Source organism: Carcharhinus amblyrhynchos, chromosome 31 (assembly GCF_965287045.1).
Source record: "Carcharhinus amblyrhynchos chromosome 31, sCarAmb.v2.hapA, whole genome shotgun sequence".
In the NCBI taxonomy this organism is placed as follows: domain Eukaryota; kingdom Metazoa; phylum Chordata; class Chondrichthyes; order Carcharhiniformes; family Carcharhinidae; genus Carcharhinus; species Carcharhinus amblyrhynchos.
The window spans coordinates 9,353,326-9,497,504 of NC_137354.1; the positions used below are offsets into that span (position 1 = coordinate 9,353,326).

General features: G+C 44.6%; 2 protein-coding genes across 5 annotated transcripts in view; both read right to left on the reverse strand.

Moving 5' to 3' along the window:
- The window catches only part of polr3a (polymerase (RNA) III (DNA directed) polypeptide A), a 50,121-nt gene extending 21,990 nt beyond the window's left edge, over positions 1–28,131 (reverse strand). For 2 of the 3 annotated variants that reach the window (XM_080215653.1, XM_080215652.1), the window contains exons 1-16: positions 28,029–28,131; positions 22,160–22,295; positions 21,604–21,741; positions 18,971–19,142; positions 18,459–18,613; positions 17,786–18,025; positions 13,908–14,070; positions 12,205–12,341; positions 12,026–12,129; positions 11,338–11,479; positions 10,732–10,872; positions 9,361–9,430; positions 8,182–8,309; positions 6,058–6,196; positions 2,668–2,832; positions 1–99 (exon numbers count right to left, since the gene is read on the reverse strand). The exon at positions 1–99 is cut by the window's left edge and continues 74 nt beyond it. In XM_080215653.1, coding sequence (XP_080071779.1) covers positions 1–99; positions 2,668–2,832; positions 6,058–6,196; positions 8,182–8,309; positions 9,361–9,430; positions 10,732–10,872; positions 11,338–11,479; positions 12,026–12,129; positions 12,205–12,341; positions 13,908–14,070; positions 17,786–18,025; positions 18,459–18,613; positions 18,971–19,142; positions 21,604–21,741; positions 22,160–22,295; positions 28,029–28,072 — 2,173 coding nt within the window. In that variant the 5' untranslated portion in view covers positions 28,073–28,131. The remainder of the gene's footprint in view (positions 100–2,667; positions 2,833–6,057; positions 6,197–8,181; positions 8,310–9,360; positions 9,431–10,731; positions 10,873–11,337; positions 11,480–12,025; positions 12,130–12,204; positions 12,342–13,907; positions 14,071–17,785; positions 18,026–18,458; positions 18,614–18,970; positions 19,143–21,603; positions 21,742–22,159; positions 22,296–28,028) is intronic. The other variant, XM_080215654.1, reaches the window with a different exon arrangement.
- A 5,835-nt stretch (positions 28,132–33,966) lies between these two features.
- On the reverse strand, positions 33,967–121,084 carry LOC145360361 (annexin A4-like). 2 transcript variants are annotated; one of them, XM_080215532.1, is made up of 17 exons: positions 120,891–121,084; positions 83,349–83,536; positions 78,384–78,490; positions 74,378–74,788; positions 71,321–71,353; positions 69,374–69,406; positions 67,546–67,633; positions 65,034–65,128; positions 64,229–64,342; positions 62,702–62,792; positions 60,902–60,981; positions 57,847–57,903; positions 48,709–48,802; positions 46,157–46,252; positions 42,070–42,128; positions 37,371–37,493; positions 33,967–34,975 (listed from the first exon to the last, which is right to left on the reverse strand). In XM_080215532.1, exons 2-17 carry the CDS (start codon positions 83,524–83,526, stop codon positions 34,916–34,918), a joined length of 1,719 nt encoding a protein of 572 aa, XP_080071658.1. In that variant the 5' UTR covers positions 83,527–83,536; positions 120,891–121,084; the 3' UTR covers positions 33,967–34,915. The 2 variants fall into 2 exon arrangements, with proteins under 2 accessions (XP_080071658.1, XP_080071659.1); XM_080215533.1 differs by lacking the exons at positions 69,374–69,406; positions 71,321–71,353 and having other exon boundaries at positions 120,891–121,082.
- Between the last annotated feature and the right edge of the window lie 23,095 nt (positions 121,085–144,179).

A 144,179-nucleotide genomic window follows, 5' to 3' on the forward strand; every position in this document is an offset into this window, starting at 1 on the left:
CACACTTCTTGTAGCCAGCGTCTAGTAGCTCCTGTTTGGCTTTTAACAGCCCCTTGCCCGGTGTTACGTCACCAATACCAATAGAAAATCCTCGATTGGCTAGATTTGGGAAAATCAATCATGTCAAATTAAATCTTCAAAGTGAAATGCAGCACAGCTAAACAATACGTCTATCATGACCCCACTGCACAGATATCCAACACACAGAATAAAATAAAAAACCTCAGCAGCATGTATTTTAAACCAAATATTCCAAGGGAGTAATTATAAAGCAGTAATCTCATTTTAGCTGCTTTATAAAAGCAATTACAGTTTAGTCATGGAGAATACAATGTCATCTGAAACACTGGGACAGGCTTCTGCTTTTTAATCATTTGTTTATCGGCTTTTTCCTATTTCCAGTTGCTGTTTTGAAATGGATAAAACTGCACTGGGTCACTACCTGTGCAAACTCCACACATTCTCCCTGCATCTGCATAGGTGTCCTCCAGGTGGTCTGATTTTCTCCCACAGTCTGAAAGGCGTACTGATTAGGTGCACTGGCCATGCTAAATTCTCCCTCAGTGTACCCAAACAGTTGTCGGTTTGTGGTGAATAGGGGATTTTCACAGTAACTTCACTACAGTGTTAATGTAAGCCTACTTGTAACACTAATAAATAAACTTAAACCTTAATCTAAAGTTTATAATGTTAACAGTTACACTCTGAAAACTATCTTCCTGCAATTTAAAACTGATCACTGCTAGTCATGCAGTTCTATATATAAGATAATTCAAACAAAGACAAGTAATGCTGTCCCTTTTATACTTGCGTGATTATAAAGGTTTAAACTTTAAGTTGTATTCTTGGAGGAAAATCAAAGGATAGTGAGCTAAAATTGGAGCAGAATTAAACATACACAGAAACAGCAGCAAATAAGTGACCTTTTTTTCCAAATGGGCGCTGCCTGGTGTGTATGTTCAACATAAAAGATTACAAGTCTCAGTTTTATAGAAACTCTGGACACTGATTCAACTTCAAAAATTTCAACATTAAAACCATTTGATCTTTGTGTATGGTACATACTATTAGACATGTTTAATCACTCCCTAATAGGACACGGTGGAGGAAACTGATCTACTTGATTTGCAGAAAAACCATTCAGATGGATTGAAAATATCTAGTGCATTAAGCATTGGAAACACAATGCTCCATGGCTAGATAGGATTACATTTATGGGCTCCTGTTACTTCACATATTCCATTATTTAACTAGAAATATAGGGAAATATTTTGTTGCAGAGGAATTATATGTTTTCATCCAGTCAATTTTAGTTCAAGTGTGCACTCACAAAGGAAAGTATCTGATCAGGTTAAAAACACAAAAAGTTAACATGCATAAATCAGGTTAGTAATTACGAATGTAGAAATAACGAAGAGTATTGTAAAACTTGTAATAGGAGGCATGCATCCTTGTTTATTACTCATTTAAATACAACTCTTAGTTTACAGCATTGACAATTGTCAAAATCCTCCTTGCTACTCAGAACTATCTGGCTGACCACAATTCTGTAGTGAAATGACTGTTCCAACAAAGATACAAGGCAGGCAACTAAAATGATGGATGACTGCACAACTGCAGCTTCAACAGCTGAACCATGGAGTGCAATATACACATTTGTACTCAATCGTAACCACTCAGGTGAAAAATACACGATGAATTCAAAAATCAACGCAGAGAAAGAGTAGCTCTAAAAAGGCTGGAGTATAATTATAGCACTCAAACTGCTCTCATCATGGAAGTGAAAAAGAATTTTAAAACTAAGTACCTATCCTTTCTATCATATTTGCCTGATTATAGAAAGAGTCAAATTTTACTGATTGGTCCATGGTGTCATGATTAATATTAGCCATTCTGATCCCAGCACTGGCCAAGCTAACAATAGGAGTGGCATGGTAGCACAGTGGTTAGCACTGCTACCTTACAGTGCCAGGGATCCAGGTTCAATTCTGGCCTTAGGTTGCTGTCTGCTTGGAGTTTACACTTTCTCCCTATTTCTGCGTGGGTTTCCTCTGGGTGCTCCAGCTTCTTCCCACAGTGCAAACATACACAGATTAGGTGGATTAGTCATGTTAAATTGCCCTTAGCATCAGGGGATTAGCAAATAAGTGGGGTTGCAGGGAGTACAGCCTGAATAGGATTGTTGTTGTTGTTGTTGCAGGCTCAGTGGGCTGAATAGCTTCTTTCTGCACCGTAGGGATTCCATTCTATGATTCTAATATGGCAGGGTAAATTGTTGGAAAACATTTTAAACAAATTCCTTTTAATTAACTCCTGTTCTCTCTCAGTTAATCTTGCACTTGGGAATTCTACCCGACTGTTCAAACTCTATTTGTGTCTCCTTCCCACATGTTTCTGCTTTGTTCCATTCCCTCACTTCTCTCAGCATTGCAGTCTTAAGCAACATGATATATATTTTTTCAGCTGTTACGAAAGAAATCAGTTTGCTGTTCATGCAGTTGCTTGTGGAACTGGTAGTGCAATATTTATGTTGGTGTAATATTCATGGTAGTGAATTTGCAAATCGAAGGCTGGGAGTTCAAATCCAAATGATGAAATATAAGAAAACAATGTTCTTAAGGTATTCACTTAATACCTTAAGCATTTTATAGACAAGTTACTACTTACACAGATAGACAGGAGCCAGTCGAGCAAGGCGTGACATAGCATCTGCAGCCGCCATCTGCCCCCAGTCTCTTAGCAGTATGTAGAAAATGTTGTTCTTGGAACCCGATCCCAGAGTTCCTTTATCCAGACTCCCAGACATCAGCTCACTGTTCTGGATTACAACAACTGGAATATGACAAAAACAGAAGTGACTATCCAAAAAATTAAAACTATAAAGGCATTTGGATGTAGAAAGGGATAAACCTTTGTGAAAAGGATGTGACAAATATTGTAATGGTGCTTATATCAATCTGATTTGTGCCAAAACTGGTTTGTAGGCAAACGTCGGCAATCAGCATGGAAATAACCTGCATTTCTACTGGTATATCACTAAAATTTCAGCAGGTTTTCTAGGGCAACAAAAGACATTTCAAGACCCATCGTCCACCATGTCTATAATATTTTCTACATAATCTAAATAATAAACGTGTACAACATTTGAGCTCATTTGGATAATTCTCATGCGAGGGATCACTACAATTTGGCTTATTAACTGACAAGTTTAATTGCATGTTAGCCACCAAAAAAAACTAACACTTCTGTCAACATGTACACAAGTGCTTAGTGATCAAAGATCACTAAAATTTGTTTGAATTTTCCCATAGGACTTACTCGATTCCAAGTTTTTTTTCGAAATTAACCTCATATGCCCTTCTCCAGCCACAAAAATGACAGAAGTTCTGAACACACATTCTGACCAGATAAACCTATCATTGATGCGATTTAAAACGTTCCATCAGGATCTGAAAATGGCCTTTGAAATGTATGTTTTCTAAGCAATTTTGCTTTCAAGTAAGCATAATGTTGCTGGTTGGTGGAAATCATTTACTACAACTATCTCCCTTAATGTAGAGATAAGGTGTAGAGACAAGTTGAAAAAAGGAGGCACTGAGACGAGGGATGAAAACTTTGATTGGTTTTAAGAAGGGTCTTGATTACCTGTAAAGACTCGCATTCCAACCATTATTTTGTAAATTGAGTTCGTGTCTTTATATACCCTGTTTGTGAACTTTAACCTGGTATTGAGAGACTTCTTATTCTATTCTTTCTCCACAGATGCTGTCAGACCTGCTGAGATTTTCCAGCATTTTCTGTTTTTGTTTCAGATTCCAGGTCTCTTGCTTTTAGGCGTATGAAACCTGAAACCTTGCGTTATGTTGAAAATGAAATGCTACAATGGATAAGTGAAAGAATAGAACCAAGCAAAGGTAGTCTACAAAGCTGGGCAAAGAAGAAAAACGGAGATATTTTGCATCATGGTTGCAGCCACAGAAGATGCCATTTGTGACTTTGAATAGTGCCATTTCCGTGCTGTAGTGGGACCAAAATCAGACTGACGAGATTCAAACACGAGGTTATAAAAAAAGACGGACACTGATTTGAGCTAAAGGATTCTAGAAAGGAAGGCTGAAAATTGGACAATAATTTGCAAGTACAGATAACGTAAAGGGAATGGGAATTGGACAAGTCAAGAAGCAAAAGATGTGCTTGGAGGAAGTGTGACTAGACACATTTTTTGTTTATTTGTCCCAGTGCCACTCCATTTGAGCTTGCACCATGAAGCCTTTTGTCATTTAATTTCTCCGGTCACAGGCCTCCAGTATTGTTCTTCTCAGCTGCCCCTCATTCACTTGCACAAAACCTACTACATTACTAACTTTTCTAGTTCTGATATGAGGTCACAGACCTGAAACGCTCAGTCTCTCTCTATGTTTTCAAGAGTTCACTATTGAGATCCTGGCACAATTGATCTTGCACAGGAAAAATGCAGGTCCAAAGGCTGAAGAAATTTGTAAAGTGGTTGAAAATGTAATTGTAAAATAAAAGATAGTATTGTACAGGAAGATCCTAGTTAGCTATCAATAATCCCAGAAAACTCTGGACAACAACAAAAATGCGGATAATTGTGGATCTAATGATGTCGGGAGATGTACAGAACACCCAAATATTGCAAGGGCGGGGGAGGGGGAGGAATTCCTCGGTGTTCTTGACACTCCAACATTTCTTCCTGCAAGTCATCACTCCCAGGAGCTGCCATTAACTCCAAATATTTCTTCACCTTTTCTCTCTGGTTTTAGAGGGGTACATCAATAATTTGCAATGCAGATTCATCAACTGATTGCTGTGGTGAGAGAGTTACCCTATAAAGAGACAGTAGAATGTGGCCTATGTTCTCTGGGGTTTAGAAGAATGACGCAATCTCATTGAAATGTACACAATTAGATGTTGCAGAGAAGAGGATACAACGATAGGTTGCATTCAGCCTCAGGATAAGGGCTGGCCATTTGGACAATGCTGAAGTGAAATTTCTTCAGCTGTGGGGTTGTGAATCTTCTAGCATTCTCCGGGATAGAGAATTTTTTAAAAAATTCATTCATGGGACATGGGTGTCACTGACTGGGCCAGCATTTGTAGTCATTGAGAATATATTTCAAGTTTGAGCACTAAGGAAAACAAGAAGTAATGGAAAAAGCAGAGAAATGTGGAGCTGAGGTGCAGGATCAGCCATAACCTTACTGAATAGCAAAGCAGCTTCAAGGTGAGATACAGCCTACTCCTGCTCCTATTTCTTATGTTCCTGTCATTCTTTTCACTCTTTAAGAATAGCTCAAAAAGGAACTGATAAGAGACAGTACACAAGAAAAGCCTCATATAAGAAATTCTCGCTCAGCTAGTCAGTGCTCCCTAAAGTATAGTCTGTTGGTCTCCTGACATCAATTCTGGAAAATGAGGTGGAACACAGATAATCAGGTTGCACTAGAAACAAAACTCAATTACCCAATTAATCCTATTGTACATAACATGAAAACTCATCTGAATGTCAAAGTCAGGGAGCCAAAATCGGGATGTGAACATATACCAAATCTGATCCTCAACTACTTTCTTTATTCTAATGACCTAGTCTGCTTGACGTCAAACCTATGCCAAATGTAAACAGCGACTTTCTGACAGAGTATCTTATCCAGGTCCTTTCCTGTATCCTAGCCCTGTAACCACTCATTTACCACGGTCAATCCACCTAACCTACACATCTTCAGAGTGTGGGAAGAAACCCACGCAAACACAGGGAGAACGTGCAAACTCCACACAATCGCCCAAGACTGGAATCAATCCTGGGTCCCTGGCGCTGTGAGGCACCAGTGCTAACCATGGTGCTGCTCTAATGTATACAAGTGATGATCACTAACTAAGGAATAATTTCTGCTCCTATAAAAAGAACCACAAATTGAGATTGTTGGATAAGTTGGTGCATGCTTCAAATGTAAATAAATACTTATCGAACAATATAAGGTTTTCAAAATATAACATGTTGTTCTGATGATTTTTAAGGTTCAAATTTTATACACTTACAGGAGTCATTGTAACAGAGGTCTTCGCCTTTTCCACAATACTGCTTGCCCTTGGTACGCAGGTTTGCATTAACAGGACAATCCTTGTTTGGTTTTAGAATGAGGCCAAATATTTGCTTCCCTGTCCATAGCGTCACAGGCTGTGAGGGAGACATTACCTTGCACTTTAGTATAAATCGTGCTTAGCTCTCTGTCATAAATCTAAAGTGTGGATTTACCAAGAGATGTACAAGTACAGCTGCTTTTCCTCTAACAGATACAAGGGGTAGCCACAATTAACTATTAATTATGCATTTATGAATGGAATTAAATAATCCACAAGTAATACAGATTTCACCAAGTTGTACACATTTCCCAAAAAATTAGGCACCTGGTTTACCCCATATTTATGTTGAAGAATCACTGATCTGTTAACTGCAAACTTGTACACAATTCCAAATGGCAGTTATCAGCAATGAGGACACTCAAGTTGCCTGATATGTCATGAGACAACTTATAAAACAGTTCAATGTTTTTTGGTTAATAACTCAAGGACCGCACGCTTACAGACTGATTTCAGAATTGAGATAAGGTATGACCACGCAAAGAAGTCAATACCTTTGAAAAGGACGAGGGAATTCCGCCTGGTTGAAAACAAACACCTGAGCCCCATTTCAAAAATGCTCATCAAGATATGATGACACCTTCAAGTCTATTTGACCTCAGAAGCATTGTGGCTTTCCTATCATGTGAAGGCTCATTTCAAGAAGACCAGGAAGCTGAGGGAATCCTCCAGGTATTTTTATTTTTTAAAAACTGTTTCCTTTCTTCTAGGCCCCGTGCAAAAAAAAACGGTCACTTTCTTGTCCTGGATCTCAACCTGACCTATCCACAAAACACCTTTCCTTGCACTTGCCTGAGCACCAGTGAGCAGTCAATTGGCTGTCTGATTTTTTTTGAGGCTGGTAAGCGCTTCCCATCCATTTCAGATAGAAAGTAGAACAGCATGTTAATCAGATTCAGTCCTCACTACTGTCACAGCCACATACTGCAACACATCGACTGTACAAAATTCAGCAAGTTTGCGATGGTAACCCAGGGACAGCTAAGTTCCTGCCTCACACCCACTTTCACCCCTAATTCCCAACGTAACATGCTAATCATAAACATGTTAATATCACATGACAACACTGAAATGCTAAATGAAATGGGAAGCATATAAAATTCCAATGATTTAAACTGTATATCCTTGCGAAGGTTTCATCCAGCCCAGCAATAAACTAAAAAGATTAAACCAAACAAGAATTTATAAACTGTTTAGTAAATGCAGACTCAATCATAGAATCCTACAGTGCAGGAGCCCATTGAGTCTGCAGCGACCATAATCCCACCCAGGCCCTGTCCCCATAACCCTACATATTTACCCAGCTAATCCCTCTAACCTATACCTCTAGGGACACTAAGGGGTAATTTAGCATGGCCAATCAACCTAACCCACATATCATTGGAGTGTGGGAGGAAACCGGGGCACCTGGAGGAAACCCACACAGACATGGGGAGATGTGCAAACTGCACACAGTGACCTGAGGCCAGAAATCGAACCTGGGTCCCTGGAGCTGTGAGACTGTGGTGCTAACCACCACGCCACAATGCTTCCCCCAAATAAAGTTTTATCCCCATTTGTGGAATATTAGCATACAGTACACTAAACACATACTGCACAAAATTATCCCATTTAAAATCTGTGGAATAAGGCAAAACAAATCCTGCTCACAGCTTACTGGGGCTGCACAGTGATTAGCATTGCTGCCTCACAATGCCAGGCGCCTGGGTTCGATTCCTGGCTTGGGTCACTGTCTGTGCGGAGCTTTATCATTCTCCTAGTGTCTGCGTGGGTTTCCTCTGGTGCTCCGCTTTCCTCCCACAGTCCAAAGACGCGCTGGTTAGGTGTACTGGCCCAGTTAAATTCTTCCTCAGTGTACCTGAACAGGTGCCGGAGTGTGGCAACTAGGGGAATTTCACAGTAACTTCATTGCAGTGTTAATGTAAGCCGACTTGTGACTAATAAATAAACTTTAACTTTACTTAATTTCAATATAAAATTTTAAAACTTATTTTAGTTTTTCAAAATGGTTGGAAGTATCACCTTCCGGATTGCAGGAGGTGGCAGACTAATTTTGATTCGCTCATCTTTTCCTGAAAGAATGGAGGCAACAATCTGACATGCCTTTGCTCTGTCAAAGAAAGTGTCTTTCCTGGTAAGCAGATAAGCACCTGTACAAACAAAAATGAAATATCATCTAAAAAAGTACTTTCTCAGAAGTCACATACAAAGCCTTTGAGAACGTAAGTAAAAATCAGCATGATTTATTGCTTAATACTGCATATAATCGTGGAAGTTAATTTCAAAATTCTTGCCGTTCATATTATATAGATGCAAGTGCTAAATTCCTGAACTCAACCATATCAATAGTAGGAGAAGCCAAGCATTTCCCATAAAGAATGGTTGGGATGGGGAGGGGAAATATTCCTAAACTTTAACTGATTTCAAACATGCCAGTTTGAGGGCAGCACTGGCTAAGGATTAGGAACATGAAAGCAGACCTTTGAAAGAAAACTTGAAACTGTTTCAGACCACTTCCGTGTTGAATCCAAAAATCCTAAACTCAAGGATATTCAAAACCAGTTTGGATCAGTCTGTACACTTGTTCACTGAAAACTTTAGACTATGGACCTGATTGAAACATAGATCATGTTATTGATATCACTACCAACATAGCATGTGGTTAATCAGCAGGACAATTACACTTGCACCCTTTCTAATCAACTAGGCAACAATGTGAACAATTCTACAAAAACAATTTAATACAAATATTATTTGATGAGGATATAATTGAAATGAACCAGACACTTCAATTTCAGTGAATAAATGTTAACAAATTAAACACCGATAATATCAGCAGTTGTAGCAATAGAATTGAAAAGAATTAGATTACTGCAAGGACTACTGTGACATGAGACCTGACATAATGATCTGAAATGTCAAATCTGAATTTCTTTCCACAGATATTGCCTAACCTGCTGAGAATCATAGATTTATGAGGACTGAGCATTTTTTTTTGTTTTTAGTTAGTTGTTAAATCTCCTTAAATCCTGGTACTTAACTATACCTACATTTGACCCAATCTAATTCCTAGTATGTTTGCTGAGAATGTGAATTCCAGCTGGTTCACAAGGTCTCTGACCTTTTTGTTTTCACTATTTTTAACATATGAATTTAATAAAAGTCCAAAGGATGACAATAAAATGGTCAGATCGATCTTACCTGTTAGAAAATCCTGGATTGCAGCAATTAGTGGTTCCCCATTTCTAGGAGTTACCAAATTGGCTTTTGTCTAAAGTGAAAAGAAATAAATTGTGTGGTGGTAAACCAATTTAATTGTAACCACTTTTGTATGTACTCAATGCAAATGAGACACTAACTGAATCTGGTAAATTTGATCCATGATGTGGAGATGCCGGCATTGGACTGGGGCGAGCACAGTAACAAGTCTCACAACACCAGGTTAAAGTCCAACAGGTTTACTTGGTAGCACGGGCTTTCAGAGTGTTCCTCCTTCTTCAGGTGAGTGAACAGTGTGTTGCGGAACAATTCTTCATTCACTGAATGAGGAACATTCCAAAAGCTGGTGCTACCAAATAAACCTGGTGGACTTTAACCTAGTGCTGTGAGGCTTCTTACTGAAGTTAGATCCAGACAGATAAAGTTAGAGTAAACAGAACAGTTTGAATAAACAATCTATAGCAGAATGCAAGATGTAAACCAAACAGGCCTCAAGTGTCAATCACTTAGTCAAGGTAATCATGACACAGAGAAAGCTGCTTTGCAAGGTGAAGAACATTTGATCTACCTGGGTTTATCTTCATTCCTCTGTTGTACATAAGTTCACCCACGTATGTTGTTTGATATTTGCGAACTTCCAGCTGGTAAATACTGAGCAGACTGCTGGCCTAGTGTTTTAATCAACATCTTTTCCAGGACTACCGACTAATAACTCATTCACCCCATTTACTCTTTGTGAGCCCATGCTGTGCACAGATTAACCAAATGGTATGCCTAAAACACAGCAGGAATCAGACTTCAAAAGTAATTATGTTGTGAGTATTTTGGGATCTCCTGAGAACATTGTAACATGAAATACAAGTTCTTCCTTTATTGTCAATATTCATAGCTACAGATTTGCCTCCTTAAATTACATGCTAAATTTCTGTAGATAGCATCCCGCTAATTATTCTGAAGTATTTTTTTCCTATTATAATTCATTTAACCTAGTTTTCATAATATCTTGATTCATGGTTTACTCTCATGGAATACAAGGATCCATTCACTACTCCCAGTCTCGTGGCATGGCTCCTGCATTAATGAACATCTTAGATGTATTAGACCGAGTCAGCTCATTATCTCCTTAAGATTGTGTGCTGTTTTGTCGGGCATTTGATCCAGATGCTTTGTCTTCGAGTTTGGTAATAGGTTTATTTATTAATTCTTATATCTTTGAACCCTTCGAATACAGTGAAGATGACAACTCGTGATTAATTTGCTATTGTGAATTAACTACCAAAAATAAAACATAAGTGTAATTTCAGTTAAGCCCAACCATTAAAGAGTACATTAATGTAATCAAACAGTACTTACCCCCATCAGAACAAGTGCTTCAGCCTTGGCTTCCTCAGTTTGAGGAAGATGAAGATTCATTTCATCACCGTCAAAATCCGCATTATAAGGTGTGCAGACACATTCATTGAACCGGAATGTTCTGTGCGGTTTTACCTTCGCCTGAAATGTTCAATACAGAAAAAAAATTCTTTCATCTAGGTAGACGTTACATTTTACAAAAGTTATAGATACTGATCCTGGTTATAGATTGTAAAATTAATTAGACAGAGGTGGGGGGGGGGGGGGGGGAATAGTGGCAGTGTAAGGGTGAACAAATTGCACAAATTCTGATTCTGCAACCCGCAGACAGCATTTGAGTTAATACACAGCTCGCATTCTTTTGAAATATTTTCACACCTTGTATACATCAAAAACCATCAAGAGAACAAAATGTTAGCAAGGTGTTAAGCAACACAGTAGCTGAAATTTTTTTTTGCAGTATTGTACCCTAGAAACTGATTCAGGCTATTTTTTTTACATGTTTCAAATAGATTACGCAACTGAAAAGAGTATCAATTTGTTTATACAACCAAAGATACGAATAACACAATTTTTACATTATTTCATGTATTACAGAATACTTACTATGTGGGCCATGATGCTCAGTTTGTGCAGGGATGGTTGTCTGTTGAACAGGACTATGTCACCATCAATTAGATGTCGCTCCACAATGTCACCATACTTCAGTTCCTGTGCCATCTTCTCCCTATTTCCGTATCTTAGAAACCTTTATTTAAAACGACAAGAATCATACATAAACAGATGCAAAAATGAAAATGTTGCTGTCCCTGGAATAGTAATTTAAACAATTTTTTGGCACAGAAATTGGGAATCGAACTGGGTCCCTGGTGTTGTAAGGCTAACCACCATGCTGCCAAAAATACATTTTTTTCACTTGTGATGGTTACTTCATTAGGAAACAGTCAGCTCACATTAATGAGACAAAGGCACCACAGTTTTGTGGGCAAAATGCACTGGTTAAATTTCTGTAGTTTACTAGCTTATGACTTACATCGTCTCTCCTGAAGGTCAAACTCAAGCTAACATTTTGTGGTTCCAATGCACTGCTACGACTGCACCCTTTTCAAAACAAAAGGTCAACTGAAGGCATTGAGAGGAAAAAACATCAACTTTATCAAACTTAAAGTCTCCATTCTGCATAATTTCTGAAAGAAAACAAACTAAACTCGAGGATAATATTTAAAATTGGGATGGAAATATTGTGAACAGAGGTTCTTCAGCTATTAAATAAGACACAAAACAAAATGATCACCTCTTCAGATTTGTATGCCGCTGCTGAATGAAGTTAGCTCCAGGATGTACTTCAGGTCCATTGCGTACAAGTTTTCTCATGAATTCTAGGTTGGCTTTTGTCACCTGTTGTAAAAGTATCTCAGTGAACGTGCTTCAGCAGATACTTTCCAATAAAGAAAAATCCTTAAAGGAACTCACCCTTTCAGGATACGTCAAGATTTTTGCCACATGCACTGGAACCGCTACTTCATCAATACGCAGGTTAGGATCAGGAGAGATTACAGTTCTACTGGAAAAATCCACTCTTTTCCCAGACAAATTTCCTCGAAATCGACCTACAGTTTCATTTTGAATAAAGAGACACTGTTCAGTAATGAAATATTCTTCCTTTTTAACGACTATATTGTTAATATTCTGAATAGTTTATAACTGAGCAGCATTTTTAGCTCGACAGACTGTAATAAGTAATTTGCCTGAGCGCATTTGTGTTGTCTCAACCTCTGAACTTGCGTAGTTAGTTAACCTTTTGGGGGTGAAGAAGGCAATGACAGAAATCAAGATCAAATTGAATTTAATGAAGATCCAGAGATCTTAATGTAGAACAAAGCACCAGAAATGTTAGCCAAGGCAGTTAGAAATTCCTGAGACAATAAACTGACCCAAATACATTCAATATTAAAAAAAATTTCTACAGATAAAACTAAAACTTTCCTTTTTCTTAACGTCAAATAAACACACAGAATATTATGCATTTTCATAGCAACTGAAGTTTGAATTAACAATCCAATTTCTGAAGATTCTTCTGGCGTCGATGGGTTTCTGTTGCATTGGAATGCTCTAACTATATCAGTTATGGAGGCACTCTTAACGTGTTGACCTTATTCAGCAGTAGCAAAGAACACACACATTTGTTTTGTATAATTAACTGATTCCTACTGTTATTTTGTGACAGATAACTTCCCTGGCCAAGGATCAGTGAGTGACTTGCTTCCCAAGTCTTTGACAATGTCACTAGATGTCCTGCAAAAGCAGCTAGGGTGATATAACCAGATTTTTTTCCCTCTCATTGTGTGAAGCTTATGCTCTTTGTTTGTCTCTCTTCTGTGGCATTGTTGAAATTGCAAGTCATGTGTGATGAATTCTGCTGCGCCATCTTTATGCATTTTTATTTCTTTTACTTAAAAAAAACTTTTTAAAAATTGTGAAGTGGCATTGAGATTTCACAAGGCTAGATTAAATCACAGAAACATAAACTAAATATTTGGATTTTGATAAATGGGCCTAGTTAGAGGGAAAAAAAATTGAAATCTTAGCTGTCATTTCGTTGATGGGAAAAGGCATCACTCAAGGTACTTAGCATTATTCTCTCCCAACATTCAAAACTTACAGGATAAAAGACATTTTAAACTTAAGGATTGTAGTTAAAATAGAAACTATGGACAGTTACATGATTTGTGTTACACAATCATCCTTTACAATGTTATATGGATCAACCAGAGCTCTTGTCCCGTGAAATGTTCTGCACAACCCTCACTCTTTTTCAAAAGCAAAGAATGCTGGAAAATCTCAGCAGGTCTGACAGCATCTGCGGAGAGAGAATAGAGCCATTATTTAATCCAGCTCTGACGAAGGGTCATCTAGACTTGAAACACTTGTTCTATTCTCTCTCCACAGATGCTGTCAGACCTGCTGAGATTTTCCAACATTTTTTTGGTTCAGATTCCAACATCCACAGTATTTTGCTTCCCTCCCTCTTTTTCTTCTCGTCACTGAAGGTACCACTGAAACAAATACAGATGAAAAAATGTCAAGTGATTGTAAAATTTTGTTGCATTTTACTTGGAGATGAAGTCTTTAACTACTTAACAGAAAGAAGTTCACTACATTGGTAAATAGCCTACCTTGTTTTCCTTTCAGCCTCTGTACAAAACCCCTGGTCCACTTCTTGGGTGCCATGTTGAGAGGAATGCCAGAAAGCTCACTATTGATGTAAAGTGCACACTGTAATTGTAGAAAGTCCCAATCTTCCATGATCATTTGAGTCTTTGCCCCAGACATTCGATGCTGAGGAAACAAGAGAGTTTGTGATTCAACTCTGCTCTGGAGTTTCGAACTGAAGTTTACAAATGAACTATACAGCACTAATTCATTGTGTTAAAGGACAATTCCACTTCCCTCATTTTATAACCTTCAAAAAGACAAGATTAAATATGTTTGATCTATTTTCAATCTAATTCCATTGCACAAAATCCCAAAGCCCACTTCACTAAATCTGTCTGCATGTCTGTGAAGCAATGAAGACATCTTTTGACACTAACTGCTAGTTTTACCTGTTTACCTAGATGTCTTTCCTCATATTTATTTTAAATTTTCTCTTTCCTGAGTATTTTCCCACTTCCAGTACGTAAATATCTAAGACGCTCACAAATTTTTTTAGTGATGTTCCTTTTTTTTTAAAAAGCCTGTGATACAGTACAAGATTAAATCTACTGTGCACTGGGTCAGAGGAAAGGACTGGGATCAGTTGGAGAAGGTCGTGGAACATACTTGAATAAGGGAAAATATAAGGGCAGCGCAGGACTCAGTTTCAGGCACCAAGTGCAGAATTTAGAAACAGAATAACATCATGCCACAGATTTGGCTACGGGGACATCTACAGTGTATCTGTTGTGCTAGGAAATAAGATTTTCCTCTTATGAAGGAAGCACAGTAAAAAAAGTAGACAGATTATGCAGGATCCGAATGTTTTATTTTGTAAAATACAAAATTTTCACAAAAAAGTTTAAAAGAATAGATTCCTAATATATGTTTCACATGTACTAGTCCATTATTTCAAACTCGTGAAATTATTGAATACAATGTTAAAATGCAGAAAGGAAAATCTCATTAGCCACAAAATGGAGTCTGTGTATTTTGTTGAGAATTTATCTGAAATCTTTACATTTATACATTATAATACATTAACATCACAAGGTTTATAACATTATATTTTGGGGCTGCCTGTCTTTAAATGCAAAGTGAAATTAAGGGAATGAAGTGACCTGCTCTGAAGTCTGCCTGATAGCAACTTTATTGAAGCTAATTTATAAAAAAGTTCAGACCAGCCTAGTCCCAGCAAAGCTGGGTGGTTTTCATGTTACAGATTAAAGAGATCCCAGACTGTTTTACAGGAAAGATGGTGCAAGCTGTTATACAGATAATGGCTGCAGCCCAAGTCTCCAACATCCTAGAAGTGTTGAAAATTTTGGGCTGTAAACAGTTATATCTTAAACTGTCCATTTACTTCCAAGATAAAAATGAGTTCGGGTCCAGGGAGAGCTAACTAAAATTTCTACCTGGATACAAGGCCCGTGTGATTCATGTGGCCATAAAAAAAGCTTGCAGACGAAGCCATCGTAAAGATCGGGTCATGGGATTTCCTAAAATATCACTGAATATTGCAGATAGGTGGGTTAATATGCACAAGCCTAGGAGAAAGCAGCTGGAGGCTAAAAGTCTCAACGATTCACTATGCCAAAACAGGGGTGGAAGCTTGCACTTCGATTGAAAAGACCAAATTTACGAAGAGTTAGAATGAAGCTGGAAGATTCATCTGGCTTACATTAGAGGGAGGATCTCCACCGATACTCACAATCAGATGGGGTTAGAAGTTACCAAGCTGGGAAAGGAAAATCCTCGGGAACAAAGAATCACTTTGGACTGATTCTGGAAAAATGGACAGTGTAACCTATATTTGACAGTCGTTTTTTTTTCAGTTGTGCTAAAAATAAAAAGCGTGGTGAGGCTCCTGTAGTTTTAAGTATAAATTGCCAACAAAAATAACATTTAATCAGTAGTGTTTTTTGATTGTTAAGGTAAACATCTTAAAACATGAAACGTTGTTGTGTCATCCGTTCGTTAGCTGGAAGTTCGCATTTTTTAAATAAAAGGTTATTAAGTGCTAGAGGGATTACTAATAACATGGAAAATATATCAAGAGGACTTGAATCTGCTATAATCACCCATCACAAATGTCCCAATCTATTTTGCTATTAGGTATGTATCTTTTGTAGTATACACAAAAACTATAATTTCTGTATGAAATACAGTCAGATGCAAGTAATGTTTAAGGTCACGGAATAAAGCCATTGACACGGTTGTTCTTTCCTTTCCATTTACCCAAGTAAATTTTGGAATATCAAAACTATTTGCTTCAATATTCTCCAGGGAATACGGCCCTGGTTCAGACATAAATACTGAAGGGATTTTCACAGCAGTAGTCCGAGTTCAAATAAAGCCCATTCTAATAGCCTGGAAATCCAGTCAGTCTCAAACATATTCATAGCATACAAATCTGTGGAATAAAACCTTCCAAGATTAAGCACAAAATGCAATTTGAAACAGATACACCCAGTAGGACGGCCTCTTCAAAGGAATAGAAATTGCTGCAGTTGGATGGGGTGGCACATGGAAATAGCACTTAGGTCAAGAACCACTGAATAAAAGACAGTTTCATTTTGCAGTTGGGCATGCTTGATACAAAAACTATTTGCAAAGTAAACAAAATCTTCCACTTCCAAGATCCCTCACACAGTCACAAAATTACACATCAAAAATCAATGTAACTCGAGCACATTTCCTGTGGTATTGTTCACACCAAGTCAGAAGGTGTGCCTTTTACAAGGACTGGAACAATAGACTAGAACACAACATATCATCGCACAGCTGGGGGAAAATTCCTTTCAGTGTTCTTAGACATGCTACAGCAAAGCAGACTTTACCCTCTTCATGCTAGTGAAAGTTCTCTGAAATGATTAGTTTCCTGTGTCTTTTTATATATAAACCTATAATTTTAGTGCAATAGAATTTGCGTTCAAGTAAAATTGGTAAATTAAGTAGAGTGCCTTAATTCTGATAGATATCTTATACATATTACATACAAAACTGCTATAGACTTAAGAAAATCAGTTATATGAATGATGCACCATTTTAGAATACATTTGGGGAGGCAATTCTCTTACAAGTTAAATAAATCTTAATACAAAGAACAATGAAAAAGAAAATTACAGCACAGGAACAGGCCTTTCAGCCCTCCAAGACCACACTGACGATGCTGCCCGATTGAACTAAAACCCCCTACCGTTCTGGGAACCATATTCTTTTATTCCCATCCTATTCACGTATTTGTCCAGACACCCCATAAAACTCACTATCGTATCTGCTTCCACTAGCTCCCCCGGCAGCGAGTAATGTTCAAACAATTCAAATTGCAAGATTATTTGATTACATGGTCCTATATTTGATTTACTTGTCTTAATCCCTGCCACTGACAAGAAAGAAGCCACTCTGCAAGAATTGGAAATACACAGGGTATAATGGCTGTTGGGTAGGAGTGGGAACCTTTGCTAATTTATCTCTAACTTATCAAGGGCATTGAGGAAAGAGGCAATGGTTAATATCTATAATTAATGTTACAAATTTCAAGCTCATGACTACAGGTTACAGGCCAGTCCAAAATAAAACCAAAAGATAGGTATGAAACAAATATACTCGAGGAAACAAAGACAAATTTTCACTTGTTTAGGCTAACCTTGACTAATTTTACATTTATCAAGAATGCCTTTTCAATTTAGGATTTGTACGACTTATTGGAAAACTTGTTAAAGGTGCAAAATGTAATTGCTATGAGGCTGTAGCACTGATCAGTCCACTTCAATTCTAAACATTTAACAAACATGCTCTTCATCAAATATTGCACTATAATGCTGTACAAAACGTTAATACTGAAACACGGACTGACCTTTTTAATTACATCATTTAGGAAGATAATTTCTGTCAGCTTCATGGTTAGATCATCCTCATTTGTCCCCGATTTCAGGTCACTGACCACTGAAGGTCTAATGCAAAGTGGAGGAACCAGTAATCGAGTAAGGACTAGGTCTGCAGGCTTCCCTGCTTCCAGGTTCATAAGAAGCAGTGGGACATCTTCTGAGGGAATTCTTTTAAATATATTTAACACCACAAGGGGGTTTAGATTCTCCTGAAAGATGAAGAGATAGCACGTTGCGTACACAAAATTTTCTTTTTTTGGATTTCAACGATCTATAATCAATGCTACATTTAGAAATCTCACAAACTTTAACTTTTTAGAAAATGATGCGCTATGACATACAGATTAAAGTATATATCCTAGACATTTGTGCTTCACAGTGTGCATATCTTTCAGAAGGCTAATACAATGAATATCAAACAGCATCGTGAAATTCTAATGAATAGATTTACTAGAATAAAGTTAATTTTTGATATTCTCTCTAATGAATTATTGTATTAATTGCAAGGCAGCTTCACAAACATACTTCTCACATTATCCAATGAAACAATCATTCCAATCCACTGAACCAATAAAATGACCCAAGATTTTGGTTAGGAGATGCAGAGTCTGATTTCAAGGATTTGAATACCACAATACTAACTTGAGCTTTTCCAAGCAATGCCTCCACTTCTTTGTTATGTTCTATGGCTATATCAAAAGACTGTAGAAAATCTGACACCACAGCATCCATCACTTTCTTATTTGTCTTGTACTTTTCGTGAATAATTTTCAATAAGCCACATTTTTTCACAGGTCCTATTTAAAACAAAGTGCCAAAACTTTAAACTTGATAGAATTACATTGAAATACATAGCTAATAATCTGATATAAGGGCATGATTATCTTCTTTTTAAGTATTTGGGATTTATACAGTGCTTTATCACATTTCAGAAGTGCCCCTTTAATAAATTACATTGTATATTCACAATATGAATTTTACAAACAGCAAAGCCCCAACAAACAAACAATAGTGAATGAACAGTTAATCTGTTTTTTGGTGGTCTCGGGTGAAAGAGGAATGTTAAGTATATGTTGCAGTAATGCAGATACAGTAACTGACAAATTATATGTTTTTCCATAATTAGTTAAATATCAGCGGACAAAGGCTCCTACCATTGAAGGATCCACAATAGAGACAGAAGGTCCTTTTCTTACATTTTTCAGAGACTTTCTTTTTTAGGCCTCGTTTCTGAAGGTAAGTTAAACCAGGCCTTTTTAATGCATCTAGAAATAGCTTCTTTTCTTCTTGAGACAGCATGATGTGAGAACATACTTTACAAATCATCTGCAAAGAAAACATAGCAAAGCATGAGTGTTTCAATCTTTAGCCTCCTGGACAGCTACTGGACATATGATGGGGGAAGGAGGATATGCAGATAGTTCCAGGTTCTGATGTACTTTAGACATGTCAGTTGCCATTTTCAATGCTCCAGCCAATGAAAGACCCAGGAACAGGTTTGCTATCCAATTCTGGGATGGGGTAGGTCCCTTTCATAAGAGGATCAACTGGAGGTCCCCTAGCACTCAGATCAGCAGCACCACTGCTAAGTGAAGAGTTGAAATGTTCCAAAGCTTTTGTGAAAATCTGCAAAAAGGTAGTTAAGGGGGTAGACTGGCAGGTGGATAGGAGAGAAGCTGACGAGGTACATGGGTATAGAGGCTTGCAGATGGATGTGACTGGTGTGTTGGGGGGGTTGTCAGGTTGAATCAGGAGGAAAAAAAGTCCGGTGGTGGGGCTGGGGCAATCTAACAGTCAGAGGATATAGCCGAGTGGTGTGATTGGATCATGGCACATTGTCAATTAAAGAGGGGAGGGGGATGGTCAAGGTGGGGCAGAGGGAGATCAGAGGGTGAGTGTGCTTGCATGGGGGTGGGGGAGAATGCTGTGGTGATCAATTGTATAGTAACCCAGGTGTTAATCTAACAAACATTTCTCGGGTAACTAACCAGCCAAGTCAGAACTGTCTGAAGTGGGTGGCATAGTGGCACAGCGGTTAGCCTTGCTGCCTCACACTGCCAGGAACCTGGGTTCAATTCCCAGTGTGGGTCACTGTCTGTGTGAAGTCTGCACATTCTCCCCATGTCTGTGTGGGTTTCCTCCAGATACTCCGGTTTCCTCCCACATTCCAAAAGACATGCTGATTAGATATATTGGCCATGCTAAATTCTCCCTCGGTGTGCCCCAACAAGCATCGCACTGTGGCAACAATTTTCACAGTAACTTCACTGTAGTGTTAATGTAAGCCTACTTGTGATACTGATGAATAAACTTTAAAACGTTAAAGTCTCCAATTCTAACTCAGAGTTGAAGACATTCTTGAGGGCCCTGCAGAGCAGGGGATTTGCCCATCAAAAATTCAAACGTCCCAGGTAATTCCCATGGAGTCAGTGCATTTGGACTTCCTGCAGTGCATCTTCTGGCATATCTCTGACAATCTGGAGACCAGAAGATCTGGCCTATATCTGAGCTGGTTTTTCAAGATTGCTGGGAATGTTTTTACAGTACATAAAAATTATCATTTTGAAAATAAGGACACCTGAAATTAGGGCATATAGATTTGTTTTTGCTCAAATACATCCATCAAAGTGAATAATAATGACAATCTCTGCCTGCTTTATTTCCCCACATAGAGCCAACATCAAATACTTCCATGCTGACTTATGGCATTGTATCACAGGTGGCCCAAGCCACAAAGTTCAACCCAAAGTTCACAGAGCTTCCTGCTGCACTATGGCATTTTCATTTTCCAAATTTTTTCCTTTGAGCTAGCTTTTAAACCCTGATAAATATAAAAACATTAATGCAGACAACTCCAGGTTGTTGAGACTCAGAGCTTTTTGCCTTATTTTGTAATATCATCCTCTAAAGCACATCTCTGCAGACAGACTTTGTTTGTATGTATATGCGTGCATCTGTGCGCTAGGGGAATTCTTAGGGAACAAATACATAGCTATACTTCTCAATTACAAAATGTTTGTTAATCAATATTTTACAAGTTTTATAATAAACAATTGCTTTATGTCTATTGTAAAGAACCTGGCTAAAGACTTTTAATTTTGGGATCAGGAGCAAAGATGAACAATTGACCATTTTGGTGAATAAACTGGACTTTTTAATGAACGATATGACCTGTTGAGTAGTTGGGCTAGATAAATATGCATTCTCCTCCTATTCTAATTCTAACTCTGTTAATTGAATTTTTGCCTCACATCCAGAGATTCAACGTTCCACTGGTAACAGGACCAAAAGTTAGCCATTTAACATCTTGATGCCACACAAACATGTGAAGGAGGGAAAGTTAATTGTATTGCAGTACCAAATCTGCACAATTGAAGCCATTTCACTTTCATGCAATTTTTGAAGATAGAGATCACTTATGATGGATGTACCTGATTTTGTTACAAGGCCAGGCCATTTAAGAGGCTGTCTACTAGCAATAGGGGCGAAACTTGAGGGGTTTTTTTCCAAGACATGATCATAACCTTCTGTGGCTAACATCCTAACAATGAAATTGCCACATTTAAGGCAATCACCCAAAATGCTGGGAACATAGCTTGCTTACACACAGACATTATTACATCTACTATAGCCACTAATACATAAAAGAGTATTTATCCATTTGTTCACCTTCACTACACTGAATCAAGAATACTTTATAAGCTAATTTGAATCCCATAGGTAGCTGACGAGTGAGTACTTTGCAGAATCTGCACATTAAGAGCAATTGGGTGTTACTTCTATTTACCTGCAAGATGCCAATAATTGCTTTAAAATAACCAACATGGAAACATGGCAGTTCCAAGTCAATGTAACCATAGTGTCCAATGCAGTCAGCCAGATTCTTCCCACACGTTTCACACGGGCGATCTTTCTCACTAGTTCCCTATTGAGGTACAAGAATTGAGCTTGATTAGGAACACACAGTATCGCTGGAGCTGTTCAGTGACAGAATAATGAAGTCTCAAGACATGCTCATCAACCACTTCAATAGAAAAATTTGCTTAAATACATTTACGTTCCGGGCCCAGTGAATTCACTGTTTGAATTCACTGGGCCCGGAAGAAACAGGATTTGACTGAAAAGGCTGTACTTATCAATTTACAATTGACACTTCAAATAATTAAATTGCACCCATGTAACTTCAGAAAAGACACATACTGTACAAGCTAGCACTGTGTTAATTAGCAACATTACTTAATTGTTTCATTTGAAGTTGCAACTCCTACAGATATTTATCACATGCTACTTAGGGAAAAGATGTTCTTTGCCACCATATTAGTGTGAATGGATTCTTCGCTTACCATACGATGGTCTAGTACACCATGTGACAAAGGAGTATGGCTGTTATCCTGACTATACAGGTTCTTGCTGACTACCTGGATGTGCGCTTGTTGCCGCATCTGTTCTGCAGACTTCATCCCAAAACAGATGTGGCTTCTGTTTGAGAAAGCAAACCAAAATGTCATTACGGTCTTGTGTACTGTATATACCAAGGACGTAGATCAATCTCAATTAAAAAGATTTAAACTGTAAAGTAGCCATTTTAAATTTGCTATCAGTCTATTGCATCATTCTGACAAATATTGGTTTAATTCTCTGCACTCAACACTAACGTCAGACTACCTATAACCCCAGAACTGCACCTAGCACGTCAAGTAGGTTCTTCAACGGGTACCAAACATTGTTGATTTTCACGACTGAATGATTTACAATGCATCACATTTTAATTAATTAAGAATGGATAAAATTCACTGAAGCACAAATATGGCAATTCTGTAGGTGGAAAACATTTTTAATATAACACTGAACAAATTCCTATGTTTCTATGAAGTGCCCCCTAGATGTCAATGACTCATCCTCCTGGAGGTTCTATGCGTGCAGTGAAGTTTCCTAAGCTAGTAAGAGCTTTCCAGTATGAATTTTGCTGACCCAGCAGCGCTTGCCCCTTTTCCCATCAATAAAGAAACAACAATGGCTGATCCTTCAACTCAAATAACCAAATCCAGCATTCTTATCCTGCTACTTCCAATATCGCAACAAGGGTGAATTCATGAGGCACACTTTGCTAACATTATGGCAGATGCAACAGTTCAATGAAGTCTGCTTAAGACAGGAGGGGACCAATATAGAATGAGATTTCCAAACTAAGCAAGATTAAACGAACACTTGAATCCTGCTGTCTCAGAAATCCAGATGACATCTGATTTAGATCTCCAACCCAAACTCTCCATTATACTGCACAGTATTTCAACTTGTAGTTGAATCTTATGTGCCCGAGCAAACCAGCCCAAACCACAACTTAACCTCGAACCCTCTCAGTCCACCACCTCCTGCTCTCCAGTCCTCTGCAGAGCTACAGGCTCTGTGCCCACTCCCCCTTCCCATTCTCCCAGGATAGGCAGCAAAATGACTGACGGCATCATCCACATGTACAATAAATTAAATATAATTAAATTTATAACTGGCCCTGGACTTCAGGTCATTGCAGACATGCTTGTTTCAAATAGCTTTAATAAACAATGAAATGCTTCTAATCCTAACATTTACCATAACTCCACACCAACCACTATCCCCTCCCATCCTTGCACCTTCTCCATCCTCTCACCACTCTCCTCAATGACAAAACCCTCTCTCCCTTCCCACTCACTTCCACCCCACTCCCTTTCCCTTCCTCACCTTCTACTGTTTCTGTTCTCACCCTCCTACATCTCCCCTCCCCTGGACTGGATAACAACACTGGTTACAGACAAGACCACAGAGTAGGTTTCAGCAACAGTCACTGCAGTAAAGAAATCAGCATCAACCCAGTTCACCCAAACAGACCACATTACCTTTTGAAGGCAGGTGAAAATGGTATGGCTGACATGCCCCATTCCAAGGTTTTCAACATCCTGGATGCCAAGTATGGCAAATACCACTGGATGAAGAATCTTCGAAACCCACTACATTCTTGTCTCTGGTCAGCAGATACTGTTACCTCCACATGCCCTATCACTGGCAGTGAAGTCTTCCAATGGTGCATACAGCAATTGTTTGCAGAACAACTCTATAAAATTATCGCTGATGACATCCTGATATGGCGTTGTACAGTGCAAGAACATGATGCAAGTCTTTGTTTAGTCCTCAACAGAATCAGGACCATACAATTAATGCTCAACCCTGCTAAATGCAGATTCAGGGTCAACAGGGCTCCCCTAAGGGTCATGTGCTTTTGCTGGTCGAAACCAGATCCAGACATGACAGCAGCTATACAAAAGACGTCCATTCCCAAGAAAAAGCATGCCTTACAGAGCTTCCTTGGTACGAAGAATTATATTTTCAAGTTCATTCCTTGCTATGAGGTTACCAGATTCCCTACTTCAGCTCCCCTACTAAGATGTTGAGTAGTGTTGGCAGGAACACCATACCGCATTCAATAAACTCAAGCAGGCACTCTCAGCCCCTTTGGAACTGCAATACTTTGACCTTCAAGCACCTGTACTCCTATCAGCAGATGTTCCCCAGCATGGACTTGATGCGGTTTACATCCAGAATGGCAGACCAGTAGCCTTCGCGTCACAGGTTTCACTGAGACTCATTATGCTCAAATCAAGAAGGAATTACTTGCTTGTCAGAAATTTCATGACTTCATATATGGTCATCCCAAAGCGCTGAAACTGATCATTAACCGCATAACTATTCATAAATATCCCCTTCACACTGCGTTTGCAGCAGATGACGCTCAAGCTGCATAACCTCAGTGTCATTCTCAAATGCAATAAGAAGCTGAATCTTGTTCATGTCCTCTCCAGAACCTTCCTCCCCACCACTGTGACCATGCAAAAGCACAACCTTGGAGAGGAATGAATGAATGAAACAGAGAGGTTTAAGAACAAACTAGAGAAGCGAGATGGTGGAAAGTTTATCCAACAGTTGAGGGATATAGAAAAGACAGGATGTACAGGAGGTCGGAAAGGACTGAATTAGCCTTAACCAGCCATTCATGCAAAAGACCATTATCACAACTACAGTTGTCTGCTACCACCAATCCTTATAAGTGGTAGTGTGTCTGACAAATTTACTGGAGTTCTATGAGGATGTGTCTAGGGCAGTGGATAGAGGAGAGCCGGTGGATGTGGTCCTTCTGGATTTTCAGAAGGCGTTTGACAAAGTACCTCACAAGAGGTTATTGCAGAAGGTCGAGGGGCATGGAGTTGGGGGTAGGGTGTTAGCGTGGATAGAGGATTGGTTGTCAAATAGGAGGCAGAGAGTGGGGGTCAACGGGTGCTATTCGGATTGGCTGATGGTGACTAGTGGAGTGCCCCAGGGGTCGGTGCTGGGGCCTCAGCTTTTTACCATTTATATAGATGATCTGGAGGAGGAAACCGAGTGTAGGGTGTCGAAATTTGCTGATGACACCAAGATTGGGGGGACGGCAAATTGTGCGGAGGGTGTGGAGAGTCTGCAGAAGGATCTAGATAGGCTGGGCGAATGGGCCAGGAAATGGCAAATGGAATTTAATGTTGGCAAGTGTGAGGTGGTCCACTTTGGTAGGAAGAATGGTAGGAAGGACTATTACTTACGTGGCGAAAAACTGCAGCAGGCGACGGTGCAGAGGGACCTCGGGGTCCTTGTACATGAGTCGCAAAAACCCAGCTTGCAGGTGCAGCAGGTGGTCAGGAAGGCGAATGGGATGCTGGCCTTCATAGCAAGGGGGATTGAATATAAAAGTAGGGAGGTCTTGCTGCAGCTGTATAGGGCATTGGTGAGGCCGCAGCTGGAGTACTGTGCGCAGTTTTGGGCACCGCACCTGCACAAAGATATTTTGGCCTTGGAGGGAGTGCAGAGGAGGTTTACTAGGCTGATACCGGAGTTGAGGGGGTTGAGCTATGAGGAGAGGCTGAATAAACTAGGCGTGTACTCGTTAGAGTTTAGAAGAATGAGGGGAGATCTCATTGAGACGTATAAGATGATGAATGGGATGGATAGGATAGAGGTGGAGAGACTCTTCCCGCTCAAAAAAGACAGTAGGACTAGGGGGCACAGCCTCAAGATAAAGGGGAGGCGGTTTAGAACGGAGTTGAGGAGGAACTTCTTCACTCAAAGGGTGGTGAATCTCTGGAATTCTCTGCCCGTTGAAGTGGTGGAGGCTGCCTTGCTAAATATTTTTAAGTCGCGGGTTGATGGGTTTTTGATAAGAGAGGGGATTAAGGGTTATGGGGAGAGGGCGGGAAAGTGGAACTGAGCAGCGACAGATCAGCCATGATCTTATTGAATGGCGGGGCAGGCTCGAAGGGCTAGATGGCCTACTCCTGCTCCTATTTCTTATGTTCTATTATTGTCCTCTCTAGAACCTTCCTACCCCAACACTGACCAGGCAGACCGTGAGGAGGACACTGACATCATGATGACACAGGTGCTATTGCGTCATGAAATCGAAGAACTTAAGGTAGCCCAACAGGCAGTTCTCACAGGCAGGCAGCTCCATGATGTCATTATGAAAGGCTAATTCGAGTCCTCAAGGAGTTTCCCCTCGAGCTCCACACATCCTTCTCTATCAGAGACGAACTGATCTTGCAAGATGGATCGATACAGCGTAGCCAACAATTTGCCATCCCCACCTCTCTGCAGAGATACTATAACCAGCAATTCCACCAAGTGCATCAGGGTTGGAAACAAGCAGATACATGGCAAAGGAATCCCGATACTGGCCTCCATGTAAACGGACATGCAGGGGGAGGTATCCGGGAATGCACCATGCTCAAGCAGAGTCAAGCCAAAGAACCACTGCACCTCGATCAGGTTCCAGACTTCCCATAGTCGCCCATGGCTGCTGATATCTTTGAAGCAAATGGTAAAAAGCAGTTGGTCCTAGTTGACTTGTAACTGGTCGGTTCAAAACTGACCACCTACCAGGCATGGGGGCAACACAGTCACGGGCAAGATCAAGAAACATTTTGCCACACACAGCATCCCACAGAAGATAATGATGGACAACACTGACCAAGAAGTTTAGGAATACCGCACATTCAAAAACATTCCAAGTAGCCTCCTGTACTCTCAGTTCAATGGCCTGGCAGCAAGGGCAGAACACTCAGCCAAATACCTACTTGAGAAACCTGAGACCATGCAGATTTCTATGCTGCACTCTTCAGCCTGTGAAATGTGCCAAGCATTGACGAAGGGGAAAGAGGTATTATGATTGAAATACTCGAACACAATATTCTTTAGAACGTGGTCAAATGGTCAGGATCCAGACCACACGCAGCCACAAGAAGCTGGTGATGGTGCACAGCCATACACCACAGCCAAACAGCTATGTGGTTGCCTCGGACGGTGCTCAGTACCTACAAAACTGGCGTCACATACTGCAAATTTGTCAACCAGCCCCATCAACCACCACAGTACCCCATGCAACAAGCCTGCAATCCAGGCCACCTACGCCAATGGAAACGGAGGCTTCTCCAGAGACCAACACAGACACTGGTTCCCCCAAAGATGCCCAACTGTGCCATTTATACCAAGAACACCAACCCAAGGGCATCTCAAGTACAGCCAACCTTGCATAATCCCACGCTCAGGGTGCACGGATAAACCAAATACAAAAGGTTCAAGGACTGAGAGACTGGCTAGACGACAAATGGTCCTTGCTGGGGGTGGGGAAGGAGGGACGTAGGAATGAGATGTGGTGGGCTACGCGGCAGCTGCAGCAGCCCAAATGGTGTTTTGCACAATGAAAATAGCTACACGTAGTGTGCACTGTAAGTAGTTTACACCTTACGACTGCGCTGTTAGCACCCAATTTAAAAATGGGGAAGAGGTGGAGTATGTGAAGAGGTGGAGTATGTGAAGATGTGGATAGTGGGGCGACAACAGTACAAAATGGGGGTTACATTTCAGGGGGGGGCACAGGCAGATACAGAGAACATAAGAGCTGTTCAGCATTAATAAAGCTTTATTGTTGTTAGTCCCTGGTGAGTGTTATTGCAACCCAATACTTCAACATCCTCAGACCATGTCTCCCCCACTCCATCCCCCTATCTTCCCCCCCCCCACTGCCCTGCCCTCCCCTCCCCACCCAAACTACCCATCCTCTCCCCCATACTCAACCCTCCCCCTACCCCCCACGTGTCTTCCCTTCTCTCTGCCTCTCTCCCACCCCAGCTCCATCCCCCTCCCCTCCCAACTCACATTTTCTTGGCCACATCAGTCTCCCTGAACTGCTCCTTCACCATGATGACGATGTCGGGGCTCTCCCGGGCTCCCCGCCCGCTCCAACGGCCGCCGCTCGAGCCCCCGGTGTTACGCTGCACGGCACTGAACCGCCAGCACCCCCTCCACCGACAGCGCCACCCGCAGGCACCCCAGCCCGTCGCTTATTGCAGGAAGGGGGAAAGGGAGGCTGCAGCACAACCAGTGGCCGGAGGGTTACACTGCTGCCAGCTGCTGAAATGCGTTGAATAGCAGCATTACCTTGCCTCTAACTGAGGAGTACCTTGCCAAGAGACCCAAGGGAAGTAGTGACAGCCTCATCATTTTAAACCTTCAAGATCCATTTGGGGACTTTCACAGTAATGTCATTGCAGCGTTAATGTAAGCTTACTTGTGACATCAATAAATCAACTTAAACTTATTTCATAGAATCCCTGTAGCAGAGAAAGAGGCTATTCAGCCTGTCAAGTCTGCAACAACTCTCTGACAGAGCATCTTACCCAGGCTCCCCAGCCTATTCCCGTAACCCCATGTATTTATCCCACTAATTCCCCTACCCCACACATCTTGGGACACTTAACAGGCAATTTAGCATGGTCAATCCACCAAACCTGAACATCTTGGGGCATTTAAGGGGAAACTTAGCATAGCCAATCTACCTAACCCGCACATCTTTAGACTGTGGGAGGAAACCAGAGCATCCTTTCATAGAATCCTTACAGTGCAGAAGGGGGCCATTTGGCCCATTAAACTTTCACTGACAACAATCCCACCATGACCCTATCCCCATATATTTACCCTGCTGGTCCCTTGACACTAAGGGACAATTTAGCATGATCGATGCACCTAACCCACACATCTTTGGATTGTGGGAGGAAACCAGAGCACCCAAAGGAATCCCACACAGGCACGGGGAGATTGTGCAGACTCCGCACAGAAAGCCACCTGAGACCTCAATCAAACCCAGGTCTCTGGCTATCTCACTGTGCCACCACGCTGCCTAAATTCCATTTTTAAAAGTTTTCATTATCAGGGCTTGCATTTCAGCAGGTTATGCCTGGTTTAGTTGCTCCTATAAATAAATGGTACCAGAATACAGAGGGAGGGGCTCATTGGCCAGCCCTTATGATGGGCTGAATGGCTTCCTCTACCAGATAATTTTATGAATGCTATTTTTAATAGGCTTCCTCTGTTTTGTCTATCAAACTTTTAAAATCATAGCTGTCAATGCTGTATGGATTCTAGGTGTGTGAGGGTATCAGGCAAACCTGAGGAGTCAACATACGCCAAAAACATAAACATCAAAAGGTGTGTGTAGGTGGAATAGGCCATTCTGCCTCATTCTTCCAGAATACCAGTCCCTATCATCTTCCCACTGCAAGCTGTTTATTCAGTAAATTAGTTGCTGCGACCCCCAACCCTTCCTCTGACAACTTGAATATCTTTTGTACAAAGAAACATTCCTTTATCTGAGCTCCAAATCTGGCCCTCCAAACAAGTATGTAGTGTTTTATAAAGCAGAGAGATATTGGCAAAGAATTAACACTGTAACTAAAGAACCATTGGTTGATTCCAGCACAGAAGGGGGTCATTTGGCCCTTCTCTTGTGCTAGCTCTCTAAAAGAGCAGTTCACCTCATTCCTCCCCCCCATCTTTTCCCTGTGGTCATGCATTTTTTTTTCAGATAACCGTCAAATCTTTCAGGCGCCGTTCGCAGCATACCCTCAAATTCAAACTTTCATCCGTGTTCTATGCTCTTAAAACTGTACTCTAACTCTTTCAAACCAAAGAACAAAGAAAATTACAGCACAGGAACAGGGCCTTCGGTCCTCCAAGCCTGCAATGACCATGGTGCCTGACTTAACTAAAACTCTTGTCACATATATTGGAGATACTTCCGGGGACCACATCCCTCTATTCTTTCCTATTCATGTATTTGTCAAGACGCCCCTTAAAAGTCACTACTGTATCCAATTCCACTATCTCCCCCGGCAGTGAGTTCCAGGCACCCACCACCCTCTGTGTAAAAAATCTGCCTTGTACATCTCCTTTAAACCTTAAACCTGTGATCCCAAACCCTCTAATACTTCTCTTTTTAAATCTCTTACAGATTTTGCAATTTGTATTAAGCTGATTTGTAACTGCAACACTATATTCTGCACCGTCTTCTTTCCTTCTCCCCGATGTACACTACGAATGATGTTTTGTCTGTATCGCGTGCAAGAAACAATACGTTTCAGTGTATCCCAATACAGTGTGACAATAATAAATCAAATTAGATCAAATTCTCTTTTGAGCACCATGATTGAATCTCCCTCCACCACACTCTCGGGCAGCACAGTTCATATTCTCACCACTCACTGCATGAGTTTTTTTAAAATCACATCATCATTGCTGCTTTTACCAATCACTTAGAATCAGTATCCTCTGGTTTGTGATCCATCAACGAGAATAGATTTTCTCTCCTCACAATTTCAAACCCTGTGACCGTGCAAAAGAACAATCTTGGAGAGGAATGAATGAAACAGAGAGGTTTAAGAACAAACCCAAAAAGATAGATGGTGGAAAACCTATCCAACAGGTGTGGGATACAGAATGGAGAGGATTTATAGGAGGTCGGAAAGGGCTGAATTAGCCTTAACCAGCCAGTCGTGCAGAAGACCATTGTCACAAGAACTACAGGAATTGCAGTGGCCTGTAACCACCAATATTTATGAGTGGCGGTTAAATATCTTCCTAGTGTTGTCCACATTCTGAGAATGCATAATTTTTGTTTTATTTGTTCATGGCATGTAGGTGTCACTGGCTGGGCTAGTATTATTGCCTATCCCAGAGGGGATTTAAGAGTCAACCGTATTGCTCTGGATCTGGAGTCACACATAGGTCAGACCAGGTAAGGATGGCAGATTTTCTAAAGGACATTAGTGAACCAGATCGGGTTTTATTACAATCGATAATGGTTTCATGGTCACCATTAGACTTTTAATTCCAGATTTTTTTTATTGAATTCAAATTTCACCATCACCATGTTGGGATTTGAACCCAGGTCCTAGTGGATTCTGTTGGGTCTCTGGATCACTAATCTGGTGACAAAATCACAGCCTCTAACTCAAGAGATAGAATGTGAGGGGATCAGTAGTGAATTTCACATGTCTTCTGTGATCCTCTAGCAGGTGACAACTGCACAAGGTTGACAGATCACAAACTGGTGACAAAAATGTTAAAGGAGAAACAAGGTTGCTGCTGAACAGATAGAAAGAGACAGGGAGTGTTATGAAGAGTGGAGAGACAAAGAAGAGTAAGTTCTTCCTGCTCCAGCTGACTCACAGGGGAACAAAAATAAAATGCAGGAGACATGCCTTTGTGGACCTCTCCAGACTATGCTTTCTGGTCCTGACAGATTTAGGCTGTTGGAGAAGCCAAGAGAGCTTTTTCAAGCAAGGCTATGGATTTCATGTAACCTGCATCCAACCACATCTTTACACAAGAATCCCTCAGGCTGGTTTCAAGCAGGTTTACTGGGTATTCACTATATAAAATTGTAGCCGTTAAGAACAGTCCAAGGCCCTAACAGGTGAATCCTCAGTTCCTTTATAATTGTCTTCTTGCCAAGTTTCTGTCAAGTGGAAAGATAAAATTCTTCCTCCTCCAAGATGGGAGTGTCGTATTGGAAATATAAACTGTTCCAGAGATGTCTCTGTTTCTTAGGTTGTCGAGAACCCATGTGCTCTTGCTGTGATTTGCAGCTGAATTTTACCCTTACAAGTTACACAAAAACCGTTAGCCTTTTAATCAGTAAACACACAGGAGAGAGTCAAGATTGAAACCCAACAAGATCACAATGTACAATGTCAAAGCACTGTTGCCTTGGGAAGGTTCTCTCAATCTCAAGGCTTATCACTTAAAGGAACAGTGTTACAATTTTTTGAGTCATTTATCAGATTAACAGAAGAACTTGTAAAAAGTAATTTATGACCAATGTCTGTTCTAACAGCAACTGGTTAACCAGCTAGAAGTGAGGTAGATTTTCATCATTGCATCCTAGACCAGTAAAGTGCCAACCCTTTATAGAACCTGCCAAACATTCATTTGACTGATTCCAAATATTATGTAGATCATACGTGTTTGATAAAGACCGTCCAATCCTCCCACCAGATAACTGGTCAGGCAGTGAACATGGAACTGTGTATGTGTTGGTGTTGTATGGGAGCAAAGTTTGAAAAGTTTTGAAACTCCATGGTGCATCATAAAGACCTCTATAGAAAGACTCCCATTTAGGTTCTGTCTTTTCATGACCTCAGGATGTCCCAAAGTGCTTTGCAGCCTGTCAGTGCTGACTTGATGGGCTGAATGGCCTCCTCTGCACTGTAGGAATTCTATGATTCACTTTATTAGCGAATAAAGTGTTGCCAACCGTTGCAACGTGGAAGTGCACCTCCTATTAATGTCAGTAAAAAGTTGGGATGTTAACATGACATGATCAACATAATTAGTCATGTTCAATTGCCCCTTAGTGTCAGAGATTAGCAAGATAAATACATGGGGTTATAGGAGTAGGGCCTGAGTAGGATTATTGGTGGTGCAGGCTCAATGGGCTGAATGGTCTCATCCTGCAGGGATTTTATGATTCTATGAATTTGTGCAGAGCATAAATACATGTGTATAAATGGAAGAGCTACGGTATTCATGGAAATAAAATTGATTAACCACAGCTAAGTGGTAGCTATGCATGACCACTAGCTTTGAGTCCCTGCAAGGAGGCATCACAAGCTTAGTACATTCTGAGAACAGCAGAATATTGAACTGGAAGCTGTGCCTAGATTGTTGTACCACTGTTCGCACTGTTGGTCACCAAATGAATGCTGTTTTTCCCTTGTTGTACAGTGATAAGCCCAGAGAATGACAAAGGATATATGTGAGAGTGCAAGAGCACAAGTGAGAGAGCGCAAGAGAGAGTAGCAGCTACAAGAGAAAAGAACTGAACAATTACAGCAACACTGTTGAGGCAATTCTGTAAAGGTACCCACATGGTCCAAGTGCAATTGCACAATCAACCACGTGTAGCTCAGTTGGTAGCATGCTCACCTTAGATTCACAAGGGTTGGGTCCAAATCTCACCCTGCAGCTTAATTGAGTACAAAAATCATGTCTTGACACTCCAAAATAGGAGTGCTGCACAGTTGAAGATGCTGCCTCACGGGTGAAACATTAAAAACGAGATCCCGGGTTGGATTTTGCAGAGATTTCTGTTGTCGGACCTTTGCCCATTCTGATTCTGCAGCAGGCAAGGTGGCAGAGTTCCAGCACCCATCTCCAAAGATGCGCAGGTTAAGTGGATTGGCCATCCTAAATTGCCTCTTACTGTCCAAAGATGTGCAGGTTAGGTGGATTGGCAGGGTAAATGTGTGGGGTTACAAGGATAGGGTAAGATGCTCTGTCAGAGAGTCGGTGCAGACTTGATGGGCCAAATGGTCCCCCCCCCCCCCCCGCACTGTAGAGGTTCTATGATCTGCCTGCTCGAGTGAATGTAAGAGGTCCCTTGGCACAATTCTGAAAAAAGAGCAGGGAAGTTCTCCTTAGTGTCCTGGCCATTATTTATCCTCAATCAGTAAGACAGGAAACAGGTTACTGGTAAATATCACACTGCTGTTTGTGGGAGTTACTGAGTTTCATACATTACAACAGTGACTACACTTCAAAACTACTTCATTGGCTTTGAGATGTTAAACGATCACGAAAATCATTCTTTAAATGTCAGTATTTCTTTATATATATTTGGAATTGTTATACACTGAGTTTACACTGAAATCAGAATCGCTGTGATAAGACAATGCAAACCCTTCCCTCTCTAGAGAGATTTACATCCAAAAGATTGCCTAATATTGTGATGAACCAGGAGTCATTTGACCAAACGCCATTTTAAATTTGTTGCATAGTATTTATTTTTGTTTCATTTACATTTTTAGCACATGACATATTAGCCCTTCTTTCACGGGTCCCCACTTTCAGACAACTGCCTTCACCCATCAGTAACAAACTCTGAGCAGCCAGCAAGAACAGGCCAGCCAGGTAAATCTCAACTCACTGCCTCCTCTCCTTGGCATTCCTGCTGCACTCGAGGTCAGGACAGCCAACCTGTAAACTGTAGGGTCATGAGGCAAATCTTTCTGAACAATTGCAGGCAGGCCTGGGCTGCAAGCCCCTTACAAGACCAATGATACTTCAGGCAGCACGCCCCAATGGAAAGGGCAGGTCCACGTTTGGCTCGATCAGTAAAAGTGGCTATGGAAGGGAGAAAGCGGCGTTCTCAGAATTGGAATGTTCCAATTCTGCAAAGAGTGCAGCTTTTAACAAAAGAAAAATCAAAAACCATCCCTGCGTACTTGATTGAGGAACGTTAGGAAGCTGGAGGAACTTCCTATTGTGTGTTAGAGTAGAAGCTCTGAACAAGAAGGCACAACCCAGTGTAATCTGCAGCAAGCAAGCAACTCCTAAAAAAGCATTTATAAAAATATAGACCATTCTGCTCTCTTGAAGGAACTTAGGAGGTCAATTTCTCCAAGGCAACTACACGACTGACTTTAGATAGCGTGAACTTTTTACTTATTGAGAAACTCAAAAGGTGTAAATGGGTAGAGTTAATAACTGTCCTGATTGTCATAAAATGCTCTGGAAAGTGCACTGAGTCTTAAACTTGAGCTAAACAAACATATTTGAAAATGCCATACATAAAAATGGGATTACATTTACAAGCCAATACAAAACTGAATAAAATCAATATGAGGAAGCTCTTCGTGCTTTGGTGGCATTTTTTTTTGGAGAACCTACATCGAGCTCTCCATCTCCTTAGGAGGCTCACTCCCCTCTTAGTCATTTGAGCCGCACAGCTGTAATAGGATCTTCCTGTAATCTCCAGAGGTGTCGTCCTGGCAACAAAAATAGAGACCAGTGATGAGGAGGGAAGATCAGAGGCAGTGCTGAACATAGAATTAAGGAGGCCATTTGTTTAGTTCCTCATTCAGTGAGACCATGACCTCCAGGTGGAACTAAAGGGTCAAGGCAGGCCAGTGTTAAGGACCTAAGTAGTAGAAGCAGGAATAGATCACAAAGCCCATTGAGAGTTCACCATCATTCAATACAATCATGGCTGATCTTGGGACTCATCCCTATTTTCCCATCCATTCCCCAAATCCCTTAATTCCCCGATAGACAGTCTTAAATGTATTCAGTCATGGAACACCAACAACTCTTTGGAATAGAGAATTCCAAAGATTCACAACCCTTTGGAGTGAAAAAAAATTTCTCCTCATCCCAGTCCTCAATGATCAACTCCTTATCGTGAGACTGTGCCCATGTTTTAGATTCCCCAATCTGCAGAAAGTCCCTCGGTTTCCACTACCCGTCAAGCCCCTTCACACTCAATTTTGTAGGTTTCAAAGAGATTGGAGCTCTGAAGAATGGGAAGCAGAGAACGTAATCCTAAAGTACTTAGCCTCTCATCATAGGGCAACCCCCTTATCCCAGGAACCAATCTAGTGAATCTTTGCTCTGCAACCTACAGTCAGAGTATATCCTTCTCTTAAATGTGGAGACCAAAACTGCACACAATACTCCAGATGCAGTCTTACCAAAACCTGGTCTAACTGGTTCCCACACTTGATTGTCGTCCAATGGATGGCCCACATTGGGCTTTTCACTCGAACATGTTTGAAATGATGGCCTCCTTCCTTTGCCACCACCACCACCCCCCAAAGCCTCCACAATACTGATTAGGCTCCCAGCATCCAAAGTTCCCACTTTTGTTTATAAAATGTACAGCACAGAAAGAGGCCATTTAGCCCATTGAGTCCATGGCCTGTGTTTATATTCCATTGAGCCTCCTCGTACTCTTATTCTTCTCATACCTTAGTATCTCCATCATATGATTCTCCTTAATATATTAGTCTCCCATTTCATGTTCTCACTCTCTCAGTAAAGAAGCTTCTCTGAAATCCTTATTAGATTCACCAGATGAAGGAACAACTCTCCGAAAGCTTGCACTACCATATAAACCTGTTGGACTTTAACCTGCTGTTGTGAGACTCCTAACTGGATTTATCAATGACTATCTTATATTTGTGGTTCCTAGCTTTGGTCTCCCTCGCCCCCTGGCAAATAATCCCCGCAGAAGATGGGAAAACCATCACCTGGAAGTTCCCCTCCAAGTCACACACCATCCTGATTTCGTTCCTTCACTGTTGCTTGATCAAAATCTAGCAACTCCATTCCTAACAGTGCCGTGGGTGTATCAAGGCAGCAGCTCAACACAGCCTTCTCGTGGGTCAATAGGGCAATAAATGTTGACACCCATATCCCATGAACAAATGAAAACAGCAAGTGAAAGCATCTTCTCTACGTCTACAGTATTAACTCCTTCACAATCCGAAAGAAACTCCATCAGATAACCGATTCTCTTATCCTCTGGTCAATGACTCCACAGGTGTCTCTACAGAACCTCCCCCGCCTGCTCATTATTCATGTGTTTGCCCCAGATGAGAAGTTGACTGGTTACTCAACATTGCAGTGAATCCTTCCCTCACCCGACATTCCCAGCAGGGATCATCAGATAGTAATTAAGAGTGGGAGCACTTTCAGTTTTGGTTATCTTTTCCCTCTCTCTAACCTCACGTTCCATTACATACTTCCCATAGGGATAACCTAACACACAGTGGTGACAGTTGGGCGGTGTGGGGAGGGTTTGTTGTCCGCGTTGAGCAAGCGCAAGGATCAAGGCCCCCTCTGCACTATGAAGAGATAACAGGACCTTCATTAAGGATTACATGCTTGCTCCATTCTTCATTTCACATCTAAAATGGGGTCAGACCACACAAAATAGACCATCTTTTGTAGCATTGAATCTCTACAGTACAGAAGGAGGCCAATCAACCCATTGAGTCTGCACCAAACTTCCAAAAGAGCACTCTACCTAGGGTCCACTCCCTCTGTCCTATCCCCATGACCTGCACATTTAGCACGGCCAATCCACCTAACTGCACATCTTTGGACTGTGGGAGGAAACCGGAGCACCTGGAGGAAACCCACGCAGACACAGGAAGAACATGCAAACTCCACACAGACAGACAGTCACCTGAAGCCGGAATTGAACCTGGGTCCCTGGCTGCTGTGGGGCAGCAGCACTAACCGCTGTGCCTCCCCATTAGAATGAGTTCATTGTTGAGGGTAGTGTTGAGCGGTGAACACAGAGCTGGAGAAACCTCCTCAATTGCTGTACTTGCTATCTGAGCGCATATTACTGGTCAGCAGTGAAATGGGCATATTTACCGATATGAAGGAGTACAGAGACTGGCCGTACATCCTCTTGAATTCAGCCCGGATATCTAACATGTCCACCTCACAACGAGACACCATGATGCGAATCAGCGTTTTGTCATCTGTTCCCAGGCCCTAAATGGAAAAGAAGGCTGATGTGTTAATATGCGAGATTTAAGAACCTTTCGTTTCTTACCATTCACGCTCATCCTAAATGCCCAACTCCTGGCTGTCTACTTCTTATTCCCTAGCTCAGACGTTCCAAGTTACTGAATCGCTCTGATCTTCCCACTGGCTGCAATGATGGGACAGTCGCAGCTTGTGACGTTGTGACTCTTTTTTTCATTAAGAGCACAGCACATAAAGGGTTTTGTTACCTTTATTCCAAATCTCATCTACACTGTGACAATGTAGATTTCAGTACTAGTTCAATGTTGGGTAATGTCATGTTGCACTGACTGATGCACTGTATCAAACAGCGTGTTCGTTCAGCTGTTTGCCATAAGCAACGTACCTGACTGTTCTCAATTCAGAACATAACGTTGAAATTTAGATGTGATTCTGCAAACGAACAGCACTCGTTGAACAATGTGTGTGTTAAGAATTATGCTAACACCAATTTAAGATCATCAGTCAGCATTGCAATGTGGCATTACCATCCCCGAATCCCTCATCATCAACATTCTAAGGGTTACCATTGATTAGAAATGGAACTGAATTAGCTATACAAATACCATGGCTACCAGGTCAAAAGCTGGGAATCCTGCGGCAAGTAACTCATCTCCTGACTCCCAAAGCCTGTCCACCACCCGCAAGGTACTAGTCAGGGATGTGATGGAATACTCCCCACTTGCCTGGTTGAGTGCAGCTCCAACAACACTCAAGAAGCTCAACATCATTCAGGCCAAAGCAGCCCATTTGATTGCTACCCCTACACCACTGGTGAATAGTGGCAGCAGTGTGTACCATCTACAAGATCTACTGCAGGAATTCAGAGCTCCTTTGGCAGTGCCTTCCAAACCCATAAGCACTGCCATCTAGAACAACAAAAGCAGCAGATGATTGGGAACACCAGCACCTGGAGGTTCCCCTCCAAGTCACATTACTGTCCTGACTTGGAAATATATCGCTGTTCCTTTACTGTCGCTGGATCAAAATCCTGGAACCACCTCCCTAACAGCACTGTGGATCTACCTACACCTCAGGGACTGCAACGATTCAAGATGGCAGATCGCCATCACCTTCTCAAGGGCAACTAGGGATGGGCAATAAATGGTCTAGCCAAAAATGCCCACATGCCATAAATGAATTTTTTTAAAAATTTGAAACTGCTAGAAGTTGCATACATTCATACACAGGAGCATAGCCTGGCATTGCACCTTTACTGAATTAAACAGTGGCTGGGAGGACAGTAGTTCTTTGGTGCATCTGCCATGCCAACACCTCAACCAGAGTTGACTTGCCAATCAATCCGCAGTCCTTTCCCCATGCAGAATAAAATTGTTGCTCTCTGTGAAATTTAGCATTTGTGCATCTGCCCTGATGAGTGCGGGTCAAAAAAATTTTGACAGGATGTTTCTTTTTCCAGCAACCCTGAAATTCTGTACTGCAAAAGGGACTATAATTTATTTTAGGTTGACTAGACTTCATGTAGATGGCACCCCCTCAGCTGTAGCGTACATGGGATTGTGTGCGCGTGCACGTGTGTGGGGCAGGGGCGGGGGGAGGAGAAGGGGAAACCAGTAGTTAATTAATTTAGACCACTGAAAATTTTTCTTCTCTGCAAATTCCTTTTCCATTGATGATCGATATGCTCAGACCATGGTAACCATAAGAGGAATGTTGAGAGATCCTGTGTATCCTTTCCATTGATGCAAAGACTTCATTTTCAGATATTTCTGCCTAAGTAATTACATTTAAATGCTGAGCTTAAAAATTAACTAACACTTGACTACATTTTAAAACTCAGAAGGTTTGCTAAGCTGGCGAGAAATTGACTGCATTTTTCAAAAGGATAATGAAGCAAAACAAGCTTTTCATAAGCCAAACAAAGTTTTTCATAAACAACATCTGCTAGGCCTGTTCCTCCAAGTTGGAGTCAGCATGTGCCAATCAATTGCAAAAACAAAGATAGCGAATGACATATATTCCAGCTTCAGCTCTGTGTTTGTAGTTCAGTTCAGCTTTGTTTTTGAGTTCTGCGTTCAAGGTCAGTGGAGGGGGGGGTGGGGGCGCGGCAGGCAGAAAAAGTCAGTCTCTCTCTAGTTTTGCTCTTTCGTTTCATTTTTGTAATGATTTAATTTTAAGTTCTGTTCAACCAAAAAAAATCATTTTAAACTCCGTACCAATCTTTGTCTAAGACAAGGAATGAAAGGACCCTATAAAGGACAATCTGAAAATTAGTCTGACAACGTGCAAAAGTAATGCGCTGCCCAAAATAGTCTGATGTCCAACACTGAGTTCAATGACCTTAGACTGTGACTTTTCTCCTCCATTTTAATCCTTTTCTAAAAAATTCTCTTATACATTTGTTGTCTCAATGCAATAAGCCCTCCCTTCCACCGCCATTTGTTCTCAAGTTTGCTACAATCCCTCCCAGCTCTCACGAATCACTGCCCCACCCTCTCATACCGTATAATATCCAACACATTCCCCTCCCCTCAGTTCTGAAGAGCCATCAAGTGGACTTGAAACGTTAACTGTTTACTCTCACTACGGATGCTGAGCTTTTCCAGCACTGTTTCTGTTTGGATGTTTTACTGAGGAGACGGAGAGAAGCTGAGGTTTAGAAAGCCCAAACACTAACTGCATTTTATATCTTTCAACACACTCCCCAGACCCACTTTGTGTTTCCTGTCTTTTCTGTTTTAATTCCACCAAGTTACGATTGTGAATTGTTTCACCAAGCAAGCCTCCATGGCACAAAGCACACGGGGAGGGGAGAATTTAATTGGAAAAAAAATTAGGCTGGACTTGATGCAAAACTATTCTGACGTGATTATTCCCACCATTCCCGCCTCCAGCCTGAAAACATCTGCTTACCTTCCAGCTTTCAGTTCCGACCAGCAATTTGCATTCCAAATATTAATTCTGCTTTACCCTTTACAGATGCTCAACTAAACTGGGACAACACACTCTCCCCACTGGTCAGTAGTTCTAACTAACTTTGGAGGGAATGAGAGCCTAGATGGTTTAATGCCTGGCAGTCAATGACTGTGCAAGGGTCATGGGGGATAGACAAGAAGCTAGATTTGGATGAACACAGGATTCCTGGAGGACTGAAGGAAATGAGTTTTACATTTGGGTAAAGAAAATGCACGTATTATTCAAAGATTTTTCTTTCACATCTTTCATAGAATCTTAGTGCAAAAACGGCCCTTCTGCCCATCGAGTCTGCACTGACACATGAAAAACACCCAACCTCCCACCTAATCCCATTAACAGCACTTGGTCCTTAGCCTTGAATGTTATCATTTGCCAAGTGCTCATCCAGAGACTTCTTCAAGAAGACGAGGCAACCTGCCTTTACCACCCTCTCAGGCAGCACTTCCAGACCATCACCATCCTTGGGGTGAAAGACTTCATCCTCACATTCCCCTCCAAACCTTCGGCCCCTCACCTTCTTCACTCAGAGGGTAGTAAGGTCGTGGAATGCCCTGCCTGCAGCAGTTGTGGACTCGCCAACTTTAAGGGCGTTCAAATGGTCAGTGGATAGGCATATGGATAAGATTGGAATAGTTTAGGTTAGAGGGTCATTAGATTGGTTCCACTGGTCGGTGCAACATTGAGGGCCGAAGGGCCTGTACTGCGCTGTAATGTTCTATGTTAATCTTGTGTCCCCTCATGACTGACCCTCCAACTAAGAGCTGCACCTTCTCCACTCTGTCCAAGCCCCTCATAATCTTTGTACACTTTGTGTTGGGCTTCTTCTCCTTTCCTAACTTCAAGAACCCTTAGTCCAAACATCCTTCCCTAATTGAGAGGTCACATTTCTTCAGAGTCTTTAGTCAAATCTGTGTTGAAGCTTGGTTGATTGATGCACCATTTTCTCTCCGTCCCTCTCTAAAGGAGCATGGTTGGTCAACAACCTAATCCAGTTTCAACACTGTTTACATTGGATCACAGAGTGGGCTCCAGTCTGTGGTTAAAATTATGCTTTAGCTGCCACAATAGAGGCTAGAACAACTGGTATGAGTTACTGCGTCAAATCAAAGCCATGCTAATTTCAGTAGAACAAAGTTAGGAAAGTTCAGCCACTATTTTCTTTTTATGCATGTAATCCCTACAGTGCAAAGGAGGCCATTTGGCCCATTCAGTTTGCACAATCCCACCCAGGCCCTATACCCGTAACCCAACAAATTTACCTACTAATTCCCTGACAATAAGGGGCAATTTGGCATGGCCAATCCACCTAACCTGCACATCTTGGGAGTGTGGGAGGAAACTCACGCAGACACGGGGAACGACTTGCAGACTCCACACAGAGTAACCCAAGCCAGGAATCGAACCCGGGTCCCTGGCGTTGTAGAGCAGCAATGCTAACCACTGTGTCACTGTGCTGAGTGAACGGGTGAAGTATTATCAACATATTTCAATATTGCAAAGCAGTTTGAGGAGAGAAGCAATTGTATTGGTCAAGGAAGGAGTGGGCAATCAGTATGAACACAACCTCATCCAACCAAGCAAAATAAATAGCGCCATCAAACTTTACCTTCATCGACTTGTAGAGTCTTTCAGCAAAATAGGCCGGAGTATTTCTCAGACACTTCACTGTGAAATGAACATTAGTTACATATTAGACATTGGCCAGTATATGGAACATACTAAAGCAGAACAATGTATGAACACACATACACACACACACAAAGAAGGACACACAGAAACCAAGATTCTCAGCAACAACCAGGTGTTAATGCATCTACTTTAGAACACTGGCCATTGACAGAGGATAGAATGCATCAACCCATCTCTAAAGAGGTATAGGCTAAAACATCCTGAGTACACGTGGAAAGGATTGAAGGTATTGGGAAGGGTGCGAAGAATTCCTAAGGATGTCCCAGTGTTTGACAAGCTCCGCCAGCACTTAGAGAGAAGAGAAACCTTAGTCAGGACTGTGGGACTTAACCGTGCTGAGTTCAGGAAGCATGTGGGAATGCTGCACTTGGTAATTAAGTATTCATTCCATGGTTCCTCGCACACAGCCTATGCCCAGTCTTAACCAGGCACAAGGGCTCTCAAAGGTCACGACAAACCTGAATGCACCTTCTGTGGAGATTACCATAGACAGCCATTCCTTCAAACAGACTACAATCCAGCTCTGTACACACAAGAACAGCTTCTTCCCTGCTGCCATCAGATTTCAGAATAATACCTCACACTAAGTTGATCTTTCTCTACACCCTGCCTATGATTGTAACACTACATTCTGCACGCTCTCCTTTCTTTCTCTATGAACGGTATGCTTTATCTGTATACTGTGCAAGAAACAACACTTTTCACTGTATATTAATACACGTGACAATAATAAATCAAATTCTTATTTACAAGTCCTCCTCTCAGCCTCACCCATATCCCATTTCTACACCCTCCTCAGGTCTGGTCTACAGTACACGTTCCCAACCTTCCTTGATCACTGGAAATGAAACCTTCGGCCACCTTCCCTGTACACTGATAGCTCCTCGCAAGGCCCCAATGGTTTGCCGTGCCTCTGTCCCCAGATCATAAGGCTTCCTTTTCAGCTGTGCGTTCAGTCATCCACACTTTCACTTCTCCCCTTTTCAGTGAGGTTCCCAGGGGACTTTGGCCAAATTCCCAGCAAGATCCCAATACCCAAATGGCAAGAAACCATATTCTGATTCAGGCTGGGTTGACACATTTGAGCTGGAGCAGCTGCGATGATCTAAAGCTAACAACACATCGCAGTGGGCAAACAGATCCACTGGTCACCATCACAACGCTGTTACTGGGAGCTTCCTGTGCACAAATTGGCTGCCTTACGTCACAGCTGGAACCATGCTTGGAAATGCATTCAACCGGCTGCAAAGCACCTTTTTTCTTTGGAAATGTCTTGCGGCTGTGAACGGTGCTACATAAATGCAAAACTCTCTCATTGTATATGAAAAAGTGTCTTGAAGGGGCACAGCAGAGGAAGGAGCAGCTTACAGAAAAACAAAGACCAAAAAGAATCCAGGATAAGACAACTCCAGTTCCAACTAACCCAGTTCCCAAATAGTAAAGCAGCTTTAATTTGATCAGATAGTCACGGGAGTGTGCAGATCGTCACCGCTGCTGGTTTAAAAACACAAATGTGGACATGCCGGCATTGGACTGGGGTAAGCCCAGCAAGAAGTCTCACAACACCAGGTTAAAGTCCAACAGGTTTATTTGGTAGCAAATGCCACTAGGTGAGCCCTGACAAAGGGACAGCCAGCGCTCCGAAAGCTAGTGGCTTTTGCTACCAAGTAAACCTGTTGGACTTTAACCTGGTGTTGAGAGACTTCTTGCTGGGTTTAAAAATACTGCAGATTTAGGGCAGACCACTAGATGGAGTAGCTTGTCTGCTCAGGACAATCCATATTAAAAGAGAGAGAGGAACGGTGCAGGGGGAAACGGCTATTCCCGGAGAGTAAGAAGTCTGACAACACCAGGTTTAATTCCAACCGATTTATTTGATAGTAAACTCACAAGCTTTTGGGGTTTGCCCCTTCCCGGAGGGCACAGTGAGAAGTCTCAACACCAGGTTAAGTCCAACAGGTTTATTTGGCAGCACTAGTTTTTGGAGCCTCAAGCTCCTTCGCCTTCACACTTTAACCTGGTGTTGAGAGACTTCTTACTGTGCTTACCCCAGTCCAACGCCGACATCTCCACATCATTCCCAGAGAAACCAGTACCACAGATCATGCCATTAATAAATAAACTTTCAAGTTTAAACGTGTCACAAGTAGGCTTGCATTAACACTGCCGTGAAGTTACTGCGAAAATCCTCAAGTCGCCACACTCTGGTGCTGCTTGTTCGGGAAGGAGAATTTAATCAATGCATCTAAATCTTTCGGACTGTGGGAGAAAACCGGAGCACCTGGAGGAAACCCACGCAGACACAGGGAGAACGTGCAAACTCCACACAGACAATGACCTAAGCCAGAAATCTAACCTGGGTCCCTGGAGCTGTGAGGCAGCAGTGCTGATCACTGTGCCACCCCTGTATAAAACAGTACAAACCAAAATACATGGGCAGATGCTACATTTCAACCATATGTTATTTGCCCTGTGCTGTATTTGGCAAATGTTCTTTCGCAAAAGGGAAAGCCCCCTTTGGATCCGGCTATTGCACAGACACGGACACACGGGAACACACACACACACACACACACACACACAAAGACCAAACCTCTACTAACCCACAACCTGAGAATCCGGAAGGCATCAGAGAAAGAAACACACCAGGAAAGCAGCATTACAGGTACATCAACATACAACATTTTGACATTCTGTTCTCCAACCAGGAAGGCCATCCTGCGCGTGCAAAGCATTTTACTCTCTTTCAAACATTAACACTGTTGTGGCACCATTAGTGGCTGTACGTGACCGCCTGAGTGCAATCAGTTGCAATTTCTGTCTCAACGTGACCATAATAGTTTCTATGGAAACTTTCTCGACAAAAAACAGGGCACTTCTGCAATTAAACCTTTTCTTCCCTCCTCCCAACTTAATTGGTGGCCCTTCTGAGCTCTGGGAATCATTGCTAAAGCTTCTTTTGTCAATGGTCCAGTTATTGAAGATCTCACTCCTTTACCTCACCAACCTAATTAAAACTACACCTTCATCTTTCACCACCACCCCCCCCCCCCACCCCCTCCATGAGAAGTGGGTGTCATTGGCAAGGCCAGCATTTGTTGCCCATCCTTCTTTCAGGAAGCATAAAGGAGAACATACCCCGTCTAAATCAACAGGGACGAAGTAGGAAGGATCGAGAGCTTCAAGTTTCTAGGTGTCCAGATCACCAATCTGTCCTGGTCCCCCCATGCCGACACTATAATTAAGAAAGCGCACCAAAGCCTCTATTTCCTCAGAAGACTAAGGAAATTTGGCATTTCAGCTACAACTCTCAGATTTTTTACAGATGCACTGTGGAAAGAATTCTTTCTGGTTGCATCACAGCCCATTATGGCTCCTGCTCTGGCCAAGACCGCAAGGAACTACAAAAGGTCGTGAATAGAGCCCAATCCATCATGCAAACCAGCCTCCCATCCATTGACTCTGTCCACACTTCTTGCTGTCTTAGCAAAGCAGCCAGCATAATTAAGGACCCCAGGCACCCTGGACATTCTCTCTTCCATTGGGAAAAAAATACAGAAGTCTGAGGTCACACACCAAGAATAGCTTCTTCCCTGCTGCCATCAAACTTTTGAATGGATCTACCTTATTAAGTTGATCCTACACCCTAGCTATGACTATAACACGACAATCTGCACTGTCTCCTTTCCTTCTCTATGAACGGAATGCTTTGTCTGTATAGCACACAAGAAACAGTGCTTTACACTGTATACTAATACATGTGACAATAATAAATCAAATCAAATCCTTGACCTGAGTGGCTTGCTATACCATTTCATAGGGCAGTTTAAAGTCAACCTCATTGTTATGGGTCTGGAGTTACATGGGAGGCCAGACCAGGTAAGGGTGGCAGATTTCTCTCCCTGAAGGACATGCTCTTTCTTATGTGTAAGAGTATATCAAGGGAATACGTTAGCTATGGCTGTGTCTATGTATATTTCTATTATTACACCGAGATGTCTCACCTACTGCCAGCATGCCTCGCTCCAGGTTCCCAGACATCTCCCGACAGATCGTCTTCTCAATGTCGTACTTACAAACCTGCCGATACTCCTCAAATACTGAAATAGAAAGCAGAACAGTGAGCCATGAAAACATCTTGATATTCTATTTCGAGGACAATGGGACTGCTGGCAAGGTCAGCATTTATCATCCTTCCCCAACTGCCCTTGAAAACTGAGCATTTTCAGAGGGCAGCTAAGAGTCATCACATCTGGATTTGGTGGGGACGGCACGGTGGCATAGTGGTTAGCACTGCGGCCTCACACCTCTAGGGACCCAGGTTTGATTCCCAGCTTTAAATCACTGTCTGTGCAGAGTTTCCTGTTCTCCCCATGTCTGCATGGGTTTCCTCCAGGTGCTCCGGTTTCCTCCCACAGTCCAAAAGGCGTGCTGGTTGGATACACTGACCCACATAGGCGCCAGAGTGTGGCAACTAGGGGATTTTCACAGTAACTTCATTGCAGTGTTAATGTAAGCCTACTTGTGACACTAATAAATAAACTAAAATTAAACTATAAAAGGAACACATGTAGGCCAGACTAGGTAAGGACAGCAGATTTCCTTCCCTGAAGAGGGCATTAGTGAACCAGATGGGGGTTCTAGCCAAGCAATGATAGTTGTCATGGTCACCATTTCATTCATTCATGGGACATGGACGTCACTGGCTGGGCCAGCATTTACTGCCCATCTATAGTTGCCCTCAGGCAGTTTAGAGTCAACCGTGTTACTGTGGCTCTGGAGTTTCCTGTAGGCCAGGTTGGGTAAGGATGGCAGATTTCCTTCCCTAAAGGACATTAGTGAACCAGATGGGTTTTTCCAATAATTGACAATGCTTTCATGGTCATCAGTAGGTCCTTAATTCCAGATTTTTCTTCTTTTGAATTCAAATTTCACCATCTGCTGTGGCGGGATTCAAACCCAGGTCCCCAGAACATTAGCTGAGTTTCTGGATGAACAGTCTAGCCATAATACCACTCGGCCATCAGCTCCCCATCTCCCGAGACCAGCTTTCAATTTCTGGTTTATTCATTGAACCTAAATGCTGTCATCTGCTGGCAAAAGGGATTTGAACCTGGGTCCCTGGATTGCCGGTCCAATGACATTACCTCTATGCCACCATCTCCCCATTAACATTCACAATGGCCAATAACACATCTTCAAACATACAAGATTCTGAAGGGGCTTGTAGGCATTGACAAGTTATTTCCCCTGGCTGGAGAAGGATCGTCCATTTAGGACTCAGGAGGAGAAGTTTCCTCACTCCAGAGAGTTGTGAATCAATTCCACAGAGTTTTGGAAGCTCTCTTATAATATTTAAGGCTGAGATAGATACATTATTGATCAATGGACATAGGGAGTGGGTGGGTAAGTGGATATGTTACAGAAAGTCAGCCATCTTACTGTACAGCCGAATGGACTCGAGGGGGCAGACAATGACAACTCCTGCTCCTACTTCTTATTTACTGTTTGAGTCTGGATGACTAGTTCACACTCTGGGGGAGAAACAATGCCAGCCATTGTGAATAAGGCTGCCTCAACAGTAATCAATCACTACAGTGCAGAAGGAAGCCATTCGGCCCATTGAGCATGCACCAACAACAATCCCACTCAGGCCTTATTCCCGTAAACCCACACCCCTGCTAATCCCCCTGACACCAAGGGCTCGATTTTACCATCGCATTGCGCCTGTTTTCGGGCACAAAAAGTTGGTAAAGTCGGGCGTGAGGCGAACAGCGCAGTCTGCAGCCCACCTCCTCGCCGGTTCCCCCTTTACCAAGGGCCTGAAAGTGGCCACGATCGGGACTGCGTCTGAAACGGTGGGAGAGAAGAGGGGATGGCTGCCACTCTGCTTCAGATCAGAGGAGGGGAGGGGGTGGCCTGCAATCGATCCGGGTGGCAGAGGGGGTGGGGGTCAGTAATGTTGCAGGGGTGGGGCAATGTCTGGGGGGCCAGGGGAAGGAATTATCCTGCCCAGGAGCGATGTGTCAGGGGAGCAGCATTGTATCATTCTTTTTCTGCGCGTGTGCAGATGGAGGCACCAATTGGAGCTGCAGCATTTCGGGCGCATTGAGCCCAGCCTGCAGGCTTCTGCAGCGCGATTCGGAATTGCTGATATATTTGCAAGCAGCGTGTGTATGGGGAGGAGGGGGGCACCTGAGAACAAGTCTAAAAGTCAGATCTGGAACACTTCCAGTTTCATGTCTGATCAGCACTTAGAATCAAAAAAAAAAGGGCAAAAATCAGACCCAAAGGGTCAATTTAGCAAATGAACCTAACCTGCACATACTTGGACTGTGGGAGGAAACCGGAGTACCCGGAGGAAACCCACGCAGACACGGGGAGTGTGCGCAAACCAACAGTGACCCAAGCTGGGAATTGAACCCAGGGTCCCTGGCGCTGTGAGGCAGCAATGCTAACCACTGTGCCACCCTCTGCCCAGGTGGTTTTTCATTTTAATAACGCTCTTTCACAGGAAGATATCTTTCCCCCACAGCAGTCAGGATTAAACAATTACCTGCTTTCAGGTGCCTTTTATTCCTTGCACACAGGATGGCATTGAACTTTGACTCGTCTGTCCCCATACGGCCTTCTCCTGCATTATATAAATCCTGAGGTTAAGAAGAAAACGTTTCATTAGACCTTCACGATGAACATCTCCAAATTCATCTGTGGTCTTGCTTTCAGACTTCTGGTTCACTTTACACGCATCAAATTTATTGGGCTTTCTCTTGCTAACCATATCAATTACTGAGACAAATATTACACCAGAAAGAATTTAAATCAGTTAGGACTAATCTCGAGGGCAGCAGCTCTCCTTCTCTCATCCATTCTGGTCAACATATGGCTCATGGAGATCCTAAAAGGAAGCCATTTGGCCTATCAAGCTCTCACCAACAACAATCCTTCCCAGGCCCTATCTCCGTAACCCCACATATTTACACCATGAATCCCCTGACACTAAATGGGCAATTTAACATGGCCAATTCATCCAACCTGCAAACCTTTGGACCATGGGAGGAAACTGGAGAACTTGTACGAAACCCACGCAGACATGGAGAGAATGTGCAAATTCTGCACAGTCACCGAAGGTCAGAATTGAACCCAGATCCCAGTGCTAACCACTGTGCCACCCTGTCACGTAATGGTTCAAGTGCCACACTAAGGTCGTTGCCTAGTAACTGCCCAGTTATATCAAACTTCGGACAACTGGGGTTGGGCAATAAAGAGAAGGAATTGGAACAAGATGGCACAGGACTGCTTTAGTATGTTCTCATCCAGAATCACCTTCCTCAAAATGAGAACGACTGCCCTTGACATCAAAGCCACATTTGACTGAGTGTGGCACCAAGGAGCCCCAGCAAAACTGGAACAATGGGAATTGGGGGAAAAGCCTCTGCTAATTGCAGTCACAAAGAAAGATGGCTGTGTAAGTTGCAAGTCAAATTAAGACAGTCCCAGAACATCACTGCAAGAAGTCTTCAGGGTAATATCTTGACCCAACCATCTTTAGCTACTTCTTCAATGACCTTTCCCCCTCAGATGGTCAGTAATGGAGATGTTCACTGATGACTACACAGTGTTCAGCATCATTTGCCACTCCTCAGATATTGAAGCAATTCATGTCCATATGCAGCAAGACCTGGGCAATATCCAGGTTTGGACTGGCTAGTGGCAAGTAACCTTTGCACCACACAAGTGCCAGGCAATAACCATCACCAACAAGAGAGAATTTAACCATCTGCCCCTGACATTACACTCACCGAATCCCCCCATTAAAAATCAACATTCTGTGGGGCTTTCATTGACCAGAAACTGAAGAAGTGGACTAGCCATTTAAATACTGTGACTACAAGAGAAGGTCAGAGGCTAGGAATCCTTTGGTAAGTAGCTCATCTCCGGACTTCCCAAAGTCAGTCCACAATCTGCAAGGCACAAGTCAGGAGTGATGGAATTCCCTCCCCCTGCTCAGACGGGTGCAGCTTCAACAACGCTCAAGAAGCTTGACACCGTCCAGGACAAAGCAGTCCCACTTGGACTGGCACCCCATCCATAAATATTCACTCTTTCCACCAATGCACAGTGGCAGCAAAGTACCATCTGCAACAACTCACCTAGGCTCCTTAGGCAGCACCCTCCAAACCCATTAGCACTCCCATCTAGAAAGGCAAGGGCATCAAATACATGGGAACATGATCACCTGCAAATTCCACTCCCAACCATTCACCATCCAGGCTTGGAAATGTGTCACTATTCCTTCACTAAGTTCTGGAACACCCTCCCCAACAGCACTGTGGGTGTACTCACACCCCAGGGACTGCAGCGGTTCAAGAAGGCAGCTCACCACCACCACCTTTGCAAAGGCAATTAGGGACAGGCAATAAATGCTGACCTAGCGATATCCACTCCCCATGAACACACAAATGAATAAAAACAGCAATTACTTCCTGTGCACTAGGTCAAGAGGGATGGAAGGGCACTCTTACAATGTGAAACATTCACATGTCAAAATACTTGACATAAAGCTACATCGTTTAGTTATTAGAATGTAAAAATGCAGCTTAGATTATTCTTTGTATGATGTACTCACGGAGGCACAGTGGGTTAGCACTGCTGCCTCACAGCACCAGGGACCTGGGTTCAATTCCCGGCTTGGGTCACTGCCTGTGCAGAGTTTGCACATTCTCCCCATATCTGCATGGGTTTCCTCTGGTTTTCTCCCACAGTCTGAAAGGTGTGCTGGTTAGGGTGCATTGGCCATGCTAAATTCTCCCTCAGTGTACCCGAACAGGCGCCGGAGCGTGGCAACTAGGGCATTTTCACAGTAACTTCATTGCAGTGTTAACACAAGCCTTATTTGTGATACTAATAAACAAACTTTAACTCACACGTGCAATCGTATTGTTGGGGGAAAAAAAGATTCATCACTGGCAACCTCCAATTGTTGGGGGTGCGCTTCTAGTTCACATTGAGTGGGGCAACACAGGATCAACACTCCATATGTAGTCAGCCAACTAAAACGTCTTATTAAAAAGGAAACTCCTTTAGTCTTTTTAAAAAAAAGTAGTTTCTTTAGCCGGGCTTATAAAACGTGGCGGTAGTTTATACTCCCCCAGCGTCTCCTGCCCCTGCACCCTGCCAGAACTAAATCCAGGCAGATCTGTGCATTTGAAATCGGATCCAAAGCCTTGGCTACATTCTTAGAGTGGGAGTGTCTGACTTGGATCTCTGCCAGACTTCCTGTTTGAAGGCTCGATTTTAGTTCCTCCAGAAAGCAGGTTATCCACTGCTGTTCTCCTTATGGCTGCATCGATAAGGAGCACTTTTGGTGATACTGCGCCAGGAAGTCTTTACACAGTCAGGAAGTACTGAAGCCAAAGACACTTCCTCCATTGCAAATCCAACAGGCCAGTCTTAATAATGGACTTGAAGACACAGCTATTGTTGACAGGCATTGAGGCGGGGTCCAAAGATACACTTGGCAGTGTTTCAGAGAAGCTTTGATATCGTGGCGAAAATGGTTTGAAAAAAAATGCAGTGTAGCTTCTGAGAAGTGGCAGCTTGCTAGCTGGGTCTTTCCATATTCAAAAGCAATTAAACCTGGCATTTGAAAGGCTCACATTACTTAAACGATTCCGAGCTGATATCCCATGGCAATGCTCAGGGTTACAGTAGAGGCTACGCCAATTAACAAAGGGAGCAGTGTTCCAATACACAACGCGCACAATATTGTTGCTGTGGTGGATTTGACTAAGTTAGGACTGAGTCCAAGGCCGCAAAGTCTCCTTTCAGCTCATTTCCTGTCAGTGAAGGAGGTTTCTGTGGATGTTTGTTAGTTTCCTGCCCCAAGCCAATCGGCAAACTTCCCCCTACAGAATAAATTAACCTGTCAGTGACTCCCCAATCCCACCACCGCCTTTACAATATTGTATCATTTAGTGTGTTAGATGCCTTCAAAACTACAGTTAAGTCCCAGTTTAATGTTGTTTTGCTTTAGCGTGGTATAGTTGTGGGGGCACGGTTAGTGCTGCTGCCTCTCAGCACCCGGGTTCAATTCCCGGCTTGGGTCTGTGCAGAGTTTGCATGTTCTCCCCATGTCTGCGTAGGTTTCCTCCTGTGCTCCAGTTTCCTCCCACAATCCGAAGGATGTGCCGGTTAGGTGTATTGGCCATGCTAAATTCTCCCTCAGTGTACCTGAATAGGTGCCAGAGTACGGTGACTAGGGGATTTTCACCAGGAATTGCTTTACAGGTCCAGCAGGTAATTAAGGCGGCAAATGGAATTTTGTTCTTCATTGCCAGAGGGATGGAGTTTAAAAACAGTGAGGTTATGTTGCAGCTGTATAAAGGTGCTGGTGAGGCTACACCTGGAGTACTGTGTACAGGTTTTGGTCACCTTACTCAGGAAGGATATACTGGCACCGGAGTAGGTTGATTCAGAAGTTAAAAGGATTGGCTTACGAGAACAGACTGAGTAGACGGGGCTATACTCATTGGAATTCAGAAGAGTGAGGGGAGGAGATCTTATAGAAACATAAGATTATGAAGGGAACAGATAAGATATAAGCAAGGAAATTGTTTCCACTGGCAGGTGAAACTAGAACTAGGGGGCATGACCTCAAGATAAGGGGAAGCAGGTTTAGGACTGAGTTGAGGGGGAACTTCTTCACACAAAGCGTTGGGAATCTGTGGAATTCCCTGCCCAGTGAAGCAGTTGAGGCTACCTCGTTGAATGTTTTTAAGACAAGGACAGATAAGTTTTTGAACAGTAAAGGAATTAAGGGTTATGGTGAGCAGACAGGTAAGTGGAGCTGAGTCCACAAAAAGATCAGCCATGATCTTACTGAATGGCAGAGCAGGCTCGAGGGGCCAGGTGGTCTACTCCTGCTCCTAGTTCTTATGTTCTTATCACTGTAACTTCATTGCAGTGTTAATGTAAGCCTACTCATGACACTAATAAATAAAAATTTAAAAAAGTTAATGGGGGCCAAAATTCTCAGTTAACCTTGAGAGTTTTGTTTTAATGTTATTTCTCACTATTCTGACCAGATTGGGACTATTTTGAAGTGGCCACTCCCACTGACTCTCCCTCTACCTGCCAATCCTGAGATCTGCAACCTCTCCCACAGACTAATCCATCCCCCTCGCCAATCCTTGCTGTTGCCAAGTCTCTTCAGAACCCTCACTACAAAGTCTAGCTGTGGAGATGGGCAGCCAGAGGCAGAAGCATTGAAACATAGATACTAGAAGCAGGAGGAGGTTTTTCAACCCTTCGAACATGCTCTACCATTCATTTTGATCATGGCTGATCATCGAATTCAATATCCTGATTTACCCCCTCCTTCCATATCCCTTGATCGCTTTAGCCCCAAATCAAAGCGGCTCGTGCTGTCTCTTGCCCCTCACAGCAAGGGCTCAGAGGTGGAAAGCAAGAGCACTAAAAGAGAAAGCCCCGGCTTGATAATTTTGAGCTATTGGGAGCTGCACAACCTTGTAGCTTCAGATCAAGTCTTGACCTAGCACTTCCCTTGAAGAGGAACACAGATACAGGAGAGGGAAGCAGCAAGATAGAGAGGAAGGGAACAGGAGCTTTAGTGAGAGCAAATATTGGTGGGAGGGTAAGGTAAGGAAGCGTGAGAGGTCATGTGTCAAAGGGTCAGAAAGAGCATTGGTCAGAGAATTGGAGCAGAATCTGCAGCAAGCGGGAGATACTGCAAGCAAAATGTTACCATATTTCTTTTATATTTTTAAGCTCATTTAAAAATTTATTTCATTTACCAGTGAAGGAAGTTTAGCAATGCAAAGTATTTCAAAGGTACAATGTTTAACCTTTTTTGTTCCCTAATGAGGATGGTCCTAGTTTAAGTTTATTTAGTAGTGAGAGAAGTAGGCTTACATGAACACTGCAATGAAGTTACTGTGAAAATCCCCTAGTTGCCACACTCCAGCGCCTGTTCGGGTACACTGGAGGAGAATTTGGCATGGTCAATGCACCTAACCAGCACATCTTTTGGGACAGTGGGAGGAAACTGGAGCACCCGGAGGAAACACACACAGACACAGGGTGAACGTGCAGACTCCGCACAGTGACCCAAGCTGGGAATCGAACCGGGTCCCTGCCGCTGTGAGGCAGCAATGCTAATCACTGTGCCACCGTGCCGCCTACAGAACCTCACTACAGCTTTCACATTGGTTTTGTTGGAAAATGCGATTCGCTTAAAGTTGCAATTACAACTTTGCACGGACTTGCTGTACATAAATGAACGATACACATGATCATGAAGTGTTCAGCAGAGCAAGGGTTAGTGTGCGACTGGACAGTGGTACCTCCCACGGTTTGTTGTCACATGGTCAGAGAACAGTCAAGAAGAGAACTCATGGAAACACACACACTTGGAACCACAAATATAGTTAAAATAAAAGTTTTCATGGTTAAACGCACAAGCGTCAAGATTCCATCAGTGAGTCACCACCACTGCAACATTAAGGAACCAATATTACATACACAATGGGGTGAATTTTTCCATTCTGCCTGTCACGGGAATCATAGTGGGCAAGGGGTAGACCAAGGAAAGTCTACTGACCTCGAGCAGGATTTTCCAGTTTTAGGGCAGGCGTAGCCAGAAAATCCTGCCCAATATCACAATATACGGACACTAAAGAAATCGGAAGCTTTTCCCAGATAAATCCGAGGATTTTCACAGTGACAAAATCATTTTTTTTTCATTCTTTCGTGGGACATGGGCATCACTGGCTGGGCCAGTATTTATTGCCCATCCCTAGTTGACTTTGGAGGGCAGTTGAGAGTCAACCACATTGCTGTGGCTCCGGAGTCACATGTAGATCAGACCAAGTAAGGATGGCAGATTTCCTTCCTTAAAAAGGACATTAGTGAACCAGATGGGTTTTTCCTGACAATGGTTTCATGGTCATCAGTAGATTCTTAATTCCAGATTTTTTTTAATTGAATTCAAATTCCACCATCTGCCATGGCGGGATTCGAACCCAGGTCGCCAGAACATTAGATTATTAATCCAGAAACTTAGTTAACAATAATACTCCTAGGCCACTGCCTCCTCTATCTAGAGTAGAATGCTTTCTGCTAAATTGAAAGTTTCCTCAAAGTGGTTTACGTGGTCAAACAGTCTAATTCTTACAATTTAACCCCAAGGTCACCTCCAGGTTAAATGGTTAGTGAAGGAGAATGACAAACGAATACATGTGAATCGAGACCTTCCTGTTAACAGCCTCGTAACCCCATCACTGCAAATGCTACAAACCAGCTTCTCTGTATTAGAAGGGACAGAAAACAAAAAGTTAACTGTCATCTCCTTTTCGTGGTACATTTGACTTGTTTTCACAAGTTGAGCAAGTGCTGGGGATGTACCAATCTTTGCCAGCGTCAAATGCTTCCAAATCAGGTATGGTACAGGTTACTGCAGAGCAATAAGATTTTTGGGTATGAAGGGAATTAAGAGATGCAAACCTGGGTCAAGAAAACAGAGTTGATGTTGTGACAAGAGATGTTGCTTCTTTTTTTTTACATTTTATTTGATACCAAAGTGGGGGGAGAAAATGAACTTTTTTTTTATATTTTGGGGAAGTTAAGTTTCAAGGGGGTGCTAAAGACTATGGAATTGATGGTGAAAGAGAAAAAGGATATTTAAGTAGAGATGGGGTACAACTCTGCACTGGGAAAACAGTTAAAGTATATTTATTGGCCACAAGTAAGGCTTACATCAACACTGCAACGAAGTTACTGTGAAATTCGCTGAGTTGCCACACTCCGGCGCCCGTTCCGATCAATGCACCTAACCAGCACATCTTTCAGAACGTGGGAGAACAGGGAGAATACAAAAACTCCACACAAACAAGCCGGGAATCGAACCCGGGTCTCTGGCGCTGTGAGGCAGCAGTGCTAACCACTGTGCCACCATGTTGTGAAGGTTTGAAGCAGCCATTCCAGAAAAATGCCTGTTTTCTCAACAGCAGGCCTTTGTTTTTGAAGTCCTGAGTTTCCACAGCAGAGTGGAAGTGAGGTTGAGAATTCCTGTGATGTACATTTCCCACAGTAACAGCAAGTTTACCTTGTGGTAAAATTACAGGAATTTTTTAGTTAGACGTTGATAGAGGAGTGTTGCCTAGAGGGTGGCGACCTGCGTGTCCAACCAAGCAAGGTTCTTCAGGGGATGTTCTGTGAAGCGAATGTCAACCTTGTAACTGTAGTCTAGTGTGTTTAAGTTTTCTTTTCTTAAGTAAATGTTTGAGTTTCATGTTAAAAATGCCACAAGCATTACTGGAATTTGTGGCTTTTGAGCTCAGTAGACTTTTTTTTCCTTGTTGTCAGAGTACAAAAGAAAAGGTTGTGATATCTAAGCCAAGTTTCCCTTTGGGATTTGCTTTATGCAGCAATTAACATCTGCTGGATTATAACCATGTAGAAGATCAGCCTGGATTAGGAGTGAACGGTGAAGCAGAATGTCATCTGCCCCTATTTCAAGTTTCATTTACAAGAATGGAACAATATTTGTTTAATATTAAAAACTCTTAATATTAGCTCTGTTCTAAGCAGCGTTCCCACTATCGGTCTCCCATTTCCGTGTTCACAACATCTATGTTCATGACACCTGCCTTCACGATATCAGAGTTCAACTGACTGTTGCTGTTCAATATTTGATAATTTTGCAGTGGGATCCACTATGAACTAGATGTCCTGAACTTCCCTTGAGGTTCGGCACCTCTTTAGTCTGGTAATCAAAGTCCCACACCTTAAACTCCAAAATCAGTGGCACAAACGGTTTCTCAAGGCTCTTGGACAGTGCTTTTATTTGCTACTCAATGAGCAACGAATTAGCATTCAGAAGACAGAACGATAGATTACAACTTGATTAATGCAAACATTTTTTCTACTGCCTACAAGACTATGCAATAACAGTCTCTACAACTCTTTATAAGTGTTTCGTGCTATCACATCACAGCCTCCGGATATAATGTACGAAGCTGACAGATCATAAAATCTCTGCAGTGCATAAGGCGGCCATTCAGTCCATCGAACCTGCACTGACAACAATCCCACCCAGGCCCTATCCCCATAACCGCACATATTTACCCAACTCATCTCCCTGGCACTAAGGGACAATTTAGCATGGCCAATGCATCTAACCTGCACATCTTGGGACACCAAGGGGCAATTTAGCATGGTTAATCCATCTAACCTGCACATTTTTTGGAGCGTGGGAGGAAACCCACACAGACACGGGGAGATTGTCTGTGTGGAGTTTGCACAATGACCCAAGCCGGGAATCAAACCTGGCTCCCTAGTGCTTGTGTGGCACAGTGCTAACCACTGTGACACTGTGCTGGGGGAGACAGCATTCCAAAATGAGGGGAATTAGGCCCATTGCACTGATACTACCGCCATGGTAACAGCCTCAGCAGATCTAGGCTGCTCCCAAAATCCCATCAGCCACACCAACTAGGTACTTGGCAAGGTGATGGATAACCTCATACCTTACTGCTTCTAGTCCGACAAATGACGGACTGCAGTGGTGCAGGGTGGCAGCTTATCTTCTCCAGGACAGTTAGAGGTGGGTAATTATTGCTGGCTTAGCCAGTGTTCATCCCACGAACGTAAAATAAAAGAAGTTACGACTTACCTGAGCATCCTTTTTAACTAGTGTTATATCCACATGTTCACTTTCATCCCGGTTACCCTGGAGGAAAGAAGGATCAATGGTCACCCCAGAATACACAGTTACTTATGATTCACGCACATGTTATAGACACATCTGGCTAGAATCACACTGACTTCCAACCCAGATTCCTTGAACTCTTTGATGAAGGGGATCAGTAGGGTTGCTGTTTCATACATCAACAACTACACGGACTTGTGAAAGTAAACCACTGAGTCTCAAAATAATTCAATGCAAATTTCTCCACGGAAAGTTGAATAGCATTTGGTCCAAAATTAATATTTTTCTTCTGCAAATAATACTTGATGGTTTTGTGTAATCATTCTTATACCTGATATTTTGCAAGGAAGGCATTCAGTGGAAGTGATTCGAATCCGGTCACATGATTTGCTCTGCTGTTCCCTCTCGTACCACCTCATCCTGCTTTCAAAAGTTTTACCCTAACCTTTTTTGTTCAGGTATAACTCCTCATAGTTCAACCCTTCACAGCCACGGCTCCGTCAATAGCACATCTGCCTCGAGTCTGAAGGTTGTGGGTTCGAGTCCCAGTTCAATGGGTTGAGCACAAAAATCCAGGCTGACACTACCAAGGGAGGGGAGTGTGGCACCATCTTTAGGATGAGATATTTTCGCAGTTGAATAAACACTACTTTGAAGAGTGTGTGTGTGTGTGTGTGTGTGTGTGTGTGTGTGTGTGTGTGTGTGTGTGTGTGTGTGTGTGTAGGGGGTGGAAGAAACAGTAAGGGCATCCATTATGTCCTGGCCAATATTTATTCCTTAAATTTACACCGCTAGAATATAGACTAAGGGCGAGACTTTATGGTCTTGCTCGTCCCAAACCATAAAAATCCCACTGAGGTCAACGGACCTTCCCATTATCCACCCCCTTGCCCGCTCTGTTTCCCGTGGTGGATGGGGTGGTAAAGTTCCAACCTACGTGGCCATCGCCAACTCTGAAGAAGAGTCATGCAGACTCAAAATGTCAGGAACATGGGAACAGGAGGAGGTCATTCAGCCCCTTGAGTCCATTCAATAAGATCATGGCCTAACTCCACGTATCTATCCCAGGCCCATATCCTTCGATCTCAGATTTAAAACTAGCATTTGAACCCAGCATCCATTGCTGTTCAAGGAAGAGAGCTCCAAACCTTCCCCACTCTCTGCATATAGAAGTGTTTTTAACACCTCTCCTGAATGACTTGGCCCTAAGTTATAGATTATAGCCCCTGGTTTTAGAGTCTTCAGCTAGTGGAAACTTTATCTTGTCCTTCCTGTAAATATTTGGTAGACATTAACTGTTTCCCTCTCCACTAATGCTGCCAGTTTTTCCATTCAGATTCTATACTTTTATTCCGATGACTGTTGAGGTGTTTTATTTTAGTGGTCATCTGTAGGAGCATGTTGTGAACGAACTGGCTGCGTGTTTCCTATATTAGAATAGCGGCTGCTCTTCAAAAGTACATCATTGGCTGTAAAGTACTTTGGGCTATGTATGGAAATGCAAATCCTTCCGCCTTTAACTGTAGTGGGAATTAATTCCTGCAGCTCCCCCCACTCCTGCACCACACCCACTGTTTTTACAGCTTGTTGGAATATTGTTCTCTATCGGGTCAGAGCTGACAGGGATCGTGCCAATATCCATAAAACATATTTGAGTCTCGAGCCACGTCAAGGTTATCTTAGTCGACAACTGTGTTGCTTGTTGCAGACTTGAAATATAATTTATCGGTTCTAGTTAAACTATGGATGGTGTATCTTATCTAATCAATCGGAATGACATTTAGAGTGCTGTGTACAATTCTGGGCACCCCGGCATAGGAAGGATGTTATTAAACTGGAAAGGATGTGGCACAGTGGTTAGCACTGCTGCCTCAGTGTCAATTCTGGTCTCAGGTCACTATCTACGTGGAGCGTGCACATTCTCCCCATGTCTGCATGGGTTTCGTCCAGGTGCTCCAGTTTCCTCCCACAGTCCAAAGGTGTGTGGGTTAGGGGGATTGACCATGCTAAATTGCCCCTTAGTGTCAGGGGGGTTAGCAAGGGTAAATAGGTGTGGTTATGGGGATAGGGCCTGCGCGGGACTGTGGTCGGTGCAGACTCGATGGGCTCTTTCTGCACTGTAGGGATTCGAGAATTCTCAGTGTGTTACCAAGACTGGAAGGTTTGAATTATAAAAGGAGGCTGGGACTTTCTGCTCTGGAGCATAGGAGGAGGGGTGACCTTAGAGGTTTATAAAATCACGAGGGGCAGAGATAAGGTGAAGAACGTGTTTTCCCCCAGGGTAGGACAATCTAAAACTAAAGGGTATGGATTTATGGTGAGAGGGGAAAGATTTAGAAGGGGACCTGAGGGGCAACTTTTTCCACACAAAGGGTGATGCGTGTATGGAATGAGTTGCCAGAGGAGGTGGTAGAGGTGGGTACAATTACAACAGTTAATAGACTTTTGGACAGGTACATGGATAGGGAAAGGTTTACAGGGTATGGGCCAAACAGACAAAATGGGACTAGCTCGAAACTGGGCTGGCATGGACAGGTTGGGCCGAAGGGCCTGTTTCTGTGCTGTATCTCTCTATGGCTCCATGACACATGCACCATCTATGGTAGTATTCTGCTATCAAAGAGGGCGACAAGAAAGAAAAGATTGGAAGGGAAGTTGAAGATACAGAGTTACAGCCACTATAACAGAGTCCAAAATATCATGTCTTACTGGGAGATATAGGGCTGGATTTTATGGAGGCAAATCAGACAGGCATCCAGCTGATATATCCAGCTCCCGCGATGTAAATCAGTAACACGGAGAGACATGTATTGCGCAGGACTGATTATTTTGGCGAGAAAGATTTGGTTCCATTTGTTCCACAACCAAAACATTACTGTGTGTCAATTTTGTCTTGTGAAAGTCTGATGTAAATGCAAGCTGTCTTTCTTGTAAATGGATGCATTCTGCGGACACAATGAGGAATCAAAGCAGGAGAAGAGTTATTTCAATCCCCCTTTTACAGTTTACTATAAATCACCTGAACAAGGGAGACCAGCAGCCTTTCAAAGTGTCCCGATGTATCACTCTTGATATCCTGCTCCAGGGTCTTCTTAAACTCTGCATTAAAAAAATGCAAATCATTTTTTTTTAAAGTTTACTTATTAGTGTCACAAATCAGCTTACATTAACACTGCAACGAAGTTACCGTAAGAATCCCCTAGTTGCCACACTCCCGCGCCTGTTTGAGTATACCAAGGAAGAACTTAGCATGGCCAATTCACCTAACCAGCATGCCTTTTGGACTGTGGCAGGCAACCAGAGCACCCTAGGCCATGGTCCAGAGGTATTAGCACTGAACTATTAACACAGAAACTCCGCCAATGTCCTGGGGGCCCAGGCTCAAATCCCACCACGTGGTGAAATTTGAATTCAATAAAAAACGTCTGACTCAAATTTCATTCCCTCGCTCTGTAGTATAAATATCTCCCACTTTCTATGCCTTTTCGTTGAGGAGCAACCTGATAGAAGTCTACAAAATTGTGAGGGGAATGGACAGAGTGGACAGTCAGAAGCTTTTTCCCAGGGTGGAAGAGTCAATTATTAGGGGGCTTGGGTTTAAAGGTGCGAGGGCCAAGGTTTAAGAAGGAGATGTACAAGGCAAGTTTGTTTTTTAAACACAGGGTGATGGGTGTCTGGGAACTAGCTGCCGGGGGAGGTAGTGGAAGCGGATACGATAGTGGCTTTTAAGTGACATCTGGACAAATACACGAATAGGATGGGAATAGAGGGATATGGTTCCTGAAAGGGGAGGGGGTTTTGGTTCAGTTGGGCAGCATGTTATTGGAGGACCGAAGGGCCTGATCGTGTGCTGTAATTTTCTTTGTTCTTTGAAATTCACGCAGGAGAATGTGCAGACTCTACACAGACAGTGATCCAAGCTGAGAATTGAACCCAGGTCCCTGGTGCTGAGGTCGGAATGCCACCTGTAATGACTTCAAATCAGGCCATTGAGGTTGGCTATTGGAGTATGAACTCCTTGATTAAGGATCCAAATGACGGACTAATCAGGGACTCTTTTCCTTGTATATAATGGGGTGTGTCAGTTCCTCTGACACTCCTGAAGGTAGACTGTTGACTGTGTAGTGCTGTGGGAATTGTAAATAAATGGATTTTGGTGAAGGGACCTCAGCCTCTGCAGACATATTACTTGCCTGTGTTCAATATTACACAGGGTTTTGGGCCACGTATGACCTTTCACCTGCAAGAATTTATTGCTGCAGACGGATAACCTTTCATCAGAACCGCCACTGACCTTTTCTGAATCTGAAGAATCATCAATGTGAAATAGTCATTTCTCCTCCCTCCACAGAGGCAGCCTGGCTGCTGAGTACTTAAAATCATCTCCAATGGGGGATTTTTTTTGTCTCAAGTCTATAGTGCTTAACGTGAGAGTTACAATTCTCAAAATAAAGTGCTGTACGAAGCACAGTAAAGCAGCCAGCCCCTTAAAATTAATGTTTCCCCAAAAGATTAAAGCTGCTCTACTCCAAGCCAATGAAAGACTCAGATGTGACTGCTCCACAAAGAACCCACAAAAACACTCACTAACTCAAAAGATGTCCAAAGAAGATGTGTGGATTAGGTGGACTGGCCATGCTAAATTGACTTTAGTGTCAGGGAATTAGCTGGGTAGATACGTAGGTTTACAGGGATAGGGATTGTGGTCAGCGTAGACCGGATGGACTGAATGGCCTCCTTCTGCAGTGTAGGGATTCAATGATTTGATGGACTCAGGCAGGAGGGCTGTAAATCAGACAACTGACTGCTCACATCTTACCTGTTTTGTAAGTACTGTTGATAGTGTGCACTTCTGCATTGGAGCGCGAGGCCAGGATCTCAATCAGGCACTGCTCATCTGTACCCGCACCCTGCATTCAAACAAACAAAAACAGTCAAAGTTTTTCCCATTCAGAAACAAACAAACACAGCGGGTGGGGTTCTCCGTGCAACCTGCCACGTGTTTTGCAGCGGTGGAGATGGCTCACCATTGGCTGGCAGTGAGATCTTCTGACCCCATCATTGTCATGATGTGGGTATGCCGGCGTTGGACTGGCGTAAACACAGTAAAAAGTCTGACAACACCAGGTCAACAGGGTTGAAAGCATCCCATGGCACTGGGAAAACCCATGGCAAGGGGGGTGCTGCCAGTGGCATCAGAAGATCCGCTGGTGTCAACTGCTAGAAACCTCAAATTGTGGAATCAATCATCCATGAAAATTTGTGCAGATCGGAGATGAGTGGGGGGTCAGAATGCCCCCAATATTCCCATCTCCTTCCCTAACCATTCTGAGCAAGTCCCTCCTACAGGGAAGACTACACAGCAGCTCAGCATTCAACTACACTGGGTCTCAAATACCAAGGAAATACCCAGTTCCAACTGTGTAGTTTGTACACTTGAAACACATCAGCCAAAAACTCTGACCATTCTCAGAATGGGATCTTCAAACAGGGAGAAGAAAATTTTAAAAAGCCCCATGAGCTGGACTTTGCATAGATCCTTCCAACTACAAGAAAACAGGCTAAAAAAGGGCCAACAAAACAAGGGGTGCCCGAATAGAGGTCCTCAAAATGGAGGGACTCTGGGGTGGAGGCAGGCAAGATACTTCCACTTGTGGGGCAGACCAAAACCATAAACGCAACTTAATGCTAATATATCCAACAAAAAAAAATCGGGAGAAACAACATTGTCCAAAAAGAGGGATTAGAATGTGGAACTTGCTGCCAAAAAGGAACAAGTTGCCAGAGGTAGTAGTAGAGACAGGTACAATTCTGTCTTTTAAAAAGCATTTAGACAGTTACGTGGGTAGGATGGGTATAAAAGGATACGGGCCAAATGTGGGCAATTGGGATTAGCTTAGAGGTTCAAAAACAAAAGAGCTGCATGGACAAGTTGGGCCAAAGGGCCTGTTTCCATACTGCAAACCTTTATGAGTCTATTAAAATGGAACGTCTGAGGGAATTAGATATAGATATATTTAAAGGGCAGTGCGTGAAGGAGAAAGGAACAGAAGGATATGTTGATTAGCAGATGTAGCCATGGTGTGGAGAGGCCGGTGTTGGACTGGGACGGGCACAGTAAGAAGTTTCATAACACCAGGTTAAAGTCCAACATGCTTATTTGGTTCACGAGCTTTTGGAGCGCTGCTCCTTCATCAGGTGACTAGATGAAATAGGACAGAAGGACTATGTGCCAGATGGGCCAAATGGCCTGATGGTGCTTAGTTCTATGTAGTTCTGTAAAAAACATGCTTGCCGCAGTACCGTTCAGCAGCTCTGAGCAGCTACGGGCCAGTTCCTTACCCACCTTGATTGCTTCCTTCAGCTCAGTCGCATCGTAAAGGGCGGGGGCCTTCAGCAGTGCCAGAACCGCCTTCTCAAAATTACCCGACAACTCGGACTTCAGCTCCTTTATCAAATCCTGCAGCGGAGGAGGACAAATGTCAAGTACACCAGTAAGAACGCTGCGATTGAAGGTACAGATGGCCAGGCGTTGCCCCTGGGCTGGGCATCACTGCTCACACGGATCCCCATGTCATCACACATGTAGATGTGTTGTTCCTGGCAGGACGCCATCACCGCTCCCCTCCCCCTCCGAGAGGGAGAGGATGGCCATTTCCCCCAACCAGGAAAATCTGGTCAGTGCCCCAACAAGACTATATGGGTGGCACGGTAGCACAGTTGCTTCACAGCTCCAGGGATCTGGGTTCAATTCCCGGGTCACTCTGTGTGGAGTTTGCACATTCTCCTCATGTCTGTATGGGTTTCCTCCAGTTTCTCCCAAAGATGTGCGGGTTGGTTGATTGGCCATGCTAAAAAAAAATTACCCTTAGTGTCCTGAGATGCGTTGGTCAGAGGGATTAGTGGGTGACTATGGGAGCTTCACCCTCGAATACATGCAGGGGCCGAATGGCCTCGCCCTTCTGCAGTGTAGGGATTCTATGAAATAATTGCGTGGAGAATGAAAGAGGGGTCCAACACAGGATTGAAGGTAGTCTGACCTCCGATACGGAAGGAACAGCGAGTTTACTGGATAAAGTTTCCCCTCAAAAGTGAGAAAGAAATAAAAAGGCCTGGAGTTCACTCGGCCAGTATCCGTCAAAGATACCTACCTTTCCATAGGCCGTCTTAAAGGACAGCACAATCTGTTGCCTCTGCTTATTTGAACGATGAGCAAGTACATCAATGATGGCTTGTTCGTTTGTACCTAAGAAGAGAAAAGAATTCCAAATCAAGATGGCTTCCCACAATAATCCCGTCGAGCGGTAATACTAGAATTGACTCCTCAGACAATCCCAGGGAAAATCAGAAATATTCTTGGCAAAATGATAACACTGAATAGTTTCTGTCACACAAGCCATGGAAAATGCAAATAAAGCTTCAATTTTCCTAGATGTCCTGACTTGGTGTGATACAATTAAAAAGTCATTATATAAACCTAGAAAAAGAATCTCGTAAAATTCCACCTTAAGTGTCCAGCTAGTCTGAAAATGGAAGAGATCCAGATCTTTCTTCACGTCCAATCTTATCTGCCTCCTTAAAGATGGGCTAGTCAACACAGATTGGTGACAGGATTTGGAAGGTGGACAAATATGGTTGCTTAGAGGCAGAGGGGGAAGTGGAACTATCACACAGAAACAGGAAGTGATATTGTTCTGAGGCATTTTCTCAGAATGAGCCAGTAGGCATGGCAAAGCTTCTAACCTACACCCGAACTGGCAAAAGATTGCTTGATGCTGACACGCATGTCTTGCGATCATATTGCTGTATTGGAACATGACAAGTGTAATTTTTAAATGGACCGCACCTTTGTTAAAGTGGTATAGAGAAACATGGTGGCACAACGGTTAGCACTGCTGCCAGGGACTTGGGTAACTGTGTGTGGGGTTTGCATGTTCTCCCCATGTCTGTGTGGGTTTCCTCCAGGTCCTCCAGTTTCCTCCCAGTCAAAGAAATTAGATGAATTAGCCAGGGTAAAATGTGTGGGGTTATGGGGATAGGGCTGGGGGAAGGGCCTGTCAGAGAGTCAGTGCAGACTTGCCGGGCCAAATGGCCTCCTTCCGCACTGTGGGAATTGTACGATCCTATGAATTTCAGGGTCTTGTGTAACGACAAGCCAAGGGTTTGGTGTCCGGGGTGAAGGTGAAGGCAGGAGCAGAAAATGAATGTGTTCTAAAAGTCCAAGTCCCCGCAAAGTAAAAAACTGCTTCCTGAATTCTGAGAAGGGCCAAAAACATGAAAAAAGGTATTGCCCTCATTTTCACGCAATACAGCTGAAAAACAAAGTTACTGTTACGGTATAGTTCTTCACTCAGGTAGCATTCAGCTTTTCTTTTAACAAGAGTTTAGAGTCTGTACATCCACAGAAAGAAGCTATCAGCAATCTAGCCAAAGCCATGCTACAGGTCTCCTTATACACATGGCTGGAATTCGCGGGTAGTTTGGTTTGATTTGTTATTGTCACATGTATTAACACACAGTGAAAAGTATAGTTCCATAACAACTAGGAGCAGGAGTAGGCCATCTGGCCCCTCGATCCTGCTCCGCCATTCAATAAGATCATGGCTGGTCTTTTTGTGGACTCAGCTTCACTTGCCCACCCACTCACCATAACCCTTAATTCCATTACTGCTCAAACATTTATCTATCCTTGCCTTAAAAGCATTCAATGAGGGAGCCTCAACTGCTTCACTGGGCAGAGAATTCCACAGATTCACAACCTTTTGGGTGAAGATATTCCTCCTCAACTCAGTCCTAAATCTGTGCTCCCTTATTTTGAGGCCATGCCCCCTAGTTCTAGTTTCAGCCGCCAGTGGAAACAACCCCCCTGCTTCTATCTTATCCATTCCCTTCATAATCTTACCTGTTTCTATAACATCTCCCTTCGTTCTTCTGAATTCCAATGAGTATAGCCCCAGCCTACTCAGTATCTCCTCTTAAGCCAACCCTCTCAACTCCAGAATCAACCTAGTGAATCTCCTCTGCACCCCCAGTATATCCTATCTCAAGTAAGGAGACCAAAACTGAACACACTGTTTTTTTTGCGCACTGTACAGACAAAGCACACTGTTCATAGAGAAGGAAACAAGAGTGCAGAATGTAATTCACACTCTGGCGTGGCCACCAGCGAGAACAGAGAATTTGGCACTGAGCCAAATCTCCACTCACCGCAGCGGGACTGGTGAATCCCCGTCGGGGGAAACCATTTGCTTAAGTCAATGCTGATGTGGCGGAAATAGTGAATATTTTCCTCCCCTCTTTAAAGAGAAGATATTCTGTGTCCTGGCCTGCATTTTACCCTCTAACGCCCCCAACCAGAAAGAAAAGACCCATCACCTTTCTTGATAAATTGCTAAACATATATAATGGTGATAATTACAAATACAAGTTCTTTTGCAAGCAGGCATTAGAAACTGTTGTTCGATCATGGAAGGCATCTCAGCTAAGCCAACATGCACTTTCCAGCAGGGGCCATTAAAAAGCAATGAGGAGGAATGGCCACATTGCCTGGAATCTGCTTTTCCCAATCCACGGAGCTGCCAACGCTGAGACTAGTTGCTCACTCACCCTCTATCAGAGTGAGGAAGCCTAATTTAAAATACAACACATTTTAGGTTTACTCACCAAACCCTTTCATAGCTTTCCTCAGGACTTCAGCATCCCTCAGGGCATCAAATCCCGCAGCATCTCTCACTGTCCCCCGGTTCGCAGGCTAAAGACAACAAGATAATTGTCAGTCAACAATCAAAACCAGTCAGAATTTGTATTGCTCAGGTTGCACCAATTGCTTTTCAAGCCAGGATTTTTGACGTTTATTTATTATTGTCACAAGTAGGCTTACATTAACACTGCAATGGAGTTACTGTGAAAATGCCCTAGTTGCCACACTCTGCACCCGTTTGGGTACATTGAGGGAGGATTTAGCATGGCCAATGCAACTAACTCACACATCTTTGAAGTGTGGAGCAGACACGAGGAGAACGTGCAGACTCCACACAGACAGTGACCCAAGCCGGGAATCGAACTCAGGTCTCTGACGTTGAGAGGTAGCAGTGCTAACCACTGTGCCACTATGGTGGGCAGGTAGGCAACCTGGTGACAACCTGGTAGGCAAACGTTGTTTGCATCACTTCATCATCAACTGGTGTACCATAGGTTAAACTCCTCAAATTCGTAAAGTCTCCTTGACAATTCACCCATGGACAGCCTTTATTTAAAGTTTATTTATTAGTGTCACCAGTAAGGCTTACATTAACACTGCAATGAAGTTACTGTGAAAATCCCCTAGTTGCCACACTCTGGCACCTGTTCGGGGACACTGAGGGAGAATTTAGCATGGTCAATGCACTTGACCAGCACGTCTTTCAGAGTGTGCAATATAAGGATGCGTTATGTCCCAATTAAAATTGGGAAATTTAAACCACCCACACATTAAGCAAAGCTTTACTTCTCTCAGTTCTGCAATCGAGCACAAGAGTTTGTGCAATCACCGTGTTACGATCAGAACTTTTCCTGGAGCATCGCTGTCAGTTCCGAGCACGATACTTTACAAAGAATACATTGGCCTTTGAGTCAGTGCAACATAGATGACTAAAATGATGCAATGGGAGAGATTAGAGAAATTCCCAGGGAATTTAGAAGGTCTTGGACAGTGTGTGCGTGCGTGCGTGGAGGGGGGGGGTGCAGTTTTATATCCTTTCATGGGGTGTGGGTGTGGCAAGGCTAACATTTGTTCCCCATTCCAGAGGGCAGTTAAGAGTCAACCACATTGCTGGGGGGGGGGGGGGGTCTGCAGTCACACATACGCCAGACCAGCTAACGATGGCAGATTTCCTTCCACGAAGGGCATTAGTGAACCAGATGGAGTTTTACATCACTGACGGTCAGCATTACTGAGATGTTAGCTTCCAGGTTTTCTTATTAATTGAATTTAAATTGTACTCGCGAAGATGGTGGGATTTGAACCCACATCCCCAAAGGAACATCACAAGCTGCTGGATTACAAGCCCAGTGGTAATACCACTGGCGGGTATCATGCATTTTCTTTGTTAAAAGACAAACAGGTCTGAATGCTTTTCACATAAGTCCCTCGGTGAATGTGTTATTGGATCACGTGCAGGAAAACACACTCACTTCCCAGGTGTACGGTTATCCAAACTGAAACATCAACTTAATTTCTCTCTCAACAGATTTTGCCTGACCTGAATACTTCCAGCACGTTCTGTTCCTATTTCTTTGCAAATAAACTGTTGATGACTATGACATTCTTTTGAAAGGTTTCTATTCAGCATTCCTAGAAGTTTGATTTTGTGTTAGTTGAAAAAAATGCAACTTCTAGAGATTAATGCATTGACAGGGAGGGTATCAATCTGCAAAAAAAAAATCACTGATCTAACACAGCATCACATGCAGTTATCTGAGGAAAACCATTCCAAAGTGCAACACAGCTTACCTCAAATTCAGAAAAATCCTGGGCGCAAAACGTCTAACAACATTTAAATAGAAAAATTAGGATATTTCCCACTCACTAAAACAAGCCGCTGTTTTATGTAGGATGACGCCATTCTTGAGTAACACGAGTTATCAGGTTCACAACAAACCTATTTGATCACATGTGAACAAGGGACATGAATAAGCCACTCACCCCCTCAAGCCTGGTCCTCCATTTAATAAGACCATGTCTGATCAGACGGTAACTCAAATCTGCATCCCACCTGTCCCCAATAACCTATTAACCCCACCTTGCTGACTAAGAATCCATCCACCTCTGCATTAAGAATATTCAAAGACTCTGCTTCCACCTTCTTTTCAGGAAGAGAGATTCATAGGCTCACAACCTTCTAAGTGGCAAACTTTCACCTCATCTCCATTTTAAATGGGCAATCTCTTATATTTAAAGAGAGACTCCTAGTTCTACATCATAGAACTGTGTAACAGAATGGAAATATGAACACAAATGTTTCTACGTCACCTCAATCATCGCAAGTAGGTCTTCAATGATGACTTGTGGATGAAATAAAAATGCCTTAGATCTAAAAAGGGCAGTAAATTTGAGAAAGCAGCAAGAATACCCAGACTATGGAGAACAGCCCCTTCAGAAAACAGACGCACATGCCAGAATTTTACCACTTCATCCACCCGAAGCTCGTAAGATTCCGCCCGAGACTAACGGAGAATGCCGTTCCGCGAGCCTTGCCCACCCCGATTCTGGGACGGGCAAGGTGGCAAAATTCTGGCCATAACACTTTGTACTGAGTGAAGAAGATTTCTCCTGGCCTCCAATGGGAGAGATTAGAGAAACTACGATTGTATTCTCTGGGAATTTGGAAGGTCTGAGATATTAAGGGGAGCAAGTGAGGCAAAAACTACTTCTTTACATTCTTTGGTGGGACGTGGGTGTCGCTGGCAGGGCCACCATTGGTTGCCCATTGATAATTGCACTTGTCCAGGGAGCATTTAAGAGTCAACCATATTGCTTTGCATCGGGAGCCACATGAAGGCCAGACCAGGTAAGGATGGCGGATTTCCTCCTCTAAAAGGACATTAGTGAACCAGATGCATTTTTACAAAGTGGTCAATGATTTCGAAGTCATTAGATTTTGGATTCCAGATTTTTATTGAATTCAAATTCCACCTTCTGCCACAGTGGGATTCAAACCCAAGTCCCCAGCTTTAACAAAGTAAAGTTAATTTATTAGTCACAAGTAAGGCTTACATTAACATTGCAATGAAATTACTGTGAATGCCCCTAGTCACCACAGTCTGGCGCCTGTTCAGGTCAATGCACCCTAACCTGCACATCTTTCAGACTGTGGGAGGAAACTGGAGCGCCCGGAAGAAACCCAGGCAGACACATGGAGAACATGCAAACTCCACACAGACAGTGATCCAAACCAGGAATTGAACCCTGATCCCTGGATCTGAGGCAATAGTGCTAACCACTGTGCCACCATGCCACCCCAAAAGTGGCTGGATTTTGGGTAAACTGAAGTGTGGATCCAGTGTTATATTAAAAAAAGGAATCAGATCTCATTTCTGCTGCTTGAATCGAAACATAATCTACATTTTTTACCTTATTTTTTCATGGCATGTGGGAATCACTGGCAAAGCCAGCACGTGTCATCCATCCCCAGTGGCCATTTCCTAGAATTCCTACAGTGCAGAAGGCGGCCACTCGGCCCATTGACTCTCTGACAGAATACCTTACACAGGTCCTTTTCTCCACCCTATCCCTGCAAGCCCAAACATTTAGCATGGCTAATCCATCTAACCTATGCATCTTGGGACAATTTATTAATATATTGTAATGGAGGGTATTTATCAGTAAAAATCATTGATCTAACACAGCATCACATGCAGTTATCCGAGGAAAACCATTCCAAAGTGCAACACAGCTTACCTCAAATTCAGAAAAATCCTGGGTGTAAAACGCCTAACAATGTTTAAATAGAAAAATTAGGATATTTCCCAGTCACTAAAGCAAACTGCTCTTTTATATAAGATGTTACCATTTTCTTCAGTAACATGAATTATCAGGTTCACAACAATCCCATTGATCGTGTCTGAACAAGGAACAGGAGTAGAGCATTCACCCCCTCAAGCCTGGTGCTCCATTTAATAACATAAGAACATAAGAAATAGGAGCAGGAGTAGGCCATCTAGCCCTTCGAGCCTGCCCCGCCATTCAATAAGATCATGGCTGATCTGTCGTGGCTCAGTTCCACTTTCCCGCCCTCTCCCCATAACCCTTAATCCCCTCTCTTATCAAAAACCCATCAACCCGCTTCTTAAAAATATTTAGCGAGGCAGCCTCCACCACTTCAACGGGCAGAGAATTCCAGAGATTCACCACCCTTTGAGTGAAGAAGTTCCTCCTCAACTCCGTTCTAAACCGCCTCCCCTTTATCTTGAGGCTGTGCCCCCTAGTCCTACGGTCTTTTTTGAGCGGGAAGAGTCTCTCCACCTCTATCCTATCCATCCCATTCATCATCTTATACGTCTCAATGAGATCTCCCCTCATTCTTCTAAACTCCAACGAGTACAAGCCTAGTTTATTCAGCCTCTCCTCATAGCTCAATCCCCTCAACTCCGGTATCAGCCTAGTAAACCTCCTCTGCACTCCCTCCAGGGCCAAAATATCCTTGCGCAGGTGCGGCACCCAAAACTGCACACAGTACTCCAGCTGCGGCCTCACCAATGCCCTATACAGCTGCAGCAAGACCTCCCTACTTTTATATTCAATCCCCCTCGCTACGAAGGCCAGCATCCCATTCGCCTTCCTGACCACCTGCTGCACCTGCAAGCTGGGTTTTTGCGACTCATGCACAAGGACCCCGAGGTCCCTCTGCACTGTCGCCTGCTGCAGTTTTTCGCCACGTAAGTAATAGTCCTTCCTACCAAAGTGGACCACCTCACACTTGCCAACATTAAATTCCATTTGCCATTTCCTGGCCCATTCGCCCAGCCTATCTAGATCCTTCTGCAGACTCTCCACACCCTCCGCACAATTTGCCTTTCCCCCAATCTTGGTGTCATCAGCAAATTTCGACACCCTGCACTCGGTTCCCTCCTCCAGATCATCTATATAAATGGTAAATAGCTGAGGCCCCAGCACCGACCCCTGGGGCACCCCACTAGTCACCAACCGCCAATCCGAATAGCACCCATTGACCCCCACTCTCTGCCTCCTATTTGACAACCAATCCTCTATCCACGCTAACACCCTACCCCCAACTCCATGTCCCCTGACCTTCTGCAATAACCTCTTGTGAGGTACCTTGTCAAACGCCTTCTGAAAATCCAGAAAGACCACATCCACCGGCTCTCCTCTATCCACTGCCCTAGACACATCCTCATAGAACTCCAGTAAATTTGTCAGACACGACTTCCCTTTAACGAAACCGTGTTGCGTCTGCCCTATCAAGCAATTCCCTTCAAGATGCCTCGCAATTTCCTCCTTAATGACGGATTCTAACATTTTACCTACCACAGACGTTAAACTAACCGGCCTATAATTCCCCGCCTTTTGCCTGGCACCCTTCTTAAACAACGGCGTAACATTAGCCGTTTTCCAATCTTCCGGCACTTTCCCGGAATCCAGCGACGTCTGGAAAATAACCACCAAGGCATCCACTATAACCTCCGCCATTTCTTTCAGAACCCTCGGATGCATTCCATCCGGTCCTGGGGACTTGTCCACAATCAGCCCCTCACACCATGTCTGATCTGAGGGTAACTTCAAATCTGCATTTCAGCTGCCCCTGACAATCTATCACAGAATTCCTACAGTGCAGAAGGAAGTCATTCGGCCCATCAAGTCTGCACTGACCACAATCCCACCCAGCCCCTATTCCCATAAACCTACATATTTACCCTACTAATCCCCCTGACACCAAGGGTCAATTTAGCATGGCCAATCAACCTAACCCACACATCTTTGGACGGTGGGAGGAAACCGGAGCACCTGGAGGAAACCCACACAGACATGGGGAGAATGTGCAAACTCCATACAGACAGTGACCTGAGGCCAGAACTGAACCTGGGTCCCTGGCGCTGTGAGGCAACAGTGCTAACCACTGTGCCGCTGGTATCAGCCCCCCTCTCGTTTATCAAAAATCTATCCACCTCTGTCCTAGAAATATTCAAAAGACTCTGCTTTCGCTGTCTTTTCAGGAAGAGAGATTTATAGATTCACAACCCTCCGAGTGACAAACCTTTTTTGCTTTATCTCCATTTTAAGTGGGCGATCTTTTACTTTTAAACAGAGACTCCTAGTTCTAGCTGTGAAACAGATTCCAAGTATGAACTATGAACGCAGAAGCACTTTTTACGTCACCTCAGAACCATTACAAAAAGGACCACAATGATGATTTGTGAATGAAATAGAACGTCTTAGTTCTAAAAAAAACAAAAGGCAGTAAATTTGACTTTGGCTGAAAAAGCAGCAAGGATACAGAAAACAGCCGGAATTTTACTGCCTTACCCGCCTGAGGCCAATGTAGTTCTACGAGCCTCATCTGCCTCGATTCCAGGGCAGGTGTGCCGGTAAAATTGTAGCCATAATACCTTGTACTGAGCGAAGGACATTTCTCCCGCGCTTCAACCTTAAGCCTGGATTTGGCTAAAGTGTCTTGGGGTAACCTAGATGGATAAGGGTCCTGACACTGCCTCCCCTTCCCCCAATACTGCACACATCCATGTCCCTATTCACTGCATCAACGTGCACCTGATTCTACTTCCCCTTTCTCCCCACTCCAGTCTTCCCCTCGGATACTTTACTTTCTAGTCCACCTCGCATACTCCACAATATCTTTGCCAAAAACTACCAGGAAAAATCACAAGTTCTATATCGTTCAGACACAAACCCTAAAAGCAAGCATAGGATTCAGCAAAATTTTAAACCTTTAGCAAATGAAGTGAATTTACTCCAATTCACGGGACGAATTGTTCTCCATACCTTTACTGGTGCTGAGGAAGGAGTCACGTTTGCGCCAGCTGAAGGATTTGAGGGGTAGCCTGGAGACGGGCTAGCTCCGTAACCTGGTGTCGGGCCTGAAGGGTAACCTGGTGTCGGGCCGGAAGGGTAACCAGAGGTGGGACCCGAAGGGTAACCAGAGGTGGGACCTGAAGGGTAGCCTGGCGTCGGACCTGAAGGGTAGCCTGGCGTGGGGCCGGAACCTGCTGGAAAACCCGGGCTGGCGCCGGGATATCCTGGATTGTAGGGGGGAGCTCCAGGTTGACCCCCTTGGCCTTGTGGGTACATCCCAAATTGACCTGGCTGCTGATTGGGAGGTGCCCCAAATCCCCCTGGCCCGAAACTGGGAGGTGCAGAAACATGTGGTCTTAACGCATTTGACATGTTGTTAACCTAAAACAGAACAGAAGACAACAGTGTGAAGATTTGCCGTCGATAAACCATAATCTTGATTCTTGCTTTATTCAACATTTGCTCAAGTAAAACTAACTGATATCAGCTTCACGTCAACCTTGTCAATCTCTATCAGGCTCACAAACTGCGAGTAGAAGCCAAAAACTAACAAACCAGTGTTGTCTTTCTGGAAATTAGGGTTAGAGCTGGGGTTTGGGGGAAACGGTGTGCAGCGCAATCCAACCCTCGATTTTCCTTCAATATACTTTTATTTTTGAATAAACCTGTTTGGTAATTGAGCCCGAATGGTATTGTTTGCACCACGGGCCATGATCCAGTGGCTCCCATTAGCCACAGACACAAATCTTGTCATGGCCACTAAATCTCGCGAGCGGCCAAAAATGGGATATGCGCTGGCAAGGTCTCAGTTTGAGATCTTCGCAGCCATCTGCCAAAGATGTGACCAGGTTCATGCCTAGAAATAATGTGAATCGTATTTGAATACATCAACATAACTTTACATATTATTGAAGGGCTCGACACCACAGGGTCTGACCACGGAGCTTCCTGCCTATCCCATCTCTCTCTCTCTCTCCTCCCCCGGGAGAGGTTTCCCTCCTTCTGCACATGGGGGTGGTCCCCTTGTCCACCAAGATGTCCTGATCTCCATGAGGGAAGAGGGTGGTCCCCATCTCCCTTCAGCTGGCTATGTGATCCTCTTGGACCTAAACAAACCTGTTGGACTTTAACCTGGTGTTGAGGCTTCTTACTGTGTTTACCCCATCATCCACATTATGTGATCCTTGCCAGCACCCTGTACTTACACAAAATGCTGTTAACTCAGGCAAGAAAAGGTGATCACGCAGCCAGCTGGAGGGGCGGGGCCCAAACATGCCAGCAAAAGGGAGACGGAGGCTCCCTGCCCCCCCCCACCCCCCCCGCAACCAAACCCATGGAGACGGAGACACCCTTCACCCCCAACCTATGGAGATGGGGACCACCCCTTTCCCATATGGAGATCGGGACATCCTGGTAGATAAAGAGAACAGAAGGGAGGAACCTCTCCCACTGCAGAGGAGGATGGGGTTGGGCGGCATGCTTCCGTGGCCAGACCCTGCTGTGCAAAGCTTTTTAACAGTATGTAAAATCATGTTGATGTATTCAAATCAGGCTCACACTCTCTGGGTGTGAACCTGGTGGCAGTGAAACCTGAGAGTTTCACACAGCTTTTATCCAAACTTGAACACAAGGTGCTTTTTGTTGGTTTAAGAGGTCTCTGCTATGTTGCATCATCCTGTGCTAGCAAACAGTCAACCCTCTGTCCCATGTCCCAAATATTTGTGGTCATTTAGAACAAAGAACATTACAGCACAGGAAGAGGCCCTTCAGCCCTCCAAGCCTGCAGTGTCCATGCTGCTCGACTGAACTAAAACCCCCTACCCTTCCAGGGACCAGATCCCTCTACTCCCATCCTATTCATGTATTTGTTAAGATGCCCCTTAAAACTCACTATCATATCTGCTTCCACCATCTCCCTGGCAGCAAGCTACCAACAGGGTAAAAAAAAATCTTTATTTAGACAATGAATAGATTACACACTGCCCAAGTGGGCGCGTTACTCGAGTTAGATCAGGGCAGGATAAGGGGCATTGTTAGAGGCTGCAAAAAGCCTAGAGTTGGTTCAGACGAGGGGAAGTGCTGCTTTTCAGACTGACTCATTGCCTCTGGATGAATCTGCCAGTGAAGGCCGTGAGCGTGGATTCACTCACCTTCAAAAGGAGTGTAGGAAACATCTTGTGTTAAAGGATGCAAATGAGACACTCAAACAAAAACAAGAGAAATGAGATTTCCTCCCAATGCTATTTACTCATCCCTTCCATAAAAGTTGACTCCCTTGATTTCAATACACTAACATAACTTTATACATTATTAAAAAGGGCTTGAGCAAGTCTGAACCTGAATCAAAGCTTTTCATAGATAAATACGCAAAAGCATAGAAAAGGTGATCAAAAATCTGAGGTTAAGAAAACTAGCGATAATGAGCATATAGATTGCTCCAATTTGGGAGCATATTCATTCTTGTAAGTGTGTTGCTGCCTGTATATCCATCCACTGAGACCCCAGGGGTCTTTGTCAGAGAGTGACAAAGATAGTGCAGCTACACCAAAATAATTTCTGAATTATGTTGCTTTATTTCTTGGATTTTTCAAAAGGTCACCTTTATATGCAACATGGAAGCTTACTGATCCAGTAGAAGTAGAAAGAATTGGGAGGCGGTCACAGTAATTTTCTGTTTTAGAACGTATTCTGTACTACACCGCAAATGCATCTTTTTTTAGGTCTATAAAATAATGAGGGGCACAGATCAGGTCAACATCTTTTCCCAAAAGTAGGGGAGTCTAAAACTAGAGGGCATAGGTTTAAGGTGAGAGGGGAGAGATACAAAATAGTCCAGAGGGACAATATTTTCACACAGAGGGGAGTGAGTGTCTGGAACAAGCTGCCAGAGATAGTAATTGAGGCAGGTACAATTTTGTCTTTTAAAAAGCATTTAGACAGTTATGTGGGTAAGATGGATATGAGCCAAACGTGGGCAATTGGAACTAGCTTAGGTGATTTAAAAAAAATAGTGCGGCATAGACAAGTTGGGCCAAAGGGCTTGTTTCCGTGCTGTAAACCTCGATGACTCTGTAACTCAATCTATGCTTCCATTCCCACGGTCCTCGATCAGTTAAGTGCCTAACTGACACTTGGGTCAGTGGGTCTTCCCAAAAGGTGACGACACAGGGCTCTCCAGACGGTGAGCAAGACCTTTGCCGCTTCTATTAAACACCTCCCTGCATCTTTTGTGGGAGTTCAGGGTATTTGCACCCATTCTCTAGATGTCAACTTTGATCAGCATGCGAGGTGAATGTTCATAGGGGACTGTAGAGAGAAAATACAGAGCCATTTCTTCAAGCGAGGCATTCAAAGGGGTATTGGATGCTTCGTCAAGTAAAAACAATACACAGGGGAATGGCACCGAGACATGATATTTGTTTGGAGAGATGGTACAGACATGATGGGCCAAATGGCCTCTTTCTGCACCATAACAATACTGTGATATAATGAATAGTCAGTGAGGCAATCGTAAGTCTGTGTTCCCAGATGGAAATACTAAAACACACAATAACTTTCCTCATTTGTGTTCGCTTTATTATTCAATAATGATCAGTGGCATGGTGGCACAGTGGTTAGCACTGTTGGTTCAATTCCAACCTCGGGTCACTGTCTGTGCAGAGTCTGCACGTTCTCCCCATGTCTGCGTGGGTTTCCTCTGGGGTGTTCCGGTTTCCTCCCACAGTCCAAAGATATGCAGGTTAGGTTGACTGCTCATGCTAAAATTATCCTTTAGTGTCAGGGTAAACTAGTGGAGTAAATGCAGGGGGTTACGGGGATAGGAAACCCCGAGCAGACTTGCACAGGCAACGACCCAAGCCGGGAATCGAACCTGGGTCCCTGGCGCTGTGAGGCAGCAGTGCTAACCATTGTGCCATCCAGGGTTTATAAATCAGAATATTAAAGGCACATTCTTCCATACGTTTGAAAAACTTACCATGCCCGCCAGACTGGGGGAATTGGATTGTGCAGACATGTTCCCAAAAACATCCAGTCCAATGGGTAGCGTTGGGTTAGCAGGATTCGGACCCCAGGGGTTACCACCTGAAACCGAACAGAAGTCACAATAACCATCAGGGTTGGCGCAACCTCTCGACAAATCGGCAGTGTGAAACTGAATGAACTAGTCTTAGACTACGCAAGTAAACAAATAGACTTCAGCAGTGGGAAGGGTGGGTCTAGATATACACCCACATATACAGACATATATGTAGATTTCCATGGATTTACACTGCCTTTTCCAAAACTTCATATCATGTTCCTCATTCTTTTTACGCAAATTCTTTCCAATTTTATCCATCAACATTGGACGGCACAGTGGTTAGCACTGCTGCCTCACAGCGCCAGGGACCCAGGTTCAATTCCGGCCTTGGTTCCCTGTCTGTGTGGAGTTCAGGGATTTTCCCGTGGCTGAGAGAGTTTCCTCCGGATGCTTCGGTTTCCTCCCACACTCCAAAGATGTGCAATTTAAGTGGATTGGCCATGGCAAATTGCCCCCTAGTGTCCCATGATGTATAGGTTAGGGGGATAACAGGGTAAATAAGTGGAGTTACAGGTATATGACCTGAGTAAGATATTCCAGAGAGATGGTACAGACTCAATGGGCCGAATGGCCTCCTTCTTCATGGTAGGGATTCTCCGATTCTACAAAAAAAAATCGTTCTAAAACTGCAAACCAGTAAATAATATCAAAGGAAATAATTTAATCTCGCCCTCCTTCTCCTTCTATCCCCTCAAAGTTCATTTGCAACTTTGGACTTGCATTGGATTGGTCCACGCTTATGCTTGACAAAGTACCGCTGTGGTTTGCCATTGCCTTCTGCAGTATGGCTGATCAGGAAGCTCTCCCCTGCCTCACTGACAGAGTGGCATCGCTGGAGGGCAGTACTGAGCGTGTCGCATCGCTGGCAGACTGACAAGACACAGGTTCCTCATTTCCTGCTCCCATAAATGTTAAATGTTCCCATGTATGACTTAACCAGCATTTTGCATTACAACAACTGGCATTTATCTAGCTGCTTTATCAGAGTAAAATCAGATGCTTCATAGAGGCAGTAACTTTGCTGAAGTGTGGTGTTCATTAGAATCCTACAGTGCAGAAAGAGGCTGTTTGGCCCATCAGGTCTGCGCCAACCATAATCCTATCCAGGCCTATCCCCATAAATCCATGCATTTACCCTAGCTAGTCCCCCTGACACTAAGGAGCAATTTAGCATGGCCATTCCATCTAACCTGCACATCTTTGGACTGTGGGAGGAAACTGGAGCACCGGCAGGAAACCCACGCAGACACAGGGAGAATGTGCAGACTCCGTACACAGGAATCAAACCCGGGTCCCTGGCACTGTGAGGCAGCAGTGCTAACCCACTGTGCCACCGTGCTGTGTTGTGGAAGGTGACCAAAGATCTGACCCAACAGATAGGATTTGAGGCAGTTCAGTGGGAGGGACGCCCGAGTTCAATCCTGCAAGGTTCTTCAACCATGTGTGGAAGGGAGAGGAAAGGAAGAAGATTAGAATACCAATGAAGGATGTGTCCGCATGTGTGGCTGTGGGGGGGGTGCTGAGATTGAGAGAATCAAGGTTAAGGAATTCAGAGTCAAACATGAAAGGAGGAAATGAGATGGTCTCATCTATTAGAGGTCATAGTGAGGTCAGGCAGGAGAAGGATTGACAGCACACTGCTTACTCACAAAGAGGTCCTTGCTTATTTACGTATTTTATTAGTGTCACAAGTAGGTTTACACTAACACTGCAATGAAGTTTCTGTGAAAATCCCCTAGGTGCCACACTCTGTTTGGATACACCGAAGGAGAATTTAGCACACCCGAAGCATCCTAACCAGCACATCTTTGAGACTGAGGGAGGAAACCGAAGCACCTGGAGGAAACCCACGCAGATATGGGGAGAGCTTACAAACTCCACACAGACAGTGACCCAAGCCGGAAATCGAACCCAGGTCCCTGGCACTATGAGGCGGCAGTGCTAACCTATTGTGCCTATTGCGAGGTCTGGATAGAGTGGATGTGGAGAGGATGTTTCCAATAGTAGGAAAAACTAGAACCAGAGGGCACAATCTTAGGCTAAAAGAATGATCCTTTAAAACGGAGATGAGGAGGAATTTCTTCAGCCAGAGAGAGTGATGAATCTGTGGAACTCTTTGCTGCAGAAGGCTGTGGAGGCCAGGTCATTGAGTGTCTTCAAGGCAGAGATAGATAGGTTCTTGATTAATAAGGGGATCAGGGGTTATGGGAAAAGGCAGGAGAATGGAGATGAGAAAAATATCAGCCATGATTGAATGGGGGAGCAGACTCGATGGGCTGAGTGGCCTAATTCTGCTCCTATGTCTTGTGGTGCCACCGTGCTGACTGTGACCAAGGTGATCTGAACACTGATTAGGGCAGTGTACATCCTGGAGGGGGTTTATACAGGAAAAAATTCAGTTTGACTTTTTAAAAATGCAGAATGGAACGTCAGGAGTTCAGTTAGCCGAATTTGCAGAAATGAAAACCCACTCATAATCCCCAGCGTCTTTTCAGCGTGTGGTATTTCAACTGATTTGCACGTATCTGAATCAGGAACTCCTCCAAGCTAAGGCAGCACATCTCAAGGACATCAGCATCTCACACTGACTCATTTTAAAAAAAAGTCAGTGAAAGAGAATTAAATTACTCCACTGTTTGATGCGGGAGGAAAGTGTCCTTGGAGCATTCAATTAAAATAGCAAGTCCAATAAAAGATACCTCGGGGTCACGGCGAGGGAGGAGCTGACTCTAGGGTGACCAGAGTTTATCCTGAGAATTTACAGCAATTTAAATAAAATGTTTAAAGATTAAATGGTCTAATGGATGACCTAGAGTTGAGTGCAGCATGGTGGCAGTGGTTAGCACTGCTGCCTCACTGCGCCAGGGATCCGGGTTCGATTCCCAGCTTGGGTCACTGTCCGTGTGGAGTTTGCACATTCTCCCCGTGTCTGCGTGGGTTTCCTGCTAAACTCCAAAAACATGCTGGTTAGGTGAATTGGCTGTGCTAAATTCTCCCTCAGTGTACCCAGACAGGCAGAGTGTGGTGACTAAGGGTTTTTCACTGTAACTTCATTGCAGTGTTAACGCAAGACTACTTGTGACTAATACATAAACCTTACTTTATGAAGGAATAAACTAATCATAGAATCCCTGCAGTGCAGAAGGAGGCCATTCTGCCCATCGCTTCTGCACAGACAACTCCAACCAGACCCTCTTCCCGTAAACCCATGTATTCACCCTACTAATCCCACTAACACTGAGGAGCAAATAAGCATGGCCAACCAACCTAACCCACACTGTGGGAGGAAACCCACGCCAACATGGGGAGAATGTGCAGACTCCACAGTCAATTGAGGCCAGAATTGAACTCAGGTCCCTGGCACTGAGGCAGCAGCACTAATCACTGTGCCAGCGTGCCACCCAACAGAGTGTCTGGGGGTTGTCTTAATGAATAGCATATAATATTATAGCATATAAATGTTGATATGATGAATAGTGAATGAGGTAAGTGTAACCGTGCGCACCCAGGTGGAAATACTAAAACAGACTGAATGACTTCCCTCATCAGTATTTCATTTACTATTCGATAATCATCAATTAATATATTTGATCTATTTCCCTCTTGCATGCACTAGTGAAGAGCTGAGCATGAATTATTCCCCTTGCCCTTTACAAGGTTATAAATAATGGAAGTTAAAAGATCACTCAGCCCATCAAGCTGATGCAACAGAAGCCCATGTTTCCCCCTCCCTCAGAAGGCTAAGGCTAGCCTTTCTATACAGACTGTGGTGCAAATAACCACCTGACAGAGATCTTTAACACTTGAGAATGGTTCTGACAGATTGCCCATAGAGAGTGTGGGCACTCTCTATAAGGGGGTCATTGATACCAGACAGTTAAACCCACGCAGAGATGGGGAGACGTGCGGACACGGCACAGGCAGCCATGAATCGAACCCAGGTCCCTGGTGTTGTGAAGCAGCAGTGCTAGCCATTGTGCCACCCCATACAGGAGTGATGACTACCCAGTCGGGTAGTTTCATAAGAACGTAAGAAATAGGAGCAGGAGTAGGCCATCTAGTCCTTCGAGCCTACCCCGCCATTCAATAAGATCATGGCTGATCTGTCGTGGCTCAGTTCCACATTCCCGCCCTCTCCCCATAACCCTTAATCCCCTCACTTATCAAAAACCCATCAACCTGCGTCTTAAAAATATTTAGCCAGGCAGCCTCCACCACTTCAACGGGCAGAGAATTCCAGAGATTCACCACCCTTTGAGTGAAGAAGTTCCTCCTCAACTCCGTTCTAAACCGCCCCCCCTTTATCTTGAGGCTGTGCCCCCTAGTCCTACTGTCCTTTCTGAGCGGGAAGAGTCTCTCCACCTCTATCCTATCCATCCCATTCATCAGCTTATACGTCTCAATGAGATCTCCCCTCATTCTTCTAAACTCTAACTAGTACAAGCCTAGTTTATTCAGCCTCTCCTCATAGCTCAACCCCCTCAACTCCGGCATCAGCCTAGTAAACCTCCTCTGCACTCCCTCCAAGGCCAAAATATCCTTGCGTAAGTGCGGCGCCCAAAACTGCACACAGTACTCCAGCTGCGGCCTCACCAATGCCCTATACAGCTGCAGCAAGACCTCCCTACTTTTATATTCAATCCCCCTCGCTATGAAGGCCAGCATCCCAGCTCGGAGCTATTTGGGAACCCAGCCCATCTAAAGTGCAGTCTCTTTTAAAAATTTGCACCCACAAGTAATTTCTAAACAAGGCGTCACAGCTAATCTCCTCCACCCTTCCGCCCCCACCCCACAACACCCCTCTTCTTCACATCTTAGAGGCCACATTTGAATATTTGAGCCATACCAACTTTACTGTACCTGGTGCGGGTGGATACCCTCCTGTTGCAGGTGGATACCCTCCTGGTGCGGGTGGGTAGCCCCCTTGTGCTGGCGGATATCCTCCGGGCGCTGGTGGGTACCCTCCTGGTGCTGGCGGGTAGCCCCCTTGTGCGGGTGGGTAGCCCCCTTGCGCGGGCGGGTACCCCGGGTAGCTCATCTTTATAACTCTGGAGGAGAAAAGCAATTTGAGATCTTGATTAAAAAAAGGTTCATCAACCTGGCAACCCCAATGCCCACAGTAAACTGTCCGAAAGTTGAGATTTTGAGATGTCTCACTCCGCTCTGCAGGCAATAAAAGATCACTTACTGCTACAATGCAGCAAAAACAGCAGCCAAATGAAGCACAGCAAGATCCCACTAGCAGCATTCATTGGATAATCTGTTTGTGAGATGTTGGTTGAAGGGAGAATGCTGGGTTCAACACTGGGGAGCTCCTCACTGTTTGTCTTTGAAATAGAACCATGGCACCCTTCACCCCCACCCACCCGAGAAGCAGATGGGCCTTTATTTAACATCTCACCTGAAATACGGTTCCACCAACAGTGCTGTATTCCTTCTATATTGGATTACAGGTCGCACTGAGCGGGGGCAGAACTTTCTGACTCAGATGCGAGAGTGCTTACTCAGACACAGCTGACACCGCGAGGCAGAAACAGCACTGGTCAGGGATACTGCAGGAGGCAGTCCGAGAATGGACCATCTGAACTGAATATTGGTAGTGAGAAATCCCAGAACACGGTGACACAGAGAAAGAGAGCAGCCAAAGTGAAAGAATCGTAGAGGTTTACAGCATGGACTTGTCCAGGCCACCCACTAAGCTAGTCCCAATTGCCTGCATTTGACCCATATCCCTCTATATCCAACTTACCCATGTAAATGTTTTTTTAAAAGACAAAATTGTACCTGCCTCTACCACCACCTCTGGCAGCTTGTTCCAGACACTCACCACCCTCTGAAAAAATTGCCCCCTAGACCCCTTTGTATCTCTCCCCTTAACCCTAAGCCCTCTAGTTTTAGGCTCCCCTACCCTTCGGAAAAGATATTGACTATCTAGCTGACCTATGCCCCTCATTGTTTCGTAGACCTCTATAAGATCACCCCTCAGACTCCTCTTTGGACATTAGCAGGATCGAGAGCGCTTTATTGAGGCTCGGGCATCGAGTGAGGCACTAGTACAACCTTTCATAACCAAGAGGGCTTACTTTCACCTACCTAATATCACCTGCCTCTGCCATAGTATCCCTACAGTGCAGATGGAGGCCATTCGGCCCACTGAGTCTGCACTGACCACAATCCCACCCAGGCTCTATCCCCATAACCTCATGTATTTACCCTAACTAGCCTTCCTATCACTAAGAGGCAATTTAGTGTGGCTAATTGACCTAACCTGCACTTCTTTAGACTGTGGGAGGAATCTGGAGCACCTGGAGGAAATCCATGTAGACACAGGGAGAACGTGCAGACTCGGTACAGGCAGTAACTCAAGGCCAGGAATCGAACCCGGGTCCCTGGCGCTATGAGGCAGCAGTGCTAACCACTGTGCCCTTGCTTCAAGCCCAAGGACCTGTTCCTGTGCTGTAATTTTCTTTGTTCTTTGCTTCACTCGACGCACCAATAAAGCTTTGGGTGATTAATTTGCTAAAAAAAGGTATATAACTGTTCACAACGTACTACAAGTGAATTTCTTTCTCTGCCATTTTAACAGACGCTTCGAACTACCAAACATTTTGCTGCATCGTGCCTAGGCTCAGCCTGAAACAAAGTGCAGTGACCCCAGAATGTAAAGAAGTCACACAGAATCAGTGTGTCCATTTTGTGCAGCTGAATAAAATGACATAATCCCAGCAGGGCCTGGCTGGGGTTGTTGGTGCTGGGCCAAATGGCCTCCTCTTGCACTGTAAGGATTCCATGAGCGTACTTCGACTGAACCACATCAGATCTGGACTCACATTGGAGGCAAAGTGGAGCAGTGCAGAGAGAAATCTGTGATAAAAATCCACCTCGTGTGCTCGGATCAGAGGCTGGACTTCATTTCACTCACAGCTCCAGGACTGGAAACTTGGTAACAAGCCAAACCTCCAGATTTTCCCATAAACTGGGAGGATGGTGACCAGGAGAGACTTGTTTAAAAACACTGGACAAAAATGCCAAGACAATACTTATCTGATGCAAGGAACATTTGCTCAATGTGCAACCACTCAACCCCCCACCCCACCCCGCCTAACCAATCAACAGCCAGGAGCTACAATATTATGTCTTATTCACGGAAAGATAACTTAGTGCTAGCTAATACAGAGTAGTTATCGAACCAGTACATGTCAGACCCAGAGACCACATTGAGGTGCTGATAATGGAGCGAGGGGGGAAAGGATGCAGTGAGGAGATCAGAATGAGAACATATTCCACATCAATTATTTCCGACATGTGCTTGCCTTCCTTGTGCCCACACCAAATCCCAAAGCATTTCCTGATGTCTGATCCTAAAGCTATACATCTGGCTGCGGCTCTGGCTAATGTGTTCTTTATAAGAACACAACAGACTGGAACAGGAGTAGACCACGCAGCTCACTGACCCTGCTCCACCATTCAATACAATCGTGGCTAATCTTGGGCGTCCAATCCATTTTCCTGCTCATTCCCCAGATCCCTAGTTTACCCAAAACTCTCTCTATCCCAGCCCTGAATTTATTCACGAGAGCATCCGCAACCTTCCAGGGTAGAGAATTCCAACAACCCTCAGTAAATAAATTTCTCATCACACCTCTGATTGGTTTCTTATGCACCTTCTCAGCAAACCCTGCCCCCCCCCCCCCCCCCCCCAACTCCCCTGTCCCGCATTCTAGTTTCTCTGACTGACATCCTCCTGGTCAAGCCCCTTCAGAACTTTGTAGGTTTCAATGAGATCGCCTCTCATTCCACAAACTGCAGACAATATAATCCCAGTAGGGTCTGGATGGGACTGTTGGTGCAGGCCTGATGGGCTGAATGGCCTCCTCTTGCACTGTAGGGATTCTATGAATGTACTCAGCCTCTCATTATAGGACAAACCTCTCAAACTCGGGGCCAATTTAGTGAACCTTCTCTGTACCACCTCCAATTTATTTTACTTGAAGCTCTCTGTAATCTATCTTCCTTAATTTACAGATTTTAGGGCCCATTTATCTCATGAGGATTTAGTCTAGCTAAGATTATTAGGACATTATCAAATTGGTCTTGTCGTGCAAAAGCTATCGTATCTCTTGTTTCACAACAGTATAGAACCCCTGCAGTGCAGAAGGAGATCCATTGATCCTGCATGGACAACAATCTCACCCAGGCCCTATCCCCATACCCCCCACACATTTACTCTGCTAATCCCCCTGACACTAAGGGGAACTTTAGCATGGCCAATCAACCTAACCTGCACATCCTTGGACTGTGGAGGAAACTAGAATACCCAGAAGAAACCCACACAGATACAGGGAGAATATACAAACCTCATACAGGCAGTCACCCAAGGCCGGAATTGATTTATTATTGTCACGTGTATTAGTGTAAAGTACTTTTTCTTGTGCACTATACCAACAAAGCAAAGGTGTAAAGAAAGATCAACTTAATATAAAAGGTAGGTTCATTCAAAAGTCTGATGGTAGCAGGAAAGAGGCTGTTTTTGAGTTGGTTGATACGCATCCTCAGACTTTTGTATCTTTTTCCTGACGGAAGAAGGTGGGAGAGACAATGTCTGGGGTACTTGATTACGCTGGCTGCTTTTTTGAGGCAGCGGGAAGTGTGGACGGAGTCAATGGATGGGAGGCTGGTTTGAGTGATGGACTGGGCTTTGTTCACTACTTTTTGTAGTTTATTGCAGTTTTGGTTGGGGCAGGAGCCATACCAAGCTGTGATATATCTGGAAAGGATGCTTCCTATGGTGCATCTATAGAAGTGAGAGAGAGTTGTCATGGACATGCCAAGTTTCCTTAGTCTCCTGAGAAAGTAGAGGCATTGATGGGCTTTCTTAACTATGGTGTCAGCATGGACGGACCTGGGCAAGCAGCTGGTGATCTGGAAAAACTTGAATCTCTTGACCATTTCTACTTCGTCCCCATGAATGTAGACAGGGGCACGCCCTCCACTATGCTTTCTGAAGTCGATGGCTATTTTCTTCATTTTGTTGGCATTGAGGGAGAGATTATTGTCATCGTACCAGTTCACCAGATTCTCTATCTCTTTCCTGTCAGAGATCCGATACACTAGAAAATTGAGTTGGAAGGAAATTTGGCCACATGCTCAAAAGATGTACAGTAGGGGGCTGAGGCCACAGCCTTGTAGAGCACCAGTTTTGAGGATAATCGTGGAGAAGGCGTTGTCGCCTGTCCTTACTGACTGCGGTCAATGGGTTAGGAGATCTAGGATCCAGTTGCAAAGAGAGGAGCCAAGCCTGGGACAAGAAGTTTGGAGATGAGTCTCACAGGAATAGTGGTGTTGAAAGTTGAGCTATAGTCTATGAATAGGAGTCTAAGTGTCTTTGTTATCTAGGTGTTCCAGGGCTGAGTGTAGGGCCGTGTAGATAGCATCTGCTGTGGACCTGTTGCAGCGATAGACAAATCTGGGTCCTTGGTGCTGTGAGGCAGCAGTGCAAATCGTTTTGCCACCATATTGACCAAACTTCAAAAATGCTATTGGGCAGCACGGTGGCACAATGGTTAGCTCTGCTACCTCACAGTAAGAAGTCTCACAACACCAGGTTAAAGGAACATTCCACACACCTGACGAAGGCACAGCGGTTCCAAAAGCTTGTGGGTTTACTATCAAATAAACTGGTTGGACTTTAACCTGGTGTTGAGAGACTTCTTCCTGTGTTTACCCCAGTCCAACACAGGCATCTCCACATCACGACTACCACCAGCCTCACAGCGTCGGGGATCTGGGTTGAATTCCCAGCATGGGTCACTGTCTGTACAGAGTCTGCACGTTCTCCCCGTATCTGCATGGGTTTCCTCCGAGTGCTGTGGTTTCCTCCCGCAGTCCAAAGATGTGGTTAGGTTCATTGGCCATGCTAAATTTGCTCTTGGTGTACCCAAACAGGCACTGGGGTGTGGCAACTAGGGGATTTTCGGAGTAAGTTCACTGAGATGTTAATGTAAGCCGACTTGTGACACAAATAAACAAACAAGAAACTTTAAAACTTTGGGACATCCTCAAGTCACAAAAGACACTATATCATAGTATCAAACAGTGCCGAAGGCGGCCATCGGGCCCATCAAGTCTGCACTGGTCAAAATCCCGCCCAGGCCCTATCCCCATATCTCCATGCATTTCCCTAGCTAGTTCCCCCTGACAATAAGGGGTAATTTAGCATGGCCAATCCACCTAATCCACACATCTTTGGACTGTGGGAGGAAACCAGAGCATGTGGAGGAAACCCATGCAGACACAGGGAGAATGTGTAGAGTCTGCACAGACAGGTGACCCAAGTCAGGAATCAAACCTAGTGCTGTGAGGCAGTGCTAACCACTGTGCTGCCCTAAATGCAACTCCTTCTTAACGATGAGAACTGGATTATTGAGTTTAGCCACAGTCAGAGTAGTAGAACTTGAACAGTAGCATTCAGGGGTGGGAAGAGAGAGAGAGAGAGAGAGAAGGGGAGTGGGGGGGGGGGTGGTGTGGGCAGGGAAAGCACAACAGCGAGAGGGAGAAGAGAGATACACACAGACACTGACCCTCTTCCAGCTCAACTGAAACTAAAAACTTGTGTGACTCCAAATCTGCTACTTGACAAATTACCAAGGGTGTGTTAAAGACAGCTGGGTTTCCTTGGCAACGCAAGAGTAAAAGGTCAAGAAAATAAGAGAATGCAAATTAATGGTGCAAGCAGGAAGTCTGCATTCATTTGAACGTTACAGGATGGCGCTGATGGTGAAAGCGCAGCATCATTAAAACCTGATTAACTGGTTCCACCTCTGTAATAATTACCAATCGTCACTGTTACCCATTCTTGATGAGGCGTTGCCGGCATTTGACTGGGGTGGGAGGCACAGTAAGAACTCTGACAACACCAGGTTAAAGTCCAATAGGTTTATTTGGTAGCACGAGCTTTCAGAGCGCTGTTCCTTCACCATAAGAACATAAGAAATAGGAGCAGGAGTAGGCCATCTAGCCCCTCGAGCCTGCCCCGCCATTCAATAAGATCATGGCTGATCTGTCGTGGCTCAGTTCCACTTTCCCGCTTTCTCCCCATAACCCTTAATTCCCTTGTCTGTCAAAAACCTATCTACCCGTGACTTAAATATATTTGGCGAGGTAGCCTCCACCACTTCAACGGGCAGAGAATTCCAGAGATTCACCACCCTTTGAGTGAAGAAGTTCCTCCTCAACTCTGATCTAAACTGCACCCCCCCCCCCCACCCCCCACTTATCTTGAGGCTGTGTCCTCTAGTACTGCTATCCTTTCTGAGCAGGAAGAATCTCTCTACCTCTACCCTATCCATCCCCTTCATTATCTTGTACATCTCTATAAGATCCCCCCTCATCCTTCTAAACTCCAACGAGTACAGACCCAGTCTATTTAGTCTCTCTTCACAGTCCAACCCTCTCCTCTCTGGTATCAGCCGAGTGAACCTCCTCTGCACTCCCTCCAAGGCCAAAATATCCTTGCGCAAGTGCGGCGACCAAAACTGCACACAGTACTCCAGCTGCGGCCTCACCAGTACCCTGTACAGTTGCAGCAAGACCTCCCTACTTTTATATTCTATCCCCCTCGCTATAAAGGCCAGCATCCCATTCGCCTTCTTGTGGGTGGGTGACCACCTGAGAAAGGAGCAGTGCTCTGAAAGCTTGTGCTACCAAATAAACCTGTTGGACTTTAACCTGGTGTTGTGAGATTACTTACTGTTACTCATTCTAACCAAGTAGCTCCAATTTGAACCACACTGCCTGAAACCGTTTAATGTTTTAAAAATCTATTTATTAGTGTCACAAGTAGGCTTACATTAACACTGCAATGAAGTTACTGTGAAAATCCCTTAGTCGCCACACCCTGGCACCTGTTGGTGTACACTGAGGGAGAATTTAGCAGCAAATCATTCAGACTGTGGGAGGAAACTGAAGTACCCATGCAGACACAGGGAGAACGTGCAAACTCCACAGAGACAGTGACCCAAGCCAGGAATCGAACCTGGGTCCCTGACACTAAGGCAGCAGGACTAACCAGCAGCTTTCTAAAAGGAATCGAAAAAGGAAGAACTTGCATGGGTTCGGGGAAGGAGAGGTACAAACACTATTGCTCTTCAAAAAAAAGAGTCAAAGTGTCGAACGGCTTCCTTCAGAGCGGTACTGTCCTAGATTATAAAATAGGTTTTGATCATTTACAGCAAGTATCTGCAAAGGAAACAGACATGTTTCAATTCCCTTTGTCAATTCAACACAGTGAATTGATAAAGACAGACCCTAAAGTAGAGGTCTTCAAAACTAAAATCACTACAATTTGACTCATTGCAAAATTGCAGCCTCAGGATTGACACAATACCCTTGGATGTGAGTATAGGAATCATAGAATCCCTACAGTGCAAAAGGAGGCCATTCAGCCCATTGCATCTGCACTGCCAACAATCCCACCCTGGCCCCGTTCCCATAAACCCACATATTTACCCCATTAATCCCTCTAACCTACTATCATGGGATACTAAGAGGCAATTTAGCATGGCCAACACACCTAACCCACACATCTTTGGGCTGTAGGAGGAAACCGGAGCATCTGGAGGAAACCCACACAGGCACGGGGAGAACATGCAGACTCTGCCTAGACAGTGACCCAAGCCGGGAATCAAACCCAGGTCCCTGGCACTGTGAGGCAGTGTGCTAACCACTGTGCCGCCACTGATAGCTCAGAGAAATAAGCCACATGGTTTAAGTTCTCTGGAGTCCAGTGAGAGAGAGAGGGGGGCAGAGGTGGAAATGGGGAGAGAAAAGATCGTGAATGTACCCAATCCATCACCCAAAGCAGCCTCCCATCCATTGACACTGCCTAAACTTCCGGCTGCTTCAGCAAAGCAGCTAATGTGAAGGACCCCATGCACCCCGGACGTTCTCTCTTCCACCTTCTTCAATCAGGAAGAAAATAAAGTCTGAGGTCTTGTACCAACCGACTCAAGAACAGCTTCTTCCCTGCTGCCATCAGACTTTTGAATGGACCTACCGCACATTACGTTGATCTTTCTCTACACCCTAGCTATGACTGTAACACTACATTCTGCACTCTCTCCTTTCCTTCTCTATGAACAGTATGTTTTGTCTGTACAGCACACATGAAACAATACTTTTCACTGTGTTAATACATGTGACAATAATAAATCAAGAGAGAAAGACAGGCAGAGAAAGAAAGACAGACAAGGAGCTGGGGGGGGAAGGAATGGGGAGGGGGAAGCAGACAGGAAGGGAATGGGACAGAGACAGAGGAGCGAAGCAAAGCAGTGGAAGTGGTAGAAAGGAAGGTAGAGAGGGGGGGAAGGAGGGGATGGAGCATAAGAGACAGAGAGAGGGGCATGGACTTCAAGAGACAGAGATAAGAACATAAGAAATAGGAGCAGGAGTAGGCCATCTAGCCCTTCAAGCCTGCCCCGCCATTCATTAAGATCATGGCTGATCTGTCGTGGCTCAGTTCCACATTCCCGCCCTCTCCCCATAACCCTTAATCCCCTCTCTTATCAAAAACCCATCAACCCACGTCTTAAAAATATTTAGCGAGGCAGCCTCCACCACCTCAATGGGCAGAGAATTCCAGAGATTCACCACCCTTTGAGTGAACAAGTTCCTCCTCAACTCCGTTCTAAACCGCCCCCCCTTTATCTTGAGGCTGTGCCCCCTAGTCCTACTATCCTTTCTGAGCGGGAAGAGTCTCTCCACCTCCATCCTATCCATCCCATTCATCATCTTATACATCTCAATGAGATCTCCCCTCATTCTTCTAAACTCTAATGAGTGCAAGCCTAATTTATTCAGCCTCTCCTCATAGCTCAACCCCCTCAACTCCGGTATCAGCCTAGTAAACCTCCTCTGCACTCCCTCCAAGGCCAAAATATCCTTGCGCAGGTGCGGCGCCCAAAACTGCACACAGTACTCCAGCTGCGGCCTCACCAATGCCCTATACAGCTGCAGCAAGACCTCCCTACTTTTATATTCAAACCCCCTCGCTACGAAGGCCAGCATCCCATTCGCCTTCCTGACCACCTGCTGCACCTGCAAGCTGGGTTTTTGCGACTCATGCACAAGGACCCCGAGGTCCCTCTGCACCGTCGCCTGCTGCAGTTTTTCGCCACGTAAGTAATAATCCTTCCTACCATTATTCCTACCAAAGTGGACCACCTCGCACTTGCCAACATTAAATTCCATTTGCCAGTTCCTGGCCCATTCGCCCAGCCTATCTAGATCCTTCTGCAGACTCTCCACACCCTCCGCACAATTTGCCGTTCCACCAATCTTGGTGTCATCAGCAAATTTCGACACCCTACACTCGGTTTTAGACTATTTTGGTGCTGATGTGTTGAAATGCATTTGTTATTTGGAAAGTCACAGGAAAATATACCCAGAATTAAAAAGCATCCACTGGAAAACTGAACTAAAATCTAACTAATGCAACAGGAACAGAGATCATATGTAAGATGAGTCAGTGCTGATGGCTCAGCCTGGGAAAACTACACCAACAATGTGCATTCAATTTATATTCCTCAGCAAAAGTAAATTTTCACAGTCCCTTCCTGAATTGTTGAATTAATCACAAAATCTACACGCTGAAGTAACATAAATGCTCCAAATGTTCCCCCACATCATTCACCTCCACACTATTTAAGGACAGTAAGAAGTCTCACAACACCAGGTTGAAGTCCAACAGGTTTATGGGACCATGAGTTTTCGGTGCGCTGCTCCTTCAACAGGTGAGTGGTGAGTACACTCCGCTCACCCGATAAAGGAGCAGCACTCCGAAAGCTCGTGATGTCAAATAAACCTGCTGCATTTTAACCTGGTGTTGAGACTTCTTTCTGTGCCCACCCCAGTCCAATGCCGGCCTCTCCACATCATGGCTATTTAAAGGAAACAGAGAACATTCATATAATGGTTACTGCACAAATGGAGGCTAATCAGCCCATCCTATCCTTGCTGGCTCCCTGCAAGAGCATCGCAACTGGTGCCACTCCTCAGCCATTTCCCCGTAACACTCAAAATTAATCTCTCTTCAGGGAATACAAAAATAAAAATTGTACATCAAGAAGGAACCAAGTACTTTCAAAGTAAATCTACGATAATCCGAGTGAATAAAATGACAAGTGTTCAGGTTGGTGCTTAACCACGAGTTGGAATTAAATTGACTCCTTGGTGTTTTGGACAACATACAATTGCTTTTTGCCATGGACGGAAACTTCTCTGATCCTGCACGATTTGATTTGTTGTCACATTCATTGGGATACAGTGAAAAGTATTGTTCACTCTGCACTATACACACGGTGGCACGGATGGTTAGCACTGCTGCCTCCCAGCACCAGGGACCTGGGTTTAACTCCCGGCTTGGGTCACTGTCTGTGTTGAGTCTGCACATTCTCTCCACGTCTGCGTGGGTTTCCTCTGGGTGCTCTGGTTCCCTCCCACAGTCTGAAAGACATGCTGGTTGGGTGCATTGGTCATGCTAAGTTTTCCCCTCACCTTGCTCCAGTACCATCTTAAAAGAGGCGTGGGGGGTGGGCAATTGCCCCTAATTACAGGCAAGGCCAAAGATCAGTTTTTGGACTGCAGGGCAAATTTTAGCAGTTGTATTTTTGGGATTTTAGAAAGGGGGTTGAGCTTCCTGTTAATTTTTGTCCAGAAGTCCACTTGCGTTAGCAAATCATTAAGAAGCCACTTCTCACTGGAATGAAACCCCCCCTCCAAACTTCCCCACTGGTGAGAACTTACAACATTGACTTTTACAACTGGACATAAGCCAGGTGTACCAGCAAGGTGGACTTTGTCCAATGGGTTTCCAGCCAATGCTTTCCTTTTGGAGTCTCTCTCTCGCTCTCTCTTACACCAGCATAACCAAACTGAAAACTGTAAGGAAACATCTTCCCTTCACACAGCATCTTTTTAGTTCATCAGGATGTCTCAAAAGCCTTAAAGCCAACTCAGTGCTTTAAGTGTAGTCATTGTTATAAATGCAGCAGCCAATCTGTCAGCAGCAAGTCCCACAAAAGACAGATTTTAAGGAATGTTTTTAAGGATGAGGTGGCACAAAGGAACATAGGAATTAGGAGCAGTAGTAGGCAAATTCAGCTCTCTGAGCCTGCTCCGCTATTCAATCAGATCATGGCCGATCTCTCCCTGCTCACAAATCCACCTCCCCACTTGTTCCCCATATCCTTATTTTTCCCCAAATTAGGGAAGGGGTTAGTGGGGGAAAGAGTGGGCAGTGATGAAAAGGGAGAGTGTGGGCTGCCTGCCTTAGAAATGGCACCTAGACCTTTGAACCCATGGAGGCAATGGCAGAGATGGTGACTTCCTGCTTGGCCCCGCCATTAGATTCCCCATGCTTTTCATGGATGCGTGGATAATGAGCTTCCCGGCACAAGATCACGGACATCTCCGCCAGCAGAAATCATTCAGGCTTTGGCGGCACAGTGGTCAGCACTGCTGCCTCACAGTTCCACAGATCCAGGTTCAATTCTGGCCTTGGGTCACTGTGTGGAGTTTGCTCATTCTCCCCCATGTTTGCGTGGGTTTCCTCCCACAGCCCAAAGGTGTGTGGGTTAGGTTGATTGGCCATGGTAAATTGCCCCTTAGTGTCAAGGGGGATAGGTGGACAAATAAGAGATTATCGAGATAGGACCTGGGTGGGATTGTCAGCGGTGCAGACTTAATGGGCCAAATGGACTCCTTTTGCACTGTAGATTCTAAGATTTCAACTCCCACCACTCAACCTAGAGCCTAAAATGGAAGATTTAAGCCCACGGATTTGACAAGCTCCTTTCAGCTCCGGCCCTGCTCCCACCCATTCGAGTGTAAAGTTGGTCAAATTGGTAGAATTTAGGAATTGGCTGAGAGGAGAAATTTAGGGAGAAAATTCGAGAGGTTAGTGCTCAGACAGCAGGACGCCTGGGTGTCAATGGTGGGGTGAAGAAAGGAAGTGGGGTTCTCTGATGGTTGTAAGTATGGGAGAGGTTGCTGAGGTGGCGCAGGGTGAAGCCCATCGAGGATTCTAACATTAGATTGTAAATAGTACAAAGGCAGTGATAGACCGGAAGCCATATGTAAGATAATAAGCAGGAAGACTTTCAACCATGACCAGCCTCTTGAGACAACACATTGTGTTTCAAAACTGAGCAATTTATATAGATGATCTGGAGGAGGGAACCGAGTGTATGGTGTCGAAATTTGCTGATGACACCAAGATTGATGGACAGGCAAATTGCACGGAGGGTGTGGAGAGTCTACAGAAGGATCTAGATAGGCTGGGCGAATGGGCCAGGAACTGGCAAATGGAATTTAATGTTGGCAAGTGCAAGGTGGTCCACTTTGGTAGGAATAATGGTAGGAAGGATTATTACTTACGTGGAGAAAAACTGCAGCAGGCGACGGTGCACAGGGACCTCGGGGTCCTTGTGCATGAGTCGCAAAAACCCAGCTTGCAGGTGGTCAGGAAGGCGAATGGGATGCTGGCCTTTGTAGCAAGGGGGATTGAATATAAAAGTAGGGAGGTCTTGCTGCGGCTATATAGGGCATTGGTGAGGCCGCAGCTGGAGTACTGTGCGCAGTTTTGGGCGCCGTACTTACGCAAGGATATTTTGGCCTTGGAGGGAGTGCAGAGGAGGTTTACTAGGCTGATGCCGGAGTTGAGGGGATTGAGCTATGAGGAGAGGCTGAATAAACTAGGCTTGTACTCGTTAGAGTTTAGAAGAATGAGGGGAGATCTCATTGAGGCGTATAAGATGATGAATGGGATGGATAGGATAGAGGTGGAGAGACTCTTCCCGCTCAGAAAGGACAGTAGGACTAGGGGGCACAGCCTCAAGATAAAGGGGTGGGGGTTTAGAACGGAGTTGAGGAAGAACTTGTTCACTCAAAGGGTGGTGAATCTCTGGAATTCTCTGCCTGTTGAAGTGGTGGAGGCTGCCTCGCTAAATATTTTTAAGACGCGGGTTGATGGGTTTTTGATAAGAGAGGGGATTAAGGGTTATGGGGAGAGGGCGGGAACGTGGAACTGAGCCACGACAGATCAGCCATGATCTTATTGAATGGCGGGGCAGGCTCGAAGGGCCAGATGGCCTACTCCTGCTCCTAGTTCTTATGTTCTTATGAAGCCCGTCAAGGATTCTAACATTAGATTGTAAATAGTACAAAGGCAGTGATAGACTGGAAGCCATATGTAAGATAACAAGCAGGAAGACTTTCAACCACGACCAGTCTCTTGAGACAACACATTGCTCAGTTTTGAAACACAATCTAGAGAGCCAGAGTTCACCAAAAATCTCAGGGATCCCATTCTATCTTTCACTCCATCATGGACGCAGATGGCCAGAAATAAAGCCTCCCAAATATCAAAACAAAACCATTTGAAAAAGTCCATTTCAGAAAGAGCTTGGGATGCTCTGAGCTACCCTCGAGCTGTCCATACAGTCAATTAAATAACAATTACCCAATAAACATTTTCCTGACAATGTCAATTTTGTGCTTGCCTTTCAAATCATCTTTCACAACCAACAGAACACTGCAAAAATAACCACCAACTTCCATTTGGATAGCACCTTTCAAGATTTCAGGATGTCTCAGAAGGTGTTGCAGCCAATTAAGTACTTTGCTGTTGCAAAAGAGAAATTGCAGCAGTCAGTTTGTGCACAGCAAGTTCCCACAAACAGCAACGTGACAATAACCAAGTAACCCAATTTCAAGGCACATCAATCTAGTGATAAATGTTGTCTGGGACACCTGGGAATAACAGCTCTCCTCTTCTTCAAAATAGTGTGTGGGATTTTTTACATCCCGCCCCCACCCCCCCCCAATAGATCAGGGGAGGCTATTAAACAGCTGTTAGCGAGACACCATTATCTATGATCACACTTCCAATCTGCTCCACTTGCCATGAGTGGCACAGTGGTTTGCACTGTGGCCTCACTGTGCCAGGGACCTGGGTTCAATTCCCAGCTTGGGTCACCACCTGTGCAGAGTCTGCACGTTCTCCCCATGCCTGCGCGAGTTTCCTCTGGGTGCTCTAGTTTCCTCCCACAGTCCAAAAGACGCGCTAGTTAGCTGCATTGGCCATGCTAAATACCCCCAGTGTAGCCAAACAGGTGCCGGAGTGTGGCAACTTGGGGATTTTCACAGTAACTTCACTGCAGTGTTAATGTAAGCCTGCTTGTGACAGATAAACTAATATAAACGTTAGCTTTTATTGTAGAATAGGTCTTATTTTCTAACACTGAAGTGATCTCATATTGCTCAGGTCACATCCATTATTGGTATTGTCCAAAATACTTCAAACCGTCTGCTGTGAATCACCACCTGGGGAACAAGGCAAGGTTAATGCCTCGGAGGTCATCTCCTCTCAATCAACAGTCACTGTGTAGAAAGAAAACCACAAAAGATTTTATTTCCTTTTCACTTCAATCCAGTGACTAAAAAAAGAATCAAGGTCAAAAATAGGATTAATTTCTTCCGGGGTCAATTTTCTGCGCAGAGAGCAAAGCTATTTCAAACGGAAACTAAAGATTTTCACTATTGGGGGGTTGGCTTTGCATCAGTTTTGAACGTAAAGGTTGTGAATGTAGCCCAGTCCATCACTCAAACCAGCCGCCCATCCACTGACTCTGTCCATACTTCCCGCTCCCTCAGCGAAGCAGCCAGCATAAATAAAGGACTCCACGCACCCTGGGCATTCTCTCTTCCATCAGGAAAAAAAAAGATACAAAAGTCTGAGATCACGTACCCACCAACTTGAGCACAGCTTTTTCCCCTGCTGCCATCAGACTTTTGAACACACTCACTTCGCAGTAAGTTGAAGCCAAGAGAGAAAATGCTGGAAAATCTCAGCAGGTCTGGAGGCATCTGTAAGGAGAGAAACGAGCTATCATTGAGTCCAGACAGCTGCCTAGGCTCGAAACATCAGCACTTTTCTGTCCTTACAGATGCTACCAGACCTGCTGAGATTTCCCAGCATTTTCTCTTTTGGTTTCAGATTCCAGCATCCGCAGTAATTTGCTTTTATTTTGCAATAAGTTGATCCTTCTCTACATCCTATCTATGACTGTAACACTACATTCTGCACCCTCTCCTTTCCCTCTCTATGAACGGTATGTGCCCTGTCTGTGTAGCGCGCAACAAACAATACTTTTCACTGTACACTAATACATGTCACAATAATAAATCAAATCATTGGGGCAGTAAAGATCGATCGTGAATGAGATAGGAGAGTGTAGGATATTTGCATAAGGCAAACAATTTGGAACCATTTTCCTAACAAAGGAAAAACATATTGGGCTGGATTTTCCAGCCTCCCCTGCAGTGTGGGGGTCCTGCCATTGGCCTGTGGTGGGATCTTCCAGTCCTGCCGATGTCTATGGGGTTTAGTGTGCCCTGCACCCTCTGCTGCTGGAAAAGGAGCTTTGCCAATGGCAGAACTGGAAGATCCCACTGGTAGGAAGGGCTGGAAAATGTCCACCATTATTTTAAGATGGATAAACAATTGAGAGAAAACCCAATCTAACTTCAGTTTACACCTTGAAAATATTCAAGAAATAAACAAGAACTTGTGAAAATGTATTTTTCTTCATCCTTGAACCAAGAGCTAAAAAGTATTTAAAACTTTATTTCATGTGTCAAATAGAATCACAGAATCCTACAGCGCAGAAGGAGGCTATTCAGCCCATTGAGTCTGCACCAACCAGAATCCTACCCATGTCCTATCCTCATAACCCTTTGCATTTGACATTAAAGGGGCAATTTAGTATGGCCAATCCACCTAACCCGCACATCTTTGGACTGTGGGAGGAAACCCATGCAGACATGGAGAGAACGTGCAGACTCCACACACTCAGTGACCCAAGCCAGGAATTGAACCCTGGTCCCTGGTACTGCGAGGCTGCAGTACTAACCACTGTGCCGTCCCCGAGTGACTACCTCGCCGTTAGCTTGTTTGGGAGAGCCTTCTGTGAGCACACTTCGCCACACCACACGTCAAAAGTTCTTCACTGGCTGTAAAGCAACGTTCTGAGCAGTGAAAGGTGCTATATAAATGCAAGCCTTTTTCCCCCCTTTAATACAACCTGCCATGTCAATCTCAGGTTTGTCAGAAGGTATTATCTGTTAAATCATAAACTGAAGCAAATCTACAATGTAAATAACAAAGGACGCTTAACGCTGTATATAAAATGGCAGATGTTCTTACCTGTCGGAGGACAGGCGGGGATAAACAACATTATAGCAAACTCAGATGCAATTGTAGCAACTACCATTTACACAGACACAGCTGTATTTTGCTGATGGTGCGTTGTTCAAATCCTCAGGCTAACGATACAAGTAGCCAGAGGCCAACTTGTACACAAACACTCCTTTGAAAGAGGCGCGGGTCCATCCGGGTAACCCGACACCTTACTCAAGTCAAGAAGCCCGGCACTGCAGGGCAAATTGCCAGCAAATGGAGGCTGTTGTCAAAATATTGCCGCAGCAAAGGGCGTTCTGGTTTCACGCGCAAGGCTTGCTCAATCTAAAAATCACCATGGCATCAGCCGAGGGTTATATAACTAGCACTCGCTTTTAGCAACGTCGGAACTTGTTGAGATCTTCACACCCCCACACCCGCACACCCCCCCCCACACAGAGTGAATGAGCTGAAAACAGAGTTGTTCACAGAATCCCTACAGTGCAAAAGGAGGCCATTTGGCCCATCAACCACAGTCCCACCCAGGCCCAATCTCCGTAACCCCATTGGGTTAGTAAATTGACACTAAGTTTGGAGGAGTAGTGGATGAGGCGGAGGACTCCTGTAGCCTGCAAAGAGACATTGATAGGATGCAGAGCTGGGCCGAAAAGTGGCAGGTGGAGTTTAACCCTGAAAAAGTGCAAGGCGATTCATTTTGGTAGGACAAACTTGAATGCGGATTATAGGGTCAACGGCAGGGTTCTGAGGAATGTGGAGGAACAGAGAGATCCTGGGATTCATATCCACAGATCTCTGAAGGTTGCCACTCAAGTGGATAGAGCCTGAAGAAGGCTTATAGTGTATTAGTGCAGTTCTGGTCACCTCACTATAAAAAAGGATGTGGGAGCTTTGGAGAGAGTGCAGAGGAGATTTACCAGGATGCTGCCTGGTTTGGAGGGTAGGTCTTATGAGGAAAGGTTGAGGGAGCTGGGGCTTTTCTCTTTAGAGCGGAGGAGGATGAGAGGCGACTTAATAGAAGTTTATAAGATGATGAGGGGGATAGATAGAGTGGATGCACTGAGACTATTTCTTCAGGTGGATGTAGCTGTTACTAAGGGGCATAACTCATGGTGGGAGATATAGGAGGGATGTCCGAGGTAGATTCTTTATTTGGAGTGGTTGGGGTGTGGAATGCGCTGCCTGCTGTGATAGTGGAGTCGAACACTTCAGAAACTTTCAAGTGATTACTGGGTAGGACATGGAGCACACCAGAATGATAGGGAGTGGGATAACTTGATCATGGGTTTGGACATAGCTCAGTACAACATCGAGGGCCGAAGGGCCTGTACTGTTCTATGTTTACCCGACTAATCCCCCCTAGACATCAAGGTGCAATTTTAGCATAGCCAAATCTTCCTAACCTGCACATCTTTGGTCTGAGAGGGGAAATGGAGCATCTGGAGGAAACCCACACAGACACGGGGAGAGTGTGCAAACTCTACACAGTGACCCGAGGCTGGAATCGTACCCGAATCCCCGACATGCAAGGCTGCAGTGCTAACCACTGTGCCGCCCATTGCTTATGCAAACTAATACATGCCAGCCATTCTGCACATCAGCAGGGAGACAAATTAAACTACAGAAATCATTCTGTCAGATCCATCCTGGACATCTGAAATGAAACAGCTGTCTGAAGAGACACTCTCCACCTTTCACAGGCTAACTCTGCACTTCCTCCTCCTCCCTCCGCTTGGGTCATGACCCTGCCTCTGAACATCGAGCCATACTCCAAAACCTTGCTGCTGTTTACACCGGTGGGATGTTACAGTCTTACTGACAGTGCACACCCGCAGCGAGTTCCCCAGCAGCAAGAGGTGCATGGAGGAAGAGGAAGATCCCACCCACAGTTTCCCCAGACTGTTACTGACCTCACCTTCACTGGAGGTCACTCTTCCCATGGACTCGGGTTCATTCTCCCCAGTCACACACTTTCACCTCCTTTCCATAAACTGGACTGCCCTGACTGACCCATTCTCACCCAACATATGGTTTCTCCAATCTCAACTTCACCTTTTCCCACATACATGGAGTCATAGAGGTTTACAGCATGGAAACAGGCCCTTCGGCCCAACTTATCCATGCTGCCTTTTTTTTTTAAATCCCTAAGCTAGTCCCAATTGCCTGCATTTGGCCCATATTCCTCTAACCGTGCAACTGTCTAAGTGCTTTTTAAGACGACAAAATTGTACCCACCTCTACTACTACTTCTAGCAGCTTGTTCCAGACACTCACCACCCTCTTGCGTGAAAAAATTACCCCAGGACCCTTCTGTATCTCTCCCCTCTCACCTTAAACCTATGCCCTCTCATTTTAGACTCCCCTAACTTTGGGAAAGATATTGACTTTCTAGCTGATCTATGCCCTTTGTTTTATAGGCCTCTATAAGATCATTCCTGAGCCTCCTATGCTCCAAAGAAAAACAGCACAGTGAGTGTACCTACACCATACAGCAGTTCAAGCTGGCGGCCCAACACCACCTTCTCAAGGATAATGAGGTATGACAAATGAATGTTGGCCGAGCCAGCAACATCCATCCTCCTTAGAACTCTGACACTTGAGCAGTTTCCTGGGTCCAAAGGTCTACTTTACACCTTGGTCACCCAATGTGTACTCCAATGACTCCACCCAGATGATCCAAGAGCTCTTATGTGAAGAAACCTGAACCAATTCCTGTCCACCATGTCCCTCCTCTGCCCGCCTGAACTTATTCTCACGTTCAACAACTTCTCCTTTGACCCTTCTCACTGCGAACAAATCAATAACGTCCTTGTGCAAGCCCTACAGGTATTGGCTACCACTGCCTTTTATGGGCAATACATGGAACATTTTCTTTCATTGCTGCTTAGATCCCCTCCTGAACCTCAAGGCACAAGTCAGGAGTGTGATGGAATACTCTCCACTTGCCTGGATGAGCGCAGCTCATGATGTGGAGATGCCGGCATTGGACTGGAGTAAAACAGAAAGAAATTCCACAACACCAGCTTAAAGTCCAACAAGTTTATTTGTAGTAAATGCCGCAAACTTTCCAACAGCACTCAAGAAGCTCAATACCAAACAAGCCAAAGCAGCCCTGCTTGATTGGTACCTCATCCAACAACTTTAACATTCACTCATTTCACCACCAACGCACAGCGTCAGTGGTGTGTACCATCTACAAGACGCACTGCAGCAATTCCTTTGACAGCACTTTCCAAACCCGCAAATCTTTACCAACCTAGTACAACAGCTGCAGAACACCACCATCTACCAGCTCCCTACCAAATAACTCACCATCCTGCCATGGAAATATATTGCTGTTCCTTCACTGTTGTTGGACCAAATTCTGAAGCACCCTCCCTAACAGCACTGTGGGTGCACCTACACTACCTATTCTACAGCAGATCAAGGCCACTGCCACCTTCTCAAGGTGGATGAGGTATGGAAAAATGAATGTTGGCCCAGGCAGCGACACCTACACAACATGAAAACATAATGTCCAGGGACTGATGAATGCGTGTTATTTCCTGTTTTTCACCCCAGACTGGAAAGTTTTAACAAGTTTGCTTGTGCACACTGGTCTCTGGAGTGGGATCTGAACACATGACCTTCTGACTCAAAATGAAACAAGAGCAAAACCTTTTAATGAAGGATTATTGACCTGAAACATTGACACTGTTTTCCTCTCCACAGATGCTGCCTGACCTCCTGAGTATTTCCAAGCACTTTATACATTTGTTTATGGGTTGCATAAACAAGGGCCAACATTCCATCCCACAAACTAACACAAGAGGAACGACCAGTTCATCTGAAGATAAGCATCCAGTACATCAGTCAATGGTGGTGGTTGAGAGGGGAACGTTGTCCCAGGACACTGAGAATTCCAACTTAGTGCCTGGAGATCTATAACGTTCATCTGGACTACCAGACGTGGAAGTATCTTCAGCTACCAGTGTAGCACACACCCAGTACTTCACTGTGTCTTCTTCAATACTGCAATCAAATAGCAGCCTGGATCAAAGGCTTTCAAATAGTAGTCTGCAGAATTTTCAGACTCCCAAAGTGCCCTCAACACGTCATAGAATCCCTACAGTGCAGAAAGAGGCTATTCAGCCACCTAGTCTGCACTGACCCTCTGACAGAGCATCTTACCCAGGCCCATCCCTATTCTCTCCCCTCATTTACCCCAAAATCCCCCTAATCTATACATCCTGGGGCAATTTAACATGGCCAATCCATCTAACTTGCACATCTTTAGACTGCAGGAGGAAACTGGAGCAAACCCATTAGAGACAGTGACCCAAGCCAGGAATCAAACCCGGGTCCCTGGTGCTGTGAGGCAGCAATGCCAACCACTGTGCCACCGTGCTGCCCTAACGATGTCAACCATTCCACCAGACTTCTGCCAATCAGGAATTGGATAAAATACCCAGCAAAAGGGCACTGACAAGAATTCTGCATTCAAAGTTGTTCCCCCCGCCCCGCCAGATTAGTCGAGCTCTCTCTCTTTTCCAGACACTATCTGTAATGTTAGCAAGGTTTCCCTTTTGCAGAGCTGCCATCATCTTTCAGAGGCTGGGACAGGGATCCGGGAGAGGAGCCACGTAACTCTGGGCGATCGCTGGCACAGAAGGACCTGAAAACCAGTGGCCTACATCAATTGTAGCACATGCCCAAATCCTTTAGACCCAGAGGCAAAAACACCGGGGTCGTGCTAAAGAAAATAAGTCTGGTGTGACAATAGGTAAAATTGTGTAAAACACTCGTCACTACTCATGACTTGGGAGAATGCGTGAATACACTTCCGGGAAAAAAGTATAAGAAGACTGTGTTTATAGTGTACCGCTCCATGGTCATATCTGCAACATGAAAGTAAACAAATATGAGATCATTACTCCAGTGCTCGGTAGTTAGTTGACTGAATGTATTATTGTCTGACAAACACAGCTCCTTCAATGATTCCATCTGTTAAAGTTTCCACTCACTCCTGCTAGTTTGTGGCAAGGGTCGGAACATTCTGGCAAGTTTTCAGCAATTTAACTTTGGTCTTTTTCTTCCCCCTCAAACTGTCTCACTAACACTCATCACTTGGTCAACAAGCTTCTGTTAGCGCAACTTTGGAACTCAGACTTAGCTGCAACATCCCAGACTGTATGAAACATTCTCTAAACATGTCTAAAAATGAAAATGAGGATCGCTCTTCTTTCTAAAATTAATGAGTTAGCCTATTCAGGGAGCGGTGAAGGGGATGACGCGGTTAGTTCATTGGTTAGACAGCTAACATGTGGTTCAGATTGGCATCAAGAGTGTGTGTTCAATTCCCATGCTGGTCGGGGCAGCACGGCAGCAGAGTGGTTAGCACCACTGCCTCACAGTGCCAGGGACCCGGGTTCGATTCCCAGCTCGGGTCACTGTCTGTGGAGTCTGCACCTTCTCCCTGTGTCTGTGGGTTTCCTCCGGGTGCTCTGGTTTCCTCACAGAGTCCAAAGACATGCAGGTTAGGTTGATAGGCCATGCCAAATTGCCTCTTAGTGTCAGGGGGATTAGCAGAGTAAATATGTAGGGTTACGAGAATAGGGCCTGGGTAGATTGTGATTGGTTTGCCATGCTAAATTCTAACTCAGTGTACCTGAACAGGCGCTGAATGTGACGTCTAGGGGATTTTCACAGTAACTTCATTGCACTGTTAATGCAAGCCTACTTGTGACACTAATAAATTTAAAAAAGATAACCTTGGGACCTGCCTCCACACCCAGCCCCAGGCAGAGTGCCAGGGAATGGCAAGCCATCCCTGACCAAGAAATATGACTCAGCATGGAGCACCAGCAGAGCCAAGGACCTAACTTCAGGCTGAGCACAGATGAAGGGAGGGAATCGCCGCCCTCATTCTTCTAAACTCCAACAGGTACAGGCCCAGAGTCCTCAACCGTTCCTCATTATGACAAACCCTTCATTGCAGGGATCATTCTTGTGAACCTCCTCTGGACCCTTTCCAAGGCCAGTACATCTTTCCTTAGATATGCTCACAATAATCAAAATGAGGTCCAACCAGAGACTTATACAGGCTCAGAAGTACATCCCTGCTCCTGCGTTCTGGCCCTCTTGACATGAATGCTAACATTGCATTTGCCTTCCTAACTGCCGACTGAACCTGCAAGTTAACCTTAACAATGACTCCCAAGTCCCTCTGCGTTTCCTGCCTATGGCGCACACTTCCTGAACATATTAATCTCACTTTCTGTATCATACTTTAGAAATATAGGAACAGGCGTAGGTCATTCAGCCCCTCAAACCCATTATACTATCGTATTAGATGATGGTTGGTCTGTGTCTTTAATTCTATTGACCGGCCTTGATTCCACATTTGCCTAACAAATAAAAACTCTCAATTTCAGTACTGACATTTTCAATTGCCCCTCACAAAAGCCTCAGCTTTTTTGTGGAAGGGCATTCCAGGTAAGTGCCTCCTGATATTACCCTCATTAGACTCAAGAATGCAGCGCCAGCCAAAGTCACGAGCCACTAGCAAGGTCATGCTAACGGAAAAGAAACATTTGTCACTGGAAAACGACCAGAAATATTGGTCCAAGAGGATCTTAAAAGGTTGAGAGTTTTCCAGAGTGGAGACCCAGAAAATCAAAGGCATCCTCAGCAACAGAGAGCCGCCACAGTGGTCAGCACCGCTATTTCATACTGCCAGAGACCCAGGTTCGATCCTGGCTTGGGTCACTGTCTGTGTGGAGTTTGCATGTTCTCCTTGTGTCTGCGTGGGTTTCCTCCTGACTCTCCGGTTTCCTCCCACAGTCCAAAAGGTGTGCAGGTTAGGTAGATTGGCAATGCTAAATTGTCCCTTAGTATCAGGGGGATTAGCTAGGGTAAATGCACAGGGTTATGGGGATAGGATTTGGGTGGGATTGTGGTCGGTGCAGAGTCAGAATCCCTACAGTACAGAAGGAGGCCATTTGGCCCATTGTGTCTGCACTGACCACAATCCCACCCAGGCCCTACCCCCATATCCCTACATATTTACCCACTAATCCCTCTAACCTACGCATCTCAGGACACTAAGTGGCAATTTAGCATGGCCAATCAACCTAACCCGCACATCTTTGGACTGTGGGAGGAAACCGGAGCACCCAGAGGAAACCCACGCAGACATGAGGAGAATGTGCAATCTCCGCACAGACAGTGACCCGAGCCAGGAATCGAACCCAGGTCTCTGGAGCTGTGAGGCAGCAGTGCTAACCACTGTGCTACCGCACCACCCACTCGATGGGCCAAACGGCCTCCTTCTGCACTGCAGGGATTCTATTCTATGATTAGTGGGTTGAAAGGGCAAGGAATGTACAAGAGGCCAGAGGAACAGGGCTTGGAAAGTATCCTGGCTTCTCCAGAATGAGTCACATAAGATACAAAGAATGAGGTTTACATTCCCTTCGTTGAGAGGCTCACAGTGGAGTCCTGGCTGATCCTTCTCACCCTCCTTCCCCTGCTCAAAGACAGCAAGGTCAGCTGTGAGACAGCCAATTCCCTTCCCAGCTGAGACCCACAGTGTTTGGGTCAAACCTGGAACTTACCTGATCCTTGTGTTCAGTGAAAACATTGCCCCGTCTATCAACCGGATAACGTGCCAAAATTAAATGTACAAAACATTTTAAATCAGCTGTTTGAACGATGGAAAGGAGGAGAATTGGTGATATGCCAGAAATGGTAATTTGGAATTGGGTGGGGGGGGGGGGGGGGGGGGGGAGAGAGAGAGAGAGAGAGAGAGAGAGAGAGAGAGCGGTGGTGGAGATTTGGGGCTAAATCGAACATTCTCCAACAGTTTACCTAAAATGTCCCAAAACATATTTGAAACTGACTATTTTCTGAAAGAAAATCTCCACATGGCAAGGGGAGAACGATAGTTTAATGGAAATGAACATTAGGTAGCTTCTATTTCAGTCCCACAACACCTTCCACACGAGCGTTGAACGTGATCGATGAATCACATCGTGTCACTGTCCCCAGTGCTCCTCGAGACAGATATGCCCCACCTTTACAGAGCAGGGATGAGGGGAGGGGGATCACAATCTCAGGCTATGGGGTAGACCACCTGGGACTAAGATGGGGAGAAATTTCTTCACTCAAGAGAGGGTGGTGAACCTGTGGAATTCTCCACTACACAAGGCCGTGGGGGCCAAGTCATGGAATATATTTAAGGAAATAGATAGATTTCTAGCCTCTAAAAGGTAGCAAGGGGTATGAGGAGAGAACATGGTACTGAATCCCTATAGTACAGGAGACCCTTCGGCCCATCAAGTCTGTACCGACCACAATCCAACCCAGGCCCTATTCCCGTAACCCCGCACATTTACCTTGCTAATCCCCGTTACTAGGGTCAATTTAGCATGGCCAATCAATCCAGCCCGCACATCTTTGGGAGGAAACCAGAGCACCCAGAGGAAACCCACACAGACATGGGGAGAATGTGCAAACTCCACACAGGCAATGTCCCGAGGCTGGAAGTGAACCTGGGACCCTGGTGCTGTGAGGCAGCGGTGCTAACTACTGTGGGTAGAGGATCAGCCATGATCAAGTTGAATGGCAGAGCAGGCTCGAAGGGCCAAATGGCCTATTCCTACTCCTAATTTCTACGTTTCTATCCACAATAGATATGAGGAAACCAGCTGGGTGAGCTGTTTGGTAGGCTGGCTCTAAGGGCCTCTCAGCAAATATTAGCTCTCAGTGTTGACTCGCGTTCTAGGAAGTTGATCGGACAGTGATGAATACATTAACGTGTTCTGTTGAAATATGCATTCTCCTCTGTCGCAGTTCTGCAAGAGCTAGCTAAGGCCCAGGCCCAGGCTGTTTACAACAAGCTGTATGAAATAATTTGTTCTTGAACAGTACCAGACAGAACAAAAAGAATTTTTTTTGTACATAATTGCTTTTCAAAAGAAGCCTGCTCCTAGTTATCTCATTATACCAAGGAAAGATTCCATTTTTTTAACTGCCATTCCCAGATCTCTGCAAATAAATGGCTCATCAGGAAAGAATTTCAACATGGGAAAAAAAATAAGTTACTTCAGGAAGTTGGGGGCTGTTTTCTGGTGATCATACCCATCATCCTTTTTCCTTCAGCTCTTGTTCTATTTTTATTATTACTTTCTTCAGCTCCATTTACTGAGATATTTTAGATGGGAGTGAAGACGATAATGGCAAAGAATTGGGGTAATGTGTAACCCCATGTTGTGATGCTGCCATTCCCCCCCGGATTGGGTCACTGTGTGGAGTTTGCACATACTCCCCATGTCTGCGTGGGTTTCTTCCAGGTCTCCCCCCCCCCCCCACCCCCAACACAGTCCAAAGATGTGAGGGTCAGATGCATTGGCCACACTAAATTGCCCCTCAGTATCAGGGGACTAGCTAGAGTAAATGCATGGGGTTATTCGGGCCTGGGTGGATGGTCGCTAGTTCATACTCAATGGGTTGAATGGCCTCCTTCTGCACTGTAGGGATTCTATGATACGATACATCCAAACTTGAAACGTTGGCTCTATTCTCTTTCCACAGATGCTGTCAGATCTGCTGAGATTTTCCAGCATTTTCTGTTCTTGTTTTAAGTTTATTAGTGTCACAAGTAGGCTTACATTTAACACTGCAATGAAGTTACTGTGAAAAGCCCCTCTGTGCATATTGGTCAATATGGATCAATTATACCAGTTAAAATATGAAAACGATGCTGAAATCACTTTTCTTTTGAAGGGACTATTATTTTAAAGTAACATTAAAACTATCAATTTTTTGTGCAGGAAAATTTAAATTTTCTCCCAAATTCATTAATAAATCCCAACACAGGAAGATTCTGATGGTTTCCTTACTTCGACGGACCCAAAACATCACCATTTCGAGCACAAAACATTAAATAGGCCACAAAAAAACTGACAACATCTACGGAGAGAGATTAGAACTGACGTTTGGCGTCTGGATAACCCTTCGTCAGAGCTGTATGTATCATTTAACGTAACTCATTCCCAAAGATATTTTAAACACAAATACGGATCACTCCTTATTCTGACGGAGTTGGACCTGCCAATGAGTTGGCTTCGCAGACACATTTCACCCTCCTTAACCACAAGGGGAGGTGATGGCCGAGTGGGATTATCACTGGACTATTAATGCAGAAACTCAACTATTGTTCTGGGGGCCCTGGTTCTAATCCCACCACGGCAGATGGTGGAATTTGAATTCAATGAAAAATATCTGGACTTAGGAATCTACTGATGGCCATGAAACCACTGTTGGAAAAGCCTATCAGGTTCACTAATGTCCTTTAGGGAAGGAAATCTGCTACCTTTCCTTGTGACTCCTGAGTCACAGCAATGTGGTTGACCCTCAACTGCCTTCCAGGGACAAGTAGGGATGGGCAATAAATGCTGGCCAGCCAGTGACACCCACGTCCCAAGAATTAATTTTAAAAACTACAAACCAAAACGTGAACCACGAGGCTCATTTTCAAATGTTTGAACAGAGCCGTGGAATTTTGCATTTTTGAGATCCTGGAACAATCTTTTTTCTAAAAATCGTTTGTTAAAGTGTTCAAAGAGAATGGAAAATAAAAAATTTTTAATAGCCTCAATAATAGCCTTCAGGAGATCGATCTTTAATCTCAGGGAATTTGAGGACTATCCTAATGGGGTGATGACCTCCAGATATCTCAGACTGGGTGGTGACAAAAACTAATCAGTGGCTCAGAGTTCTTTCAGTGAATTATGTGCAAGGAAGGTCAGGTTCCAGTTTTAAACCCTCCATGAATAAGGCGATTTGACTGTTCCTCCAAGTAGATATTGTTTCTTCAAGACAATATCCAGGCTTGGGCTAACAAGTGGCAAGTAACATTCGTGCCACACAAATGCCAGGTAGTGACCATCACTAATAAGAGACAATCTAATCACCGCCCCTTGACATTCAATGGTATTATCATCACCGAATTCCCCCACTGTCAACATTCTTGGGGTTACCATTGACCAGAAACTCAACTGGACTCGTCACAGTGGCTAGGGATATTGCAGTGAGTAACTCATCTCCTGACTTCCCAAAGCCTATCCAACACTTACAAGGCACAAGTCAGGGGTGTAATGGAATACCCACTACTTGCCTGGATGAGTGCAGCTCCAACAACACTTAAGGAGCTTGACACCATCCAGCACAAAGCAGACCATTTGATTGGCACCCCATCCACGAACATCCACTCCCTCCATCATCAACGCTTAGTAGCAGTAGCACGTACAAGTCGCACTGCAGTAATTCAAAGATCCTTAGACAGCACCTTCCAACTCTATGACCACTTCCAACTAGAATGCCAAGGGTAACAGATACATGGGAACACCACCACTTGAAAGCTCTCCCCACAAGCCACTCGTAGAATTATCTCGCCGTTCCTTCGCAGTCACTGGGTCAAAATCCTAGAATTCCCTCCCTAACAGCATTGTGGGTCAACTGGACCGTAGCAATTGAAGAAGGCAGCTCACCATCACCTTCTCAAGGGCAACTAGGGATGGGCAATAAATGCTGGCCAGCCAGTGACACCCATGTCCCACGAATGAATTTCAAACATTTTTTTAAAAAGGGTGAGAGACTGAAAGAAACAGTTAGCAGTTATAAGAGAATGCATTAATTATGTGACACAGAACGCTTGAAATTAGCTTTGGAGCCTCTTCTTGAACAGGTAATGTTTGTGCTGTTATGATGACACAAACGCTATAAACAAGGGCTGGCCAGACTCCCAGTGGCTTAAGTTATTTGTGTTTAAAATTAATATTACCATCCAATTTTCACTTCTTTAAAAGACTGCTATCGTCAGAATATTAGGGGTGGTGCAATGGCAAAACAATACAACTAAACATCACGCTGACAATAATTTACTAATTATGATGGGACATGAGTTATTAGGTTAAGCCACTCAAGGGATTATAAGTCATGCTCATTATGCAGCCTCTTCTTGCTAGTGGACGCACTAAAGCTTGGGACAGCCTCTGCCAAGGTTGGGTTGTCAACCCACCAGGATTAGCCTGGAGTCTCCAGGACTTGGTTGTGTGCGACCCTGGAGAATATTTTCTTTGAACGTTTCTCTTTGCAAGATGTTAAAATATTGTAAAAAGTGGGGTGGGCAGGCTGTTTAGCTGTCATTCAGGCATCATCCAATTGCCTAGTATAGAACCACAGAATCCCTACAGTGCAGAAGGAGGCCATTCAGCCCATTGAGTCTTACCCAGGCCTACCCCTCCATCCCATCCCCATAACCCCACACATTTCCCATTGCTAATCACCTAACCCACACAACTTTGAACACCAAGGAGCAATTTAGCACAGCCAATCCACCTAACCTGCACATCTTTGGGCTGCGGAAGGAAGCCAGATCACCCGGAGGAAACCCATGCAGATATCGAAGAAAGTGCAAATTCCACACAGATCCAAGGCCAGCATTGAACCCAGGTTCCCCCCCCCAGGGCTGTGAGGCAGCAGTGCTAATCACTGTCACCACATTGCCCCAAAATGACTATAAATATGAAGTGTATCAGTCAGTGTTGTGAGGCACCCAATATACCGCATTGACAGAAACTAATCTGGGTTGCATTTTATGTAATATCAAATTTGAACTGCCGTGTAATGGACACTTACAAATTTTATGAACGAAGAAGTATATTTTCAGTGAGGAAGAAAAGCATTCCTGTTTGCGTAACCAGGCATTAAACTACCAATCTCCCCCCCCGCCCCCCTGCCCCACACACACACACACACAATGATGTATATAACCTTTGGCACATTGTACAAGTGGTTATAGTGTTACAAAACGAGTGTTGACAGGTTGATAAACCATGGAGGGAGTCCAATCCAAAGCAGATTCTGTTTTCATCCCAATATCATACTTCATAGCGACCAAATATTGATCAAGAAGCGGAAATCCTGTTTGAATATTCCCCCACCAGGATGTTGAGGCCAAGAACTAGTAACATCCTTATTATCACTTTAGTGGAGATCAGGAAATCCCACACAAATCAGGGATTTCACCTGGCGTCTGTGGAGCTTATTTCCTCCCCTGCCCCCCCCAGCTTAACGAAAGACGAGAATGGAGAGGTTAGAAACATAGAAAAATGGGGGCAGGAGGCCATTCGGCCCTTTGAGTTGGCTCCGCTATTCAGCATGATCATGGCCGATAAACCAACTCAATAGCTGGGGAAGGTTGAGGAAGGAACTCCCAAGATTATTGAGTTGGGTGGTCACACCAGCAAAGGCCGTTGTGATGTTGCAACCAGTTTGTTTCCTCCGGTCTCCATCACGACCGAAGCAGTGATCGTTCCATCAGGTCAAAGAAAGGCTGTTGTGACTTTGCGAGGGGCACCCCTGCTTTAACTACACGTGTCTGCCGTGTTTTCCGATAATCAGCACCAGAACAGGGCTGTTCCAGTTCATATATTTTTGTTCAAACTACAAGAGCAGGCTAAAATTACAGTCTGAAGGGAAAACCTGATCCCCTGTAGTAACGCAAACAGTTTGTGCTGTGAATCACAAGGCTGAGAGAAGGGAATTATCAATCATAGCCATGTTGTGAGTCGCTAAGCCGCTCACACAGCCTGTTGTCCATAATTTGTAGGGAGCTACTGAGTAAATTGCACCCAACAGTTCCTCACGAGGTTTGAACTCCCACACACGCTGGCTGCTGCAGGCCTCAACACCAGTGCTCCAAAATAACAGCTCCTTCCAAAAGGAAAGACCTCCAATGACATCACTCAACTGCACATTTCCTAAGAGAGCTAAACTTTTAGGCCCAGCACTGAAACTGGCACTTGTCAAAACTCATTCCACCAAATGCTGAATCGTCCACCCAGCAAGTCATTCCTGATTCACTAAATTAATGGCTTTGAACTAGTTCGTACCCGCTCCAAACAGAGGCGAGAGCAAAGTGTGCTAGTCCCGACCAGTCTTTGGAACAGATTATACGAAACAACCTACTTTCCAAACTTTTAAATGTCAAACCCGAGACTTACTGAAGGCATCGAAAAATGTTACAAACCAGCCCCTGCAACATTGCGATATCCCCCGTGAAAACACTGAATGGTAGCAGCATAGGAGATGACCATTCGGCCCTTCCAGCTAGTGTCAGCACACTACAAGAGCCACTTGGCTCATCCTACCAATTTTTGTAATCCTTCAGATTTTTCCCATTCAATTACTGATTCAACTCTGCTTCGAATCTGTCCCCACCACTCTCAGGTTAAGCGTTCCAGAGCGTAACCACTCACTGCGCAAGCGTTTTTCTCATGCCACCTTTCATTCCTTCACCAATTATTTGAAGACCGTGTGCCCTCAAGGCTCGAGCCTCCTGCCAATGGCAGATTCGCTCCATCTCACGGGTGGCGGGATCTTCTGGTCCCACAACAGCCAATGAGATTTCCCATTGATTTGACTCTACGCCACTGGGAGACCCCATGGTGGGGGTGTGCCGTCAGCAAACTGGAAAATTCCGCCAGTGTGAACAGCCGAGACTTCCAGCCTCATGATTTTGAGCAAATCTCCTCTCGAGCTTCCTTTCTCCCAGGAGACCATCACAACTTCTCCAACCTATCCACCTAACTCAAAAAGCTCCCTTTCCAAAAGCTTCACACCTTTCCCAAAGTGCAATGCCCAGGATTCATATGGAATCTTAGAACCCTGCAGTACAGAACATAGAACATTACAGCGCAGAACAGGCCCTTCAGCCCACAATGTTGCGCCGACCAATTAAAAAGCAATGACCCTCTAACCTAAACCAATCCCTTTCCATCCATAAACCTATCCACGGATCTCTTAAACGCCCCCAAACTAGGCACATTTACAACTGCAGCAGGCAGGGCATTCCAATCCCTCACCACCCTCTGGGTAAAGAGCCTACCTCTGACATCCGTCCTATAACTACCACCCCTTAATTTAAAGCTATGCCCCCTCGTGCTAGCTTTCTCCATCCGAGGAAAAAGGCTATCACTGTCCACCCTATCTAAACCTCTAATCATCTCATATGTTTCAATAAGGTCCCCTCTTAGCCGCCTTCTTTCTAACGAAAACAACCTCAAATCCCTTAGTCTCTCCTCATAGGACCTCTCCTCCATACCAGGCAACATCCTGGTAAACCTCCTCTGCACCCTCTCCAATGCCTCCACATCCTTCCTATAATGTGGGGACCAGAACTGCACACAATACTCCAAGTGCGGCCGCACCAGAGTTGTGTACAGTTGCATCATGACACTGCGGCTCCTAAATTCAATCCCCCTACCAATAAACGCCAAGACATCATATGCCTTCTTAACAACCTCATCTACTTGATTCCCAGCTTTCAGGGATCTATGTACCTAGATCCCTCTGTTCATCAACACTATTCAGAGTCCTATCGTTAGCCCTATACTCTACACATCCGTTATTCCTGCCAAAGTGAATTACCTCACACTTTTCCGCATTAAACTCCATCCACCACCTCTCGGCCCAGCTCTGCAACTTGTCCAAGTCTCTCTGTAAACTAAGACACTATCCACCACACCTCCGACTTTGGTGTCATCAGCAAATTTACTACAGCAGTGGCCCCTGAGGCACACCACTTGTAACCGAACTCCATGACGAATACTTACCATCAACCACCACCCTCTGTCTCCTATCTGCTAGCCAATTCCTGATCCAATTAACTAAATCACCCTCAATCCCATACATCTGCATTTTCTGCAGAAGCCTTCCATGGTGAACCTTATCAAACGCCTTACTAAAGTCCATGTATACCACGTCAACTGCCTTACCCCCATCCACCTCTTTGGTCGCTTTCTCAAAAAACTCAATAAAGTTAGTAAGGCACGACCTACCCTCCACAAAACCATGCTGACTATCTCCAATCAATTCATTACTCTCTAAATAACTATAAATCCTATCCCTAATAATTTTTTCTAAAACCTTGCCCACAACAGAAGTAAGACTCACCGGTCTATAATTCCCAGGGAAGTCTCTGTTCTCCTTCTTAAACAATGGGACAACATTCGCTATCCTCCAATCTTCTGGCACTATACCTGTGACCAACGACGACCTGAAGATCAGAGCCAGAGGCTCTGCAATCGCCTCTCTTGCCTCCCAGAGAATCCTAGGGTAAATCCCGTCCGGCCCAGGGGACTTATCTATTTTCAAACCCTCAAGAATATCTAGCACATCCTCCTTATCAACTGCAATACTATCCAGTTTACAACCCTGTAACCCAGTGTTCTCCACAGCTACATTTATGTCCCCCTGCGTGAATACCAAAGAGAAATATTGGTTCAATGCCTCTCCAATCTCTTCCGGTTCCACACATAACTTCCCACTGCAGTCTCTAACTGGCCCTAATCTTGCCCTAACCAATCTTCTGTTCTTAACATATCTATAGAAAGGATTAAGGAGAATCCTAAGGCAATCAGCCAAAGTCTTCTCATGTCCTCTTTTAGCCCTTCTTAACTCACTCTTTAACTCCCTCCTAGCCAATCTAAAGCTTTCCAGTGCACTACCTGAGCCCTCAAGTCTCATCCTGACATAAGCCTCCTTTTTCCTTTTAACCAGCGAATCAACTTTTTTAGTGCACCACGGTTCCCTAGCTCGACCATTTCCTCCATGCCTGACAGGGGCATACATATCAAGGACTCGCAGTAGCTGCTCCTTGAAAAAACTCCACATTTCAGACATTCCCAGACCCTGTAGTCTCCTAGTCCAACCTATGCTTCCCAATTCTCTCCTAATAGCCTCATAATTACCCTTCCCCCAGCTAAAACTACTGTCCCGAGGTTCATGCCTATCCCTTTCCATCACTAAGGTGAACGTAACCGAATTGTGGTCACTATCACCAAAATGCACACCAACTTCCAAGTCTAACACCTGGTCTGGCTCATTTCCCAGCACCAAATCCAATATAGCCTCACCTCTAGTTGGCCTATCTACATACTGAGTCAAAAAACCTTCCTGCACGCTTTGTGCAAAAACTGACCCCTCTAATGAGCTAGAGCTATAACTTTACTAATATTGATTGGAATAGCCAAAGTCCCCCATAACAATTACCCTATTACTTTCACTCCTATCCAGGATTGTCTCCGCAATCCTTTCCTCAACCTCTCTAGAACTTTTAGGAGGTCTATAAAAGACTCCCAACAGGGTGACCTCTCCTCTCCTATTTCTAATCTCAACCCATACTACCTCAACAGACAAGTCCTCATCAAACTTCCTCTCTGACACTGTGATACAATCCTTGACTAATAATGCTACCCCTCCCCCCCTTCTACCTCCTTCTCTACTCCGGAGGAAGCATTTGAACCCCGGAACCTGCAACAACCATTCCTGACCCTGCTCTATCCATGTCTCTGAAATGGCCACAACATCAAAGTCCCAGGTACTGATCCACACTGCAAGTTCATCCACTTTATTGCGAATACTCCTCGCATTAAAGTATATGCATTTCAAACCCTGCTCTACTCCACCCCCACGATGCCGTGCATTGCAGTCCCCATCTATGCCCCCCTCACTTACATCCCTGCTACTCAGGATCCCACCCCCCTTCTGAATCAGTTTAAACCCCCCTGCATAGCCTTTGCAAATTTTCCCCCCAAGATATTGGTTCCCTTCTGATTCAGGTGTAGACCATCACTCTTGTAGAGGTCCCACCTTCCCCAGAATGGGCCCCAATTGCTCAAGAACCTGAACCCCTCCCTCCTGCACCATCCCCTCAGCCATGAGCTCAAACTTTCCCTCTCTCTGTTCCGCTCTAAACTATCCCGTGGCACAGGCAAGAGTCCCGAGATAACCACCCTGTCCGACTTGGCCTCAAGTTTCCACCCCAACTCCATAAATTTCTGCTTAATATCCCCTTCCCTTAACCTCCCTATGTCATGCATCCCCACATGAACTATGACTTGGGGCAGATTTCCCTCTCCCTTAAGAGTCCTGAACACCCTCTCTGAAACATCCCAGACCCCAGCCCCTGGGAGGCAACACACCAGCCCTGAGTCCCTACCATTACTGTTGGCTCTCCTATCTGTGCCCCTAACTGTGGAGTCCCCAATCACCAGGCCCAATCTTTTACATCCCCTAACCACCTGAGCCTTCACAACAGGCTCACCTCCAGAGACCTGCTCCCTTTGGCTATCTCCAGTTGATTCCTCCTCAACTATAGCCTCCAGGACAGAAAACCTATTTTGGAGGGGAACAGCCCTAGGGGATTGTCCCCCCAATTGCTTCTTTCCCCTCTTCCTAGCAGTTACCCAGGACTCATTTTTAGGAGTGACTATCTCCTTGTAACTCCTATCGATGTCCGCCTCAGCCTCCCGAATTATCCGGAGTTCCTCCAATTCCAACTCCAGCTCCTTAACACGCTCCTCCAGAAGCTGCAATCATACACACTTCCTGTAGGTAAAAATCAGCAGAAACACTACTGGTGTCCCTCACCACATACATACTGCAGGAGGTGCAGCTTACTGCCTGAACTGCCATCCCTGAAACAATTTCCAGCAGGAAAAAAAAACTTCCCACACACTTATTATTAGGTTAGAGGAGGGGGGAGGGTGGGATTCTCTGCCAGTGTAGAGGATTGGGTATCCTCTCTGTGCCAATTTATAGGGTCAGAGACCCGAAAAAAAAACTACAAATACTGGTAAGCGTCCTAGTGACGACTTCCGGTTTCTAACTAATTTTAAAAAAGAAAAAAAAACACCGCTACTCGCAACTTTAACTGGAAATAAAAAGTTAAAAATTTAAACAAGAAAATTTACCTCACTCGCGACCTCCACACATGCCCAAAAATCGCTGCCTCTCGGTGCTGCTCCACAGGAAGGAGGCCATTCAGCCCATCAACAACAATCCCACCCAGGTTCTATCCACGTATTTACCCTGCTAATCCCCCTGACACTAAGGGGCAATTTAGCGCACACATCTTTGGCATGTAGGAGGAAACCGGAGCACCCGGAGGAAACCCACACAGATACAGGGGGAAACATGCAAACTCCACACAAACAGTGTGGAACTGAAGGCTGGAATTGAACCCGGGTCCCTGGCGCTGCGAGGCAGCAATGCTAACCACTGTGCCACCGTGAGTATTGGACAGAATACTCCAGTTGAGGCCCAGTGTTTCACAAAAAGGTTCAGAACATCTGAGGCAAGATTGGGCTGATAATTCCAGTAGGACAACTCAGTGGCACAGTGGTTAGCATTGCTGCCTCACAGCACCAGGGATCTGGGTTCAATTCCAGCCTCAGGTCACTGTCTGTGTGGAGTTTGCACATTCTCCCCATGTCTGCATGGGTTTCCTCCAGGCGCTCCAGTTTCCTCCCACAGTCTGAAAGATGTGCTGGTTAGGTGCATTGACCCTAAGAGCAAGCGCCAGAGTGTGGTGACCAGGGGCATTTCACAGTAACTTCGTTGGAAGCCTTACTTGTGACTAATAAATAAACTTCAATTGGAAGAGGTTGAGATTTTTATTAAATTAACTCAGGATGGAAAGAATAGACCAATCCTTACAGCCTCGATAGGCTGAAGCTACGGTGTGTGTTTGACATGGCTGTCTGAGCTATCAGCACTCCCCCATTCTGCAACCCCTCCACCCCACATTCTGCACCACCCTCTCCTCCTCCTCCCCACCCACCCCCACATTCTGCACCACCCTCTCCTCCTCCTCCCCACCCACCCCACATTCTGCACCACCCTCTCCTCCTCCCCCCCACCCACCCCACATTCTGCACCACCCTCTCCTCCTCCTCCCCCCCCACCCCCACATTCTGCACCACCCTCTCCTCCTCCCCCCCACCCACCCCACATTCTGCAACACCCTCTCCTCCTCCTCCCCCCCCACCACCACATTCTGCAACACCCTCTCCTCCTCCTCCCCCCCACCCCACATTCTGCAACACCCTCTCCTCCTCCTCCCCCCCCACCCCACATTCTGCAACACCCTCTCCTCCTCCTCCCCACCCACCCCACATTCTGCAACACCCTCTCCTCCTCCTCCCCACCCACCTCCACATTCTGCAACACCCTCTCCTCCTCCCCACCCCACATTCTGCAACACCCTCTCCTCCTCCTCCCCACCCACCTCCACATTCTGCAACACCCTCTCCTCCTCCCCACCCCACATTCTGCAACACCCTCTCCTCCTCCTCCTCCCCCCCCACCCCACATTCTGCAACACCCTCTCCTCCTCCTCCCCCCCCCCCCACCACCACCACATTCTGCAACACCCTCTCCTCCTCCTCCCCACCCACCCCACATTCTGCAACACCCTCTCCTCCTCCCCCCCACCCACCCCACATTCTGCAACACCCTCTCCTCCTCCCCCCCACCCACCCCACATTCTGCAACACCCTCTCCTCCTCCTCCCCCCCCACCCCACATTCTGTAACACCCTCTCCTCCTCCTCCTCCCCACCCACCCCACCTTCTGCAACACCCTCTCCTCCTCCTCCCCACCCACCACCACATTCTGCAACACCCCCCAACCCCCGCGCCCCAAAAGCGCCTACTAGCCAATTCTCATCCCCCCCCAAATAGCTTCTGCACCGACAGCGCATTCTCGAGATGGGCTGCGACCGGAGGAAGGGAAAAGAAAGCCCAGCAAGTCTCCACAGGCAGGGACTGAGTGGCAGTGGATTGTTCAGGCACACTGCGGGATTTGGAGCTGAACTGTGTCTGTGTCTGTGTGTGTGTTGGGGTGCTTAGAAAACGTAGACCGCAGTGAAAGACATCCCTCAAACAGGGAAGGGAAAAGTGCAGCCTCTGTGGATTATTACAGGGGGGGAATTTAAAAAAAAAACCTTCATGTGAATCAATGTCCAAAAGAAAATGACAGCCAGGAGATCTGGCAAGTTGCCTTGTTCCTCCGCTCCTTGTAAGTTTCATGTTTATTTCAAAGCCTGGGATACATTCTAACCCCTTCCTTCCCTCCCTCTCCGCCGCTACAGTGGGAACAGAGTCAATTCCAAAACAACACCCTAAAATTGCTTTGGTGGCAAAAGAGAATTTTAATCGTCATTAAAAACTAAAGAAGCAAAGGAACCCTTGTACCTTCATAAAACACTCACACGAAAAAAGGAGCAAATTTTAATCCGATGAATACTTTTTTTCGCTTACCTGCGAGCGTGCTGGCCAAAACGTCTCTCCCTCTCGTCCCGGAATAAACCTCCTTCAATCCTCCCTGTTTGTCTGTTCCAAGGTGGGCGGATATATTTCTTACCCAATTGCAGCCCGCCCACACAACGTCAAAGCAAACACACCAGATTAGAATGGAAAAGATTACTCGCAATCGGTGTTAAATTTGTAAAAGGAAGTTCGGGGGGGCTCTTGAGAATCTTATGGGACTGAATCACCTTATGGTATTTGTGTAACGGTGGTGAGGCAAGGTATTAGAAAGATTCAGTTAGCAGCAATTGCCTTAAGGCCACCACCATGCTCTCGAACTGAGGCATGAGACACAGCACTTCCTGCTGCCAAAGTTCAGAATAGCCTAAGAAGGCCTGACTTGCTTTTACATAGCGCCTTGCACAACGGAAGGCTGTCCCCAGCTCTTTACGGCCAATGAGTTGAAGTTAAAGCTTATTTATTACCTGCCACAAGTAGGCTAACATTGACACTGCAGTGATATTTCTTCACATCATCGATGTTGGGTTTGCAGAATGTCAGTGTTTCTTTAAATTTAAGTCTGTTTGTCAGTGTCACAAGTAGGCTTACATTAACATGGCAGCGAAGTTACTGTGATAATCCCTGAGTCGCCACAGTCCTGCGCCTGTTCGGGCACACTGAGGGAGAATTTAGCATGGCCAATCCCCCTAACCCGCACATCTTTGGACTGTGGGAGGAAACCAGAACACCCGGAGAAAACCCACACAGACATGGAGAGAACGTGCAAATTCCACATAGACAGTGAGCCAAGCCAGGAATCGAACCCGGGTCCCTGGCGCTATGAGGCAGCAGTGCTAACCATGCCACCAAAGAAGCACTTTGTAAGAAGTGTAGTCACTTGTGGTTATGTAGGAATCGCAGCAGCCAATTTGCACACAGCAAGCTCCCACAAACAGAAAGATCTTTTGTGTGATGTTGATTGAGGGGTCACTCTTGATCAGGAAACTATCACTGGAGAGATCTGCCCTGCTCACCTTCGAAATAATGCTAAGGGATCTTTTATGTTCACTTGACGGGATCAACAACGGGGGCGGGAGCCGGGGCGGGGGGGGGGGGGGGGGGGGCAAGTAGGGGGGCTTGGTTAAACATCTCATCCAAAAGTCCAGAATTCTCTGGTCTCTCATGCCCCACTACCGCTTGCAGCGAGAATGGAAAATTTGGCACTCGGACAAATCTCTGTTCACAGCAGCAAGACCGGATAATCCAGCTGCAGGCGAGATCAGAGCGTACTGGCTACCGTGTACCGTAATGTACAAATTACAAAGGTTACAATGGGGCAAACTAGCAAAATTGTGGCATGTGGATTTTGAGGTGGGAAGCCAAGAGGTCACCCACTCTGCATCCAGGAAAGGAATTTGGAAAATTATCTCAACAGCGAATGGCTGGAAATTATGGAGGGGACAAAGAAATTTTGGCCTTTAGGTCCATGACTCACTAAAAAATGTGCTTTGGTTCAAAATGTAATCAAAAGCAAAAGCAGGAAGCAAATTATTGCCCTTCCAATCACGAGTGGATGCCCAAATGCAAGTTCCTATAACTTTTTAATCCAGATTTACGTGAAAAATAATCCCAGTCGCAGCAATTGCTATGTGTGCATCCTAGACCTTCAGAGTATAGGGACAAGTCCTTTTTACATCATAACTTCAATGATCAAACCAATATTATGTCTCAAAGGTTACCAGCAAATTTTCCTCATCAACAGGCAAGGCAGTTGAGTATTCCCTCAGTTGCCTAGGGGCTTCAGCTCTTACCCTCAGCACTGGCCTCCATCAAAAGCATACTGTGGTTGCCGTATGCGGAACACACTGAGCTTGCTCTGAGCCTTTTGCCCAGTCTTGCAGTCTGTGCCACCAAGGACAGTGACAGAAGCAAGATCACGGGACCATTAGTACATTCAAGCTTCCAATTAAAATGGCATATCATCTGGAATTGAACATAAGTCATTTCTTCCTTGTCACTGGGTGAAAGATTCTCTACCGACCCACGACTGGGGCAGTAACAAAAGCAAAAGGATTTCAGCAGTTCAAGAAAGCCCACCACCATCATAGAATCCCTAGAAGGAGGCCATTCGACCCATTGAACCTGCATGACTAAGTCCCACCCATGCCCTATTTCTGTAACCCCACATTTTCAGCCTACTCGTCCCCTGACACTAAGGGGCAATTTAGCATGGCCCACAACCACACAAATTTACCCTACCAATCCCCCCGACATCCCCCTAACATTAAGGAGCAATTTAGCATAGCCAATCAACCTAATCCACATATCTTTGGAGAGTAGGAGGAAACCGGAGCACCCGGAGGAAACCCATGCAAACGCAGGGAGAACGTGCAGACTGGGACACAAGGGTGGAATCGAACCTGGGTCCCTGGCGCTGTAAGGCAGGAGCGCTAACCACTGTGCTGCCATTATCACAGGACAGTTAGACATAGCAAATAAACATGTTCCTGTTTCTTCATACATTAAAATGTAAACAAAAGCAAGTCAGTTGCAAATTCCTCAGCACCCGCCTTCTGTAACTTGTAAATGACCATTGCATATTTATAGCACAGAAGCTGTGTGCCAGTAAAGAGATAGACAGTGTTCATTCCAAGCAACTGAATGTGACGTCTTGTGTTACATGTCACCACATGCTTACCGTAACCAAGCATTCTGACGTAGAGTGAGAAATGTGGGCATCTTCGTTTTGAGGAAAGGAAGTGATCGGAACTGGAGAAGAACAAGCTTCTTCCAACTTTTGATTTCAAATTAGCCCAGACTTTTGGCACAGAAGTATCTCCTGTCTGCATCCAATCTGTGAAGATTTCTTAGCAAGATCCACGTAAGCAGTAACCACCTTATTCCCAAACCAAAAGAGAAAATGCTGGAAAATCTCAGCAGGTCTGGCAGCATCTGTAAGGAGAGAAAAGAGCTGACGTTTCTAGTCCAGACAGCCCTTTGTCAAAGCTTTGTCAACGCAACCAGACCTGCTGAGATTTTCCAGCATTTTCTCTTTTGGTTTCAGATTCTAGCATTCGCAGTAATTTGCTTTTAACCACCTTATTCCCAATGTGTGTAAGGAACAACATAAAATTATCAGTTGATACAAAAATGAAAAACATCTTGCAGAGTTACAAGGATGATTCATGGGCAAAATAGAACGTACAGTACAAATTCACAACATGCAACAATATACATTCACAGAAGCCATCATGCTTAGTCTTTGCAAGGAACATTTTATTCCCGATCTACTGTTACACCCAGTCCAAAAACCCATCCTTTGCCATGGCACCTTCTCATGCAAGTGCAAGACTTGCAGCACCTCCCCTTTTACCCTCCACCCTTCTCACTGCCCGGTGAAACAGCCATTTACTTGTACACGGGGTGCTCCTTTCAGTTTAATATATTTGCTGTCCACAATGGAAGGTCCTCTACAATAGAGGATGGTAGTGATGGTGGTGGTGGGGGCAAGTGTAGGTTGGATGGTCGCTTTGCTGAACACCTCTGTCCAATCCACAAGCGCGACCCTGAGATTCCAGTCATTTCAATTCTCCGTCACATTCCCAACTGCCCTCTCGCTCCTCAACCTGTCCCAGTAAACATAAGCTGAGCGAATTACCCCTCATCTCTCGATTAGATGTTTTTTACAGCCTTCCAGATTCAACAATGAATTCAACAATTTCAGATCATAATGACTGTCCTCGTGGTGGTTAAATTCTCTTGCCTTCCACCCTTCCTAAGACCATAAGACATGGGAGCAGAATTAGGCCACTCGGCCCATTGAGTCAGTTCCACCATTCAATCACTTTTCTCATCCCCATTCTCCTGCCTTTTCCCCATGACCCATAAGATCATAAGCCATAGGAGCAGTCTGGGACTTTCCTCTCTCCACTTTCTTTGCCTCCTTTTGCTTAAAACATGTTACATTTTCCAGCTCCGACAAAAGGTTAACTCTGTTTCTCTCTCTGAAGATGCTGCCTTTTCTGCTCAACACTGTATAATTATTGCGTCTGTGTCTGGGGCAAGGGATCAAATTTGCAAGAGATTGAATAATGTAAGAGTGACCATACTAATCTATCCTTCACACTTTGGCCCTGAGAGAAAAGCCTCATTGTTATTAAAATAATTAATTTCAGAAACTCCCTCCAGTGGGTTTGAGTTGCTTGCCTTAACTTCAAAGAATCTGTAGAATTCATGTCAAGGGATTTCTTTGCATTGAAAGAAGTGCTGAATTTGAAAAAAAACCTTATTCATCCACAAGGTATTACTTTATTGTTCACAATATTTGTTCAGTAAAATCAACAAAAGAGTACAATACACAAAGGGTAGAGATCTACTTTTATCCTGTACAATACTAAAGTGACTGTTTAACTAGAACATTCTTGATTTGACTTGAGAATGGAACAGTGCAGGACCCCCTGAGGGATAGAGTCACATTATGGTTTGTAACTTCTGCTGTCAAAACTAGGTTTGAAATGTGCTCAGCGGGAACTGTGAACCTTCTGGCTAATTTAGAGCTTACCCAGTGTTTGTAAGATTTCCAGACTGTAGCTTCCCCTCTAACTGTGCCTGCTTAATGAGGGAGGCTCAGATTATGCTTAAACAAAATTCCCTCTGCAGAGGTGCAAGGATACAAATGGGGGGGCCACGCAGCACAAGTCATCCAGTCTGAGGCCTCAATTACAGCCACGGCAGCAGGACGGCGAGCCTTGTGAATGAGAAGCCTTGTAGACCGATGACTTGTGGCATCGCTGGAAGACACATAAACTATAGCAGTTTCCAACACCCATTCCAAAAATATCGCCTATAAATAACTCCAAGGTTCAACAAATCCAAAACGAGTGATTAAAAAAAGAGTGGACTAAGTTAAGCTCTCACAACTGCAACTAAAAATAGGCCTGCATTCTGTTTGGGAGGAATTTCTTCTCATTCCCACCCTTATACCAAATCTGTCTTCCCTAAAGCAAGAGAACGTAACTATATATTACATTTGTTTGAAGTACTGCTGTTCAAATATTATCTGTCAGGAAATTGGTAAATAGAGATGAGGTCTCCATAGTCATAAAGAGGCCACACTCGTTTAATCATTGACTTGTGAACGTTTTCCATGATCTGTTTGCACACAATAGCTCTTTGTCATTGTCTTGCAAACCCATCTGTTTTATTGGCTTCACACCCATGCTAATTTTAATTTATTACCATAACACACTGATAACCTAATTACCCGTGGCTTTCATTCCCCAGGATAAAATTTGCTTTGACCGGTTGTTACGACCAACCCCAAGTGAGGTTACCCCCTCCGCCCCCGCAAAAGATGTTGACCCAGCAAGCAGAAAATATCGAGTTCACGTCCCCACTTTCTCCCACACTCTGCACTTGGATATCATCAGGTTAGACACAGGGACAGACGCAACAAAATACACTTTGGGAGCTTCTCGCTGAACAGAAATTTCCCTAACAGACAAAAGGATCCATAAATTGGAACTTTTTGGGATCGGTCTTAACTCCATGCATGGGGCACACTGGCACAGTGGTTAGTACTGCTGCCTCACAGCGCCATGGGCCTGAGTTCAATTCTGACTTTGGGTGACTGTGTGGGGTTTGTATGTCCTCCCTGTGTCTGCATGGGCTTTCTCCAGGCGTTCCAGTTTCCTCCCACAGTCCAAAGATGTGTGGGTTAGGTGGCTTGGCCGTGCTAAATTGCCCCTTAGTGTCAGGGGGATTAGCAGGGTAAACATGTGAGGTTGTGGGGATAGGGCCTGGGTGGAATTGTTGTGGGTGCAGGCTCGATGGCCTAAATGGCTTCCTTCTGCACTGCAGGGATTCTATGATTCTGTGATATGATAACATAAAAAACATAAGAAATGGGAAAACATTATGGGGAGGCGTTAAGTTTTTGGGGTCGGACAGAGAGACGGCAGGTCCCCTTTTCTTCGTGCTCTGCCATTTTTCTTTTGGCTCAAGTCCAAACCTTGCTGCCCCTTTAGGGCTAATGCTAACCACTATGCTACCAACTGGTTTACGAGCATCTTTACCGTTCTGTAAATATCTATGATTTCTATGAACCCTTAACACCCTTGCTTGCCACAAGTCTGATGTTGAAAAAAGTAGGAGAGAATGTTGGGGAAACCAGAGAGCAGGAATTATTTAACCGACCGATTACAGGAGGGCAGCAGGATTCAAGGAAAGAATGAGTCAGAGAGGCAGAGACTGAGATGACTCTGAGATGAATCTGGATTTAAACTGAGCGACATCACAAGTTCTATTCTGCAATAGTGCACATCACGAGGGGTGGTGATGCTCACATTGGATGTCATTGTGAGGAATATGATGCACAGGATTTCCCAAAGAACTCAAACTTGCAACAAAAGCACTCCTTCAACATTTTTCAGATTTCTCTCCACATGACACTGCTGGCCACACCCTTCAGAGTTATTTATGGAAATCATTTTGCAGAGTGCGTCGGAAAGTATTGATGTTTTGTGTGTATTTAGTGACACCGCCTCATATTCTCTGTTGATCTTAACGTTCAGGGGTCCATCATCCTGACTGTTGTGCGTGTATTGTTTGCGCAATATCAGTGTTATCATGCTGGAAAAATCTATTCAACTGTGGCCCATCATTTAGAACCTTGCACAAATTTTACGCTGTAATGAGACGCTGTAACCACCAGCCTATGACATAGATCTGTACGACCAAATGTTGCAGGACATGAAAGATGGTAATGGAAAGAGAAATCAAAAGAGAAGAACTTGCATTTATGTAAGTTCATAAGAACATAAGAATTAGGAGCAGGAGTAGGCCATCTAGCCCCTTGAGCGTGCTCCACCATTCAATAAGATCGAGGGTGACCTGATAGTGGGTTCAGTTCCACTTACCTGCCCGCTCCCCATAACCCTCAATTCCCTTATTGGTTAAAAATCTATCTATCCGTGACTTAGACATATTTAATGAAGTAGCCTCTACTGCTTCATTAGGCAGAGAATTCCAAAGATTCACTACCCTCTGGGACAAGACGTTCCTTTCTTGACCTCAGAATGTCCCAAAATGCTTTACAACCAATGGAGTATCTAAAGTGTGGCTGCTGTCGTAACATAGGGGATGTGGCAATCAACAAAGAATTCTATGGCCGGAATTTTACCACCCAGTCACCACGGGAATCGGTGTGGGCGAGGGTCAGACATTGTGAAGGTCCATTGACCTCGGGCAGGATTTTACGGTTTTGGGACAAGCGAGGCCACAAAATCCCGCTCCACATGTCTAGTCTACTGTTCCTTCACTGCCGCTTGATAGGTCAATAGACAACACTAAAGCAGAATTTTCCAGACCCCACAGTGGTGTGCTTTCTGGCTGCGATGTGCCATTGGCCGCCGACGGGTTCTTTCACTCCCGCCAAAGTCTACGGCTCAATGCATAGCTCAACCGCCCTCAAAGGACCCGCCACAACGAGTCACCTTTGGAAGGATCAGAGGATCCCACTGGTGGGAAGGGCTGGAAAACCCCAGCCTAAGATTCACCAACACCGCGGCGACGTGCCTGTCTGAATGATCAGAGAATGCTAAGACATGGTCCATTGGTGCCTGATCAAAACAATCAATTAATTTACGTTCATCTACCTGCAACACATAAAGGGCATGATTTTTTTGTCCTGCCCGCCAGGGGAATGATTGCGAAGGGGGCCGCCCAGGCAAAGGTCTGTTGAACTCGGACAGGAATTTCTGGCCTTGGGGTGAGCGCAGCTGGAAAATCCCACTCAAAGAATCCCAATCCATGATCGGAATTCAGGAATTTGCTGCATTAACTGAAATATTACCAAAACATCCAGAAATTTTCAGAACTTACTCGAAAATAAATCCAAAGGAATGTTATTTATTTTTAAAATTAAAGTGTTCTCAACCCATGTTAGAATTGTAGAATTGCAGAAGGACGCCATTCAGCCCATCGAGCCTGTACTGTCAACAATCCCACCCATGCTCAGCATCCGAAGATGTGCAGATTCAGTGGATTGGCCATGTTAAATTTTCCCTTAATGTCTCGGTGTGTGTAGTTAGATGGGATTAGTCATGGGAAATATATGGGACCATGGGGATAGAGCCTAGGTAAGATACTCTATCAGAGAGTCAGTGCAGGCTTGATGGGCTGAAAGGCCTCTTCTGTACTGTAGCAATTCTGTGATTCTATCTTTCAAATTCCACCTACTTACCCGTTCTCTGATCCCTTGATTTCCCTGAGAGACCAACACTCTGTCTATCCGAGCCTCAAATGTATTCAATGACAGAGCTTCCACAACCTGCTGGGGTTGAGAATTCTAAAGATTGACAGCTGAGAGTGTGAAGGCATCAGACAGAAGAGACCGATGCTTACTTTTGAATGGATTGGAGCACTGCCCAAATACTGGAGTTGTACTCCACAGTACATGGAACCCAAGCGACAGTGATGTCTTCCTGACATCAGTATGTTCTGCTGTTAGCTTGGAATCTCACTGATACTCAATATGGCTGGATTCTAAAGAAACCTTTTAAACTAGTATTCCATCCTGTATTATTACCTTGTACTCTTCTCTCTGAAATTATTCACTTTTTCTTACTCTGGCTGGTGGAAATCTGGAACTTTCTGCACCAAAACACTGCCGAGGCTGGGAGTTCAATTGGAAAGTTCAAAACTGGGGCGGATTTTTTGTTTGATGTGATACTGAAAGATCTGGAGAAACATAAATACAAAAGATAGGAGCAGGAGGAGGCCATTTGGCCCTTCAAGCCTACTCCGCCATTCAGCTCGATCATGGCTGATCATCCAACTCAATAGCCTAATCCTGCTTTCTCCCTATAACCTTTGATCCCATTCGCCCCAACTGCTATATCCAGCCGCCTCTTCAATACATTCAATGTTTTGGCATCAACTACTTCCTGTAGTAATGACTTCCACAGGCTCACCACTCTCTAGGTGAAGAAAAGTCTCCTCACCTCCATTGTAAATGGCCTACCCCGAATCCTCAGACTGTGACCCTTGGTATGAGCAGGGTGAACGGTGTTGAAATACCAATTAAACACCACCATAGAATTGAATGGCAGAATGATCTAGAAGGGCTGGAGGACCTGCTCCTGTTACTATGTTCCTTCTCATTCACCATAAGCGTGTCTCACAATTGCCGCTATCGTGGTTCAGATCGACCATTTTTATGCTACTTTTCTGTCCTAGGAGAACGAATTCCTAGCCCCCTCCACAACCACGACCTGCATTTGTGTGGCACCTTCGACCTCGTAACCTGTCCTGAGGCACTTTGCAGCCGCCATTCAGGTGACAGTCTGAAGAAGAACAGCACGTGTGGAATAATAATCCTTGTGAAGGGAGGGTTCCCTGCTCCCCGCCTGCCCGTGGCTTGTTTTCTAGTGACTGGCTAATCATTGGCTGTCAGCGGGACCTCCCGGTCTCACCGATGTCCACGGCATCTTGCGTGATGCACCCGTCCCACCCCTAGTAACCCACTGTGGGAGGGGTCACTTTCAGCAGGTCTGTAAGATCCCACTAGCAGGAAGGGCTGGAAAATCCGGCTGGCCTGTAGACATATTAGACCTGGGAACCTTTACACCAAAATAAAATGATACATTAATTGTACTTGACATTTGTGCAATGGCACAAAGTAAGGTTACAAGTTCATGGGTCCATTCATTCGTGTGAAGAGATGAGAGGACAGCACTGGTACAAGTTTTAAAATGGTTTTCTTTTATTGAAAAAACTTAAAGAATTAACATGACAGAAGCAAAAGCAAACTTGGAGACTGGCTTCTCGGCTAGCCTCGCTAATCTAACAACTGAACTGAACTGAATTTGAACTGAACTCACACATTCCAAAACCAAAAATGTATTTCATTATTGGAAGTGTTTTTCGCATGCTGTCTCCGTCTAGAAAAACAATCCTTGGCAGCTGCTGTTATGGGAAACTGTTGTTTGCCTGCATTGTGTATCCTTCAGGAATGCTGTCAATTTTTAGCTAACCCATCATGCCTTCTGATTCTACATATGGTCAATTGTTCAGCTCAGCAGAGTTAGTTAATCCCCTACAGTCTAGCATTTAAATGTAATCGTGAAAATGCAGAAATATCTTAAAATGTAGTCTTTGCATAGACTAAGGCTACACTTATACAGGAGCTGTCACAAGTCATTGCATTGAGGCACATCTGAAAAATGTTCGCTCCTTAAATCTCCTCACTTTGAGAACATAAGAATATAAGAACTAGGAGTAGGCCATCTGACCCCTGGAGCCTGCTTCACCATTCAATAGGATCACTTTGTGGACTCAGCTCCACTTACCCGCCCGCTCACCATAACCCTTAATTCCTTTACTGTTAAAAATCTATCTATCCTTGCCTTAAAAACATTCAATGAGATAGCCTCAACTGCTTCACTGGGCAGGGAATTCCATAGATTCACAACGAATCTCCTCAACTCAGTCCTAAATCAGCTCGCCCTTTATTTTGCACCCATGCCCTCTAGTTCTGGCTTCAGCTGTGCCTGGGATTCTCCAGTCCCGTTGCGGTGAACAGGGAGTTTGACTGAGCGCCAAATTTTCCGTCCTCGCTGGCAGTGGTGGAGGGGCGTGAACGGCTGGAGAATTCAGCTGTAGTGTGTTGGTCAGCGTGTAGAGTGACCCAACAAATTCCTGACCGCAATCAAACCTCTGTCTGAGAGGAGGCACTGCCTTGTGAAATCATACACTATCTAAATATAACCTTTGTAATAACCAGTTGCTGGAATATTCCCTGCTAAACACAGCTCATCAATACCAATGCTCTTGGTAATCGTACAATATGAAGAGCATTCCAGAAAATTTCCCTGATAAGGTAAACCTTTGGCCCACAAGAAAAATTCATGTTTGCTTAAAATGTATTACATGCAGTAACATTTATAACAAATCGTACATCCGTATGGAGCTTCCTTCAGATTTTATCCCGTTACAAATTCCTGTACCCACTTGTAACAGAAACTTGTTTTGTACAACTATCATGCTGTAAATATACTAAGAAATTGGTGCCTCCACCATTATTATCCACAGCTCCAGGCTACAACATACATAGAGTCATAGAGGTTTACAGCATGGAAACAGGCCCTTTGGCCCAACTTGTCCATGCCGCCCAGTTTTTAACCACTAAGCTAGTCTCAATTGCCCACATTTGGCCCGTATCCCTCTATACCCATCTTACCCATGTAACTGTCTTTTTAAAAGACAAAATTGTACCCGCCTCTACTACTGCCTCTGGCAGCTCATTCCAGACACTCACCACCCTCTGTGTGAAAAAATTGCCCTCTGGACCCTTTTGTATCTCTCCCCTCTCAATTTAAACCTATGCCCTCTGGTTTTAGACTCCCCTGTCTTTGGGAAAAGGTGTTGACGGTGAGACATGAATCGGTTATTTTGTCTCCACCTTGGTGGGTGCTGTAGACAAATTGGACACAGACTGGACAAAAACTGGACACAGACTGGACACAGAGGGGCATCCAGACTGTCAGGCAAGAAACCTAGAAGTATAACCAAAATGAGGGCCAAATTGCAAGTCATGTAAAAGTGCGCATTGCCACAGTAACTTGGACTCCTTGGACGGGTGGTTTGTGGTTCACTGGATGGCCTGTGTGGGTCAGATCAGTGTTGACATTGCTTCTTGGTCAATGTATCTGAGATTAAGGGTGGACTCGATCCCAGGTGCCTGGTGCTGAGAGGAAGCAGTGCTAATCACTGTGCCACCATGCCATTCGTCAGCGTGGATCATGTTTGTCTCTCTTGTGGGGACCATGAATTGGATTCAGTTGGATTTTGGATTTTGTTTTGGAGCAAGCAAGGAATGGATTTGGGTTTGACAGTCCACTCTGAGCATTGACTCTAAGAATGGAGTAAAAAAATCAAAAATAAAACAGCATGGAGTTTGATCCCTGTTCCGGTATAATGACTTTAATCAGACAATTGAGATGGGCCTATTTGAATATGAACTCCCTGATTAAGGGCCACATTGATGGGCCAATCACAGCATGGTAGCACAGTGGTTAGCAGTGCTGTCTCACAGTGCGAGAGTCCCAGGTTCGATTCCTGGCTTGGGTCACTGTGTGGAGTTCGGAGGTTGCCTGCGAGGGTTTCCTCCGTGTGCTCTAGTTTCCTCCCACATTCTGAAGACGTGCTGGTTAAATGCATTGACTTGAACAAGTGCTGGATTCACAGTAACTTCATTGCAGAAAAAAAAACTTTTTTTTCCTAATTAGGGGCCAAATTGATTGGCCAATCAGGGAGTCTCTTGCTTTGTATTTAACCAGGTGTACCAGTTCCTCTGGCACTCCAAGCGTAGACTGCTAATTAAAAGCTTTCTATATGCTGTTGACAGACTGGTAAATAAAGTGATTTTGGTGAATGAACTTCTGCCTCTGAGGACTTATTACATCTGGTTAGGGTGGATTCAGGACCTTGCCCGACCTGTGGTGGAGTTGCTGGCATTGTGGGTTTGATGTGCCTTCAGGCAGGTGACTCAAGAAGAAAACATTATCTTCCTCCACTCATCCCATTGCAAATGTGGATATAGAAATTAAAATGGAAATATAAAAATATGGGGAGTCAGCTGTAGTTCAGCACGTGGCCCTCATGCCTTGAAGTCACAAGGTTGCAGGTTCAAGTCCCACTCCAGGGCTTGAGCACAAAATCAAGGCTGACACTCCCAGTGTAATCCCGAGAGAGTGCCGCACTGTCAGAGGCACCAACTTTCAGGTGAAATGTACAACTGAAGTCCCGTCCGTGTTTGGATGGATGTAACAGATTCCGCGGCCATCGGCCCCCACTGCAGCATTGTCTGGTTTGTGTAGCAGCAGAGAGTTATTGAAAACAAGTTCCTCTTGAGAAGGCGACATTGAGACGCTGTGAAATATTATTAAATTAAATGCATCTTGAGGTCTTCTAAGTTGGATATTGGAAAAGCGAGTCATGCGTTGTACAGGCTGGAATTGGCAGTTCGCCCTTTGGGTTTGAGTTGAAATACCAAACATTTGTTGTCATGAAAACCAGTCGATAATAAGATCTGGGGAATTATTTTGATGAGGATTGCAGGAATATTTGGATCTGGCACATGGAATTACAGCATTGACTGTCTACTAACACACAATCCTGGAGAGCAGATTCCGATTTTCATTTGATTTATTATTGTCACATGTATTAGTATGCAGTGAAAAGTATTGTTTCTTGTGCGCGAAACAAAGCGTACTGTTCATAGAGTACAAAGGGGAGAAGGAAAGGAGAGGGTATAGAATGTAGCACTCCAGTTACAGTTAGGGTGTAGAGAAAGAGCAGCTGAATAAAAGGTAGGTCCATCCAGAAGTCTGATGGCAGTGGTTAGCACTGCTGCTTCACAGCGCCAGGGAGCTGGGTTCAATCCCTGGCTTGGGTCACTGTCTGTGTGGAGGTTGCACATTCTCCCCATGTCTGTGTGGATTTGCTCCAGGTGCCCCTGTTTCCTCCCATAGTCCAAAGGTATGCTGGTTAGGTACATTGGCTATGCTAAACTATGACTAATAAATAAATAAACCATAAAAATAAAGAAGCTGCTCTCGAGTTGGTTGGACTTTTGTATCTTTTTCCTGATGGAACAAGGTGGAAAAGAGTATGGCCGTGGTGCGTGGGGTCCTTGGCTGCCTTTCATAGAAATCATAGAATCCCTATAGTGCAGGAGGCCATTCAGCCCATCAAGTCTGCACTGACAATCCCATCCAGGCCCTATCCCCATAACCCCACATATTTACCCCTCTAATCCCTCTAACCTACACATCCTCGAACACTAATGGGCAATTTAGCATGTTGAATTAACCTAACCCGTACATCTTTGGACTGTGGGAGGAAACCAGAGCAGCCAGAGGAAACCCACACAGGCACGGGGAGAACATGCAAACTCCACATAGACGGTGTGGCCAGAATTGAACCAGGGTCCCTGGAGCTGTGAGGCAGCAGTGCTAAACACTGTGCCATCATGTCGCCATCGAGGCAGCGCGAAGTGTGGATGTAGTCAATGGATGGGAGACTGGCTTGCGTGATGGACTGGGCTATGTTTACAACACTTTGTAGTTTCTTGCGGTCTTGGACAAAGCAGGAGCCATACCAAGTTGTGATACATCTGGAAAGGATGCATTCTATGGTGCATCTGTGAAAATTGATGCGAGTTGCACCAAGAAAGCAGACTTTGTATAGAGCTATCACATCCCCAGGCTATAACAGTGGGTTCAGAGTGTTAAGATTATTAACTTCTGTAAATTTAGACAGTGGAAAGTGGTTTGAGGTTTGGAAAATTAACGACCAATTGGATTTGGATAAGTTGTCTAAAATAGATAGCAGCAATCAGATGCAACAGACATTCATGACAAGTCCGGTTACATGATAATAGACAATTCTTTCCTCAAGAGATTCTTGCCCTTTGGAATAGCAGGACGGGACAATCTCACCTGGCCAATTACTGTCCCATCTGTCTACTCTTGAGCATCAGCAAAGTGATGGAAGACGTCATCAACGGTATTTTCAGGTGGCACTTACATAGCAATAGGCTCACCCACATTCCGTTTGGATTTTGCCAGGACCACTCAGAGGGAGCCTTGGTCCAAACACAGACAAAACAGCCGAATTCCGTACACACGGCGAGAGTGACTATCCTTGACATCATTGAAGCAAGAAGTCCATTAAAGTCCATAAAAATGAGACTTGGAATACTGTGTACAGCTCTGGTCACCCAATTATCAAAAGGCTATTGTTAAACTAGAAAGAGTGCAGAAAAGATTTACTAGGATGCTACTGGGATTTGATGGTTTGAGTTGTAAGGAAAGGTTGGATAGACTTGGACTTTTTTCTCTGGAGCGTAGAAGGCTGAGGGGTGATCTTACAGAGGTCTATGAAATAATGAGGGGCACAGATCAGCTAGATAGTCAATATCTTTTCCCAAAGGTAGGGGAGTCTAAAAATAGAGTGCACAGGTTTAAAGTGAGAGGGGAGAGATACAGAAGGGTCCAGAAGAGCAATTTTTTCAGAGGATGGTGAGTGTCTGGAACAAGCTGCCAGAGGTAGTAGTAGAGGTAGATAAAATCCTGTATTTTAACATGCATTTAGACAGTTACATGGGTAAGATGGGTATAGAGGGATATGGGCCAAACACAGGCAATTGGGACCAACTTAGTGTTTATAAAAAAGGGGTGGCATGGACAAGTGGGTTGAATGGCCTATTTCCATGCTGTAAACCTCTATGACTTTAAAATTGAATTTAATTGAGATTGGGGGGAAAGGTTTTCAGTGGCTGCAGGTGTCACACCCAGCACAAAGGGACATGGTTGTGGTTAGTGGAAGTCAATCATTTCAGACCCAGAAAAACATTACAGGAGCTCCTCAGCCCAACTACCTTCTGTTGCTTCATCAATATCCTTTCATCCATTGTAAGGGCTGAAGTGGGGACGCTCGCAAACAGTTTGTAAAATGTTCAGTTCCATTCACAGTTGATCAGGTACTGCAGCAGTTCATGTCCGCACGCAGCGAGACCCGGACAACACGCAGACTTGGACTGGCAAGTGGTGAGAAACATCCAACTTGCACAACTGCCAGACAATGACTGTCTTCAAATAAGTGAGAGAATCGAACCACATCCGCTTACCATTCACCGGCATTATAATCATCAAATTCCCCACAACCTACTTCCTGGAAGTTACCTTTGACCAGAAACTTAATTGGACCAGCCACATAGATGCAGTGACTGTGAGAGCAGGTCGGAGGCTGGGAATTCTGTGGCAAAGGAATGGCGGCGGAATGCTCCACGCTTGCCTGGATGAGTGGAACTCCAACAACATTTAAGAAGTTTGACACCAGCCAGGGGAAAGCAGCCCGCTTGATCAGCACCCCATTCACCGCCTTAAACATTCTCTCCCTCTACCACTGGCATCGTGGCAACAGTGTATAGCATATACAAGATGCACTGTGGCAGCTCACCTCACCTTCTTCAACTGCGCTTTCCAAACCCTAACCCTCCACCACCTAGAAGGACAAGAACAGTAGGTACATGAGAAATGCAAGTTCTCCTTCAAGCTGTACAACATCCTGACCTGGAATTATATCGGCATTCCTTCACTATCACTGGGTTAAAATCTCCCCCACTAACAGCACCTAAGCTACAAGAACTATCGCAATTTAAGGAGGAAACTCACCACCAGTTTCTTGAGAACGATTGGTGACGGGCTAACGTTGTCAGTACTGATGTTGGCAGCAAAACCCCCATTCCAACAAATGAATCCCAAAAAATAAAGTGGAAACTCCACAGTCATGAACCACTGAAAGAGAAATAATTAAATCCTAAATATAGAGAGTGGGTGAAGAGTATTTCAGTGCCACAGTTGAGTGCTACAAAGCATCAGTTCCATTTATTTTATATTGACGTTGAAGTGGAAATTCAGTGCTAATGGAAAATGATTACAAATTCCATGTCCTGCAGTCACTGACAAAGATCACCCTGTTACCAAGAAAAGGTTCACTCTACCCAGCCGAATGGAAAATCTGACCTGGCACAGCAGGTATCAGATCCAAAAATCACCACTTTTAATTCCACAATGTGCTGTATGGAATTACTGCTTTCCAAGGAGAAGCAAGCTCGGGATGTACGCCGGAGAACAAACATGGGGTTAGTGCTGTACAAGAGGCAATGGGCTAGCAGTATCGCTGCAACGGAGACAGGGCAGTTCCAGATTAAATAACACCAAATAGAGATTGAAAACACCAAGGATTTAAAAAAAAATTCACATGGTGGGTCAATAACAATATAAATGTGTGTTTGCCCTGAGTTAAGGCATATTTACGCCTTCACATTCCCATTCAACATTGATCACCGAGGAGGTGATGGCCAAGTGGTATTATTGCTAGACTGTTAATCCAGAAACTCAGCTGACCTGGCCTTCGAATCCTGGCGTGGCAACTGGTGGAATTTAGATTCAATTAAAAAAGTCTTGAATTAAGAATCTGCTGGTGACCATGAAACCTTCGTCAATTGTTGGAAAAACCCATCAGGTTCACTAATATCTTTTGGGGAAGGAAATCTGCTGTCCTTACCTGGTCTGGCCTACCTGTGACTCCAGAGCCTCAGCAATACGGTTGACTCTGAACTACCCTCTGAAATGGCCTAGTAAGCCACTCAGTTCAAGGGCAACTAAGGATGCTAGTGATGTCCATGTCCCCCATGAATGAATAAAAAAAATTTCAGCACCAACTAACCGTTCTCTTTAATGTACATTCTTTTAATCAATTTAAGTAAAACTTTTGTAGACTGACAAATGATAATCTTACTCAGGTTAATTACACTGAGCACCTTTTGATAAATGGTCGGCATGGCGACACAGTGGTTAGCACTGCTGCCTCACAGCTCCAGGGACCTGGGTTTGATTCCCGCTTGGGTCACTGTCTGTGTGGAATCAGCATGTTCTTCCTGTATCTGTGTGAGTTTCCTCTGGGTACTCTGGTTTCCTCCCACAGTCTGAAAGACGTGCTGGTTAGGGTGCATTGACCTGAACAGGCACCGGAGTGTGGCGACTAGGGGAATTTCACAGTAACTTCACTGCAGTGTTAATGTAAGCCTTACTTGTGACTAATAAATTAATGAACTTTAAAATTAAAAGAGTATCTTTATACGAGAACTAGGATGAACCAGCGCCTCACGAATATTTACTTCACTTCTTCACAGTTGCCAATTTATGGGGTCTCAGACACTAGAGTTGCAATAGGGAGGAAGCAGCTGGCAAAGTCCTGATGGGAATGCAGGAACAGAAATCCACTATATAGTCCTTCGAGCCCACTCCAGCATTAAATGGGGCCACTGAAGAGTTTGAAGAAGACTTATACTAGACTCGAAATGTTAATTCAGTTCCTCTTGGGTAGGTTTGGGTTGTTTTCATTGGAGCAGAGAAGACAGAGGGAGTGGCCTGATAAAACTGTAGAAGGTTATAAGAGACATGGACAGAGTGGATAAGGAGCAGCTTAGTTGAAGAGTCAGTCACCAGGAGAAATTGGTTCAAGGAAGGTTTAGGGGGAGATGTGAGGAAAAGCTTTTTTACCCAGAAGGTGGTGATGGTCTGGAATGCGCTGCCTGGGAGGGTGGTGGAGGTGGGATGCCTCACATCCTTTAAAAAGTACCTGGATGAGCACTTGGCACATCATAACATTCAGGGCTACAGGCCACGTGCTGGCAGAGGGGATTGAGTGGGTGTTCAGGTGTTTCAAATGTGTTGGCACAGAGTCAATAGGCTGAAAACAGGCGCAACCTAATGGAAAAATTGGGGCAAGAGTGTTGGTCCTTTGGGGAAATTAAGGGATACGGGGAGCAGGTAGGAATGTGGAATTTGAAACTGCTACATTACAGAAGAGGCCTTTCAGCCCATCGAGCCTGCACTGACTCTCTGATAGATTATCTTACCCAGGCTCCAACCCCACGAACCCAAATATCTACCATGGCTAATCCCATCTACACATACTGGGACACTCAGAGGCAATTCAGCATGGCCAATCCACCTAACCTACACATCTTCGGAGAGTAGGCTGGCACAGTGGTTAGAACTGCTGCCTCACAGTGCCAGGGACCCAGGTTCGACTCCTGGCTTGGGTCACTGTCTGTGTGGGGTCTGCACATTCTCTTCTTCTCCAAGAGCCTCCTTACCTCTTCAATCAAACATTTGGACACCATGGCTGGAATCTTATCGCCATTCGCACCAGGGGGGTTTTCCCATCCTACCGCAATGAACGGTGATTTGGATGGGTGCCAAATTCTCCGTCCTCACTGCAGCGGGAGTGGGGCATGAATGGCTGGGAAGATAGTGCCTCATGTCTACTTTTTGCCTCATTATATGTCTGCGCTATGCCTTGGGACATTATTTCTGGATTATGGATATGAAGGGTTTTTGTGTAGATTACTGTTGACTTGAACAGCTAAACCAACGATGCATATAACTGGAATCAATACTTTTAACTACTTCATTTGGCGGATATGGACTTCGCTGGCTGGCCAGCATTTATTGCCCATCCCTAATTGCCCTTGAGAAGGTGATGTTGATCTGCATTCTTCAACTGCTGCAGTCCATGTGGTGTAGGTACACCCAGTACGCTGTTAGGGGGGGGGAGTTCCAGGTGTTTAGCTGAACAACAATGAAGGAATGGCTTGTGTCTGCTGCCCTTGTCCCTCTAGATGGTAGCAATCATGGGGTTGGAAGGTGTGGTCGAAGGAGCCTCGGTGAGTTGCTGCAGCGTATCTTGTAGATCGGACACACTGCTGCTACTGAGCGTCGGTGGTGGAGGGAGTGAATGTCTTAAGGTGCTGGATGGGGCGCCAATCAAGCTGCTTTGTCCTGGATGGTGTCGAGCTTCTCAAGTGCTGGAGCTGCACCCATCCAGGCAAGCACAGAGTATTTCTTCACACTCCTGACTTGTGCCTTGTGGATGGTGGACAGGCTCTGGGGAGTCAGGCGATGAATTACTTGCCGCAGAGTTTCTAGTCTTCAGGCAAAAGTGAAATCAACTGCTGACCGATTGACAGCTGCTGCAGAAAGATAACTTGTTGACGCTGAATATTTTGCATGTGCGGTTAAACCTGATTTGAACTGAAGTGAAAGTTATATTATTATCTGATCGTCACATGATCAGATTTGGTTCACGTTTTAAGCAGGATGTTGAAAGACTGCAGCATCCCCTAGTGGCCAACACAGACAATAACCTCAAACAGGACAAGACAGGCAAGAGGCTTCTGGACAAAATACATCATTTATTTAGTAATATTTTACCAAGTGATCCACAAAAAAAAAACACAACACAATAGACACCCAGTGGCTCAATTTGTGTGTAGTAGCGTCAATGTTGAAAATCCACAACACAAAGTGTCATGAATGAAGCCCAGTCCATCACACAGACCAGCCTCCCATCCCAAGTGTAGACTCTGTCTACACTTCCCACTGCCTCGGAAAAGCAGCCGGCATAATTAAGGACCCTAGACACCCGGACATTCTCTCTTCCACCTTCTTCCATTGGTAAAAAGATACAAAAGTCTGAGGTCACATACCAACCGACTCAAGAACAGCTTCTTCCCTGCTGGCATCAGTCTTTTGAATGGATCTACCTCACATTAAGTTGATCTTTCTCTACATCTCAGCTATGACTGTAACACTACATTCTGCACTCTTCCTTTCCTTCGCTATGAACGGTATGCTTTGTCTGTATAGCACGCAAGAAACAATACTTTTCACTGTATGTTAATACATGTGACAATAATAAATCAAATCAAATAAAATGATGTACAATCTAAGACTTTATAAAATAGATTACTTTAGCTTTCTGCTGATTACTGGGAGTTTAATGATAACTAAAATAGAACATGGGATGAGTGAATTTGAATCCAAATCTGGAGCAATCAGAAATCTGAAGCAATCAGAGTATCATTGTTTAGGTCAGTAAAACCAAACTGGTTTTGAAATAAAAGTCTCGCATTTGTATAGCACCTTTCACAGTCACCACATGTTGCAAAGTACTTTAAGCTAACCAGGTACTTTTGAAGTGTGGTCACAGTTGTAATGTTCGAAAGATGGCAGCCAAGTTGTGCACAGCAAGCTCCCACAAAGGGTGATGTGATAATGAGCAGATAATCTGTGATGTTAGCGAGAGGGATAAAGTTTAGCCAGGACACTAGAGGGAACAACCCCGCTCTTCTTCGAAATGGTGCCATCTGTTGCATCTGCCATTTGCTTCACATTTCAACCAGAAGGTGGCACCTCCAACAGTGCGGCACTCCCTCGGTACTGCACTACAGGGCCAGTTTTGATTATTTTTTGTGTGGTCACCACCAGAAAACTTGTTGTGTTTCAGACAGTGGCAGTTTCACTTCAGCATCTGGAAACGTAGAACTGCATTGACATAAACTGCCAGCGTGTGGCATCGGAGTCAGGCGATGACTCGAACATGATTTCCAGGTTCCATTTGCTTAGTTCCAAGTCTGGTATCTGAATTCACCCAGAGTGTGCGAATGGAAGCAAGCGTGTGCAGTTCAGAAGTGAGTGTGTAGCTGAGGAGCAGAAGGCACTGTTCATTTCCTCACTTTTTCAGGACTAGTTCTTACTCTACTGCAGGGAAGGGAGTTAGCTGTTTAGTGAGTATCTGGGAAGTGGTCGGGGTCTATTGCATTCCAAGGTTGAAAGTAGTGCAGGAATGGTCGGTACGTTTAATAACAGATGTAATAAAAAGCAAAATTAATAATTGAATAATATAATTAATTAAAATAGTGTCTTTGAATATTTTAAGGCAGAAGTTGATCGGTAAATGGTAGGACACTGAAGAGTGCAGTAGAGCAGAGGGATCTGGGAATACAGATACATAACTCCCTAAAAGTGGCAACACAGGTAGATAGGGTCGTAAAGAGTGCTTTTGGTACATTGGCCTTTATAAATCAAAGTATTGAGTATAAGAGTTGGAATGTTATGGTGAGGTTGTATAAGACATTGGTGAGGCTGAATTTAGAGTATTGTGTGCAGTTTTGGTCACCTAATTACAGGAAGGATATTAATAAGTTTGAAAGAGTGCAGAGAAGGTTTACAAGGATGTTGCCAGGACTTGAGGAACTGAGTTACAGAGAAAGGTTGAATAGGTTAGGACTTTAATTCCCTGGCGCGTAGCAGAATGAGGGGAGATTTGACAGAGGTGTATAAGATTATGATGGGTATAGATAGAGTGAATGCAAGCAGGCTTTTTCCACTGAGGCGAGGGGAGAAAAAAACCAGAGGACATGGGTTAAGGGTGAAGGGGGACAAGTTTAAAGGAAATATTAGGGGGAGCTTCTTCACACAGAGAGTGGTGGGAGTGTGGAATGAGCTGCCGGATAAAGTGTAAATGTGGGCTCACTTTCAACATTTAAGAAAAACTTGCACAGGTACATGGATGAGAGGGGTGGGGAAGGATATGGTCCAGGTGCAAGTCAGTGGGACTAGGTAGAAAAATGGTTCGGCACAGCCAAGAAGGGCCAGAAGGCCTGTTTCTGTGCTGTAATGTTCTATGGTTCTATGATTCTTGATAAGCAAGGGGGTGAAAGGCTCATAGAATCCTACAGTGCAGGAGGCGGCCATTTGGCCCATTGAATCTACACCTACCACAATCCCCCTATCTATAACCCCACATATTTACCCTGCCAGCTCCCCCTGACACTAAGGGGCAATTTAGCACGGCCAATCCACCTAACTTGCACATCTTTGATCTGTGAGAGGAAACCAGAGTATCTGGAGGAAATCTACGCAGACTCGGGGAGAATGTGCAGACACCACATGGATAGTGACCCAAGGCCGGAATTGAACCCCGGTGCTATGAAGCAGCAGTGCTAACCACTGGGCCACCTTTTTGTCAGGGATAGGTGAGAATGTGGAGCTGATGTTACAATCAGGTTGTATCGAATGGCGGAGCAGGCCTGAGAGGCTGAGTGCCTACCCCTGTACCTCATCCCTATGTTTGTATGGCTTCTTCCCATATGGCTCCATTAACAAGCTAATTGGCACATTGGTCTTAAGTAGAGAAGCAACAGAGTAATAGGAACAGTGGAGCTGGAGTGGGCCTTTTGGCTCCTTCAGGCTGTTCCATGACCCAGGGCTGATGCAGAGCAGCATGCTGTCATGGTGGTTAGCACTGCAGTCTCACAGCGCCAGGGACTCTGGTTTGATTCCTGGCTTGGGTCAATGTGAGGAGTTTGTATGTTCTCTCCTGTCTGCGTGGGTTTTTCCCGGATGTTCTAGTTTCCTTCCACAGTCCGAAAGACATGCCGGTTAGATGCATTGGCCATGCTAAGTTCTCCCTCAGTGTACTCAAACAGGCGCCAGAGTGCGGTGACTAGGGGATTTTCACAGTAACTTCATCACAGCGTTAATGTAAGTCTTGTAATGTGACAATAATAAATAAATTTTAAACTGAATATCATAGACACAGAGTAGAGAGGAATTCCAGTGGGACCTGGTAGTTTAGCTTTGTGATGATAGCCTTTCTAACTCCAGGTGAAGCTATGAAGAAAGGCTGGTTAGGCAGGGGTTGCTTTCTGTAGAGTATAGCAGGTTGAGAGAGTGAACCCTCATCGAGCTGGACACCATTATGAGGGACATAGATAAGGCAGAGAGGCAGAAACTTTGCCCCTTAACAGAGCAGTTAAAAACCAGGGAGCACAGATTTAAGACGAGGGGGAGGAGATTTAGCGAGGATTTGAGGAAAAACCTT

Coding starts and splice junctions, on each gene's coding strand:
- LOC145360361 (XM_080215532.1), bottom strand. CDS start 83,526: ATGAGCTACCCGGGGTACCCGCCCGCGCAAGGGGGCTACCCACCCGCA. Junction 74,789..78,383: donor CCCCCAGTCTGGCGGGCATG/GTAAGTTTTTCA, acceptor GTTCTGTTTTAG/GTTAACAACATGTCAAATGC. Junction 57,904..60,901: donor TGCTGGTCTCCCTTGTTCAG/GTGATTTATAGT, acceptor TCTTTCCTCCAG/GGTAACCGGGATGAAAGTGA.